Raw genomic sequence first — 131,711 nt, 5'->3', positions numbered from 1 at the left:
TTCCAGTCCTGAACCATTGAGCGACATCATGGTAAACTGGAACCCCAGTCACCACATGCAGACCACATGGGGCCCCCATGTGACAAGATCTCCAACCAGAACCGGGGAACCAGGACATGTCAGACAGGTCCAAAAGAGCAGAGGAGGTCTGGATCATGGAGGGTTCAGGAGTGGCATGTGTGTCTCCACAGAGAGAGTCAGGGAGGGAGAGAGAGCGAAGAGAAGAGTAGGAGAGATGACAGTTAGCTATGGTCACTGTCACATAATGTATAAGATGGCATTCTGCCTAGGGTGTACCCTGGCCTGTGCCCTAATTCATCTGAGATTTAAGCCCCTGTGACCCTGTGCATTATATAAGATAAATAAATAAAAAATATATATTTAGTACATATTTGGACTGGGATCCAACATTAAAATGCTGCAACACTCAGAAATCAGAAGGACATGGCAAATAACCAATGTAACCAAATCCCTAAATGTATTCATATTTTTAGAAAGACTACAAGCCTTTTTTCCCTGCAGTCTTATACCAAACAGGCTATCAGATGCAAAATCAGACGTTCAAATAAAAGACATGCTAAGCTAAAACTGTGCTTTTATATATAAATATAAATATATATGTGTGTGTGTGTGTGCGCGAGCGTGCGTGTGTGTGTGTGTGTGTGTAGAGAACTCAGGGGAGGGTAAACATTACTCTAAAGTGTTGAGTGTGAGTCTCATGCTCTAATATATTTTCTCAATCACTTTTAGCTTTGATTGCAGCACACAATGTGGAGGCCAATTCATGTAAGAAATTAATTGCTTATGCTTCTAGAACCACTCTTTATAATTTGATCCAAATCAAATCAAATTCAAATTTTATTTGTCACATACACCAATATGCAGTGAAATGATTTTGTGCGACCACAGAGTCGCGACGGCAGCCACCTAACCGGCGCCATCATAGAAGATAAAAGATCCCTGTACTATGCCTGTGCCATTAGAGAAGAAAAACTCCATGTGATAATCTGGTCATTCAGTACATTCAGGTCATCAGTTGATATTGTTCCTGAGCCCAGACCCGACCAACTGATGCAACCCTAGATCAGAACGCTGATCTACAGTGGACACTATGCATGATGGGTGCATCACTTCATGTGCTTCCCATGTAAATCTGTATTTCTCAGATCCCATGACTTTTTTTTGTTGTTTCAAAGAGATATGAGATATATTAGATATTTACTGAGGATATCAAAATGCAACTCAGGTATGTAACTCTGCTTCTATGAACAACAGATAACAACTAGTGGCACTCTTTTACAGTACTACATTCTACAACAATACTGGAGATTTCAAAACTATAAAATAACGCATATGGGTTTATGGGTATTAGGTAATTACGTAACAACAACAAAAACAACAGTGAGTTGTTATTTTAAGACACAGAGGTCAGCCTTTCTGTAATAGTTCTCGCAAGAACAGTATTGTCAAGTGCATTTGCAAAATCCGTCAAGCACCATAATGAAACTGGCTCTTATGAAGACCATCCCAGGAGGACGAGACCAAAACCTACCTCTGCCGCAGACGAGAAGTTCATTTAGAGTTATCAGCCTGAAAAATGACTAATTAACAGCACCTTAGATTAGAGGCGTTATGAAGTCTTTACAGAGCAGAAGTAGCAGACACATCTTACCATTAACTGTTCAAAGAATAATGATTAATGCGTTTTTTTGGACGCCTTCAGCATTCCTTTACAATGTAGAAAGAAAAAAAAATCAGGAACGATCATGGAGTTAGAAAGTGTTCTAAAACTTTTGAACGGTAGTGTATGCTTCTGAGTCACTATGTAGAGATTTAAAAAACAAAAAGGAAATCACACCTACAGTACCTTGAAGTTCAGCTGTCAAGAGCAGGCATAACAGGGCTATTTGAAGCAATGATATAAGAATAAATTGGCATTGGAGTATTTCTCTCTGCAGTTAAATTAATGAACTCATATGATTGATATGACATAACATTTTCATAATAATAGCATTTAAGGGTGTGAATATTATTATAAATTTTACCCCTGAAAGGGTACTGTACATGTGGTGCTAACAGAAGGAATTCTTTGGCATGATTCATGGAATTGTTGGCAAGAATAAAAGGCCCCATTCATACCTGCCTTAAAAATATATCCTGGGTACTTACTGTAGATGATAAGATGATAAGTAGTGGTGTGCGCATAAATGTTTTTTGATGTGTTTTTTAAACAGAAAAGGACCAACTATTAAACTGTTTTGTTTTTCCTCTGATCACAAGCGGTAGTGGAGATGGATTCATAGTGCTCAGGATGTTATTGCCAAGTGTGAACAGAGCCAAAGTGTCTCTCAAATCATCTAAACATGCTTAATTAGGTGTTTTGAAGAGTTGTACTTGGGCTTTGGTGTTTCTGAATAACAAAGACGGCTGTTTTTTTTTCTATTTAAACAGACAGAGGTGGTGTTTAAACACCTGGATAACCTGTACCAACAAATCATTGGGAACAAAGTGACCTCTGGCCCGTTTAAAGAACTGGACTGAACCTGTAGGCCATTAATGGGCCTTGCTGATAACCTGGGCTAATATCTGCTCAGGAAAGAACTTGAAGTCCTTGCACTCAGACAATCAATAACTTATCTGATGAACAAATAGCTGCACACATTAAAGGTGATTGCCATCTAAAATGGGTGTCTATGGTGGTGTTTTAAGACTATCCCACTGTACAAGCCTAGATGTAGGGATCCTAATGGACCCAACACACACACACACACACACACACACACACACAAACACACACACACACACACACACACACACACACCAACCAACCAACCAATCAGCCACAAGATTAAAAGCACTGACCAGTGAAGTCAACATTTTCATCCTACAGTGGCACCAGTCATGGCTAGACAACTGGGTGTGACTAGAGCGACTCCAAAATGGCTGGTCTTGTGGGGTGTTTTGAGTATGTAGGGTTTAGTACCTACCAAAATTCAAAATCTTTTTAAATTGGTTTTGTTTGTTTGTACATTATTTATGTATGCAAAAAATGCACCCATTTCTTTTTTAAGATATTAACAGTTTTTTATTAACAGTCTTATTAATTTGGTCTGACTTTATTTGGTTGTAAATTGTTAGTAAATGTAAAATAAACACAACAATGTTTTTAATATTAAACAAACATTATACTCTTTGAAAGAGACAGAAAGTTGACTTTCACATTTGATGCAAACATAAGTACACATACCATCACTGGAGGCCACCTTTTGGAAGAGTCTTCAACATTACACAAATGTACTGAACTTGGGTACATGCCTGAATCCCTGGTGTGAAGAGGGTACCTACTGTACTACAGTGAGGTACTAACTTAGAGGAGCGTAACTGGGAGAAATGGCCGCTTTGATTTTTACCTGTTAGACTTCTGTGATGATTTAAAAAAAAATAAATTCTATGCAATTTAATTTCATTTTATTTGTATAGTGCGATTAACAATTGACATTGTCGCAAAGCAGCTATACACAATCATAAGAATTATTTTAGTTTGTATGAGATGTGAACGTGTATGAATCAAAATGATAAAACTGTCCCTGGTGAGCAAGCCGAGGACGACGGCAACAGTGGCAAGGAAAAACTTCCTGAGATGGTTATAGGAAGAAACCTTTAGAGGAACCAGACTCAACAGGGAACCCATCCTCATCTGGGTGAAACAGATAGCAGGGATTGATCTGCATCATACTGTGTGAGACTGGAAGTTCAGGATAACAGGAGCTGTGTTTAAGTTAAAATTGAGTCAGGTAGACTGTAGGAAACTTCAACCAGAAGCAGAACACCAGGATGAGTCAGAGAGCTCCAGTAAAGCTCGAAAGAGGGAAAGGAAGAGGGAAAGCGAGAGAGGAAGAAGAGAAGAGAGAGAAGAGGAGAGAACAAAAGAAAAGGAGAGATGGCAGTTAGGTATGGTTACAGTCAAACAATGTATAATGTGAATGTATATTTAGTGCAGAGTGTAAGCAGGGACTTCAACAGGACCTACTATGACAGCATAACTAAAAGGGAGAGCCAGAAGGAAACACAGACAGGGTGTGAGGGCTCCCTGAGATGTAATACAACCAATCACTTCACCATCGACAAACCTGAGTGATCAGTGAAAGTGGGGAAGACAGCATCTAAACATACCAGTTCACCATAATACTCTACGTCCATGAGTCCCCCAGATCTGCTGCTTTACCTAAGGCTAATCTATTTACAAAAATGCTTGGCTAAATAAATAGGTTTTTAGCCTGGACTTAAACACTGAGACTGTGTCTGAGTCCCGAATACTATTTGGAAGTCTTCTTCTTCTTCTTTGTCTTTCGGCTGTTCCCTTTCAGGGGTCGCCACAGCGAATCATCTGCCTCCATCTAACCCTATCCTCTGCATCCTCTTCCCTCACACCAACTAACTTCATGTCCTCTCTTACTGCATCCATAAATCTCCTCTTTGGTCTTCCTCTAGACCTCCTGCCTGGCAGTTCCAACCTCAGCATCCTTCTACCGATATATTCACAATCTCTCCTCTGAACATGCCCAAACCACCTCAATCTGGCCTCTCTGACTTTATCTCCAAAACATCTAACGTGGGTTGTCCCTCTGATAAACTCATTCTTAATCCTATCCATCCTTGTCACTCCCAAAGAGAACCTCAACATCTTCAGCTCTGCTACCTCCAACTCTTCCTGCTGTCTTTTCTTCAGTGCCACTGTCTCTAAGCCGTAGAGCATCGCTGGTCTCACCACTGTCCTGTACACCTTTCCTTTCATTCTTGCTGATACTCTTTTATCGCACAACACACCTGACACTTTTCTCCACCCATTCCAACCTGCCTGTACCCGCCTTTTCACCTCCTTTCTCACACTCTCCGTTGCTCTGGACCGTTGACCCCAAGTACTTAAAATCCTGCACCTTCTTTACCTCTGCTCCCTGTAGCCTCACCGATCCTCCTGAGTCCCTCTCATTTACACACATGTATTCCGTCTTGCTGCGGCTAACCTTCATTCCTCTGCTTTCCAGAGCATACCTCCACCTCTCCAAATTTTCCTCCACCTGTTCCCTGCTCTCGCTACAGAGCACAATGTCATCTGCAAACATCATAGTCCATGGGGACTCCTGTCTTACCTCATCTGTCATCCTGTCCATCACCAGAGCAAACAAAAAGGGGCTTAGAGCTGATCCTTGATGCAGACCCACCTCCACCTTAAACTCTTCTGTCACACCTACAGCACATCTTACCACTGTCTTACAGCTCTCATACATGTCCTGCACCACTCTAACATACTTCTCTGCCACTCCAGACTTCCTCATACAATACCACAGCTCCTCTCTTGGCACCCTGTCATACGCTTTCTCTAAATCTAAAAAGACACAATGCAATTCCCTGTTACCTTCTCTGTACTTCTCCGCCAGCATCCTCAAAGCAAATACTGCATCTGATGTACTCTTTCTAGGCATAAAACCATATTGCTGCTCACAAATGTTCACCTCTGCCCTTAACCTAGCTTCCACTACTCTTTCCCACAGCTTCATTGTCTGGCTCATTAGCTTTATACCTCTATAATTGCCACAGCTTTGCACATCTCCCTTGTTCTTAAAAATTGGCACTAATACACTTCTCCTCCATTCCTCTGGAATCCTCTCACTCTCCAAGATCTTGTTAAACAAACTTGTCAAAAACTCTACTGCCACCTCTCCTAAGCACTTCCATACCTCCACAGGTATGTCATCAGGACCAACAGCCTTTCCACTCTTCATCCCCTTCAACGCCCTTCTCACCTCACTTCTACCAATATTTGCTACTTCCTGTTCCACAACAGTCACCTCTTCTACTCTTTGTTCTCTTTTGTTTTCCTCATTCATCAACTCCTTAAAATAACCCTTTCATCTTCCCATCACCCTCCTGGCATCTGTCAGTACATTTCCATCTCTATCTTTAATCACTCTAACCTGCTGCAAATCCTTCCCATCTCTATCTCTCTGCCTTGCCAACCTGTACAGATCCACCTCTCCCTCCTTACTGTCCTTACTGTCTAGCCTAGCATACAAGTCCTCAGTGGATAAGATAGGGGTGATGTGCTCGTATCTTCTGATTTAAGTGAGGACTCTTGTTGCTGCATTCTGGATTAGCTGAAGCTTGTTTATGCACCTAGCTGAACAAGCAGACAGTAAGGCATTACAATAGTCCAACCTAAGAATTCTGCATCGTTTAGCGACAATATATTTCTTATCTTGGCAATATTTCTGAGGTGAAAGAATGCTATCCTGGTAAGAGCATCGCTGGTCTCACCACTGTCCTGTACACCTTTCCTTTCATTCTTGCTGATACTCTTTTATCGCACAACACACCTGACACTTTTCTCCACCCATTCCAACCTGCCTGTACCCGCCTTTTCACCTCCTTTCTCACACTCTCCGTTGCTCTGGACCGTTGACCCCAAGTACTTAAAATCCTGCACCTTCTTTACCTCTGCTCCCTGTAGCCTCACCGATCCTCCTGAGTCCCTCTCATTTACACACATGTATTCCGTCTTGCTGCGGCTAACCTTCATTCCTCTGCTTTCCAGAGCATACCTCCACCTCTCCAAATTTTCCTCCACCTGTTCCCTGCTCTCGCTACAGAGCACAATGTCATCTGCAAACATCATAGTCCATGGGGACTCCTGTCTTACCTCATCTGTCATCCTGTCCATCACCAGAGCAAACAAAAAGGGGCTTAGAGCTGATCCTTGATGCAGACCCACCTCCACCTTAAACTCTTCTGTCACACCTACAGCACATCTTACCACTGTCTTACAGCTCTCATACATGTCCTGCACCACTCTAACATACTTCTCTGCCACTCCAGACTTCCTCATACAATACCACAGCTCCTCTCTTGGCACCCTGTCATACGCTTTCTCTAAATCTAAAAAGACACAATGCAATTCCCTGTTACCTTCTCTGTACTTCTCCGCCAGCATCCTCAAAGCAAATACTGCATCTGATGTACTCTTTCTAGGCATAAAACCATATTGCTGCTCACAAATGTTCACCTCTGCCCTTAACCTAGCTTCCACTACTCTTTCCCACAGCTTCATTGTCTGGCTCATTAGCTTTATACCTCTATAATTGCCACAGCTTTGCACATCTCCCTTGTTCTTAAAAATTGGCACTAATACACTTCTCCTCCATTCCTCTGGAATCCTCTCACTCTCCAAGATCTTGTTAAACAAACTTGTCAAAAACTCTACTGCCACCTCTCCTAAGCACTTCCATACCTCCACAGGTATGTCATCAGGACCAACAGCCTTTCCACTCTTCATCCTCTTCAACGCCCTTCTCACCTCACTTCTACCAATATTTGCTACTTCCTGTTCCACAACAGTCACCTCTTCTACTCTTTGTTCTCTTTTGTTTTCCTCATTCATCAACTCCTTAAAATAACCCTTTCATCTTCCCATCACCCTCCTGGCATCTGTCAGTACATTTCCATCTCTATCTTTAATCACTCTAACCTGCTGCAAATCCTTCCCATCTCTATCTCTCTGCCTTGCCAACCTGTACAGATCCACCTCTCCCTCCTTACTGTCTAGCCTAGCATACAAGTCCTCATATGCTCTTTGTTTGGCCTTTGCCACCTCTACCTTCACCTTACTCTGCATCTCCCTGTACTCCTGTCTACTCTCTTCAGTCCTCTCAGTGTCCCACTTCTTCTTAGCTAGCCTCTTTCCCTGTATACACTCCTGGACTTCCTCATTCCACCACCAAGTCTCCTTGTCCACTTTCCCCTTACCTGATGATACACCAAGTACCCTCCTACCTGTCTCCCTGATCACATTGGCTGTAGTTGTCCAGTCAACTGAAAGCACCTCCTGACCACCCATAGCCTGTTTCAACTCCTCCCTGAAGACTACACAACATTCTTCCTTTCTCAGCTTCCACCACTTTGTCCTCTGCTCTGCCTCTGTCCTCTTCGCCTTCCTCACCACCAGGGTTATTTTACACACAACCATTCTGTGTTGTCTGGCTACACTCTCCCCTACCAACACTTTGCAGTCACTGATCTCTTTCAGGTTACAACGTCGACACAAGATGTAGTCGACCTGAGTGCTTCTGCCTCCACTCTTATATGTCACCCTATGTTCCTGCCTCTTCTGGAAGAAAGTATTTACCACTGCCATTTCCATCCTCTTTGCAAAGTCCACCACCATCTGTCCTTCTACATTCCTGTCCTGAAAACCAAACCTGCCCATCACATTTTCATCACCTCTGTTCCCTCCCCCAACATGTCCATTGAAGTCTGCACCAATCACCACTCTCTCCCCTCTGGGTATGCTCTGCATCACTTCATCTAACTCACTCCAGAATTTCTCCTTCTCTTTTAACTCACATAAATATATTTGGAAGACTATTCCATAACTTTAGGTCTTTGTAAGAAAAAGCTCTGCCCCAGCTGTAGTTTTAATAATACGCGGTACTGACAAGCAGCCTGCATCCTTTGATCGAAGTAGGCGTGGCGGATTGTAAGACACTAGCAGTTCACTCAGGTACTGCGGTGCGAGACCATTTAATGCTTTATACGTCAAGAGTAGTATTTTAAAATCGATGCAAAATTTTACAGGAAGCCAATACAATGTGGATAAGATAGGGGTGATGTGCTCGTATCTTCTGATTCAAGTGAGGACTCTTGTTGCTGCATTCTGGATTAGCTGAAGCTTGTTTATGCACCTAGCTGAACAAGCAGACAGTAAGGCATTACAATAGTCCAACCTAAGAATTCTGCATCGTTTAGCGACAATATATTTCTTATCTTGGCAATATTTCTGAGGTGAAAGAATGCTATCCTGGTAATATTATCTACATGAGCTTTAAATGAAAGGCTGGAATCTATAATCACACCGAGGTCTTTTACTGTCGCACTTGAAGGAACAGAAAGGCCATCTAAAGTTTCAGTGTAATCAGAAAGCTTGCTTCTAGCTGCTTGTGGTCCTATGACTAGAACTTCTGCCTTATTAGGATTAAGCAGAAAGAAGTTAATTAACATCCAATCTCTTATGTCCTGCACACATTGCTCAAAGCTGGTTTTTCTCATCTGGTTTTGTTGAGACGTATAACTGTGTGTCATCAGCATAACAAGGATAACTAATACCATACTTACAAATTATGTTGCCCAAAGAAAGCTTGTAAAGAGAAAGAGCAGTGGGCCTAAAACTGAACCCTGTGGTTAGTTTACCAAACTTTACTTTAGAACATGCAGAATGGTTACCATTTAAATCTACAAACTGAAAATGATCTGTCAAATAGGATCTGACACAGGTGAAGGCCATTCCCTTAATTCCTACCACATTTTCTAATCTGTGAAGGAGAATACTATGATCAATAGTATCAAAAGCTGCACTGAGGTCGAGTAACACAAGTAAAGTGACGCAACCCTGATCAGAGGCCACTAGGAGGTCATTTACTACTTTAACAAGTGCTGTCTCTGCGCTGTGATGAGGCCTAAATCCTGTTGTGTTGTTGTGGAGATTTCTGCAGTGGTCTTGTCTTTAGTTAATTTGGCTACGGTATTAAATAAAAATCCAGGATTTATTTTGTTATTTTCAATAAAAGTGGAGAGAGACAATGATCTAGCATCACTGAGAGCTTTTAGCTCAGGATGCTCTCCTTCCATACTATTTGGAATACTAGGAATTCAGTTTGATGCCATTTACATTCTAATTTCCAAGCGGTCTGTTTTAAAGAGCGTTTAACCTTGTGAGATTACTGATAAAGCTCTGTGTGGTAGTTGATGTGAATGTACGTTTAATGTGCGTACATTATTACTATGACACATTTTAATTGAGACAAGACAGTGATCTGAGATAACTTCAGATAGTGGAATTGTGAAAAAATTTATTTTACTTAATCCAAAGAATATTATTAAATCTGAAGTGTGACCTGCTTTATGAGTGGGTCCTACTACACACTGATTTACTCGTACTGAGTCCAGTATGGACATAAATGCTCTACGCAGAGGGTCTTCTGAGAGGAAATCAGCAAATTTATAGAGAAATTCAGAGTACGGCCCTGGGGGTCTGTAAGTGATAACTAGTGGGATCGACTGAGCTGACTTTACATTTGTAGCTACACTTATGTTGCTATAGAGAACTTCAAATGAATTAAATTTGTGTCTGTGTTTTTGTACGATACACAGATTATCATTGTAAATAACTGCGACGCCTCCTCCTCTACCAGTTAGCCGAGGCTGGTGTATGTAGCTGTATCCAGGAGGACTGCTTCATTTAGAGCTACATACTCATCCTGTTTAATCCAGGTTTCTGTTAAACGTAATATATCAAACTCCTGGTCTGTGATAGTTTCATTAACAATAACTGCTTAAGATGCAAACGGTTGGTTTAGCCGTATGTAGGCCATTAAGATTTTGTTTGACCGCTTTTACCTTCGATTATGGCACGCCAGTTCACATGTCAAAATGAACTCTCACAATTTGAATCCTGGTATAATCACACTTCTTCAATGAAGTTGCACTATCATTTCAGGTTTCAATAATGCTTTGGACAATTCTTAACCTAATTGGTATAATATTACCAATCTCCTTAGTTAGTTTCTTTGCTTGATGCAGACCCTTTTAAAATAGCAACTTTTTGCAGTGTTACCATTGTCTTAAGAATGTCTAGCGATAAAGAAAGATCAGCCTGTTCAGACCTTTTCAGCATAGTTGCACCAAAACAGCACTTTGCTACCAAATGACTAATGCATGAGAAATAAAAGGCAAGACAAAGGTATACAATTGATTAAAGTTTATTGAGTCTCAGTCTCTCAATAATGCTGAATTACATCTGTCTGATGCTGGGTGATTTGTTGCTAGCTTTCTAAATAACTGTTCCCGCTATTTCTGTGCTAATGAGTTGGTGACTAGTGAGTGTAAAAAAAAAAAATCATGATCTTGAAATTGGCAGAATGGCACTGCCCCTGACCATGTATAGTTTAGTTGAGGTGTGATAAAGTGTCATTTGGATTACGTACTGAGAGATGGTGTGCATTATTCAATGTCTAATATAGTATATAGTCTGCTTTATTATTATTAACAATATGGCTTGCAAGAATATTTGCTTCATGAATGTGTCGTGGTGTCAACTTTGAAGGGGCATGCAGTTGCTATTGGTATACCCAAGCAGGGCTAAGGCACAAGAAAAATATATACATATATAAACAGAACCCTGAAAGGAAAGCTCATCAGGAGCATGTCAACAGCATTTTTTATCACTTCATTCTACTCAGTAATTCTTTTTTATGGACCACCTTATTGATAAAAGCATAAAAACAGAACGTGTCCCTGTCCACTACAAAATTTAATTCAGAGGACTTAAAGGGACAGCAGTAACCAGCAAGAGGACACTATGCTTTGGTTTTCATCTATACAGCCTTGTACAGTATTTTCTAAAGGCCTCTGCAAGTGAACATTGAGCATGTACAACATGGTAAATATTAAAACAAACAAAAACAAACAAACCAAAAACTAGATAGAAAAAGAAAAACCTTGTGTAGTATGTAAATTTTCATCTGTGTTCCCAAACCCAATGCACACAAACACATTCGCAAGTGCAAAATGTCATATAAGTCATAGTAGTACACAGCATAAGTACATAATTCGTTTTAGAACTACACACACTTATGCATGAGTATAAACACATACATGTCTGTAAAATGTCATATTATGTATGTTTATTTAACTTTTAATTTTTCATTACTAAATCCCCCACACACACAAACGCACACACAGACATGTGCACACAAGCACGCATACACAAATCTTTCTATTGCACAGATTAAACCATGAGACCATAAAGCAACTTCAGCAGCTGCACCATAAATCAACTCAAAGCAATATATTCTTTTGGCAAGTCATCTAAAAAAAATCTTATTTAAAATTAATATTAAACATATTAGATATATAGAAAATGTCCATCCACTAAAATTACAACACTTATGCATGGCTGCCATTTGTAGTCTCTGCAGGGATTCCATGCAGGAAGTCCTGATTTTTGGCCAGCAAAAGGAAACAGTGTTCTGATTAAGCAGATGGTTTTCTCAGTCCATCTTCACTCAGTTCATACCTAAAAAAATAAAATAAACAATGTTATTTCAGCTTGTCAGGGTGAATTCTGCATTAACTGTTTACAGAACCAAAAAAAAAACCCCAAGAATGCCTCACCATTGTGTCCAGCCCTTTGATATGTCCTCCGATGTCAAATCCACGATCACCTGCGACATGCACAAAAAAAAAAGAAATTTCATACCCGAAATTTCATTTTACTATTATTACAGTTAGGTTAATTTATTTATTTGAAAAAAAAAAAAAAATCATGTATGTAATGATCATGCAACAACAATTATTCCTCTCTCTCGCTCACCTTGCCGAGAAGACCCTTGTGTTTAGACAAAAGGCCTCCACCGTTTTTCACTGCTACATCCAAAGTTCTTCTGTGCAGCTCTACCAGTGATACACTGAACTCAAACCTACACAGATATACAGATATACATGCATGTATATATAAATACATTTCTGGGTGCAAAATTGATTTGTAATCACAAAAATAATAAGTTGAAGAAAAGAGAGAGATGGTGACTAACGTTTGGTCAAAGACTGGATTTAGGTTTTTCTTCATTGTGTGTGTTTTTCTACGTCCAGATCGCCGCTTATCCGGAAGCAGATACAAACGTACGTAGGGGTCAGAACCACTTTCCGTGAATGATATCAGATTTCTAAAGACAAACACACAAACAGGTCAAATAGACAGCATTACAATGTCTAATCTTACCCATCTACATTCACCATCCCACTAGTATGGTTGTATCCCTGATAAATACATCTTACAGTATATTTACACTGCATGCACAATTATTACGCAAGTTATATTCCCTAAATGGATGTTTATATCTGCATGTTAAACCTGTATGTTTACCAATGGAAAAGTGAGTTTTGTCAAAACTTTTGACATCTTATTTGTTTAAAGGGCAGTGGTAACCCTGGGTTACAGATTGGAAGGTGCCACTGTTGGGCCCTTAGGCAAGGCCTCTTAACCATCTCTGCTACATGGGAGCTGTATCATAAGTGTCCCTGCACTCTGACTGGAGCTTTCCAACAAAGCTGGAAAATGTGAAGAATTATGATTATTTATTATTATTGTTTTAGGAATAAAGAAACTAAATAGTATTTAACAAGTAAAGACTTTTGGTAAGTCAATAATATTCAGTGACCTCCCTTCTTTTCATGAATTACCATACATGCAATTCACGGAGTTTGTCAATTTCTTTGATATGACCAAATAGTGTTCAAAAGTGTTTATTGTTGTATAACATAGATGTTTCCTTTAGCTGTGTGTCAAGACTATAACTTGGCAGTTTGTGTGGACTCGTGTATACATGTGGATTGTTGTACATTTACCTGCAATGGTGTACCACGACTACAAGTTTGTTCCGTTGGGAACTGTGTCTTAGTGTCAGCTCAATCTCTCCCAGAGGAAAGTGTCCAGAAGTGGAACCACTGTAAAGAGACATGCATTATTATTACCATAGGAATGCATTTCGTATGAATTCTCACTATATCTCTTTTGTTCCATTTTGTTCACATCAGGAAAAAAATGTGTCTATATACACAATGGGTCCTTTACTTTTGCAACTCTTTAAGTCTGTGGTGTAGCTCCTGGGAAGCGTATGGATGGGAGACGTCAGAGGCAATGCTTGGTGTTGGCTCTTTGTTGTTCAGGTTCATCTGGGAACCTGAAATTGCCAAGTTGGACGTACTCCGGCCTTTATCCACCAGACGAACCGGAGAGTCGTCCAATGGGGTGTTGGGTATAGAATCAGTCAATCGATGAAGGTCATTGACAGACTGACGTTCAGAAACAACTGGTTGTTGTGAAGAAGGCTTGGAGCTCACACCGGAACCAGAGGGTTTGGGGGTGTTCTTCGTACCTGAGGCATTTTGGGCAAGATTGGAAATTGATGCACTTGGAACGACGCTGGAACTTCGATTGCGAACCTGCACAGATGACTGCTGGTCTGAACCTGACACCTTCTCCAAACTAAGAACCTGGAACAGAAATGCAGCCACAGAAAATATTCAATTAATGCTAAATCTGTAAGAGGTATAAATCAAAGTTGGGGTATAAATGTCATGTGTGTTTATGCAGATAAGTGTGTGTTTTTCTGTGTACCCTTAGTGCAATCTTCATTTTGAGAGTAGCACTGGGTCCTGCACTCTTCAGTGGAAACCTCTGACTGATGGTCATCTGTTCAGCCTGCAGCAGCTGAGTCAAAGGGAGCGTAAAACTCCCCAATGTACATTCATGCTTCTCGTCCTTTACCTAAAGACACAAGCGAAAGGACGTGTAATGCAGCCTAGGGAAAACATTTTCACATATGTTACTACACAAAATGTATTACTTTTTTTCCTTCAGAAACAAAATGACAGCATTTTAAAGACAGGTTACTCCTAAAAATGATCAAGGAAAATAGTTATATTAAAACATTCTATTTTACACTCCACTGATTAGCACAAACATATTTTCATGTACTTAAATATGTAATAAATTACAAAATGAAAAAATCTAATAAATGGAATAGATGGAATGTTTCATGGCTACTATGGGTATAATTAATTGTATAAAAAAAGATAAAAGGTAAATTACATTTATATATCATTCTAAATCACAATTTCACCCTAAAACAGCTTAAATTAATGACATAATTAATGAATCGGTTTTTTTTGTCGTCACTGTAGAAATGGTCGAAAATTACTCTTCTCCATGTTCTAGGAAATGGCGTCAGCTATGTCTTTCCATGTTCGTGAATCCTTTTCATATTGTGTAGAATTTATATTTGCTTGACAGCTGATTTGTGAGGGCAATTATTGCTGGACACTTGTGAGTCTCTTCGTATTTGATCCAGGCACTATTCGTATTCAGAAACATGCTTGTGCTCCAAATGTTGAAACAGAGTCGGTGTATTACCTTTGGCCACTGAAACCGTTTTCCTGCAGTATTAACATTTGACTTCTTTTTGTTTGGTGTTGTCTTCACTAAGGCCAACATGTCTGAGTCTGACTCAGGATTGTAGTTTGATACAAGCTGCTCGGGTTGCTGCTTTCATGTCACAGGCTGGACTGGGTAAAGTCATGTGACTATACACATGATAAAATGTTGTTAAAGGGATGCTACTGTATATGAACACGCCCTGTGAACACACACCCTGGGGAAAGTAATAAACAAATAAAAAAAATAATAAAAAAAAAATACCCGATTATGGTTTCTGAATGTCGGTTTGGGTTAATTTCCCATTAACTGATTTTTCCCCCCATCAAAACAGCATTAATTATTCACGGCATGGTTTCCACAATATGTTGGAGTTTCTGGTCCATGCTCACATGCCTGCATCACGCACTGATGCAGATTTTTCGGGAGCACTTCTATACTGCATACTGTTCAACATGCCAACTTGATTCTGATCAGATGACTGGGAAGGCCACTGAAGAACAGCAGTTGAGCTTAGCTTTTTCTTTGTGACAAATGTTGCTTGAGCATGCTCGAAGTAGCCATTATAAAATGGTCAGCAACAAAACTATGACAAATCATCTGTGGCATTCAAGCCATGGTTGGTATTAACGGGCCTAAAAGTATCAAGAAAACATTTCCCACACCATGGTACCACCTCCACCAGTCTGGACTGTTGACACAAGGCAGGCTGGGGCCATGCAATCATGCTTTCAGCGACAAATTCTGACCCTACCATCTGTGTGCCTCAAAATAAATCAAGTAATCAGGCCAGGCTAAATATTTCCAGTCTTGAATTGTCCAATTTTGGTGAAATTGTGCACGGTGCCATTTTGTTTGCCAGACAGATTGGAACATGACATGGGCATGCGCACTCTGATATTCTTACAAGAATTCTTGGAACTTCTTACAAGTCTATCTGGGTCTTCAATAACTACCTGGACTCCATATTAACATCAATTAACATCAGTTATTATAGCTGAACTGCCTCCCACCCTACACACTGTATAAATGCAGATCATTTACTGCTTTCTGTTTCACCCAAATGAGGATGGGTTCCCTGTTGAGTCTGGTTCTTCTCAAGGTTTCTTCCTCTTACCATCTCAGGGAGTTTTTCCTTGCCACTGTCGCCCTCGGCTTGCTCACCAGGGACAAACTGACCATTTTGATTCATACACATTCACATTTCATACAAACTTAAATAATTCTTTTGACTATGTAAAGCTGCTTTGCGGCATTGAAAATTGCTAAAAGCGCTATACAAATAAAATTGAATTGAATTGAATTGAATATTCTCTCCGCAATTGCTTTATTTAAATATTTATAGCTATGTCTCTCCGTGTGTATCATTGTGTGTGCCTGAGTTTGTCTGTATGTGTCATTGTGTGCCAATACCTCCACTTCTAGGTCTTGAGTCTTTGGATTATGTACTAGGAATGTGAAAGCCTCCTCCCAAACAGGCTCAGTGGTCTTATAACGTGTCTATGAACAGAACACAAAAGTAGGCAGATTATTGCAAAAACACCCAAAAACAACTTAATGTCACACTGAATACATAAATATAGATGCATAAAATAAGTTCTTATGAAATAATATATATCAGACATTCCTGAATGCTGTTCTGGTTGAATAAAAGAGAGAATATTTCACATGATTGCAGGTTTTCGTAGCTAATGGTAATTAGACTGATTTAAAAACTTGGTTCTGATTCCACTGGTTCTGAAGACACAAACAGATTACACCAAACTAACGGACACATGCACGTGTGCATGCTTCAGTGCTTGTCATTATTAAAATGTAAAGTCATGATTTTATCCTTTAAAACTATTTACCAAGTTTTGAATCCCTGAAGTCTGTTACTAAATTATGGAATTTGTGTTCCTAACAGTTTAAAGTATAATAGAAAATACATAAGATTAATTAATAACTGTGCAAAAATCCATAAAATACTAAAACGGGCATATTGAAATGCAAAAATAATTCAAAATAAATAGAGAAATAAAATGAATTATGTACAGTATTTTAAGTTATTTTAAAGATTCCTTTTTTAACTTCATATTTGAATTACATAGTCCACACATACATAGGTTTTTTTATAAGATTTTCACCAAAATTAAATGTGATAACAGACGGTCAAGAGCATGCAACAGAAGATAATATATTACATATTACTACCATAAAAATGTATTTCCTCATCTATACCTTAGCATTAAATTAAAATCTCCTCACTCTGGAAGGAGTTTTCCCAAAAAGTTTTTTAGTGATCCAAAATACAGTTTGCATGTGAATAAACGAATGCATAGGAAAACTCTGGTTTTGGGGGAAAAAAAGATCTACAGTATATGGACTTTAAGGGGGTAAAGATTTCATAATCAAGTGTCCAAATGTGAGGCTTTGTATAGGAAACCCCCAAGCAAACCTTTGAGCTGTGTTGCTAAAAGCAAATGCAAATTAATGTCAAATAATTTTGCCATGTAGGAATTAAACATAAAACCAAAAAGAATGAACACACAGGAACAATTCTGTATGAGCATGCACTTGATTCTCACCTTACTGTCGTAAAACTTGTGTCCAACTTTAACCTGCACCAAAGGACTGGGATCACTGGTGACTTTCTTCGCAGACTACGGAATAATAATGGACAAGCACAAGTTTCAATGTATGTTGTGTAACCAAGTTTAATTATTTTATTTTACAATTCCAATTCAAGTTTAATACATTACTACTTTAAAACCGATTAGATTTAAACAGAACAAAGTATATGCTGGAATATCTTTTCGTGCATAAAAACCTTTGTCACTTTATTGTTAAAACATACTGTAAATCAAACATTTCACATGTTAAACACTTTCAGATGTTATTCATGCTGTTCAAACACTATATTGGTTCCCATCAGTGAACACGGGTCTGCACTAAGCATGCTCTCATGTCGCCACTTCCGCAGCGCATTACAGCCTTGGATAACCTAATATGTGCTGTACCATGAAACGGGCTACTTGTGCAAATCCATCCTCACTGCACACATTACAGTGCTCTTCTAGCAAACATGGAAAAGAGCTGCCTAACACTGAAGCACTGTGAGGACAGATTCATTCAGAATACAATATGTGGTGGAAATTATGGCCTCCTTGGACTCAGGGCTACGAGCCGGCAAAACAGGGAGCATGTTAGTAACGTCACAATATTCCTTGCAGTGAGCTGAGTCAGCTAATGCTAGTTTGGCACTTTGTTTCTACTAGAATGTATTTTCTTACCTTCACATCTTTCTTCAGATTACTAAAATGACCTTAGTATTCCTACATATGAGGGGTGGTCATAAAATAAATGTAATGAAAATGAGCATTAGTCGTGAGCTTAGTCCTTCTCTACATATCGTCTTTTTAAACAAGAACAAATTTTCATGAACATTTTCAGAACATTGCAAATTTTATGACCGCCCCTTGTATGAATAAAAGCCTCTGATGTTTACTTGCTGGAGTCTGTGCACACACCATATGTACAATTGCACCTAAACACAGCTGCAGGGGTAAATATCCTGAGACTGAACCCCAGATATTACAGATGAAAACATCATAGATTCAGTGATAGGACCACTAGCCCCAACTGATTTATGCCAGCGGTCTAACATGCACACCCGAGTCACTAAAATCCCAAAATAAATAAACAAGAAATAAACAGAAAAAAAAATTTCATGCAATTTGATGGACCGTGTCTCTATTAGCGGGACGTGTAGTAGGGTGATTTGTACAGTAATTAAATAATTGTATAAATGTAAAGGAAAAACAAAATAGGGGAAGCAAACAGTATTGCAATGAGTCTTTTGCATGTGTTATTTGTTCCTAATAACTGGAACTATCGATTCTCAAAAAGAAACCAACACTTTCTAAGTTTGTGTAATAATGATTATGGTGTTAATTTAAGGTGTTTGGATGCCATTTCAGTTTATTAAGGCAAACATGCAAACAGACTTGTGTTCATATGCACATCCGAATGATGCCATTAGTACACAGGCACAATTTATAAAGTTTGTAAGCAGACACTTATTTTAAAAGTCTTTAAACTGTATTTCTGTTCCTAGATCTACAGTAAAAATACTACAAAACAAAAAACAAGCACACAGACAAATTATAGTGCAGAAACACTCGGGAAATGCAAGCATATAGAGTATAGAGCACGCGCAGCGGCAAAAGACTCACAAACAGAGTCCTGTACAGTGTTGCCGTGTTCTCACAGAACACCAACCCGGCAGACCGACGCTCCTTCAGACAGCCATTGGACAGATTGCCTTCAAACACACTCTTGACCACAAGAAACATCATGCGAGAGCAAGGGAGGGAAAGAAAGAGGCAGAAGCTGAAACCAGGTGAAAGGAATCAGAAATACAGGAATGAGGAGACGAGTAGGAAAATAATTACTAAAAGGAGGAAACATCGTAAAAGAAAGGAAGTGTTGCAAGAACAAAATATACACACGTCCCGCCACGCGCACACACACGTAGATATTATATATGCAGTATGTACGTGTGTGTGTGTACATCAGAACTTACAGGCAGGTTCCTGGCCGAGTCCAGGTGTACTAGCAGTAGTGCTGAGGAGAGACCATCGTTGGCCTGGCCTTTATCCGCCCTGATACTGCTCAACACCTGCAACATCACACACATGCTCAAAGCCTGCAACAAGCATATATTTGTTTAACCTTGTATGCACACAGCTGCTGAATGCCTTCTGTCACGAACGCACTCACTTGTCTTCGTTTTCCATGTGAGGACATGAATACTAATCAACTCTAACCTCAGGAACCGAAATCAAATTCGGAATTTTCTAAGCACTTTTATTCTCATGGGTAAAACAATCAAATACTTCTGCCAATTAAAACCTTACACCACACATGTTGTCGCAATGCAATGTTTTTGTTCAGTAGTTGCTTTTTTAATCCTGCCTTATATACACGTGTATTAAGTTGTCGAATGTTAGGTTGCCTCTTAGAGAAGAGTTTGAATGCTTAATTTACTAATACGGTCAGTCACCACTGCAGACTGTGTGAGCGGAGCATCGATAACACGGGGAGAAACCATACAGATGTCAAACCCACGTGATCAGTAGCGATCTAATTTTGGAAGCAAACAAGCAGGACTGATATTATTATACGGCAAAAATATCTTTTAGGCTCGGGACTGAAACATTTTGGCAGATTGATTTGATAACATACTGTAACACAAAGAAGACCCTACAATTGGGATGCCATCCAGGGACAAAAATCGTACAGAAAGATTTTAATCAAAAAGTGTGTTAACCATCACAATGGTATCAGTAGGTCAGATATGAGTGTGTGAAGCATGCAGGTTTGTTGTACGACCCTAGCCGTGCACCCACTATGATGAGGCTACAGGAGATCAGGTTAAAACAAGCTGTGTGTGATGAATGTGTGTGTGTGTGTGTGTGTGAGTGAGTGTGAGAGAGTCACCTGGTCCAGTTTCTCTGGTGTGGCAAGAGGTGAGAGCCATTCTAACTTTAAGTGTAGTTTACCTGCCGTCACCTCGTCCAGCACAAACCACTATAGATACACATGAATACAACAAAATACTGTAAATAAATATTGTAATAACAAAATATGAGAATCGACATCCATAATGCTTTTTTTAAGGAAAAAAAAACTTTTACCTCATCGACTTTCTGCTCCTTCTGCAGCTCGTTCAGGTCAATCACAAGCCTGGCGGCAGAAAGAAGTCTCATCGTGTTAAATTAATCAGCTGGAATTAAATTCTTCTACCTTTTGAAACATCAATATAAAGTTTGTTTTCATCTCTGAATCAGATTATTGTGGACTTTTGTGGAAACATGCACAGCCATAAGATGCACATATAAAGTGGTATGAAACGATGCTGGGGCTGAACAAGGCACTCATACAGCACGTCTGCTCGGGTGCTGTACAGGGTAGAAGGTACTCTTCATTTCATCTGCTCTGAGATTTCTCATTCTGTTTCTGCGACCCTCATGGGTGTAAATGATGTAATAGTCATAGTTTATCCACCATAAATTATAAATGCAGACAAAGCTAAAAGCTAAACATCTATACTACAAAAAAACACACACAGACAAAATAAGAATCCTGGGATTAATAAAGTATTTTAAATCTTGAACCAATTAATTTATCTGTCCATCAATCTATCTAATGTAGCAGGAAATCCTACAAAGAAATAAAAGAACTTTGTATAATCAAAAGTCTCAGTTTGACTTGAGCCCCCCCCGTATAAAACTCACTCATGCAGCTGTGTGTGTGTGTGTGTGTGTGTGTGTGTGTGTGTGTGTGTGTGTGTGTGTGTGTGTGGTCGGTCCATGGTTGAGATATTACAGTATTTCTGGTCTAATATCACCACTAGCTGCTTTGTTGCTCTTCTCTGTATGAATAAAACAGTATTTGTAGCATCGCTAGTCTGGCTGCAATATTGCACAACAGTACATACACACGTCTCTTTACAGAAAAGTTACCTGCCGAGGAAGTCATCTTCATCAGGATCTTCATCAAACAGCTCAATTTCCAAAGTCTGCCCTGACTGATCGAGCACAAATGCCTGTAACACAAACACACACAAACCTCAGAGATAAGTCAGAGTTAACTCAGAGACTACTCCTGAGCATGACATTTCAGCAAATCTCAATCACTTGAGTCTCAATGAAGTGGTCAGCACTACCGCAACCCACTGTTTAAAAATAAGATCTACAGTGGGGCAAAAAAAGGATTTAGTCAGCCACCAATTGTGCACGTTCTCCCACTTAAAAAGATGAGAGAGGCCTGTAATTCCTATTATAGGTATACCTCAACTATGAGAGACAAAATAAAATAAAATAAAAAAAATCAAGAAAAACACATTATAGGATTTTTAAGAAATTTATTAGCAAATAAGACCAAAATAAACCTTTAGAGCACCAGAAAACCTTGTGTCTTTATTTCCCATCCATCACTAACTGGGTCAATTACAGTTAAAAATGTAAGAGTAAACAGACCTCAAAAACTTCATTCCATTTGGGATTCAGGCAGTCCTTGACGACCTTGCTCTGGAAGAGCAGATTGCCAATCTTAATGACTCCGTATGGATCAGACTTCCCTTTGATCAGACCACCCAGATACGTGTCTTTAGCCAAAAGATCCTGGGCTTCTAGAAAATGCACTCGTACAACAGCCTAGAAATGCAAGCACACACACACACACACACGCACAAAGATAAGAGGAGATACGTATATGTGATATACAAACACAAACGTACAAATAAATTGGAGGTTCGAGCATTTATTTTAGGGTAAAAAAAAAAGAAGAAGAAAAAGACAGGAAGTGCAATTCTCTGATTCATCTACAGGGTGTGGTATGGGACAACATTCTTCTGAGCAAGGTATAAACACTAGAACCTGTTTTTTCTCCATAATATGCAAAACATAAACTGGTTCTAAAGTTTATGCCTGATGTTCCGATGTGTTAAAGCTTAAGCTGTCCTACAAGTTACAAAAATACAAATCTAAACACTCATTAACGCTTTTACAGGGCACTCGCTGAAAAACCTCTAGATTTCAAAACATTTTGAAAGACTATTTTTACTTTTATGATTATTTAAAGTACATTTTTTTCAATGTTGCCACATTTCACTTTAAATCAAGCTTAATAAAGTTACCATACCCATCTAGGTTAACTTTGTGTGTGTGTGTGTGTGTGTGTGTATTAATTATATATATACAAATGGTCATTATTGTCTTAAAGCAGCTTTACAAAATTAAAAGAAAATTATGGAAATGTGTATGAGTGAGAACAATGTGTATACTAATATGTGTGTATGTTTTTGAGATAATAATACTAGCATTTGTAAGTTAGCAATTGTGATTCTCTGCTCGATTAAGTGTTAAAATGATAAAAAACGTGGTTGGTCTATAAAAACATCAGGCTACAATTTATCATGCTAGAAAAGCATAAAGCGTTCACACAAGAAACATAAATGAAATATAAATTTAGGGAAATTTTCATGTTGTACTCCCGCTCATTGTAACCATAAGCTTAAAGAATTTATTTAGAAAATGGCATTTTTAAACTCGAACACACTTGAATAATGTATGACCCAGTGAGTGGATACCTGTGGCATTGGGAAACGTAATTTGGCGAGTTTTCCTTCCTCCACCAGTGGGATGGTGATTCTCTGGGGAAGCACCAAGTAACTGCACACGATGTCCTCAATCACACCATCACACAGTCCACTGAGAGAGACATACAGAGAGACAGAAAAATTTAATTAATGCAAGGTATATTAATTCCTATTAAAGCTTAAAATGAACAAACTATTACTAATTAGTTACTATTTTTTTTGTTTTGTTTTTCTTGGTTGTCCAGTATAATGCAAGAGGACTTTGACTGAAGTAGGTGGGTTCATTTATTTTATGTTGCAGTTTCATAAATTGGCCACTAGATGGTGCATTAGCTATATTATTTGATTAGTTGATCTTTCCAGTGTGTGTGCGTGCGTGCGGGTGTGTGTGTGTGTGTGTGTGTGTGTGCGCGTGTGTTGGAAGCACACAGATTTAACCACCACATAAAGGGACATGATTTATACACCTAAAATGAGGAGGAAAGTCATACAGGAAAGCAGAGACAAAAAGGAAAAAAGGACAGAAAGACAAAGCAAATATAAAAGTGAAACAATGGCCATGAATGACATCCATAGCCTTTTATGGAAGAAAAAAAAACTGAGCCATAACAGACACACACACAGCTGGGGGAAGTTGGTGAATGATTCAAATTGTTCCACTCTTGGTGTGGTTCTAGCCGGCAGTCTAACCAGGAGAGCAGCGCGTCCAGGACCACAGTGTACAGTGTTGAGTGTTACAGCAAAAAGTTCAAACAATGAGCTCAGTGTTTCTTTTTCTTCCTATATTTTCTGCGTCAGGCTTTTGTCTGGTAATAAATGCAGATGAGAAATATTGCACTCATGTTTTTGGAGGTTTTTGGCGTAATGTAATGTAATTAAGGGAAAAATTACTCACTTTAGTCCTGGGATGTCAAGCAGGTTAGTCAGACCCGTCCAGTTAATATCCAACAGCTGAAAAACACACACATACACTTCTACTTATGAGTAATCATTTCTACACAAACAAGGTTTTGTTTATTTGCTTGTAATTTCACACATATTACACAAAATCATTTTAGCTCTAAAATAAAGTCTATATTAAGATACAAACAGTAACTGGACTAGGTTTAGTCTCAGCAGTAACGTACATGTATGATGATATACATTTACCCCACACTGTTTCTGGTTTATAAAGCTTTTGTGTACATTAATATGTACTTTAACTTTGTTGCAAGAGCTCCTAAAAGTCCAATCAATAGGGACAAACTCCGCTCATGTCAATAACCTGTCATGTGCCTGCCAGCACCGTCAGCTTTAACATAATACTATTTCAAATCTTTCATTTCAAATCCTATAGGTATATGGTAAGGTGTTAGGACACTAAATGCTTTATATACAATTTTAAATAATATAATAAGATGCGTCAAAAATTCTGGGGGGGGCCAAGATATGGAAATGTTAGGTGAAAAGAAAAATTATTAAAATACATCAGCCTATGGTCACACGATTTTTCACAGGTTGAAAAATACAGTTATTTTGTGCCACATCTTGCTAACTGGACTAGCATTATTTAGCTGTAATGAGGCCTTATTTACCATCTCAGCTAATTATAAACTACACACTATTACTGAATTTAGTAAGGTAAAGAGGACATATTGCACTAACACAAAAAATAAAATGATCAAATACCCCTTTTTATTGGCTGGGGCATAAACAAGTGGATTATCTTTTTCCCGTATTGTAACCTCATATCTCAAAAAAATAAAATAAAAAATTGCAGTAAATAAGATGACGCTATCATTTAGCACTCCTGTTGACTTCTAAAGAAGGGCTAGGTTAGCCATTAGCAGCTAAATGCTAATGGCTAACGTAGCAAACTTACAGGTCTAGGTTAGCACCTACTGTATACTAAACACTGATGTTTCCGGTTACTGCTTTATGATTGGTTAGAAAATTCACTTCCTCACAGTGGTGTTCAGGAGCAGTTCATTTACAACTAAAGACACTAATGTTTAGAAACGGAGTGAAACAGATAGAAAATCAGGTGGCCAGAATACAGGATCTGAGTTGTACTGTATATCAACTGGAACATTAAACACACGCAGTTTGTCCTCCCATGCAATATATACTGTATATAGCCAACAGTTTGTAAACACCTGACTGTGAAACTTACACATGGCTTATCCTGAAACTGCTATCACAAAAGCATTAAGATTTCCTTTCACCGAAACATATAAAGCTGCCCCAGCATGAAGATGCCAATGTACACAAAGCAACATCCATAAACACATGGCTTGCCAACACACCTCCGAGACAGACTATTTAAGGTTTAAGGTTATAGGTTAAAAATGGCGTTCAAATTTGTGATAAGTTGTGCTAGCCTGCAGATGAATTAATTACACGGTGGACATTTAAGTATTATGTAATGTAGACAAGTATTAAGGATATGACTCTTAAATCATACTATTTAAATAGAATTATTAATTACAGTAAGGACGAGGCGTTAAAGGCAGACTGAGGACTGAATCAGTGTCACTTCTGATACACTTCTGTGTCACTGTGGCCTTATACACAACATATTTATTCACACTCATTTTCTCTGGGTGAAAAACACGAAATACAACAGATGTGCTGTACTACATTTATTTAAACAGCAAATAATTATATTGCAGTCTACTGTAGCACTGCACTGGAGGACAAATAGCACTGGATTAACAAAATCTTTTTAATAAGCACGAACGTGTCATTATTATCTGATTGCAAGTATGGCCTTTGTCCTATTAACCCAGGGCAAGGAATAAAGGCTTTATTATTATCGTTATTATTATTATTATTATTATTATTATTATATTAGCGAAAAAACGGAAAGTTTTCTCCATCGTAAGTAGGGCTGCAACTAACGATTATTTTGATAATCGATTAGTTGGGCGATTATGTTTTCGATTAATCGATTAATCGGATAAGACCTAACCGCTTCTTTAATTTGATATTTTGCTTATAACTATATATTTTAAAAAAAAAATCAGGGTATTATTTATGTATAAAAATAAACTTTAAAAAATGCAAAAGCCATATAAAGAGTTTAATAATCTTTAATTTTGACATTTTAAACCTTAAATTAAATGTAGTATATAATATATACAGTATAAATATATATACACACTCAACTAAAATATAAACGCAACACCTTTGTTTCTGCTCCAATTTTTTTTGAGATGGACTTAAAGATCTAAAATTCATTCCAGATACACAATATTACCATTTCTCTCAAACATTGTTAATAGCCACAAATATACTGTTATTTGCATTCGCTGAAAACCACAACAATCACTAAAAGTAATATTCTACTGTTATTCGCACCGTTTAAATTAATTAATCTAAAATAGCATCATTTAACTAATCACTATTGCTCATGCGGTGATTGTGCAATGTGATGCTAGCGAGTAGCACGTGAACAGATCTAGCGCGACTGTCCCGAAGTTAGCAAACAGTTTAAACTTAAAGCACTTCAACTTTTACACGATAGAGAGATACAGTTTTTACTGACCCTGCTGACGTTTCGCTATCCGTAACACCAACATGTTTTCTCTTTAAGTGTTCGTGCATGACATGCCATGAAAGCTCGGTCTTGCATAGCGTGCAGGTTACCGTCTTTTTAGAGGCGTTTAATGTAAATCACTCCCATACCTTGGAGGACTCGGGGCGCGCGCTTTTTTCTGTAACCTCCATTGCGCGAGCGGCTGTGTATCTGTGTGTATTTGTGCATCTTATGGTCGCGCGCCTCAGTGACGTGAGCAGCCCAACTAATCGATAACGGCATTCGTTGACAACGAATTTCATTATCGATAATTATCGATTTTATCGATTAGTTGTTGCAGCCCTAATCGTAAGAGAATACAATCAAACAAATACAAACAATTTTCGCAATAGGTTTAACAACTACTAGAAATGTTTGTGTAAAAAAAATTACAAATAAAACAAACAAAAAACACTGTGCATTCAATTTTAAGACCACTTAATATTTGTTAGGGCTTTACTTTTGGCTTATATGAACATGTATGTATTTTATCAAGTATTTTGTACAGTAAGTCTATAAACTGACGTAAAATTAAGAGCTGTTGTTTCCAAAACAAGAACATTATATTTGCTTTGTTGTTTACTTGATAATTCATGTGTACACATCTGTTCCTGTCATTTATCAGTCCTGTTATTGTCTATAATGCATGGAGCTTGGAAACTCTTTGTTATAGGCCTGAGAGCATGTTGTTGGGAAGTCACACTGGGAGTCATATTTCAACTGGAAAAAACATGATAATGCTGTTGCTGTCATTACTGATATTCTGTGGAAGAGCTTAGAATGATGAAATTCACCTAACAGATAACTGATCAAAAATATCTGTGGATAAAGCTCAATACCATATATTCTAATATTGTGATTTCTTCCATTTTTACACAAAAAGGTTATTATTATTATTTTAGAAGTTGAATCTACATTTGCAAATACAGATGAATAAAAAAATGGGCTGAACAAATTAAAAAAAAAAAAATGTGCATTCCTCCTATACCATAGCAATTTACTATTACACATACACATTTTAATTTATCTGCACATTTTTTTATTATTCATAGAATCGTGAAGTTTTTGCTTTTTGGTTTCTCATGACAAATTTTTATTTTTATATATAATTTCTAAATAAACAGTAAATCAACCTCACCATATCAAAGGTTTCATAATATATTCGTTATATAGCATGTTTAATCCCTTTGGAGTCTCACATCATCTCGAGCAATTCCCTGTGATTTAGCCATTACCAGAACAATAATATAATTAGAACTAGCACATTTATATAAACCTGTCGATCATGTTAGAATTGTAAATTTCACATCGGCATGCAACAGAAATTAAGTCAACACCCTTTGTTTCGAGTTCAGCCATGCCGGCTATAATTATTGTAACTAACACACAATTGCTTAAAAAAATTTACTATATTTTCAGGAGTGATGTCATCACTAACACCACATGCATGCCGCTTATAATTCCCATACATTCCCCAACATGTAATGCTTTCCCGCAGCCCTGTCCCCCCCAAACCACGAAGGCAGCTGCCCTCCTCACCCTGAGACAGGAATACAGCAATGGATCTGCCAGCATTAACACACATTTCTTATTTAGCCCTTCAATAAGGAATATACTATTCCAACATTTATTTTCTATCTATTTTTATAAAGTTTCATTTATTAAGTGGAATAGTAATAGATAACAGATACAGCACTGTGCAAAAGTCCTAAGTCTCCCCTTATTTCTTCATAGCAAAGAGCCAGACTTTTTGGTATATGAGGGTATTTGAGTCTTGAATAGTTCTCCAGGCTCCCTGAAGGCCTTCTCTGGTTCTCATTTTTGTCAAGTTCTCATTTTCAGTGCAGGTTTGGAGGAATTTTGTTTGTTGAGTCGCAAAGTGTTGTATGGATTATACACACACACAAAAACAAACAAACAGCTAACTTAAGGCATGAACCAGCGCAAAACATGTACAGACGATGACGGATGATCAGGTCGGTGATTGCGATACTGGTGATGCAGAATGCTGAGTGGTTGGAACAGACGAGACGGGAAATGAGTGTAAACAAACAATTTTTAAAATGTATCTTTAAGGCACTTCTCGTTTCTCTAATTTAATCCACATAATTGCATTAAATTTAATATAATGAAATGAGGGGTGGCTTGAGACTTTTGCACAATACTATACGTTATATTAATGTATTGTCTTTTAAACCCTTGATTCATTTTGTATTTGTAACATGTTTTGATTTTAGAAAATTACTCAGGGTTAGTTAGTTAGTTCGATTGAGTTATTGGATAATAACTACAAAACCATCTTGAGTCTTGAGGTCCATACTTTTATATAAGACATTGTGTCCAGCACAATATATATTGAGGGAGTCTTTTCTATAAAGATTTTCATGCAGCTCGATTATCTAAGTCCAAAACTGGATTCCTAATGCCTACTTACTCACTATACAAGTGCACTACATTTAGCATGAATAATAGCTGTCGCAGCCTCTTTACCCACACAGTGCTGTTTTGGTTTAGCTCTTGGTTTCCGGTACGTATCACAGTACACCAGGACACCACCTGTCTCACGATACCCACTGAGCAGCTCTTTACAACAGCAGTGGCAGCATCTGTTTTTTTTCTTTCCAGTTACAGGGACCATGTACCCTTCCTGTCAGCATAAACCAGCCTCAACAGTCTCAGACAAACCATCATCAAGTACTGCCACTCACTAGAGGCTCTTTTCTTTCTTTCTTTTTTTTTTTTTAACCCCATCCTTTGACCTCAACTGCTGAAGGCCTTCATGATTTTAGAACTGTGCTGCATACCACATGATTTGTTAACTAGATAACGGGATGAAATGTCTGTGTATAACTGTTCCTAATAGAGTGGATGGTGTTTATTATATTATAAATAATTTAATATAGTATGTATGTAATGCTGTGGTCTACAAACTGCATCCGACTCTCATGCATGCATACACGCACACGCCCACGCACAAACGCGCGCACACACACACACGGGCACTGTCCCCAGACTGGCGGTTTTCAAATTGTTCAAATGGTGGGACACAAACAGAAATTGAGGACATGTGTAAGTGTGTAAGCGACACCAGGATTATTAAAACAGACAGAAACACACTGCATCATAAAACAACCTGTTTGATTAGCAGGAAACCTGCAGCAAGTTGTCACACACAAATCGTTCATTAATTATTTATCCAGCAAACATGGTTTTGTATTCAATGAACCAAAAAGTGGTACTCTACCCCTGCAGGGCAAGTAAGAAATTAATCTCCTTTCTGTGACCTACTAACATTTTACCCAGAAACTACGTGCAAATCTTCTCTGGAAGTCATGCTTTACGTCAGGGAAAACAAACGTCCTCTTCAGCATGCTATAAACAGTTCAGTATTTGTAACTAAATGTGCTTTTCATAACTGTGACTGGCTAATGTAGTCTGTGTTATAGACCCGTACATGAGATCACATTCCCACCCACTCCTGCAGTTTACTAGTATTTGCACTTGGCCACAATAGATTCTGTTGATTAATCGTTCTGCTTTTAAAACCACAATGACTCTCACACAGGATAAAGTCGTTAACTATAAATGAAGGCAGCAAATACTTATACTGAGGCGACGTAACTCTACGCAAGCTCACATTATTTATTAAAAGCAGAAAAAAAACTCATGGTTTAAACAACTTATGGTTTAAAGAAACTGAATTCTAATGATCACAAGTGAAAGATGTTGAATTATTTATAAGTTATATATACACTACTGGGTTATTGATAATGTGGACTAACTGAAGTCTACACCTTTTTTAAATGACATTGCGGATTTAATGTGCATTGCCTAATAATCGTCAGTGTTCTTCCGTGAAACATGCTGTTATTTGTCGCAATGGGACAAATGGGGCGTGGGGGGGTGTGTGCAAACCTATATTTGCCAATAACTTGTTAACGGGCCATTTTACCATTTTACTGATTAAAAAAAAAAAATGAAGTTCATAAAATAAAGTAACAAACAAAAATGTATTCTTTTTGAATAAGGCCCCTAAACTTGTAATGCACATAGAATGAAAACATTTTGAAACTGACTTTCTAAAGCTCAGGCTGGAGTCTGTGCATTTGGCAATGAAACAAGCAGACCTGTGTGAGTGAATATTTATGTGAAAGCACAGAAAACACTGCCAGAAATGACCTCAAACCAAACACGCATGCATGCAAAAACAGAACATCAATCCTAATTCATCTGTTCTAAATAAACTAATGCTTGCTAAAGCTTATTTATAAACTAACATTCTTTTTGCTTTTATATGGTTTTTACTGAATTACACACATTGAAACACAGAACAACATTTGTGCCACACCCTAATTTGTTATATGGTAGGCAAACAGCCCAGGCCTTAGGGCAGGGATGAAGCAACACCACACACACACACACACACACACACACACACACACACACACACACACCAAAACATTCTTCACCAAACATGGGCATGCCTGCGATAGTCAGGCTGTTTCTGCAGAGACGCCACAGAACACTGACGAGGTTATTACTGGATGCTGCAGAGCAGAAACGGGAGAAAAAAGAAAAAAAAAAAAGTCTTCCTGGTGCTATACTTGTGCTATCATGCAGCACAACTGTTTTATATCCCTGCACATAGGCCTAAGTAAGCAACAGAATAATTTCTGACCTAAATTCATCCTTGGTGTGTTATTTTTAATTCCATTATCATCAGAAGCAGGAACATCATCAGTCAGTTAAAGCTTAAAATGTTGAAAATGACGTCTCTTTTACAGGTCTCAGGATATGACCATGGTCCTGAAAGAACCTCAAATCTAAAAGGTAGGATTTAACTGCCCTGTCACAGTGTTTACTTGTAGCTTGTGGAGTTAATCAGATTAGCTTTCCCCAGTCCCGGGGTTAAATTGGATCTTGATGATCAGAGCTGATGACGTTAGAAATGTGACTTGACGCTGGAGCCTGTTTGGTTACGAGGTGGCTGTTCTAAATGGGCGAGAAGGGCTGAGACGTAAGGTCTTTTCTCCGTAACCCACATAACTTGTGAGATGTTTATAAGCCTTTTAGCCTTTTAAAGGCAATGATTTTAAAGGTTTTGTACATAAGCACATAAGCATCACCACCAATTATGAGGCAAATAGACAGAACACTAGGAAGAATTGAGCCCATGCGGCTTATCAATGATCATCATGGCAGGTGATTACACAAAGTGAAACACCTCAAAACATCTGATCTCCATTTGTCAACAACAGGAAGTTTGGAGGGGGGGGGGGGTAGTAGGGGGTTGGGGACTTTTGAAGATGAAGATGACCAATTATATACGGTCCATTTAAAAAACTAAAGTGCAGATGATTTTTTTTCTTGACCAAATGGGTTAAGAACACAGCATAAATCATGCAGATAATAAAAAATTATGTATTATTATGTATATAATTATGTAATATTTAAATAAATAAATAAAACCATTTTATCTGCCAAAACATTTGTGCAACATCTTGTCCCTCATTATTTAACGCCACTGACAAGTCTTTTAGAGATAATGCATTGCTCAACAGATTCAGTCAGACAGCTGAGAGATATTCGATTTTACCCTCCCATCTTATAAACCTCACTGGTCAGGATTATGGTATGAGGTGAATGCACAATTATGAAAATGAAGTACTTGGCTGCGGGTGTGTATGGGCGACAGAACCAGGCGTACTGCACTACAGCCATTGAGAGTATACTCCTCATTCCTGTCACGCCCTAATACCTGAAGTTACACATGCAAAAGTCAAGCAGAAGCAAGGCCTTAACCAAACTAAACACCAAAGATACCAAGTTCGCTTCCCAACATATACTGCATGTAGCCAAATGTTTGTGGACACCTGACTGTCTAACCTACACATGGCTGCTCCTGAAACTGTTATCACATAAGCATAAAGATTTCCTTTCACCAAAACATCCGAACTGCTCCAGCATGAAGATGCCAATGTGCAACAAAGCAACATCCATAAAACACATGGCTCGACAATGTGGATCTGAAGCTGTGTCGATCTCAAGTTGTCTGCACAGAGCACCGACCTCAAAACAACTAAATAACTTTAGGTATTTATGCTGACTGCACCCCAGGCCTGCTTGCCAGGCATCAAGACAAAACCACATTCCAAAATCTAGAAGCAGCAAACCAGAACTAAAACCTGAATGGGATGTTTTTAACAAAAAATTATAATAAAATGCACATATCGGTGTAGGGTTTAGGTGACCACAAGCCTTTAGCTATGTAGAGGACTCCCACTGAGATAAGACAAGAAAGCTTTCTGCAAATTAGGGGCATTTTCATTTGGGTCTGTTTTTCAGGAAGCCCAAAACAGTTTCAATTTCTTTGAAATGAGACTACAGATTGAGCCAGTTGATAAAACTAAATAATTCCCTGATGAGTGGCCACTTCAAAATAATTTTAGAAGAATTCTCTGTTTAAACAGTAAAATATCTGGTGATTCACAGTTTCATCTCCCAAACAGGAATTACTGTAATGTACTGTACATGTACACCAATCAGCATTAACATTAAAAACACTGACTGGAGATGTGAAAAACAGGTTACGCCATCCCAGTGGAACCTCTCGAGGATACATCAGGCAGCAAACAGTCAGGAAAAAGTCAGTAGCCTTTTCTCAAAGAGGTGTATATATTTATAACTGGGGTTATAGTGTATCCTGTAAATCTCCCAAGTTTCTCTTTATGTCACCACTAATTCCGCTTTAGAAAGTCCTCACCCACGTAACTGCTTGGGGGCTGAATTCCAAATTGTGTAAAATGTAACGCAGGTGCACTATGCTGGCTGTTTAGTCACTTGTTCCACACATCAAGCCGTGATCCTTATTCAGAGAGGGATTTGGTATTCACCCTTGTGTTAGTTGAATGTGCTTGAACTCTGGTCCTAGTCTGTTAAAGGCCATAAATCATTGCTTAAATAAGTAATTGCTTTATTTTTCACTTTTCTTTTCAGCTGTTAGATCCTGGATATACTGTATGTTAACAAAAGGGTTGTATGCATGTCCGTGCACACATGGACATTCATTCTCAGTAAGGCCTTTATAAAATAAAAAGAATAACTTTAAGAAAACATTGAGGTGGTGTGTATTTTTCTTACAGGTTTTTTGAGGAAGAAAACAGATAGTGCTCCGACCAGGGGCATGTCTCCCAACAGGGGCTCCATGATGACCCTCAACACCCCGTGCAGCTAAAGACAAATGAAACAAAACAGGAGAATCAATAGCGAGCTATTTTATTCAAAGCCAATATATACATTGTCCATTAAAAACATTATTGATCAGACAGACAGACAGACAGACAGACAGACAGAACGACAGAACGACAGACAGACAGAACGACAGACAGACAGGCCACACGGTACAACAAGATATAAGCAAATAAGGTGTAGGAGAACATTAAAGGCTTATTTAAAATTAAAAAAAATTTGAAATCACTAAAGAGGGTAAACTTATTAACAAAATTAATTAATAAATAGACAAAACTATGATACTGTGTGTACAATAGTGCAGTCAGATGAACCTGCACTTTAAGGTGCATTAATGAGGGAAGATTTTGCACAATAATAATAATAATAATAAAAATAATAATAATAATAATAATAATAATAATAATAAAAATAATAAACTGTTTCTATGTACATGATGATTGCATATAGGAGCTTTTGAGTAATGGAATCAAACTGGCTAAGACGTGTTCATTTGTTCTCTATAATCACAGTGTTGGCTGAAGGCAAATTGTAGATCTGCTAACTCTAATACAGTATTGTTTTCATAGTAACAACTAATTCATATAGAATTATGGAGTGGATGTGTACAGGTTTTTTTCTTACAATAAATTTATCAACTTTGTAACAACTTTTCACTTGTTTTTTATCACAGACTGACGAAGACTTTGGACAGGACCATTGTAAAGTCTAGGTTTAACAGCAAAGGTTCCAGAACAGAAGAATTTGTGCTTCCTTATTAAAAAAAAAAAAAAAAAAAAAAAAAAAGATTTTCCCTCATTTCTAGCTTAAATACAGATGTGTATATCCACTATAGAACAGGAACAGGAATAATCTTGGTCCATGAATCCACATGGACAGTAGTGACTGTGTGTGTAATGCATCCTGCTCCTGTCCTCCTGAATACATGTAACGTCAAGTCCATATCTGCTTATTGTTACAAATGATGCAACAATATTGGCACAATATTTTTAAATGAAGTGAGAAATTAGGTACCCATGTGCAACTCTACTCCACTAGAGTATGATCATCACAGCTCTATCATGAACTATATCATAGCTGAAGGACTTTTTAATCGTTACACCCATAAACTAGAAAAACAGCTCAGACTGTGTTTAGTGGGAGAGATTTTTTTTAAATAAAGCAGATGTTTCTTTAACATATCCTAGATCAGTAATACAGTATATGCATTAATTGTATAGAAATGTAATGAAGTCAACATACAGACACTTTCTAAGACAAACACAGACAAAGTCATACATTATATCAACACAGACACATAAAAGCACATAATTAGACAGTGACCTTGAGTGAATGCATGATTTATTTATTATTTGTTTGTTTGTTTGTTTGTTTGTTTGTTTGTTTACCTGGATGCTGTTGATGCCCGCTCGGCAGTAGTATTTCTTAATCTCCACATCAATCTCAGTGTTTCCAACAAAGCTAAAAAAATACACAAAAATAACATTTACATGTGAAAAAAAACACACGAATGATGCTTAAACAAATAGGAACATCACCACCAGTGCATTGTGGGGAAACTTAGCGCATTACGGGTTATAATGCATTTATCTGAAAGACATTGATGCCGCCGTTGCTTGAAAGCCTGCAGCAACTAATCACTAAACGTTTATCATCTCTTCATGCAGCTCACCTGATTTGTAAGTCCATGATAATCTGTCGTTTGTCTACATTCTCAGTGTAAACCTTCACGCCGTTCACTCTCAGGGCCTACAGAGAGAGTGAAAAGAAAGCCCAAGCAAGAGAGGGGAAAAAGTCAATGACACTGGGAAAGACAGAAAAAACTGAAAACACGAGTAAAATCAACTCCTAAGGCACGGCAACAGCTCAACCCTTTGTACCTCTGATTTGCTTACGCCTCTTTGTATTTGCATTTTCTACATATATGCAACACTACATAGACAATGTACTCCAGGAGCAGGACCTAAAAAAATACTGGCCTACATAAATTCATTTCAGTTCAGTTTTATCTGTGTCGCACGATCACTATGCACATCGTCACAAAACGGCTTTACAGGATGAATGACACGTTATTTTACCTCTGTATGCGTACTAGATTTTAAATAAAGCAAACAAAATGTGATTGAAGTGTAGACTTTTAGATTAACAAAAATTAAATATTCTGTTAAAGTAGCTGGGCAAACTAACAAAATGATAAAGATTATTTCCAAAACTTGGGAGCAAATTCTTTCCAGTCAATGACTTCCTGAAGTCTGGACCCTGTGGACATGACCATGACCAAATGCTGGCTTTCCTTCATTTCATCTGCTTTGCCAGGACTTTACTGCAGCTGCCTTCAGTTGCTGCTCATTTCTGAGTCTTTCTGCACTCAGTTTTTCCCCCCAGTAATTTAATCAGTCTGAGGTCAGGTGACTGACGCAGCCATTTAAGAACATTCCATTTCTTTGTCTTAGGAAGCTCTTTACTTGCTTTCCTTTTATGTTCTGGGCCCCTGGCCATCTCCACTGTCAGTTTTGCAGCACTGACTGAATGTGAGCGTAATACTCCACAGCTCAATACAGTTTGGAAGTGAACTTTGGGAAGTTTCATTGGCAGCCGTGCATCCCATACCATAACACTGCTTTGGACCTTTCCTTCTTTTCCCATCATACTGTAATAAGTTAATTTTTGTTTCATCTGGGCCCAGATTATTTTTTAACATTTCCTAGCAAAGTCTAATCTGTGCTTTCTGTTGAGTCTTGAGTGTTCCCAGTGGTTTGCATCTCGAGTTAAAAGCTCTGTATTCTCTTTAGAGTCTATAGACTTGAACAATGATATGACTAGATGTAAATCCCACAAGTCTTTCATCCTCTTCCGGCCCTTTTGGTGCTGCTGGGCTTAGCAGTGCATGCTTCGGAAATATATTTGAAGATATACAAATGGTTAATTTGTCTGTTGACTGTTCAGTTTTGCTTTTTTTCAGCGTAACGATGGCCACCTTTGCTTTTCGAACCACACATTGAGGAGTTCCCATGAACACATACTAATTTCAAATATAACATTTTGATTTATCTCCTGACCTTAAATCTCCTTAATTTGAGATGCAATAAATAGATAAACAGACCATGACTGGCCATTAAACTGTTTATTGATCAACTGCTCGATTACTTTTGTGCCTTTGAAAACGAAATAAATGGCTTCATTAATTTATTAGAATTTTCCTTGAAATAAATATCAAAGTCTACTCTTAAATTCCATTTTAACTGCTTCATTTCAATTTTATTGTTTTGATGCATAGAGAATCAGGTAATGCTCTACAAATACTGGGACACACACGCTCGTAGGCAGAAAAACCCTTTACAAGCAATGGTTAGAATGTTATGGTTCTGCTCTTAGAGTCAGACGCTATACAGGTTACAGTTAATGTGAGTGTAAGCCACCTTGTCCCCCATGTCAATCTTGGAGAAGCAGAAAGAGCTGAGGTGTGCATTAGCGCCTTTGACGGCGGGCTCGATGGTCTCCCTGAAGAGCTTGTCAACAAACTGACAAATATATGGCCACATCTGCTGAACTGTCTGAGGAGGAGAAATAAGAGAGATAGAGATAGAAAGAGATAAAAGAGAAAGAGAGAGAGAGAGAGAGAGAGAGAGAGAGAGAGAGAGAGAGAGTTTAGTGAGCTCTTTGTACAATTGAGAACTTTTCACAATCACATTTACAGCATGTGGCAGACGCCCTTATTCAGAGTGACTTACAGTTTATTTGTATCATAGTATACATTAAAGCATTTGGGGATTAAGGGCCTTGCTTAAGGGCCCAGCAGTTTAAATGTGTGTGGTGATGGTGGGGTTTGAATCAGGGACTTCTGATACAAAGTGTTGTACCTTAACCACTGAGCTACCTCTGTATTATATTATACCCCTGTATTATTAATATCCAGCTGTCCAGTGTTAGGGAGTGTGTGGCACTGTGGCATAGATTCTCCTGCTGTTGTTAACACTGTAGTTAAAAACAAGAGACTGCTGAGGAAATCCCAGAATATCAGCAGTTTCAGAAATCTAAAAAAAATCAGCCCATCTGGCAAACAGCAAGCATGCCAAGGTCAAAGTCACGGAGATCACATTTTTGAGTAGATCATATTTAACGGGTCAGAGAGTTTAAATAAGTCTCTGTCAGATGATGGAGTAGGATGGTTACAACAGTCCTAAAAGGCTAACAAAGAAAAACCGTCACGGCCCCTTTAGACACTCAGACATGTGTTTTACTTTGTGCTATTAAGTGTGAGCTCTAGCAAACACATCCCTTGTGAAGATATCCTGAGCGGCCACCAGATAAAGAGTTCATTCTCCCAGAACAGCCGAGCTGATCAAGCAGCAGTCAAGCAATCAATCCCGGCTCTAAAGATCTCATCAGAGACACAGACAGCTTCGGAGAGATCCCACCACATGAGGTGTTGTTTCAAACCCCATCGCATGAGATCGGCTCACGAGAAAGCTTGCTTGCACCCTGGCGTTTTGTTTTTCACCTGATTAGATTGATTGTTGATTTGAAAACATCATGATTATCTATATGAATTATCTTAAATCTTTTTTTTATGTTGAGTTTCTGTCTAACTGATGCACTGAAGGTGAACTTCTGGGCTGATAACTATACTGATGTTCAAAATCAGAATTTGTCTGATAGCCAATGTTTTTGCCTGGCTACAGCTCTTGTGTGGTTCATAATAGAATATGTTCTTGTGCACATGTTGTAACAATCAACAGCCATATGGTAATGCCAAATAATGGCACATGGTGGCCCTTTTTTTTTGGTATAGCCCTAGGGTCGGTCATGAAAGATTAGTTCTTTTTAACATGACTCAGAGGAATGAGTCGTCTCAGAGTGATTTGTTCACCCCATCGCAAAACCCCCGTAGGGTATGTACAGGAAACAGAAATGAACGGTTCTTAACGAATCTTCTAGTCCGAGTCGTTTGTTCTGATGTCACGTGACTCCTATAGACGCTGTGCAGTGCAATAGATTCAAAAGACCGAATGACTCAGACTAGAAGATATGAGAGGTGAGCTACTCGTTCCAACTATCATAATATGTCGTGAGCTGCATTGTAATATTTTCATTCCTGGTATATGTAGATGTGTTGGGGGTCTGTTTATTGAAAAATGTTACATTTTATTTTATTTCTAATCAAAAGAACGAAACGAACTAAATGACTCGAAAAAAGATATTCAAAAAACTGAGTCACTAAAATGATTCAAACTTCCCATCACTACTAGATTCAGGCCTCGTCCCGACTCACATCATCACAGCGGATCTTTCCCAAAGCTGCAGCTGGGTAGCTACCGTTGTCCCAGTCAGACCACAATTAACCAACACAACATGTAAGGAGTGGGAAACTGATGTGACGCAAAACAAAAAAAGAAAGAAAGAAAGAAAAAAAAAGAAAAAAAAAAAACATACTGACTTTTTTTTTTTAATGACTAGATTGGAACGACACGATGAAATCTAGATTTAGACAATGCTATTTAATAGTGTGTGTACGTCTTAAAAACTACAGAAAAGAGTTTCATTTTGGTCAGAAAGATGGCAAGGTTTAGAGCTAACGTTACTTTAAACACACTACAAACTACTACAGATTATGAAATTCACATGACTGTTTTATTACTGAACAACTTCTGCTATTTATTACCAGTACATTTTCTCCAAAGTGACCTAGGAATACAGTAACAGGTCTGTGTGTGTGAGTGTGTGTGTGTGGATGTTGTGCATTCCTACTAGGAAAGCAAGTGTATCTTGAGGCTTTCCACAGATTGATCAAAGATTCCTGTTTACTCTCAGATGAAACACACAGGCTTACATTTAACTTAATGTGTGTTTTTACATCTGACTTCGAAGCAGCTAATAATACCTCCATTAAAGATTAAAGTGTATAAGAGCAGTACGGTCATACACACCTTATTGAGCCATTCCACTCTCTCCACGTCAGGGAAATGAACCTGCAAGAGGTAAAGAAAACAGAGCAGTTTTTACATGTTAATCCAATTAAAACACATGACTGGTCTTGATTTTCTGTATTGTTTTTTAAGAAAGTAACTCGACTCTTACAAAGAACAACAACATGTCAGTACTGTTCCCATCCTCAGACAGGAAAAGCCACTTTATGTAATTGTAGGAAGTAATTTAATCGAGATATACAAAATAATCACATGTACAAAGTCACTTTTGCGGTAAAAAAATTTGCTAAAATATACGTGATTCTCTTCCAGCAGAACCTTCAACAGTCAGAAATAAAATATATAAAACATTTCCTAATGACTACAATCTACCCTGCAGATTTATTAACAAGAGGACATTGAATTCTAAAATAAATAAATAAATGAATCAATAACTAGATCCATCTTATCTAATCATAATTTTAAAAATATTAATTTTAGTGCAAGCATCCTTGATTAATTGTATTTCTTTTTATCAGACCCATGCTTATTTCCTGGGGGAGAAATAATAATAAAAATAATAATAATAAGGCACTGGTAGCACTATCAGACAGCAGTAAATACTACATAAAAATAAGTCTAGTGTCACGGTCATAGAAAACACAGAATGACAACAATCTGGCGTGTTTCATGATTACCAATGCAAATCGTACTGCAAACTGCTCTGAGAAATCAGAACCTACAACGAAATCTTTCCACACGGCAAGTAACCTGATAGAGTATTTAAAACTAAAAACACAAAGCAGCGAATAACACTGCAGCAAACACGATCCGGGCGAGGACAAAGGCCTACAGAGGAGCCTAGGTGATCCGAAATAACAGCACTTACTCAGGACACACTGCTCTTCATGATCAGTTATTGTTATAATTAAATACCAGCAATTCAGACACAATGAATACAGAGCCATTGTACTTAGTACAGCGGAACAGAAGCTCTCTTCTGTATTCAATCATACAAGTGGGGTTGAAGTTTTGACTGTGCAGAATAACAGAGTTAAAAACTTCTCTTATTTCTCATATAATCTCCCATTACACTAATGCACTTATCACAGTGTTTCACTACTGCTTGGATACTATCAAGGTAGAAAGTCTTCTCAGTACGCCAGAGACATAATGGGACTGCCTGCTTCATGTCTACGACACTGGCCTCCCAGGAACTCCTTTGGAAATTGCTTGGATTGAGGTCTATAGGGGGGATGTCACAATAACTCCCAACTGAAATGACTGTGTAGTAAATGACTGTGTGCTCAGTTCCCACAGTCTCTTCCGCAGACAAGTTTTTCTGAAATGTCTGCACCATTCACTTTAAGTGCATCAATGTACTGGAGTTGAAGTCTTCTGTAAATGTCAGTTTTATACTTTTATTCACAATAAATTTAATCACAAGTCCCGATTTGACTCGAATTTATCTTAAACTTTCTACCTTGTATTTCACTACCTGCTCCATACAAGATTAATGAAGCTAGATAATCCCAGATTCATTAATATCTAATACTATAAGTTAAACATTAGCACCAAATTTGCACTGCAACCCAAGCAAAACCTATGAAGAAGCCTACACAATAAATCGCCGCCCCTCTGTTTGGCCTTCACCCTCCTGCAACTTTCTCCTGGGAGAATAAACCCTATGACTCAGAGGCATGCTGTTTCCTGAGTATAACTGCACTAGCAGAGGGCACGGGATTCCTGAGATGAGAGTAATGGCGTGAGTGAGCTGTACCGTTTTAATAATGCAAAGCTGCCACTCCTCATTAAAAGTGAAATTACATATGCCTACAACCTTTTGTGGGTCTGTGACTGAAAAAGCCTGCATATAAATATAACGGGTGATAAACTTGGGTTGGAAAAGCAGCATTTAACTTAATTAATATTGAATATTAAACTGCGCAGCCGACATGTATCAGCTTAAAACAGTAATACAAGACGACACAGATGACAATTTAATTCCGAACGTCTAAGCAGGCCACAGTGCAAAACAGAGCGAGTGTGAGTCTGTGACACGACCGTTTACAGGACCGTCCACCACCTCCATGGTTTATTCATCTTTTGGCACCTTTTGAATTGAAAATTACTTTCATCCCTATTAATTACACTAACTGTCAGTCAGTAACTTTCACTTGACAGCTCCACCAGTCGCAATTAGTTACTTCCGCTAGTCACAGAAGGATGTGTGTTGGTAGAGCAAAAGAACGCCAAGTAAACAAACAGATCATAATCTGTTGATAATGGTGTTAAAGTAATATAAAAGCAATATCACACTCGAGGTCGTGCTGTACTGGATATATAGCAGAGAGTCCATCCCCCAGGCCTAGGACGGCATCTCAACCATGCTATATCCAGCGATACAGCACTCCCTATTGTGAGATATTGCTTAATAATACAACCAAGTAACCTGATCGGACATTCCACAAGGGGTGATAATAGATCATAACAGCACTGGTTACTATGGCTACATTCACATTACCAGACTGAAGTGACTCAATTCTGATTTTTCTTTTTTTCAGCTGTGCTGATATTCAATACAACAGCACTACCTTTTGATATTGATTAAATATATTCTTCTGGGTTATTTCAAAGTGAAAAATCAAGTAAGGGATCTGTCAATTAAATCAGGTCAGTTCAGTTCAAATAACCTTTACTGGCACGACCATAATAAGAAACAGTATTGCCAAAGCACAAAGACGAATTCTGACAGCTAAGGAACAAAACAACAGAAGCAGTGAATTTAATAATATACAGATAAGAAAGAGTCAAATGAGAAAAAAAGGAAAGAAAGAGAGAAAGAAAGCATCCATATATGGACAGTAAAAGAGAGCACGGAGGATCAGAGGTTAGCCGTGATCATTGCACAGTGGATAAACTGTGACATGTTGGTATAAGCAAAGAAAGTGCAATCTCTCTCGATCGTTTGTGTTTGTGCCTGTACATGCGTGCATGCGTGTGTGTGTATAAACGCTTGCACTTTTCCACCACCAGGGACAACAAGAGCCCTAAGGGAACAGAGACTTTGGTGGGTGAACGTAAGAAGACAGAAGCTGAGCAGTGCACAAACCAACAGTAAAGATAAGCCCCGTACTAATCCCCATGTGTATGTGAGAAAGAGATGTTGAACTTCCTACAAAAAAGGAAAATAAAGACAAGCCACAGACAGACTTAACTTTGCTGCGATCTGTTCAATACCTAGAAACGCCCTGCTCATAACTGTTGCATAGTTTACATAATTTGTGAATTAATTTTGAATAACACGTGATGCCATTTTACATGGCTGCATCAGCTCACACACAAAGAAAGTAAAAGCTCCTGCTGTCTGTGCTGCGCCAGTCCATGTTCTGGTCATGCTGAAACCGTCGTCACCAAAAGGTCATAACTACAATAATCTAATAATATGGTAAGTTCCTTTTCTTGTTAAATACGTTAACATAGAATATAATTAAACAATTGATTTGTTAATGATCTTTTTTTTTAGGTTTCTGACGTAGCACAGTGTGTGTCAGTGTGACCAAAGAATCTGCACCATCATAGGAACTGTGAAGGGCTGAGCAGGAAGCAGATAAATTATTTAATTCTGTATGGCATGTAATCCACATAACGTATGTTGTGTAAGTAACCACAATGCCACCTCGGGTGCCTATAATTGACTATGGAAGGTGATGAAAGATCACGCATAAGCATACGGAATGTTCAGTGGACATAGAGGAGACCTCTGCCTTACAGAAAAGCTGTAGGTCTGGACAAAAATGTAAGATTCTGTTTCACACGTGTGTGTGTGTGTGTGTGTGTGTGTGTGTCCCACACCAGCAAGCTGCAGATTTATACAGGTCACAGCAACAGTTCAGCTTTTATTCGTCACATACTGTATACATTACTGCACAGTGAAATTCTTTATTCATCCCATATCTAAGCTGGGGCCAGAGCACAGGGGTCTGCCAATTTACAGCGTCACTGGAGCACACAGGGTTAAGGGCCTTGCTCAAGGGCCCAACAGAGGCAACCTGACGAAGCAGGGGCTCGAACCGCTGACCTGCTGAGGGCCAGTGGTGGCTCATCGCTCCTCAGTAAGTCACAATCTATTGAAAGACTACCCACCCATCCCTCATCGAAATGTATAAACACTTAGTGATCTGTAGCAAAAATGATAAAATGCAGCTTAAGTTACAGGTCACTGAAGGAGAAGGAAGGAAAACAAACAAACAAAAAAATAACACCTCCACCCATCCTGTAGCAGGCTTGACACTTCTTTTACTTCTTTTTTTTTTTTTTTACAGTACTGAGGTCATATTGGTTAATGTTGAGAAACCCCACCTCTTCTGTACAGTGTGTGCAGTGTGTGTGTGTAGCATGAGATGGTGTCTACGTTTGTGTGCCCTGCGATGAATTGGTACCCTGTCCAGGGTGTACCCCGCCTTGTGCCCCAAGTCTCCTGGGATGGGGTCCAGGCCCCTGCGACCCTGTATCCATGATAAAGTGGTACAGACGATAAACGAGTCAGTGATATGATTACATTTGATGTGGTGAAATGTCACAGTTCCTTACTAACCCTACAAGCGGAGAGCTAAAAACCTCTCACACGTTGGCGGGCAGCATAGTTTGTTTAGGATTGTCACACTGGGAAATTGCTCAAATTATGATATTTACTAAATAGCAATACAGATTAAATCGGCAACTAGGTTTTCTGATCCCCTCTAATTCCCATTACTACTTTTTAACCAAATCATATGTCAGCAGCACAGAGCCTAAAATCTTAGATAAAGGTTGATAGATTCAATCAAATTCACATCAAAACACCAGAAGAAGGAGGAACTGTGATCTTTGTAACTTTATCCATGCCATACTTTTTAATACCAGCTGAGCTAGCTTGAGGATTTTAGAAACCGCTGATCTCCTGGGATTTTCACACACAACAAGTTCTAGAATTTAATACAGAAGTGTGTGTTGAAATCGTAGATCCTGATACGGCAAGGTGTTTCAGCCTGCAGACCCCCCGGCTCACACAATGGTTTTTGTTTCTCCAAAGCTAAAGAGCTATAACAGCTAAAGCTTAACTATTATACCTCTATCTCACCTACGCGCATGTACTTTCGCGCAGTGGCCGTAAGTACGGTTCATCATGATTCACCAACACAAACATGTTACATTTTTGGCGGTTCTCGCGGAAGCTTGCGGACCTTTCAGAACTTAACGGATCGTCAGCGGAACGTCGGCGGGCAATCGCGACAGCTCACGGTACCCAACACCGCACCTCACCGTGAGTCAAACCTCATAGGTGAAATAGGGGTATTAGCAGTATACAGGCTAGCTAGCATTCCACGCAACATGCGTGTTTTAAATGTTTCACCAAGTTGCATGAGCCGTGTGAGCAGAAGGGTATCTTTGTAGAAGCCCATGACCTAACTTCGCTCCTTCTGACTCCCAAAACTGCTTCTTTAGAACACACCTACAGGTATTTGTTGTTAAATGTTAAAGCATAAAAATTCCACACTTGGCAGGTTTGACTGGAAATGTACAAGAAGGTTTTGTGCACAGCTGCTGATTAGATATCGCTGGAATGCATGGCGGCACTTTCTGTTTCACTGGTCTGAGCAGAAACACTAATCTATTTAATTCAAATAAAAACCTTCAGTGATGTAATCTACTTCACATCGCTTTAATTTCAGTAGCATTTGCTATAAGCTCAGGCTAATATCATTAAGAGACGGCTGGGAATAGAACAGGGTGAGGGACAAGGACGGAGGGAACGTTCTATTTTCGGGCTCTCGCTGTAGAACCACTCAATGGGAACACCCTGGTGATGTCACACACATGCTGCACTCATTCCTTTCTCTCTTCCTTCTCATCTGCTCTCTCCATTAGTGACACTACTTCATTGCTGTAAGGGAGGGGGAGGGGCACATGAGAAGTGACACTGCAATATCCACCCGTATTTAAACCAAGATTATCCTAGGCAAGACAATATTTGAGCTAGTGGTGGGAGTTAGTAACCCTTCCATAATCGATCGTCTGTTTGAGTAAACCAAAAATTGACAGAGGTCTTAAGTTTCTAAGTTTTGTTTTAGGGTTCCCTGCTCTATACACAGACCATGAAGTGTGTCACCTGGAACAAGTACAATGGAAGCAATCAGAACTGAATTCAACCCTCGTTCCGTGCAAAAATGCGTTCTAAAGTTGACCTCGTGAAGCTTCTGCAGTCCTGCCTACTAAACTTTAAAGAGTTTATCTCTTAAAGTTACAATGTATTTAGTACAAATTTAACTCTTTTCTTCCTTGGTTAGCCTTACACCTCTATACCACTAGTACCTGGTTATACATAGTGATAAGCTCCAGTTTGCCATAAACACCTGTTTTGCACACATGCATAGTTATTGGCATTATACGTTTGCGTGTTCATCTGACTTTTGCCTACTCCCTCTACACCGCAGCTGCCTGGGGACGCCGAAAAACATACATGTCATGTTTTACAAATTAAAATCAACTGCAAATTTTCTAAATCGATAGCTTGAAATGCACAGGAAAAAAAAAAAAAAAAAAAACAAGCATCGACTATAACTGATGATCATCTCATCAATAATTCAAGTCTATTTTCTGATACCTGAATTATTGTTTTTTTAAACTGCATACTTCATATCTTGCCATTTCTTTCCTAGGCGTTTTTTCCCCAGCAGATCACTGGATCCGCAAATATTGCATGTGGCACAGGTTTTACGTGGATACCCTTCCTGACACGACCCTATTCAATTTATCTGGGCTTGGGGCCAGAAATAAGTGTGCGCTGACTCGTGCAGTCTCTCAGTGGACGGGGACTTGAACTTAAAAAATAGGGGAAATAAACAGGGTTACATATTCATTAAAGGTTTGCTCTGTCTCATAGCGAATAGTTGAACTGAAAAGATTTTCTCATTTAGTTGTGTGTCAACCAGCACCTATGGTTACTCTCAGTGTCACTGTGCGTTATGTTTCAAGATCATCACTCTTCTTCAAGGTCTCCAGTAATAGAACGCAACTGTAAAGTGAAAAGGCTGACAGTCTTAACTATATGACAAATAACTCATGGATCTTGTGGGTGTGTGGTGACCGCTGTACATGCAGTACATGCATTTTCTTCAAATTTGGATACGAGATTATAAGAGCCAAAATGTATATATTCTGCACCAAAATGTACTTTAATCTGCATGCTATCATTTAACCCACGGTCTTGTCCTTTACTGTGCTTTAATCCTGCTCCTCTCCTCACCGTCCAGACCTGCCTGATCCATCCTGCTACTTCTGTCTGCACTCGTGACTTCCTGTATGCTGATGTTTAGGATCCCACATGGATACCCTAAAGATTTTCCCAAAACAGTTCATGCATCCATTTCTCTTTAAGCAGTCTATTCATAACTCTCTCACTTGCTGCTAAGAATGTTCTCACCTAGATTTTGTGGACTTTGAACATAAAAAAAAAGTTGCCTTAATTATATAGACTATGATGAACTGAACATCCTCCCAACACATGAAAAGTAATCATTTATAATATCTCCATCAGCACATAAACAAAGCAGATAACTTATCACTGTTGACAACCTACAACAGCTATATTACCCAACATCTTCCCATCGGCACCTTAACTATATTAAGTGTCAGCTTATTACATGTGAAGGTGCCAACATTTATATTTTACCGGTTATGACTAATCCTGACCTGTGACTTTTTAGGTCAAACTGGCACGAATTGTGGAAATCTACACACTTAAAACCAAGTCTACCGGTAAGTTTACAAACGTAAAACACTTACTTTTTCAACCAACTAATTTTTTTTTTATCTTCTATCTAAACCTTTAGACTGTTGCAACAATTAGAGCCTGTATGACTTGTCAGTTTATATTCAAAGCCGCAGACACGAGACACTGAAACACTGCATCAAACAATTAGCAATTTTTATTTACAGCTTATGGTTTTCATAAGGTTGTACTTAGTTAAATAAAACATGATCTGTACCCACAGGGTGTCTACCAAAGACTTAGTCAAGGAACTAGCCAAGTAATATATAGTTAATGGGAGATGTGCACTGCCAAGGCATAAAATGAAATAAGTGAGACCTGTTCTGTCTAAGAGTAGTCTACTGCTGACTGCTATTAAAACAAATATACACAGTAGATATAGTTTCCAACCCAAGGCTGAATTCTCAACTTCTGAACTTTCCGATCTTCTTCGGCTGTTCCCTTTCAGGGGTCGCCACAGCGAATCATCTGCCTCCATCTAACCCTATCCTCTGCTTTCTCTTCTCTCACACCAATTAACTTCATGTCCTCTCTCACTGCATCCATAAATCTCCTCTTTGGTCTTCCTCTAGACCTCCTGCCTGGCAGTTCCAACCTCAACATCCTTCTACCAATATGCTCACAATCTCTCCTCTGAACATGTCCAAACCACCTCAATCTGGCCTCTCTGACTTTATCTCCAAAACATCTAACATGGGTTGTCCCTCTGATGAACTCAGCCTTGATCCTATCCATCCTTGTCACTCCCAAAGAGAACTGCACTATCTTCATCTCTGCTACCTCCAACTCTGCCTCCTGTCTTGTCTTCAGTGTCACTGTCTCTAAGCCGTAGAGTATCACTGGTCTCACCACTGTCTTGAACACCTTTCAACTTCTGAACTTTCCGATGCAATTTATTAATGCAATTATAATCAGGATTATTTAAACCATGGTCTAGATTATGTTTACTAACAAACAGCTTTGTATGCATTTCTCATATCAGACTGAGTTCAGAAGCAAGGGCTGTTTTTTTTCTCCATTCTGAACTTGAGGTACTAATCATGATCTGATAATCATGATCATTGGGTGTTTGCAGTCAGATGACTGGAACAGTCTGCCTGAAGTGGATCAAGGCCAAGCTGACGTCAACTGCATACACTCCATGGCCCACACCTGTTTCAGATTGAATAACTTTGTACATACTTCTTCATTTGTTTGCGGTGGAAAAAACTGAGCAGAGTTTTATAAATTCACCCTCACTGAGGTCATTAGGTACAGAGGTATGGTGGGTACAGAGTGTTCACACTATACCCTGGGGTGGGTTTGCACCCCATCCTGGGTGTACACCGCCTCGTGCTCTACGTCTCCTAAGATAGGATACAGTGACCCTGTATACAGGATAAAGCGGTATAGATGATTGAGCGAGTAAGTGATTACACTACTGAGACAAACTGGACTTTGGGTTAACGGGTACTCAGATACATACCTTTATCCCTAGTACAAAAGCACCCGAAGTATGCACTTCCTACTTTCTAAATAGTTCTGGTATAGACTAATATTAAATCGCTTAAACAGTCCAACAATAATCGGCCATGTCATTCTACATAAAGCTAAATTAACCTGCATACAGTTATTTGACTTGCCCATGCAAAGTACCTTGAGCTACAAGTACCCAGATAACGAAAACAAGTTTTTGTTAACCAGTTATAAACATGGGCTCAGAAACATAAGTTGCAACCTCAGGCACAAATTGGATCAGTATACCCACACTGTGTATATGAGTTATATATACACACAGAATGTACTGTATATACCCCATTGGTAATAGGTTATGACTATCATATCCCAGTAATTCACTTATATTTATAATTAACTGATCCTGGTCAGAAATACAACTTAGACTGGCACCTCACACACACACACACACACACACACACACACACACACACACACACTTGCTCAGTGACTCTGGAGCCTATCCCATTCTTATAGGCTTTGAAGTAGAAACATGTCTATCCACTAATTCACAGCTAGGGGAAGTTAGGGTAGCCAATCCACCAATGTATTGGGAAGACAGAAAGAAACCAGGGAATCCAGGAAAGACCTATGTAGACATGGAGAGGACAGTAAAGTGAGCTCAGGAACCAGTGACCCTGGATGTGTGGGGAAGCAGCAGTACCCACTCCACCAGCCTGCTGCCCCTAATACCATCTGACCCATTTATGTTTTAAGTAAACACATGCACGCATGCGAAAAGAGTATACACTGACCAGCCATAATATTTAAACCATCAAAATTAAAACTACCTAGGGTTTGGGTTCCCCTTGTGTCCACTTCTCTTAGAGCTTGACTCTACAGGGCCTATGGGGATGGACTGTGGTGTCTGGCACCAGGACGTTGGCAGTAGAGTATTTGGGTGATCTGTTGATCAGATTGAGATCTGAGAAGTTTCTGAGAAGAAACTTTTGGGCTGACCTGGTGCCTTTCTATCATAGCCAACATTAACCGTTTTCAGCATTTAGTGCTGCATTAGCTATTGTGTGGGATCAGAAAGGACAGGCTGGCCTTCGGCCCCTGAGGGCGTGGGTGAGCCTTGGGTGTGCGTGATCCTGTAACCAGTTTACTGGTGTATTATTAGTGATGAGTGGCTGATAGGTGAAAATGCACATACATGTCCTTTAATAAACGGGCAGCATCAGAACCCACCCAGGGTAATCTGTTTGGGTTTTTAAAGTAGAAAAAAAGTAAATGCCCCCTACAGATACATATTAGCGTGTGTGTATGCTCAGGGTAGCAGAGCTGGGAAGTGTAAAGTGAATCACGTGGACAGTCACTCAGTACTGATGCAAGGACAGCTGATGGTCAGCTGAGTGAGACCTGGTTCTCCAGCATTTCCGTCAAAATCACCAGGTTTGTAGTTGAGTCATGTTTTAGGTTAAGGGTCATGAGAGCGAACACAGAGAGGGTCACTGCCTGTAACATGTCACCGCTCGCAGTGTGTAACACACTAACACCAGGTTTAACCGCTTAGAAACACGGCCAGCTCGTCCAGTACTCACCCAGGGCGGCAGCTCGGAAGTTGGTAAACTCTGTTTCTGCTCTTTCTCTTCGTGCTCGAAAAAGGCCAGCGCTTTGTTTACTCCTGAAAACCTCGTCCCCTGGTTCCGTCTGAGCCAGAACAGCGCGGCGAGGGAGATGAGGATCCAGCTGAAGCTGAAGCCCAGGTAACCCAACACGTACACGGGGAAGATCAGCAGGAACGTCTTGGCGAATTTCACTCCGGTGTTTTTCGCGTCTTCGACGGCGGTCTGAGGCTCGCTGCTCGGCTCCAGCTCTGCCAGGGAGTCCGGTCCGGGTCCGGGTCCTGATGGAGAAGGAGAAGGAGTCGGGATCGGACCCTGGGCTCGAGGATCCGATCCATTTACCCTGGCAGTCATTTACTAGCTGGTGTGATGAACTTCCAGGGAGCGAGAAAACGAGTTCAGCCTGAATAAATCCTGCGTGAAGGAGAAGCGAACGCGCGCGCCACCTGGATAAACTCGCCTCCCGCACTTCCTGAGATTGCGGGAATCACTTTGGGCTGGTTGGAAAAACTACGCAGCGTCCTCGCCTGACCTTGAGCGGCTCTTTATTTCCACCCGCAGTAGTTACAAACTTTCGGTTGCCATTTCGGTTTACCGGCGCCGCGCGCGCTCGACACGTCTCTCTCTCTCTGTGCGACCTACCTACACGTCTGCGTTTCGCACGGAAGCGCGAGCTCTAGCAGCATGGCGTCGCACTCCGGTCGTGTACGGTAGTGTCTGTCCACATCCTGCCACAGGCGAGCGCTTTCCCAGCCTGAGAGCAGACACGCACACACACACACACACACACAGCCCGGGCACGAGCACACGCCCAGACGACATGTTACAGGACCAACCCCTTCTCATTTTACAGAAAAACACAGCTGTGACGCGGAAGAGTGTGTAAGGGAGATACAGACCAATAGCAGGAGACTTGCAGTGCGGGTGAAGTGCGCCACCTTGTGAGCGCAGACCGCGAAAAACACAGGAAGAGATTAATAATGTACAGTATTTAATAATAATAAAAAAAAGTACAACGTCACTGTCATGACAGATTTAAAGGACACGTTGTAGGTGCAGTTACATGCATGACATCAGATTTATCAAGGGAGGGAAGTGACAGTTGGGGATTTATTATAAATAAAATGACACCCTGTACTAGTGGGAGAAATAGTAGTAGTAGTAATAATAATAATAATAATAATAATAATAAATACATTTCCCTTTATGTTTAACCTCAATGCATGGAGAGTTAAGAATAAGGTTTCTCTATTCAGACACTTAAATAACCTTTCCTATCCCGTTTTATTTTGAAGATGTTGTAGATGTAATCTCGTCTGATTAACGACAGGAGTGAAGCGGTAAGCCTATCACAGCATTATCACTGACCCGCATCTATGTGGTCTATTGTATTATTTGATTGGTTTTCCAGAAGACATGAAGGCCTACACATGATTACCTGCTATTCAACCCCCAGTGAAATGAGTTTTGTTTGTTTTGGTTTTTTGGCCAAAATTACCAACTAGCAACTGTTTGTAATAAATCAATGCAACAAGCAACACAACTAATATAACAAGTGGGGTCTCTATTAAACATTAAAATGCTACCACAGTAAAAAAAATATTTAAGCTCTAATCATCTTCACTACATACAGTAGTAGAGACCCCTTTGGCTATTTAGTTATGACCTGCTGCAAACGTGATGTGTTGTATAGACAGACCCTAGCTTCTTGCTTCCTGCTTTTTACAAATCTTTCTACTGAATTCACATCAGGAGACTGTTATGGCAACTCTAGAACCCTATAGGATTTCATCTGAAACCAAGCCTTGGTGGACTTTAAAGTATGCTCAGAATCATTGTCCTTTTGAAAGGATAATGATATCGAAGTTTCAGCTTTCTCATAGATGGCATGACGTTTTTACAAGAATACCTGATTCAATCCATCTTGCCCTCTACATGCTGCAGGTTGCCAGTGCCATATTGAAGCTGACTTTTTTCGTGTTTTAGGTTCAGTAGCAGGGTACATCTTGGGGCGCCTTATAGTGCAGAGTGAAACTTCAGTGCCTGCTGCCACCAAATCTTCCTGTAGGTCCTTTGCAGTCATTCAAGGGTTTTTTAACACCTGCTTCCTCAGGAATCTGGTAGGCTTCGCTTTTAGCCTCACCCAGGTAGTGTATTTTGCAATGGGGGTGGAATAATTTCAAGTGGAACTGTGTATATAAGTTGTATAATGCATATATGCAGTTGCACTTGACAGCCTACAAGTCATAAAAAAATTTAAAATCCAGTATCTCAACATACAGCATTATTCAGTTCAATTATATATATATATATATATATATATATATATATATATATATATATATATATAGCACTTTTAACAATGATCATCGATGTGCAAACCGATGGCAACAGTGGCAAGAAAAGACTCCCTGATAGGTCATCATCATTTGGGTGATAACGGATCTGCAGTCATATTGCATGTTAGACGGCCAGACGTTTAGTACAGTATAACAGGAGAGGTGTTTAAGTTATTTCCTACATTCTACAACAATACTGGGGATTTCAAAACTATAAAATAACACATATGGAATTAGGTAATTACGTTACAACAACAAAAAACAACAGTTAGACAGTTAGTTGCAAGAACAGTATTGTCAAGTGCATTTGCAAAATCCGTCATAATGAAACTGGCTCTCATGAAGGCCATCGAGACCAAAACCTACCTCTGCCGTAGACGAGAAGTTCATTTAGAGTTATCAGCCTGAAAAATGACTAATTAACAACACCTCAGATTAGAGGCGTTATAAAGTCTTTACAGAGCATAAGTAGCAGACACATCTTACCATTAACTGTTCAAATGAGATTAATGCATTTTTGGAGGCCTTCAGCATTCCTTTACAATGTAGAAAGAAATAAAAATCAGGAACGATTATGGAGTTAGAAAGTGACCTCAAACATTTGAACGGTAGTGTACATGTACTTCTTACTTGACAGCCCTCCAGAACATAATCATTGCCACCTTCCACAAGGAAGATTAGCCATAAAACGTCATTGTAGAAAGGCTTGGCTGTTCACAGAGAGCTGTATTGAAGCGTATTAAGAGAAAGTTGCCTGGAAGGGAAAGTGTGGGTGGCAAAGGTGCACACGCAACAGGGATGACCACGACCTTAAGAAGATTATCAAGCAAAGACAAGAATTCAATTGAACAATTCAAGAACTTGGGAGAGAGCTTCAAGAGCTGTCACACACAGACATCAAGAAATGGGCTACAACTAGTTCAAGCCACTTCTGAGTCAGAGACATCAGATGCATCTTACCTGGACTACAGTGATAAAGAATTGAACAGTTGCTCAGTGGTCCAATGTCCTGTTTTCAGATAAAAAGTATTTTGTTTTATTTTCAAATCAAGGTCTCAGATTCTGGGGAAAGATTGAAGAGCCACAGAATTTATGTTGGAAGTTGCTTGAAGTCCAATGTAAAGTTTCCCCAGTCAATAATGATTTGGGGGGCTGATGGTGTTGGTCCATTGTGTTTTATCAATTTCAAAATCTACACAGCTGTCTACCAGAAGATTTTAGAGAACTTGATGTTTCCAACTGCTTTACTAAGATGCCAAATGTCCTTTTTTCAGCAGGACTTAGCACCTGCCCAAAACTTACATAACTGGTTAGCTGTAAGTTGTAACATAAAGTAGCAGTCAAAAGTTTGAACACCTTATATTTGCCCACAGTATGCACAAATAGCTCTTACCTTACATGAGGGGTGTTTGGGGTTATTGTCCTGTTGGAAAACAAATGATGGTCCCACTAAATGCAAACTACATGGATGGCATGTCACTGCTAATTCTGTGTAAGCCATGTTGGTTAAGTGTGGCCTCAATTTTGACTAAGTCACCAACAGTGTCACCAGCAAAGCACCCCCACACCATCACACCTCCTCCTCCATGCCGGAACCACACATCTGTTCACCCTCTCGATGTTTAACAAAGACATGGCTGTTGGAACCAAAAATCTCAAATCAAGCAAGTGCCTTATCCTATCCTTGTTATTCTTTCGAAGTAATGTTTTCTTTGCCCCAATTTGACCATGAAGGCCTGACTCACTCACGCATCCTCTGAACAGTGGATGTTGAAATATATGTGCTGCTTAAACTCCAGAAGCATTTATGTGGGCCAAATCTTACCTCTGCTGCAAAGAAGTTGTTCATTTAAGAGTTACCAGTTTTCGAAATCACAAAGGAGCAGTTGCCCCAGATTAGAGCCATTAGGAGATGTAGCACATACGTATCCGGCACATTTGAATATCAGCTGTTTAAAGGAGATCATTGTATATTTTGAATGCCTTCAGCATTGTGTTACAATGTAGAAAGAAATAAAGATCAGGAAAGTTAGAAAAGACCATGAAATTAGGTGTGTTCAAACATTTGCCTCTCTCGCTCTCTCTCTCTCTATATATATATATATAAATAGGCACATACAAAAATATGGCATAAGCAAAAGATAGTTTTAAAAACATTTCTGCATAAAAGAAACTTCTATAAAGAGCAATAAAGAGTAATAAAATAGTCAATATTTGAAGTAAAAAACTCGTTTCTTAAAATCAGGAGTTTTAGATGCAGATTTGTGCAGTTTTATAAGAAAACAGCTGTTAGGTTTTACTGAGCTCGCTGGAAAATATGAGTTCTTCTGGTAACTGTCACACTCGTTCCTTTCTAGTTTAATGCAAATCCCAGGAGCGTACATTAGGTTTTTTTGTTTCCATCTGAAAACTGGTCTGTCTTGTACTATATTATTAATTTTTATTTTTTTATATATGGAAATACTGAATGATTTTGTACAGTCGTGGCCAAGTTTTGAGAATTACATAAGTATTGGAAATTAGAAAAGTTGTTTTTAGAAATTAGAAAAATTAAGTTTTTATAATAGCAATTTGCATATACTCCAGAATGTTATGAAGAGTGATCAGATGAATTGCATAGTCCTTCTTTGCCATGAAAATTAACTTAATCCCAAAAAAACCTTTGCACTGCATTTCATTGCTGTCATTAAAGGACCTGCTGAGATCATTTCATTAATCGTCTTGTTAACTCAGGTGAGAATGTTGACGAGCACAAGGCTGGAGATCATTATGTCAGGCTGATTGGGTTAGAATGGCAGACATGTTAAAAGGAGGGTGATGAAGCCACTTCTTCCAAAAAAAAACACATCAGGGACAGATTGGTCTACTGCAGAAAGTACGGTGAATGGACTGCTGAGGACTGGGCCAAAGTCATATTCTCCAATGAAGCCTCTTTCGATTGTTTGGTGCATCTGGAAAAAGGCTTGTCCGAAAAAGAAAAGGTGAGCGCTACCATCAGTCCTGTGTCATGCCAACAGTAAAGCATCCTGAGACCAATTCATGTGTCGGGTTCCTTCTCATCCAGGGGAGTGGGCTCACTTATAATTTTGCCCAAAAACACAGCCATGAATAAAGAATGGTACCAAAACAATCTCCAACAGCAGCTTCTTTCAACAATACAACAACAGTTTGGTGAAGAAAAATGCGTTTTCCAGCACGATGGAGCACCGTGCCATAAGGCAAAAGTGATAACTAAGTGGTTCGGGGACCAAGAACGGAAATTTTTGGTCCATGGCCTGGAAACTCCCCAGATCTGAATCCCATTGAGAACTTGTGGTCAATCTTCAAGAGGCGGGTGGACAAAAAAAACAAAACACTAATTCTGACTATTTCCAAGAAGTGATTAAGAAAGAATGGGTTGCTATCAGTCAGGATTTGGCCCAGAAGTTGATTGAGAGCATGTCTAGTCGAATTGCAGAGGTCCTGAAAAAGAAGGGCCAACACTGCAAATACTGACTCTTTGCATAAATGTCATATAATTGTTGATAAAAGCCTTTGAAACGTATGAAGTGATTGTGGTTATATTTCAGTACATCACAGAAACAACTGAAACAAAGATCTAAAAGCAGTTTAGCAGCAAACTTTGTGAAACTAATATTTGTGTCATTCTCAAAACTTTTGGCCACAAATGTACATAGGTGACTAAGACACAGTACAGTACTGTGTAATATATATATATATATATATATATATATATATATATATATATGAGAGATTGAGAAATGAGAGTGAGAAATTTCAGAGGGTTATGGATGGGTGGTTGTTAGATTAAAGGTAGAATATGCTAATTGCCAAAAATCATCATTAATATACTGATCAGCTATAACATTAATCATATATATATATATATATATATATATATATATATATATATATATATATGTTATTCAATTCATCTGGTGGTGGCATTAATGTTATAGCTAATCAGTGTATCATTACCCTGACCCATTACCAAATACCAAATCCCAAAAAATTTTGCCAATTACAAACATTTCTACCTTTAATCTAACAACCGCTCATCCATGACCCTTTAAAATCTGTACACTCTGGAGCCATCAATATCCTTAAATTGTCAGACCCGAGTCCAGCCTTTGACACTATTAGGACTGCAAACTCTAGGCTCTCTCCGTACTGAACAACAGTGACCATTGCTCCAGTGTTTCATAATCCTCCTCCAGGTTATTTATAATGTATACTCCGCTTGGTCAATCTATATGACATTTGACACACCAATCACCCACACACACTTCTCTAAATAAGTAAATCCAAAAGATCATTCTATGATTTACATTTGATACAACACAACTTTCTCATTTACAAGATATATTTCATCTTATAAATAAAATTATTAAAATATTTTATTCCTAAATAATAAAACACCAACTTCACATGCACAAGAAGTTCCTTTCAAACTCTGCCATGTAAGTGGTATAATGATTTAATAACACTTTAGCTATTCCAATAAATAGCTACTTTAAACAACACCAAAAGTAAACGGAATAAACTTGATCACTGAAAGATTTCAACAGAGAGGATCCTGACAGAAAGAGAACAATTTTCATGCTTTTACTAAATAATAGAAAATATTTTATTGACATTTTAAAAGACATCTTGTTTTCGCTTTTACCATAATGACAGAACCCACAGCTCATAATCTTGCAGGAAATTTAGGAGACAAGGAAAAATAAAAATCAACCATGATTTACACACACAGCAATCTCCACATTTCAGACTGTTATTCCTTCCCTTGGTCTTTTTTTTCTTCATTTTTTGTGGAGTCTCTTTCTTTTTCCACCCAAGCTACATACAAGAACAGAGAGGAAGCAGTGCTTAATGTCTTCGTCATAAACACAAGCTATACATTATATATACAGGTGTACGTGTTTGCGTGTTGGATAATATTCACACAAGATGCCGAAAATACGTTAGATGAAAATAAAAAAAATGATAAAATAGAAAATAACTTATGCTATTGCATAAAATCAAGGGATGACAAACAGGACAACCTGTGCACAAATCACATTTTAAGGAAAATATGTGATTTAAAATGATTTATTTGATATGTCTTTGTATAAAACGGCTACTTTTGCAACACCAAATATAAAAAAAAAACAAAAAAAACAAGAAAGCCTTAAGATAATATGAGCAGTATGTCAGACATGACACTAAATCTTATAAAATTCCCTGACTTGAAAATATTGCAGGATAAACAAAATGATACATCACTAGCAAAACAATTAATTGCACATAAACGAAACACGAACACTAAAGAAAATGTAAGATACATCTCCAAGTCCCTTATATACACAGGCGTCATGGCCCATATACGGGTGAGTGCTTGATTATGTACGCCATTTGTTTATGCATGTAATATGTAAACCTTTTCTCTATTGCATTCGCACACTTCCTGATCATGAGCTCTGTAACATTTGCAACATCAGGATGAGAATTTGTCCCATTGGCGAATTACAATACGTTTTTTTTGGCTGACAACCATCATCTGTAAAGATATTTACAAATGACCGGTTAGGATTGGCGTCATGTGGTAAATTGTTTGCGTGCAACACTTTCCTTCAATTGTGCCCTTCCGTGTGTTCCGTGGAAACTCTGTATTAATGTTGCATGCAGTAAAAATATGCATATTCTTATGTGTTTATGAAGAAGCAAAAAGTGCAATCTGTTTTGCTACAGACTGATGATGGGCAACAACCCTGTGATCGCATACTTACTCATTACGCGTGTGTGTGTGTGTGGATGGCTATAGCTCTTTACTTTAGAGATGCCATTGTTTATTTATCTGCATTTTATCAGTTAGTGCTTTCAGCTTTAAAAAGTAATCGTATATGCGTGTGTTTCTACACATTTTTTCACCATTTATAAATACGTCGAGGGAATTGATGAAAGTGCATGTTTCTGTCAGTGGGTTGCCATGTTTAGGATCGAACCTATGCTTTTCTGCATCACGTCCCTGCACCCAGCTGTGGGGGTTCTCTTTCTACATTTTAACTGGAAGTGTTTGAGTACGTCTTTTCTACATGTTGTATGCAACATATATGGGGTCGAGCTGGTCTGCGAGAAAGCCATCTCTTAGGTGCATGCGCTGCTTCTCTCCACGCGAGTTGATGGGAATGACGCCGGTATCCACGACAACCACCACGCCCACGATGAGGTAATGCTCCTCTAGAACTACATTGGTTACCATGGGAACCAGGTCCAGGGCCTCCTGTTCTGAACCGTCCAGCTCAACCACCACAACCAAGAGCTTAGTCCAGGTGAACACAGCGCTGACACATGATCAGAGAGATCAGGATTAAAAAACAGGCACACACACCTTTCATACACATGTGCACAAATACAGCAGGAGAGTTGAATCCGTGTATTATTCGTGTATTTGTTTTTTGATATTAAAAAAAACAAGAAAACTCCTTTTTTTTTTTTTTTTCAATATTCATTTCCAGAACAAAAAAAACAACAAAAAAGAATAACAGCTTATTTTCCGATTTCTGGATTTGTGCTCAAATCAAAAATAAAAATAAATGGATAATATTTGCTCACTTTCCATTTTTTGGCAATGCCAATTTATTTCATTTTAACTGAAGAGTATAAATGCTATCTAAGGAAGTCAAACTTGCAGCTTTTTGATGAATTAAACCGGCGTTTTTCCTGAAGCAGAGTTAAAAAGCCACAGGCAGGGCGTCTAGGATATTTAGCGTTAACAGCAACGGACAACAAGCTTCTGTGGGCAGAACACAAGCATACTGTAGCAATTTCACTTTCTACAAAACAATAATCTTAAATAAATAAATAACTAAAAACAAACAATTCCCCCTACTCTGCAAGTAGGCTAAAAGTTATTATATTAATTTACATGTAAAAAAAATAAATAGCTAAATAGATCAGGTTTAATGTGTGTGTGTGTCCCCATGGATCAATGTGTTGGCACCCCATCCACTGTCGTCATCCTCCTAATGCCCCGGGCTCTGGGTTTGTCACTGCCGAAAGTGGTGCCAAAAATAAGCATTATGTTGTGGATTAAACATCTCTTGCTCTTTTGCTAAGTTTAATTTATTAACCTGGTAAACTTAAAGTAGAATATTCAAGCTCTTATTATTAAGCTCTCTAGAAAAAAACTAATAGGTTACATTATATTTGGTGCATGGAGTACCTTACTTTGAACTGATATGAGTGTCATTTTAAATCAGGTTAATAATAATAATAATAATAATTCTAAATATATTATTTTTGTAGTACTTTATAGTACTTTTAAATCTCTTTAAACTTAATCGATTGTCATTTATAAAAAACTATTTTAAAAAGTTTAGCCTGTACATATATTCATAAATGCAGTAAATTTGTGTGTTCTTGTTTTTCGTATACGTGTAAGTGAAATTTCTATGCTTGTGGTGAGCTCACAGAAGCTCGGGTTTTCACTTTCGGTTCTGTTAAAGGTAAATGTCTAAAAGTCCTGTCTGCTGTCTGCTTCAGGAAGAGCTGTGGTTTAACCGTAATTCATAAAAGTTACACGTTTGACTTCCTTAAATAGCATTCATGCTCTTCAGGGAAAATTAAACGAAATAATAATGACAGTTATTCAGCAGACATAAAAACAGGTTACGTTACTAAAGTCTAAATAAAAAATAAAAAAAAAAACGAAAATGCGTTTTTTTTAATACAAAATCAGAAATTGGAAAACAAGTATTTTTTATTTCAAATATTCAAAACAAATGTTTTTTTACATTTTTGATATATGGTTATATATTGAAAAAAACATCTAAATGACACAAGGATTGAGATAAAATGTTTGTTTCTGCACTGTGCTTTCATGTTTAAAGGTTAAATACACACGCATTAGTGAATAGTGTTGGAGTATTAAGAGTTTATCTATAATGTGCATTTGTGTGTGATTATTAGTGTGTGCTTCCTAGTGTGTGTATACGCATGCATGTACTCACCATTCTGTAATGCTCTTATGGGTTCGAATAATAGAAGTCTCGATGTCAATGGGGTGATACTGCATCCCTCTCAGCTCCATCGCCTCATCCAACGCTCCCACCACATACAGAGCATCGTGCCTCTCTACAAGAACACACTGTTATACTGTATGTACGCACACACACACACGCTGCCAGACAAATGTGCATTAAACCAATTGGTGTTTAATAGGGGATACATTTTGCTTTAGGTCTAAAATGTAAGTTAGTAAGTATTGAAAAAAATTTAAAAGAAAATCTGAATCGGCCAATATTTTAATTTGGAAAGCAGCACTTGATTAAAGGCCAAAAGAGACGTAATACAGTTGGTTTTAGAATTATTGACCAACTTAGTATACAGCTTTTAAAAGGCTTGGGGAAATCTGTAGGTTTTGTATAATTAATAATTTAGGTAAATGTTTAAGAAAATCATAAAAGTATCAAATATAAAATACTCTCCAGATCCTCTAGGATCCAAAGTCCTTTTTTTGTTTTGAATGATAAAAATAAACAGAAATACGTTTTCCTATTAAAAGCATGGAGGATAAAAATTTTGCACTCAACTATAGTAGGATATAGGTAAGGATATATCTCAACACAATACACTCACCCCCACTGGCGTCGGTGAGCTCTGTCCTGCGGAGGAATCCGAGGTAGCCGGTTCTAGCCCATACAGTCTGTGTGTCTCCAAAACTGAGTCTGGAACTGAAATGATCCAAGCGAACATTCTCTTCTCCGAATACTGAGAAATACCCACTAGCATTCTGACTGCTGTGTACCCATATCTGCAATACACACGCACACGATACAGTTTTCATAGATCAACATAAACACTTGTACACCTATATTTACTGGTTCCCAATATTAAAACAATCAGATCTTTCATTTTGCAAGACGGCCAGTGATTGGGCTTACCTCTCCTAAATGAGAATCTCCGATTGGCCCTTTGGTCTCTGGATTGGCGATGATGATGCGGACACCAGGTAAGATCTGCATATTTAAGGAAAAAACATTTAGCATTTATTTATCAAATAAAATTACCCTGAAAAAATACTAATTATTGTTATATAATTGTTAAACAGGTTGCGTATTCGATTCCTCACCTTGCCTGACTCCATGAGCGGCAAACTATGTGGAGACCCCTTTTCCACCAAGCGTACTCTATATCATACACATAATAGTGTTAATTAAAATACAATGTACTTGAGATCAGAAAAAGAATCGGCGTCTATCTTCAGGAGGCTGTATGTAAACTGCCCATATGGATGTGCTACCTGTCATGTCTGAGTGCTCTCATGTCCACATAGACAGTGGTGGGGTCTGGTCCTGAGGTCCCCTACATGAACAAACACACAAACCTTTTTTGCAACTTTTCACAATTTCTTACCTCAGTATATGAATTAAAAGCATGTTCTTGCTCGAACATCAGTATAAATTGCTGAACTGTGTAACCAGGTTAAGTCCATATGCTACCATTTGAATGAAGTATCAAAACTTTTAATATTCAGCAAATACTGCACAAACACAACATTCATTAGAAATGCATTACACAGCCAAATTTATGCGGACACCTGATCAGCATACCCGTGTGTGCCATTTAAATATACAACACTGTGCAAAAGTCTTAGGCACCATATTATATGCTGTACCAATTTTGTTATATATGTTTATTATGTCTGCATAATTACGTACAAAATCATTCAGTATTTCTATATATAACCTAAAAATTAATAAATAAATAACATAACAGAAGAATATATTCATGGCTGTAAAACTGCACAAATCTGTTTCGAAAAGTCCTGATTTTAAGCAATGAGTTTTCACTTAAAATGATGACTTTATTTTATTACTCTTTATTGCCTTTATAGAAGTTTCTTTTATGCAGAAATGTTTTCAAAAGCATCTTTTGCTTATGCTATATTTTTGTATGTGCCCAAGATTTTTTGCACAGTACTATAAGAAAACAGTTTACTGAGCCTAACTGGAGAATATTCTGGAGTTCTTCTGGTAACTTTGTCGCACTCGCTCCTTTCTATTTTTATGCAAATCCCAGGAGCGTACATTAGGTTTTTTGTTTCCATTAGAAAACTGGTCTGTCTTGTACTATATTTTTTTCTTTACAGCCATGATTATATATTATGTTTAACAAACATATAAACATTTGTTTATATGTTTCTCCTATACAGGTAGTCCCTGACTTACAAACGAGTTCCGTTCCTGGGAGCATGTCCGTAAGTCGAATTTGTTCTCAAGTCTGACAAAGTGAGTCTTATACGCCTTTCACACGAAAACACAGTGTAAACGCATACCAATCCACTTGACTAAATCGCTGTCCCATTTCTCCATGAAAACTCTAACAGCGCCTTAGGGAATAAATCTCACACAAGTGACATGTAAGCGCCATCTCTGCCCCTTTAAATTGCGAGGGGAATCCCGGACACTATTTTGTCTTAGAGCCGTTTTCCACCGTATTGGACTGTGAACTCTGTTTTTTTGAGGATTTTTTAAAATTTGGATTATTCACCATCAGGACAGATTTACAGGACAGCTATTTTATATCATTATGCTTTCGGACTGATTTATTAAAACTAACGAGAACGACTAATTTCTCCCGGACCCCCATTCGCAAACAATATAACCGGATTTTAGACATTTTATATATTCACACTCATACACTTAAGTATACATTTATACTTACACACTGAAAATATTGTATATAATTGTAAATATTGATTTTTGGTGCACTGCAGTGTCTATACACATGAGCTACTTGATTTTTTTCGCGTCTATGTATGTTCGTAGAACCACGTCGGGGACTACCTGTAATTGCAATTCTACATTCCGGTGAACAAAATTGTAAAACTGCATCATACAAAGACATTCTATACAACTGTGCTATCAGCTTCGTGGCAGTTGGAGAAAGACACATATACAGGTGTGATTGTCGTGTGTCCAACATCATTTTTTTTTTTTTTTTTGTATTTCACACAAGGATTCAGCAAGATTACCTATTTATTTGATTTTATACAGACATTTGTTTTTACATGCAAACAATTTTATTACTTTTTGATAAATTGTGATAAAATTGTTTTACTAATTTGTGTGTAAGGCTGTTGCATTAGATTTTGATACGTAATGAAGTGAAAACAGTCCACTTGTGTGTACTGATCAGGATGTAACTGACCTGCAGACACACAGCAAGATTCACCCTGCAGCCGAAGGATGTACTGACAGCACGAGGGTGAAGCCCAACATCTTTAAAAAGCTTGGAGAAGGACTGAGTTAGAGAGATGCGAGGCCTCTCCTCTGCCACGACAACACATGTGCGGACACGGGACAGATCCAGTCCACGGGCCTGAGAGGTACATTAATACACAGGAAGAGGAAAACTTAGAAGAGAAACATTAGAGATATATGATAAAAATGTAGGGACTGTAATTAGAATTTGCGTTTATACAGGATGTTTGATATTCAATTGTAAGGTCCATGGAAGCATTGCATACACACTAGTTTTCTGAAAGGGAATACATTTGACTGCGTGTGCCTCTGTGTGCGTTATGTATACACACACCTTGAGTGAGTTAGTGAGCGTGCCGAGGGTCTTGGTACAGAGCTCCATGACTGAGTAGGAACAGAAAGTGTCTCTCACTTTAAACTGGCTGACGGAGAGCAACCACAGCGCCGGGTTTACTTCTAACTCTGCTGGAGGGATTAGTATGGACTGGTGCCCTGCATACACACTGCACACAGATTACGCACATTATGTTAATTAAACGTAATATAAACAGCAAAATAAAATAATGGCCCTATCCAGGATCAGTTTTATACAAGAACATGGAATAAAGCATATAATAATGCTGTAACTGTTGTAGTGAAGAAAAAAAAAAGTATTAAAACACGTCTGTTAAACACATCCAGCCTGAACAGCACTTTAGCTGACCCCTGTTACTCTAATATCTGATCATCAATAAGACAATCTGGTTCATACAGTGACAGATTTGCAACAGGACAAAAATATTTTACTCTACTTAACCCTTCTCTTCTGCCAGTATTTATCTGGATAAGGGAAGATTGTCTTTTGGGACTTGATCCCTAATATATGAAGTGTTTTGTACCTGCAGAGGCACCAGATGACGAAGCCTAGACCACAGTAGGGATCCAAACACACAGCTACTTCACGGGACGGATACAGCTCACACTGCAACTTTATAGAGCGACATAAAGCACTTGTAGCACTGTGAGACATCTGTAGGGTGAAGAGACCGAGAAAAAGATGAGATAAAGACAGAGCGATCACCACCACCATGATTAAATAAGCTAAAAATAAACTATATGGGTAATTATTTAAAATACATTATTAAATAAAATATTTGGATCAACTTTGTTGGATTTAAAATGTACCAATAAGGGTCAGAAGCTAATAAAATCTTTATAACAAAAGACTTTGTTATTCTAATCGGTCATCAAGGTTTGTAAAAAATACAATAATTATAATTTAATTCATTAGAAATCCATTTCATGTTGTAATGTCTGAATTATGTGAGCTACAGAAATCATACAGTCACTCAGTTTTTATTCAGTTACTGTGTGTCAAATTAAAAAAGTGACTAGACCTTTTACTTTGGGATAGATAAGAGTCTTGAACTTTCTCAGGATGGTTGAAGATCATTTTGATCCATACAGAGGAAGATCAAGACCTCATCACAAGTCAAGACCTCATCACACCAAAAAAGCCACACTTAAGGACTCCCGTTACTCTCTCCCTAATGACCCTCTATTGTCTTCCTTACATCTCTCCCTCCTACTCTCACCACCTCTATTGTTCATGTAATGAGCCCTTCCAGACAGAAGAGGAACCTTTGACCTTAAAAATGTAATTTAATTATTTCTTTTAAAAAAAAAAAAAAAAAAAAAAAAGGAAATTATACCCTATTTTCATAATAGTGAAATCCACTTATAATATCCATCTGAATTGTGGGAGCAAACATTCCATATCGGAGGTAAAGAATTAACATTAATATCATTCACTTGCACTGGCAGTGGATATTGCCCTGCACCTACGTACAAGGTGCTAACCTCGACAACCCAGTTGTTTGCTCACATTAGCCTAGCTTCCCTTACTAGCTTGCTATTAATTTGGTTGAAGATTTGGTTTTTTTTGGATTCTGATTTTCTCCAGATTGTGGTAACTTCCACATGCTTCCCCCTGTCTCTTTGTTCCTTCGAGTTCCTCCTTATATGGCAATACGTCGTATGGATCATCGCCAGATGTCTGTACAACTTCCCCCTCTTTGTGTCCCAAGATTTCTATAAAACACGTGAATGTCTCATGCTCGGATGTACGTGACACATACTTTGTATTCACCCAGGAAATGACATAGCTCTGGATTCTGTTAATAAACTAGAAAAAACTCACACACACTATTTTGTGTGTGTGTGTGTGTGTGTGTCTGCCACTTGACAAGTGACTAGCCAGCGTGTCAAAGCACAACGGACGGATCGAATTATTATAATAAATTATTGATTGTTAAAATGTTTAACTAATGGTTAAGAAATATTTTCAAAATGTGACCTCTAGTTGGAAGTCAAGAGCCAGTTTTATAATCCGAATCTCCATCTTCTCCGGGTGAGGTGAGGTGTGGTGTGCTTTGCATGAGAGCAGACCTCTTCCTGTACGCTTCGCTTCCCGCTTTCTATATTCATGGTGCAGCTCATCTTTACTTTCACTCTCTAGTCAGGTTCAGGTAAAGTAAAAAAGTCTAACAGACCCGAGTGCATGAAGAGAAACAAGTGTGTACTGAGGGCTGCAGGCAGCCTTTATCTGTAAATGTGAGCTTTTATTCATTGCTAGAGTCATGACCAATAATTGAAAGTGTTTCATGAGTGTACTCTTAGCCGGACACCTTTTAACCAATGGAAAAATCATTTAAGAGTCCCATCTATACTGCTCAATCCTGTATTCAGTGTCGCATGTGGACTGAACACAGAGGTGGGAATCAAACCCGGACCCTGGAGGTGCAAGGCAACAATGCTAACCACTAAGCAACCTTGCCGCCAACATCACTAAAGAGTGTGAAGGCATAAACCGAACGAAACCAAACCAATCAAATCAAATCAACAAGCATCAATTTTACTCTGATTCAGACTCTGCAAATGTCTTCACTACATCCTAGATATTACCGTTGATCTCAGTGACACTGCTATAACCAAATACATCGGTTGACTCACAATATTGCTTTATTAGCACTGATGCGCCTTCATGCCTCATAATTTGTTGCATGATGCTAAAACAAGAGGATGAAACTATAAACAAGCGATGATGCATGAAATCAGCTACACACTTTAGTAAATCCATCCTGTCTGTTCTTTGACTTTATAGTTATTTACGCGCCTTCATTTTAGCATGTTTTGCGACTGTGTGAGAAGGTGTGAACTTTTACATGAGAGAGAGAAAGAGAAGAGGGGGTAGAGAGAGTTTGTAGATAAAGAGAGTATGTGTCTGTGTACCTTTACTCCAGCAAGCATGCCAGTGGTGGACACACTGAAGTCCAAGTAGGCCAAAGACTCTGGATCACATGGCTTATACAGCAGATGAGACCGTCTCTTTGGCAGATCGTCTTAAGTCACACACACGCACAATTTTTTATATATTAAAAAGAAAAGTTCTCACTAATCCATTTGCTTTAATTCTTTTTCTCAAACAACCCTTACCTGTGTCGAGGACGGGAGGCCATGATCGGAGGTCCACCACAGCTGATGCCTCTTTAGACTTCAGAAGTTTACTGATTGTCTGTGTGGTCATAACACACCCCGAGCGACTCACCTATACACACACACACTTATAATTAAATGCCAGTACACTGAAACTGTGTGAAAACATGACAACAGTGTTGCTCCGATCAACTGGGCGTCGATCAAACTCGGCCGCTAATCACTTCATTTTTACAGATCGGTTGTCTCATAACTGACGGATCACAAACTAATATTGTGTTGATGCAAAAATACATGAGTTTACAGCCACTTTAACATGCCGCCTCCAGTCAGGGAATATCATCAAGTGTCTTAAAAAGCCATCAAATTTGCAATATGCAAAGTTTTTTTTAAACCAGGTGGGGGAATGTCTGCCAAGAGCCGTCACACAACAACCCTAACATGGCCATGAGATTTTTACACACTAGAAACCTCACTCTTCTTCATATTTTATTATTATTATTATTATCATTTTTACATATTTGGGGTCCAAAGACAGCACCACTGTTCATGTTTACCTTTACATTGCTCACTGATGTATGCTGGACATTTTGAATCACCCTGCCAGCCCAATTATTTATTTATTTATTTTATTTTCTTCTTTTTTCTTTCTTTCCTAAGGGTACATGTACAATTGTTTAATAATGCAATAATGCTAGTTTTAATAGCTTTTTTTTTTTTTTTAATTAGGTACTGTGTAAAACGTGCAACTCCGTTGGCTGTTTTTAAAATGTAAAATTATATACATGTATATCAAATTTTCCTATAAGAAATAATGAAAACTCAATTATTCGTTCCACAGCCCCAAAACATATATACATAAAAACAATTAATACAAAATAGAAAGTAACAATAAAAAAAAATTAACCTGCACATTACCTTAAAAAAAAAGTAAAAATAAATCCCGTCTATTAGTTTATCTGTTTGTGCACACAGGCGCTGTGTGTGTGTGTGTGTGTGTGTGTGTGTGTGTGTGTGAAGCTAAAGTAAGGAAGGTTTTCTGTATATAAAATATTGTCAACCATAAACACTCAAAGAGCCACTAGGACCCGTTACCCACAGAAAAGAAAACAAACAATCAATTAAAATAAAGATAATACTGTATATATTGTTGTTGTTTTTTTACCTTTATGCCATTAATAAAAAACGTTTTGTGTAGCATTGTTGCATTTATGAAATCTAACTGCTACAGAGAAAACAAAATTTTATTTCTCATGCAACAAAAACATGTTGTACTCCAAAAAAAAAGACACTGGGTTAAAGATTACTTTCAAATAAAATGCTCAATGGCTATTTGAGTCGTCCTCGTATTTATATTCAAATTTGGAATTACATAAAATAAAAATAATAAGGAACTAAAATAAAATAATTTCAAATTAGGTACAGTACTTCTTATTTATTTCCCAAAGCCACAGAGAGACGCAGCAGGGAGATGAAAGAGCCACATGTGTCTCCGCAGCTGCAGGTTGCCGACCCTTGAACTAGATGATACAAGGAACAGGCTGTGTCTTAAAAATGCTAAAATTCTCATATTAAAAGAAACGCCTGCCCTCACTGCTTACTAATGAGTAGCCATGATTGGCTCGCCAAAGCTTTGGTGCAGAGTTTTGATCAGTCAGTCATTGACAGAGCTCTGTTCCATGTGCTGTACGTCATTAATGAGTGAGTATACAGTAGTATTGGATTTTAGTTGAGCATTTCAGCGTAATCGAGAGCTACTTGACACTAGTTATGGGAATCGAAATGTTTTGCTCATAGACGATTTTATTGGTTTCAGTTTTAATATAATCTACTTGGATTAATAACTAAATGTTAAATATGTTGCCTACTTATAAATAAGAGCTTTACATTTTATACTTTCTCAGATTTGTATAATATTTGTGCACTGCTGTGTAGAGTGATTACCTTATACTGCTATAAGTCGCAAATAAATCTATACATCTAATAAAACTGCAAAGTTGGCATGTCTGTACAGTGAAAATATTTGCAAAAAAATTATTTTGGGGATGTAAGATGAGTAATAGAACACATCAAGACGATTTGGGATTTTTTTTGTCTGTTTGTGCATTTATCACAAAACCTAATGATTGAATTTTAAGGTGTATTTGGCAGAGCTTAAGGCAACGTATAGGCTTTGTTTCATCGCTATCGGCTCACGGAAAGGGAATATATGCTTATTTAAATGGAAAACACCTTTACACTGTGCATGTGTACAAATCAGTAAGCCACTGAAATCTACTTAAATAAGACCTCACGCCATCATTCTGCGCACTTCATGGTAAAACGTACAAATTTTAGTACTTTCTTAAAACCTGATTAAGACTGAGCGATTAAGTTAAACATCTAGTAAAAAAACTACACAATAAATAGAACACAGGCAGAACCTGATAACTCAATGTTTTGTTTTTTACACAGAAAATACAGATATCAGCCATAGCATTAATACACACGCTTAAAACTGTGTAGCAGATCCTTTAAATTTCCTTACTTTTAACACATCAACACTATTTACTTGCTGCCAGCCCTTGACCAGTGTCAATGTAAGAACTAATGCAGTTTCATTGTTATGGTGATCTAAACTTATTATACCACTTAGAGAAGGGGTATTCCACAAAATAAACTACAGAGACCATTCATCCATAAATCATTAATGAGTTTTATACATGCAAATAAGACAGTACCAATTACAGTGGAACCTTGGATTGTGAGTAACTTGGTCTGCAAGCGGTTTGCAAGATGAGGAAATTATCAGTATCTGCAAACTATCAGTATGGATTTCCTGTTCCAGGGTATAGGTGTGTGTTTGCGTATTTACCTCTACAATCATTTTGACAGTTGGCAGAGTGGTAGAGATGTTTTGGGGATGAGGTGGCCTGACTGTGATGGGGATACAGCCAGCATACAAACACCCGTAGAAGGCAGCAATCAGATCTAAACCTGTGACACACATGCATACGTAGGCATGGGATTTACAATAGAAATAAACAAAATGTATTGGTCATTTTAAAATATTTAAAAGATCTTTTCTACTGAAGCATGAGCTTAGATCACAAAACAAATACGCAATTTCCCCTTAAAGCCTGATTTATGTTTCTCCTTCAAGTCCACACCGTAGGTCTTGTGTAGGTACTGCCTAGCTGCATACCCTATGCCGTAACCTACACTGTAGCCTGACGTGCACCTGATTCACATTTCCAGCTTCTTTCACGCTTTCCTATTTTTTTATTTGGGTTGAAAGTCGTACTGATCATCTCTTCTCCAACGTCTTCTCTGTTTAAGTAACTTCCATTAAAGTAACTGTTGAACAACATCTATTAGTCAAATCCAACAAGATCTGCTCAGTTTCATTTGTCATTGAAGAGACTCCACCACCAACTACTGGTTTTGCATTAGAATTCCAGAGCGAGAGCGACACACCAAGGCACAACGCATAGGTTACTCAAGTAGGCCCCTCTTAGACTTAACACAGAAGCAGAATTATGGCTTAATTCAGACTGTCTTCGTCAATGGAAAAAAATGGAAGAGTAGAAGAAACCAGAAATGTCACAGCTGTGATGATTGGCATCGAACCAGAAATCAGGCTTTAAGTGGAACATTTTGCACAAACTTGAGGAGATCTTGCTGGCTAGAGTACACAGGGTCCTTATTTCACTATCATGATAATGTTTACACTTTATACACTTCCATGTTTGACTAACAAGTAAAGAAAAAAGAAACAAACAAAAAAAAAACCCTATAATTCAATAAATATGAAGTTACCTGGTGGGTACACTAATGCTACGTGATCGCCCTCGCGCAGCTGCCCTCTCTCAAACAGCAGTGCAGCAATCTTCTCTGCTCTTTTATGGAGCTGCACACATGTTAGAGAATTTCCAACTGCCCCCTACAACACACACACACACACACACACACACACACACACACAGTGTGTGTTAAAATAAAGTTGGGGAAGTGATGGAGTGTCTATTTGGTACATGTTTATAATAGTTAAAGTAAAGAAACACAAATCAGTGTTTACTGTGCAAGCTGTGTGTGTGTGTGTGTGTGTGTGTGTGTGTGTGTGTGTTACCCTTGAGTTAATAAGTGTGTAAAGTATGTGGTCAGGTGTAGTTTGAGCTCTCCACTGCAACACCTCAGGCAGGAAAAGGAACTGGATCACACGAAACAGGAAACAAAAGATGAGGCTCATATCCAGGTTTAATTCCAAATACAAGTCATTTACATTACTGTATATTAACTACACAGCCTGAATTATCTGTAACAATGAACTAAATATCATTTATACATGCAATACTGTTCAAGAGCCTTGTGCAGATTTAAAGAAAAAAAAGAACTTTAAAGAATAAGAAACTTAAAAGTTTCTCGAATATCAAATGATTAACTACAAAGCAGTAAATATAAACAAATAGAAAATGTAACAAAAACTTACATTTAAAAAAAACCCAAAAAACTGTCTAATCTAACTTTAAAGCATGTGCGACTCACGCCACATCTTTCATTAATTATCCCCTAATAGTGAAGACGTGCAGGCGTACAGACCTGATCATTGTCCTCCTGACTGAGGTCTCGCCCGCTGGCCTGCGCCATGCGCTTTCCCGCTACCAGGTTCCCCACCATTACAGAGGCAGGACCAACCTCTGCAGCTCACACACAGACACACACACACACACACAATTATAATCATTTCCCAGTCATGTGCCAGGTTTAACTGACAATGTGATGATGTTACTTCAGGAGACCATCAATCATCTGCCCATATTATAATTATTATATGACGAATTATAATAATATGACACGACATACTGTATAATTTAGAAAATTGCTAAATAAAATATCAAAATCTTTTTAGAATGAACTGTGCAGACCTGCTTAAAATTACAGGGGTCCAAAAACAATGACACTGACACACTGTCCGCAGAAAGGTACTACAATAATAATTTTAATACATGATAGATAGTCATGCTGTGATAAGCAGAGCAAGCACAGGGCTGGAGGCTTGAGAAAGTTCTTTTTGATTGGCTGTTTCAGATAAGATGTCATACAGCAATGCACACACACACACATGCACGCATTGAACATAGACTATGCTTAAGCATCCACCCAGGGATGGGAAGCTCATATTCAATAGTAATTAATATAGTTATTGTAAATATACACCTAAGACACAGAAATTACTCAACTTGCACTTTGCTGCATATTTGGATGTTCTTTACATATTAAATCAAACCCGTCATACACTGCCGTCAATAAAGTGTTAATTGTATCGTATGGAAATGATAGTGTTGTTAACGCTATATCGTGCATTCATTTATTCATATAGAGAAAAAAAAAACATATCGTCCCAGCCCTAATAAAACACACAGTATAAGCACAGACACACTAAAATGTTTACCGGGTTGTTTCTGTCGGGGTTTGGGCAGATTGGTGACGCAAGAATGAGGGCACATGAGGATGTTGCAGGGGTGCAGGGCTCCTTCCTGGAACAGCTGTTTTGTCTCAGAGAGGTGGATTCCCCCGAGAGGAGTTTTGGGCAAAGTGTTAGACGGAACCAGCGCCAGGCAATACACACCAACCTGATGGATACTATCTATAGCCTACATACACACACACACACACACACAAGTTTACATATCAAGTTTATTAAGACATAAGTTTAATTCTATAGTGTGGAAAAGTTTTGTGCGAAAACAGGTTTTTTATCTGATGCAATATGATCATCTATTAAAATAATAAGTGTAATAAAAGTGTGTACCTGCAGTACTCGGCTCATCCACTGGAAGCTCTCCTCTTCAGTAGAGTCTGGTCTCTGCTCTGCCACCACCACGATCCTCTCATCATGAAGCACAGTGATGGAGAACACAGCTATCCTGCACGCACACACACACACACACACACACACACACACACACATTACAATACCAAGGTTAAAAAACTGAGGATGACAGTTTATTATTAACGCAGTGGGACATTTCTCTCTCTCACACACACACACACACACACACACACACACACACATACATATACAGAGTGAGGGAGAGAGAGAGAGAAAGAGAGAGAGACACACACACACAAACACAGAAAGAGACACACGAAGACACAGACATACAGACACAGAGACACACAGAGAGACACACAGAGAGACACACAGAGAGACACACACCTTCCTCTGTACACAAACTTCATGGGTTCGACTGCAAGTGCAGTAGCAACGATGTCATCGCTGTTATGTCTCCTGCCCCCGACTTGCATTAATCCGTCCAACTTTCCGGCAACAAAGACGGCTCCGCCTGGGCCTACAAATCCCAACAGCCCTGATCGTACGAACACACAGTCACTCACTAACACACCGCTGCTGGTCACAGGACACACCTTCAACAGAGAGAGGGGGAGAGAGGGAGAGACTTCAGCACATTGTTGTTTAAATGTTAAGGTATTAAGTATCATGTTGCATTATTGAGGAACAACATACAGTACTCAAGGCTCAAGAGGCTGTTACAAAGTTACACATTTATTATTTTTTTCTTTTCAAATTTTTATTAAAATGTAAATAAATAACTATAACAGTTTTTTTCCTTCCTTTGCTAAATGTAATCAGAAACAGGTCTGACATTTCATACCTCAAACGTGTTTTTGCTCATGCCTGAGAGACCGTAGTAAGACGTTCCCGTGGCGATGGAGGACACGCAGATCTCTCCAATCTCATCTGTTTTACACAGCTGGGGAATACCTTCCAGCTTCACCACACACATCAGCGCTGAGACGGAGACAACCCAAGATATTATTATTATTATTATTATTAATATCCCCAAATAACCTCAACACAGATTTTTACAAAAACAAAACTCGTTGGTGTTAATTGCGTGTGATTTTGTGATCATTGTGAGCTCCGAGCCCCGTGCTGCCTACCTCCTGGCATGGGCGTGCCAACATCGTGCAGCGTGAGGACAGACAGCTTTTCTCCTGTGTCGATCCGGATAACACCGTGACTCAGTCCCATCATACTGAGGACGCCTCGGCCTACAGGCTTAGAGCTGCCGTCACTCGGTCTGCCGGTGAAACACACGCGCGCACGTGCACACACACACACACACACACACACACACACACACACACACACACACGGTGTGCCTCCAGTCTAAACACAACACAGACACTTTCACACAGCTGCAGTAATGTGTTGGAGAACATGGTTTACCTCCGTACAGCAACGGTAAGAGCCTCTGGGGAGCTGGCACATGGACAGATGACCTCTGACCTCAAACCCAAGCTCTGAAACACGTTCAGGAATGCATCACATGACGAGATTGACCCTGAGAACAAGAGAAAGAGGATGTAGGTAAAAAAACATGCATGTACAGGGACATAGATGCATGTAAAGGACCAATTTACTTAGGGGGATGGACCCTTATTTCAGAATTAACAATCCTCACACACCCCCTCCTTCAGTCGCATACCCCCTCACATACTCCCTCCTTCAGTCGCACGCTCACCCCCTTACACACTTCCTCCTTCAGTCGCACACTCCCTCACACACCCCCTCCTTCAGTCGCACACTCCCTCACACACCCCCTCCTTCAGTCGCACACCCCCTCACACACCCCCTCCTTCAGTCGCACACCCCCTCACACACCCCCTCCTTCAGTCGCGTACCCCCTCCTTCAGTCGCGCACCCCCTCACACACCCCCTCCTTCAGTCGCGTACCCCCTCCTTCAGTCGCGTACCCCCTCACACACCCCCTCCTTCAGTCGCGTACCCCCTCCTTCAGTCGCGTACCCCCTCACACACCCCCTCCTTCAGTCGCGTACCCCCTCCTTCAGTCGCATACCCCCTCACACACACCCTCCTTCAGTCGCGTACCCCCTCCTTCAGTCGCACACCCCCTCACACACCCCCTCCTTCAGTCGCGTACCCCCTCCTTCAGTCGCGTACCCCCTCACACACCCCCTCCTTCAGTCGCGTACCCCCTCCTTCAGTCGCGTACCCCCTTCTTCAGTCGCACACCCCCTCACACACCCCCTTGCACACCCCGTCCTTCAGTCGCACGCTCACCCCCTTACACACTTCCTCCTTCAGTCGCTCACTCCCTTACACACTTCCTCCTTCAGTCGCTCACTCCCTTACACACTTCCTCCTTCAGTCGCTCACTCCCTTACACACTTCCTCCTTCAGTCGCTCACTCCCTTACACACTTCCTCCTTCAGTCGCTCACTCCCTTACACACTTCCTCCTTCAGTCGCTCACTCCCTTATACACTTCCTCCTTCAGTCGCTCACTCCCTTACACACTTCCTCCTTCAGTCGCTCACTCCCTTACACACTTCCTCCTTCAGTCGCTCACTCCCTTACACACTCCCTCCTTCAGTCGCTCACTCCCTCGCACACTCACATGGATTTGCTCCATCAGCAACTAGCAGCATACGAAGAGAGCTCAGATTGACGTCCCCCTGATCTCTGTGTGCTATCAGAGCCCAGTGAAGATCCCTACTCTTCACACACACCACTTTGGCTACATACACACAACAGAGAAAAAAATAAGTATGAAAACAGCAATGACAATATATCCAATATCAGAACATGATATTAATTAACACAATTTTTTCAACCTGTGTGTGTGTGTGTGTGTGTGTGTGTGTGGCCGATGGAGAAGAAAGCATTTGTGTTTTGTACCTTTATACTGACAAACCTTCTGGACCCAGGACAAAGGATTCACCTTCATGAGCGCATACGGGACGCTCACAGTGTGGAGCATGTTGAGGACGCTCTGGAACAGGGACAGCAAGTTAGATTGTCAAAGAGGACAAAAATACACACGATATGACGGATTTAACTGTGTAGTAAAATAATCACCGTTAAAACACCATGCCACAGTCCAACGTCCTTCTTAAAATCCAGCACATTCACAAGAGTCTCACCTGAAACACACACACACACACACATTATTGCTGTTTTTTTGCCCAGATTTCATTTAGTTTTCCTAAACAAACTTAAATGTGTTAAAATCTCTCTCATAAATGTGTGCACATGGTTGTCTTACCTTCACTGTATCCACATGTGTGTGTTAGTGTTTGGCAGTGTGTCAGCATGGCCATTCTCGTCACAGTCACTCCCAGAACACTTCCGTCTTTGCAAGTCTTATACTGATCAAAAAAGAAAAAAGAAAAATCAGAACTGATACGATTTAAAACCGTACAATTCTTTTATATTTAAACCAGAGCTGTGTGAATTACAGGTAGATTGTTGATTCGATAAAATTCTTGAGCATAGTGATTTTCGATTTCACTAAATGACTATAATGTTTATTGTCCAATTTCTTTCGTGCAGCTAAATTTCTTGCAGGCATTAAACTATTCAAAACAAGTAACAGGATCAAATAAACACTGAAATGTTGTTAGTTATCTTGTTAATTGGTTTAATGTCATCTTACAGCAAACCAATAATCTGTGGCACATTCCACCCCAGTAGGTGGCGATATTGCACAAACCATCAATAAACTCAAAATAAGAAGCAGCAATAATCCTTAAAACGTGTTTTTTGTGAGTGTTTTAAAGAAGATGCAGTTTGCAGAACAGTTTGCATCATCTATGAAATATTTTCAAGAATTTGGGGATACTTTAACGGTTTAGAGTAAATTGATTTAATGAATCGCACTGATAACCAAAAGATTGACTGAATTGCATCGTGGATTTAACCGCACAGCTCTAATTCTAACTTGGAAAACGATTAAAACCTCGATATATGCAGTGTCATTGTTGGCGTCTTTAATCAGAGGGTACCACTCCCTGGGAGGCTTCGATAGATGCTTGGACTCCGTCACAACCCACAACAACTTTGGCCAGCCTAATAACAGACGGGCAAAGAACAAGAATGCATACATCATAAACATAAAGGTCTAAATAATAATAAAAAATAATAGCGATAATAATAAGTGTTTGAATAATAGAGTTTACAGGAAACTGGTCTGTTCATGAATAAAGAAAACATTTTGAAAGAAAATATTATGATGTCTGAATCACATTAATCTAACATCTCCAACCTTTGAACTGCACAATGTCACCACTGAGGCTCTTGGGAAGGCCTTTGTGGCACGCATCACTGGTCAGTGCCACGGCAACACCGCAGCTGCCCAATAGGAAACCAATCTGCTGACTGCCAGCATCCTTTGGGAACAAAAATAAATAAATAGATTTATGAGGGGAAAAGTACAGAAGACAGAAACTGCATGAATGTTTACAAAAGGAAACCAGATGCAGTGATTAATTTCTCATCCAGATCACATCATAAAGCAATTACATGACAAGAGAATGGATTTTTAATAAAGAAAAAATGTTTTTGAAAGAATTTTAAAGCAGGTTTTACCTTTTTACTAAGTGGAACTTCAATAGGTACTGGGACGACTTCAGCTAACAGACAGCCATAAAACGCCACCAAAAATGCCACGGGGTCGTTATTGGGGTACACTAACGCCACCTAACACATATATATAAATGAAGAAATTAATCATGGTCTTCTTATTCTCCCTTTTTAGCTTTTTTACCAATCAGCTTTAGAATGTCGCTTGATAATATAATAATAATTTTATTTTTTTATTTTATTTTTAATTCTATCCAAGTTAACTTACTCTGTCTCCCGGCCGGACGATGGGTTCTTGCTTGGTTCCAAGTTTGTGGAGGATGTAATAAGCCACCTTCATGCTCCTGGACCACAGCTTACCTACACATACAGAGTCAGTGTGTGAATTTATTCTCAAGGAAATTGACCAATTAACTACTTTTACAGCCACAGAGAGCTGAAGAACAGTCCCCATAAAACCACAAGCTTTCATGCAGTACTGTACTGTGTGCAGTTTCATTTACGACACTTCTTTTACGGGAAAAAACGGTTTGGGTTTGGCCTGACTAAGAAGGTAATATTACGCATGTGATGTGATGGTGAAGTAAACCATAAATTATTTCTTCAGAACCCTTTGTGTACATCTTTAAGAATCTTCCTGCTGACACAAATGTCTTTTTGTGTAAATAAAATGCAGATGTTTCATCATAAAGATAAATAATCCCTAAGTGTTTAGAAAATGCAGGTTGGGCATATGTTTGTGTTCATACCAAATGTAAGTGTGTATGGTTGTTTAGCACCAGCGTGTGTGATGGTCAGACATGGTGCTTTGGGTGCAATGGCCCCCCAACGCTGTAAGGCTGCCTCCAAAGAAGCAGGGCAATTCTTAAGTCTTCCCAGTTCCTCCCCTTGGCATATTTTCGATTCCGCCCCTTCTGGATGTGGTAAAGAAGGATCAGGCTGCCGGACTGCAGGAGAAAAATCAACACTACATTACTACAGTGTTTACAAAACAATAAGACACTAGTAATACTATATGAGAGGCATTCAAGTTGAAGCGGGACTCATGATGAAATTTCTTATGAATAAAGCCGTAAAACCGATCGATTGAAAGTTACAGAAGTTGAGTCTTTTTAAAAAAGGTCATACATCCGTGAATGATGACTCAGGCCAAAGTGACTCGAGGCCCCATGGGCAATTAGCCCACACCATCATGAATACCATTTGGTAAGTTCTCACACCCGCCGTAAAGTCCTGACCTTGTTCCAAGCCATTTTACATGTTTGGGCCATTAAAGGAGTTCTTGGGAGGCCAGCGTTTCACATGTCAAAAAAATATATAGAAAAATGAATCTAATTTTTACTCTAAAAACTGTATTCTGGTATTCTGCACAATGAAAAGTCCTGCTTTGAACGCACCTCGTACATCTGAGAATTTCATATATTCCTATATAAAATAGGAATTATTTACTTAAAAATAGTCCAAATGGTTCTGCCCCAGAAATAGGTCAGTTCAAAGATAGAATTGAAAGCGCCATATTGTCATAACAGTCATGTTCACGATGTTGAGTGAAAGAAAATTTCTGAGCACAACTGTATGTTCAAGCTGCCTGATTTCCTCCAGAAGGCAGAGGCATGGGTATATAGGCAGACACTTCCACACACACACACACACATTACTATGCGTGGCCCCCAACTGACATCATCTGGTGTACATTGTAAAGAATTCGACAACCGTCACATAATCCTGCTTGTTGCTCTGCTTTGGGTCCTTAGAGAAGAATCCCTGGTGACTTTCTCCCTGGGCAGATAAACCGTTCCAAATGGACAGAAAAGATTTGCCTGTGTCTGCAGATCTATTGCACTTCCCAGTTGCCAAAGTATCGAAGTTTCTTCAGGGACTGCTAGACAGCAGGAAGTCTATGTGGAGGCCATGCAGCACATCAAAGCCCCATGGTGGATATCTCCCCAGGGGCTTATCATATCATTACAATCTGTGTGAAAGAGGGGTAGTGCCACCATCTACCATGAGGCCCAGCCTGGGATTTCCCCATTGTGCTGGAGTCCCTTCAGAGCCCTGATAATAAGTCTATGCTGGATTGTGTCCTAAGATGAGGTCTTTAAAAATGTGGGTGAATTGTATGCTTTGGCAATAAGTGTGGGACCTGGGATTTCTGACCATTTATAAAAAAAATTATAAATCAACTGAAGTATAAGGGATCGAGATAATTCATCATCTACATGACTATCCAGGGTTCAAATTAGTCAAAGGAGCAAAACTGTAAAGGTAAGTAATGTGTAAAGTAATTTCTTTAATTTCCATAAAAGAAAGTTAAGCTCTAAACGTAGGTCCTGTAGATGCATTACAGAGCATTATCATTTTTCTAGCAAATGATGTCTGCTAATGTTCTGATTATGAAATCTAGAAGGTAAACTAAGAGGGTTAAATAACAGAGACTACAATAATCCATCTGCAGGTTCTCTGCGACACCAACCTGGACTGTTAACATAACATAACATAACCATCATACACAATTATTTGCTCATTGGGTCCATACCCTCCAACAGTTCCTCAAAGTCATCAATGAAGTACTCCCTCAGTGGACGTCTCTTAGGCTTCTTCAGAGTGTTTACCAGCTGCTGAATCTTAGAGGACACACGACTACTCACAGGCACACCTACACATCAAATTAACACATAGTCAAATTAATATACAAATATTATAATATTAGACATAATATTAGAGCCTGTATACGAATCTCTAAGAAACTGCACGACAAAGTGCTCAGTGTTTGTTTCTTATTCTTCTTCATGTCATTTACATCCATCATCCACTATGACAGAAAACTCTTTTTTGTGACTTTTTGCGTTTGTCCAATCAGCCAATCATACAGCAGATAAACAAGATATGAAATCATGCGAACACATTTCAAGAACTTCAGTAAATGTTCAACAACAACATTTTTTTTTATTCTATGTGGCTAAAAGTTTGATTTTGATTGTTAAATGGGTATTGTTGCCAGATGGGCTAGTCTGAGGTTCGATGAACTGCTGATCTCTTGGTATTTTCATAAACAACAGATGTAGACCTCACACACAATGATGTGAGAAAATTTTTTTTTATTAGACCAATAGTTCTGTTTGTGAACATGACCTGTCGACTGAGGTCAGAGGAAACTGCTCAGGGTAGTTTGAGCTGCTTGAAGGATATACAGTAGGAACTCGTTACTCTTTACAACCATGGTATGCAGAAAAGCAACTCAGCATGCACACATCATCAAACCTTAAATATAATAAATATTATGAAATTGGAGGATCTCATGGGCACAGATGCCTCCAAACTGGAGTTAATATAGACCTCCAGTCAGCTCAGACCAGTCTGGTCACTCTCCTCTGATCTCACTAATGCAGACCCTCTTCACACAGTTATATGTGAAAACATTCTGTAGAAACCTTCTAGGCTGGGGTGTGTGTCTGTGTGTATGTGTGAAAATCCCTAAAGATCAGCAGTTTCTGAAATACTTGAACCAGCCCATCTGGCACTGACAACCATGCCACGGTTAAAGTCACAGACTCACACTGCCCCATTCTGATGTTTGATGTGAACATTAACTGAAGCTCTCCAACTCTTAATCTCTTCATGATTTTATGCCGTGCTGCTCCCACATGATTGGCTTACTGGGAAACTTCATAAATGAGCAGGTGTACAGGGGTTTCTATTATACAGCATGGTTAGATTTAAAAAGCTTCTGAACAATTGGAATTTAATTCCCCTGATTTATTCCTCCTCTATCCCAGTCACCAACAGACCAGAAACTGAAATGAAAGAAAATATAAAGAAAAAAAATGTATCTAAATTACATTTTATTATATAAAAGTAAATATATTTTACAGATGAGGGTGAAATGAAAGAAGCGAAATATTCCACTAGAACCTGATGCTCTGGGGAAAAAAGGCAGAGAGTACACATTTACGACTTGGGATAAACTAATAGTGGTTAAAAGGTTTCAATTTCCTTAGCTATTAAGAATATGATTTCATTGTGAAGGTCTCACATTTCTGATGCACTGCTATTAGTTGACGTGAAATAACAATAACTTATTATTAAATTGAAGTGTGCATACAACTGTTCCTTGGCAGCGTTACAGCACACAAACAAATTCTTCCCTTACTCACCATCTCCCGTCTCCATGAGCTCAGCGTTTCCATATTTGGGCATAGGCTTGGTTGGCAAGGCGACCTGCGGGCGCTCCATGGTAACAAGGGGTGGGTCGGACATGCAGCTTGTGATGTCAGGAGGTGCAGGATGACTATCTGTATACAGGACAAGAAACATCACGACAAACCTGAGACGTATAACACACATGCTGTTATACTTTCTAGACTCTAAAAGGGCTCTAACACAAGCGTGAATAACATTGCTGTTACTGCTCATGCATCATTCAACACAAAAGCACTTACACGGTTTACTTTTACATTTAATGGTTTCGTCAACGTCATTGCTTAAAGATCCCACGCCAAAATGGTTCAACTCAGAATTTATCAAAATCTTCATCAAACAGAGGCCCAGAAATCACATACAGTACATTTGTTAGGTAGCTGTCTGGCTTAGAACACAACATATTTAGAGCCCAAGCACTATGACATCAGCCCTAGGTCATCAGAGTGTGTGAAGGGCCCTCTTGTTATTTTTGCATTCATTATTTAATAGGCACATTGTTAAAATGACTTAACCAACTAGAGCCACAGTACCTGTGTACTACAACCACCTGCATAATATTGTGTAAATCCCCCCTTGTGCCACCACAACAACTGTCTCCGTCTGCGGCATGGGCTCCACAAGACCTCTAAAGTGTGTGCTGTGGTATGTGGCACCAAAAGTTGTGAGGTGGAGCCTTCACAGATTGGATCTTGTTTGTCAGGCACATTCCACGAATGCTCGATCTTCATCATGCTCCTGAAACCATTCCTTAACATTTTTTCTACAGTTTGGCAGGGTGCCTTATCTTGCTGAAAGAGGCCAGTACCCATAGGGAATATCATTCCCATGAAGGCATGCACATGGTCTGCAGCTGTGTTTAGGTAGGTGGTACATGCTGAAGTAACATCCACATGAATGCCAGGACCTACGTTTTTTCAGCAGAACACTGGCCAGGGGATCACACTGCCTTCCCATAATGCATCCTTGTGCCAGCTCTTACCAGGTAACCCAATCATCCAAATGATGAAAGCAAATGTTATTTGTTAGAACAGGCGGCATTTTTCTATTGCTCCATGTTCCTGATGCTTGAGTGACCATTGTAAGTGCTTCAATGGGCACTCTGACCAGCAAGCTGCAACACACTGTGTGTTCTGACACCATTTTATTATGGTCATCAATATAATTCCCAGCGATGTGGGCTACAGTACCTCTTTTTTGGGATCAGAACAGACATGATAGCCTTCATGGATCAGTGAGGCTTGGGTGCCCAAGAGCCGGTCACGGTTCACTGGTTGTCATTCTTTAAACAACATTTAACAGGTCCTAATCAATGTATACTGGAGACTTCCCCAAAGACCCCAAAAGCCAACCATAGGTCTGATCCCACATTTTTCCTACTTTCAACTTATTAACTTAGAGAACTGACTGTTCACTTGCTTCCTAACATACCCCACCGCTTGGCAGGTGCCACTGTACTGAGATAATCAGTGTTATTTTCTTCAACCTTTAGTGGTTTTAATGTTATGGCTGATTGGTATATATAAACAGGCTCAGCCACTTAAGCAATGTCACATTAGAGGGAGTGCGGTTGTGCTGGTAGGCGACCTACAGTTAGCAACCGACTAGGGAGTACAGTCCCTTGTTCAACACAACAAATAGTGCCCTTGATTCTTGTTTAACAGAGGGATTTGAGATTCAACCTTGTGTTAGAAGCTAGGTAACTTTGTAGCTTGCCTTAGGCATAAATAAAACAACACAGTGGCAATTAAAAAGTACTTACTGCCACTACCACCTGCCTACCCACAGAGCAGGCCGAATCATGCTGTCTTGAACTGCATGTCAGTGATGCCAGTGGCACTAGATAGCGCTCTTGATGCTGGCATGAACTCATGCAGCACTTTAGACTGAACACAGAATAAACTGCAGATTGAGGTGTACTATGATGAAACCTGGCATACTGACCCTCTGAGTCCAGCGATGACCAAGGACGTTCGGACTGGTAGTCATAAGAGCGCTGACCAGCGTTACCATTCTCTAATGAGACACCCATCTCCCTCAAGCCCCGCCTCTTCAGAGACAGATGAGAAACTTGGCCAACTGAGTGGAAGGAAAGAGAGGAGGTAGATAGGAAAGAGAATACACGTCTATATGACCATGTCAGTTTTAAAACAAACAATAATATTAGAATATTATATATTAAAATGTGATATTATTAATTTCAAACACTATGATTAAATTTTCCTATACAAAAACGATCAAAATATTATAAAAAAAAGACATGTATGTGCAGTAAAATATGAAATAAATAGACATCAAACCTGACTTAACCTTAATTTATGATTCCTTCTGGCTCAGAGTGCTTTAAAAACAAAACTGAAAGTGACCCCCTTTTATTTCTGCTACCATCCTTGACAACATTCTTGGGACCCATGTTGCTATGGCTTCACTAAATCTTTCACAAAATCTACATAAAAAATATATAAACACTATTTGTTTGTCCTTAATGCTGACGCAAACAAGTTTTAAACGGCTCCTGGATGCACTACTTAGCTTGGCTGAACATGCTTTAGATCTGAGGTACCACTGTACTGTGCATCCTTTTTTTTTATACATCCTTCTTTTAGGACCTCTGAACTTACACATTGTCACATGATCAATAATATAAGACTATCATCTGGCCTTAAATGAACTAAACATTCAGACCGCTGAAGTCACAATAAATGACATTTACAATCTGTTAATGCATCACTACATTGCAGCTACCCCAGCACTCATGGACTTCTGTAATAGGATGATGTCATCGACTACCAAAGATGACGCATTTTTAGTTAAACTTGGTATTTTTGGTATTATTTTAATGTTTCATTGTGTTCACCATTTTATATTATTTTTGTGAGAACAAGGCCTTAACACATTTTCTTTGTTTTGATTTGCCTCTATAAACAGTTTGCTATATTTTTTCACCTTTAACCAATATATTATGCTAAATAAACTTCACAACTGTAACAAAACTATGGGAGGTGGCGGTAAAGGATTTTGCTAAATCATATAAATCTCTAAATAAAAGGACCACAACAATTTTGACATGACACCCCTGTGATTTAAAGAATGTCAAGCAAAATGAGTTTACATATTTTTTGTGGATTTTAGAAGGTGGATTTTGTGGACTTTAGTAGATTTAGTAAGGACATAGCACCGTGGGTCCCAAAGATGTTAGTAAGGATGTTAACGGTAGCAAGAAGAAAGGGAAGCTACTTTCAGTTTTAAAGCAGCCGGAAGCAGGTGCACAAAATCATCAATCTCCATCAGATTGTAATTTTTTTTTTTTTCCTAAACTGCCAAAATGGATTTCTTTCATTTTGCAATCAAACTGTTAATATGATTAGGAAACATCATCATAAATAATGCAGTTAAATCCTGTGTAGATGTTTTGATTAGTGATCAACAGTATGTAACACAGACAAGGCAGAAAGAATCCCTGATAAAAGTCTTACGTCTGCTGGAGCTACCGTTCAAAAATATGCGCGACTGTACGTGCATGTGTACTTACAGTTGTAGGAGTGTGCATTACACTCAGCCAAACGCGCTGCATTGGCAGATCCATTGCTGTGTGATGATGATGAAGATGTGGTTGATGAAGATGATCCACGAAGTGCTCGGCTGATCCAGGCCTCCACTCCTGCACCTCTAGCTCTTCCTAAGGAGCCTTCACCCTCAGAGCATGACGAGGAGTCTAACAGCATGGACAGAGAGAGAGAGAGAGAGAGAGAGAGAGAGAGAGAGAGAGAGAGAGAATGTCTGAAATAAAACAAACTCCATATGCATGACATCCACTAAGCCTCTCACAATATCCCTAACTTATTGTGAGTAGTGTAAATGTTACTTGAAGGTTATTAAAGAGAATTGATGTCATAGGTTTCTTTCAGATTAAAAACCATCACCAAGGCTATCTGAAATCACCTACAGAAACTAACCACCGGTTGGCTGGTTTTCAGTTTGACTGGCCGTGAACTGGTGATCAGCTGATCAGCCTCAGATAGGAGCGATTCTGTACCGAGTGCAGAAGTTTCCGAGTGATGCAACAGGAACACATTTAATGTCGTTACATTATCAAAAATTTAATATATAAAAATTCTTCGATATGTCTTTTTCCCCAAATTGTGGTAGCAAATTAGTTTCAACTTTGTAATGTTTTTAAAGATTGAAATTAAAACAAAATCGGGGGAAAATGTAATATTGAATCGTGATAATATCGCTATTGCAATTTTAAGGCATTGTGATAATATTTAATATTGTATTGTATTTAATATTGTCACCCGTGATTCCCATCCCTAGTATATTGCTGTTGTGGAGGTATTTATTTCGTAAGAGACTGTAAAGGAGACTTTAGACATATTAAACAGTATAGAATTTCATTAGATAAGAAAAATATCACTTTAAATATCAAATTTAAATCCTATTTATTTGATCCAAATGTAGAAGTTATACTTTAACAACTTTGTTTTGGCCTTTTTAGAACAGTGAACTGCCCTAAACATTAATGATGCTCACTGCGTGTGAGAAGAATCATCACTCAGTTTGCTCAGTGCTCAGTGCCACTCTTAGCCAATCAATTACATGCTATTGTTTGAGACTAAGTATATATAACACAATTACTCCCGATCTGGCAATAGTAATCCAGTTCACATGAGCAGTTGAAACAGAATTAATGCACCTGGGGAACAAAACATTTAATATTATATTGTCTATGTACGGTCTTTGCAATAAGGCGTTTTAAAAAAGCTGCTAACTGACGACTTGTTTGTGTGCATCTGGACATGCATACACCACTTCTCTTTGTGTCGGGTACAAACAGAAGGACAACTGACTTTAGTTTTGGTCTGTTGGTGTTTTCGGAAGAGATTTTCTTGAGGCTGATGTTTATCTGTTACAACAGGCAGTAATAAATGCGCATATATACAGTTTATACTGAAATATAAACCCTTTCTCAAGGACACTCCACACACACACACACACACCATAGTGACCTGGGGGTGTGTATGCCTCCATAGATGTTTGGACAACAAGGGAGTGTCGTTTAGAGGGCATGGGGACGGCCATCTTTCTTTCACACTGACGCTCCAATGCTGCCTGCACTGCTTCCGAGTGAACGTCTGAGAGAGAGAGAGAGAGAGAATTAATGCGATACTATATTAACACAATGCACTACTGAGACTGTGTGTATAGATGGACCATATGGCCAAGTCTGCGGATCTCTGCCCATCACACTCGTACTGTACGTGCTCTTTAAAGTCCCACTGCAGACTTGTCCTGCTTTTGCTGCTATAAAAATACTCCACTCTGCACTTTAAATTGTGGCTCTGCGGATTTGTGTTCATTCTTTTACAAGAGCGTTACTGAGTTCAGGCACATGTTGGGCGAGGAGAGCCGGCGTCCAATCAGCTTTACAGTCCATCCTTAAGGCCCTTATTGGGGCTGATGTCAGAGCTTTGTGCAGAACACCCAAGTTCTTCCACACCAATGTTGGCAAACCATCTTCATGTTGACTTGTGATGTTTGTGTAGACTTTGATTCATGCTGGAGCAGGAGAGTTCAAAGCTCTTAAGTTCTAGTGAAGAAAAACTGTAAATCTCCAGCATACAGACATTCTACACAATTGTCCCGTTCCAACTGTGCGATAACAGTTTGTGGAAAAAAATACATTAGGGATGTAATGGACAGATTTCCCCAGACTCCATTATGTATCCAGAATATCAGGTAATAAGGTAGTAAATATATAGCATAGTCCCCTTTATTTCTTAGAGTGAATCTCTTACCTGAGCAATATCGCTCATCCCGTGAGCCGGTGGAGCGCCGTCGCTGGTACCGAGACGAGAATGAAGACGACGACGAAGGAGTCACAGGGACTCGAGACTCCGCTCCCACTGCAAGTACAAGATGGAAAATAATCACAACTGTAGAACCATAAGCTAATCATCCTTTATAGTGCATGTGTGTAATCTAACGCAGTGCAGGAAGCATTAGTGTGTGTAGTACCTGGTGCATGGGGCAAGTAGGCTCGAATGAGCTTGGCTCGTTTCTTTTCATAACCCTTCTGAGTGATGTCCCCTGTAAAATAAAATAATAGCACTAAGTACTGGCAAAAGCATAAAGAAGATTCTACACACTCCCCATTAAGAGTCAACTGACTGCAAACACTGTGTTAATCGAAACTCTTATCGTTTAAAGTCGTCGCAGCTCATATTAAAAAAATGTATATGTAGAAAGTAGAAGCACAAATTAACATGTAAACATCGTAAACATTATGATATCTACTAGAGATAAGGGGAAAATAAAGTCAGTTATTAATTGCAATTTTTTTATAGCGCTTTTAACAATGGTCATTGTCACAAAGCAGCTTTCCAGAGTCAAAAGAAAATTATGGAAGTTTGTATGAAATGTCAAAAATGTGCACGAATCAAAATGATCAAATAGTCCCTGATAAACAAGCAGAGGGCAACGGTGGCAAAAACTCCCTGAGATGGCAATATAAAGAAACCTTGAGAGGATCCAGACTCAACCTCATTTGGAGGATAATGGATAACGGATCTGCAGTCCATACTTGTTATTAAAGGCTCAGGTAGACTGTAGGAAACTCCAGTTCTGAACTATCGAGCGACTGCCTTCAAGATCCAGTAGAACCGTCCCCAGTCACCACACGCATCCCGAACAGACCACAAAGGGCATTCATGCAACAAGATCTCCAACCGGGAGCGGGACACCAGGGCAGAGAGGGTCTGCTCAGGAGCTCAGAGAGATTTGTAGCTCGACGGAGATTTATTATATTCATAATCAAGAATGCACTGGCTGATCAGCCAGCCACTTTAACTGGCCAGTATTTGATTAGCCATGACGAACCAGCCTTAAATGTGCCAAGTGCATGACAATCCGAGTGATGCAACAGCGATGCATTTTTGTTGTGTTACAATAATCAAAAGTTGCCTCCAATCGGCCTTTTTCTCCAAACTCTGTGAGCAAAATAGGTAGAAATGTCCAGTGAGTCCTGCCTCATGTACCTGTAACAGTTGCATTGACCATTAGAATCACGTGATCCGAGGAGGAAACTTGAAACGATGAAAGACACCTGCTTTAATCTCTGCTTTACCCCTAGCGGTGGAGAACTCTACTGTTTCTTCTTGCAGTGATTATATTTTTTCCAGCAATGACGCAGTCCATTAGGCAGTCCTTTGTTGTTGTCTTTCGGGACATATAGAAGAGCTGTGAGAATAAATTGAGTATGCAATTTAATAAATCTGTTGTTGGTCAATTTAATTCATGTAAACGATGCATCAGTTTCCAATTTAAGATCGACTCATCCTGTCCAAATTAGACTTTGTAGAAAATACAATCTGCTTCAGTCTTTCTCAAAGTACTAGCAAGAATCTCATATTGAGAGGCGAGCGAAGATGTTGTGTATTGCTTCTTCTTCTTTTGACTGTATTACTGTATGGTGCATCACTGCCACCTACTGGACTGGAGCATGGGGCAGAAGTTACCCTTTGTACGAGACGTGACATTTAACAAACTCTGCAAGTTACACAGCATTGCAATGTTTAATACTTAAAGTAGTTTTTTAATACTAAATGTAAGAAATGTAGCTGATTAAAACAAATTACATGATAAACATTAACAGTAAATCAAACTGAAAATTTCATTGTATTGACAGCCTGCATATGATTTATTCTTTCATGTTTCATTACAAATGTTATGAGGTCATACAGTATGAGTCCGAGACCACCTCCAGTAGTGGCATGCATAATCAGATCACAATGCGCCTCTGAGACACACTGGAACTTGTTCCCACTGAAACCACAAGATAAACTGATTCGATTTAAGGACTGATCCAGCGTCACACACACACAAATAGTGTCAAATTGTTTTTCTTCAATAGCTTTCTTCCCGTTTGTTATACAGACACACATATTTAGATTAATGCGTTCTTGTTCAGGAACCTAAGGCCTTATTATTTGACTATCTAAGATTGGCCATTACTCTGTCCTTTTGTGCATCTGTTCAAGATTCTTGTAACCACAACAGATCGAGAATGCGAGGTTCTTTTGTAGAATTTATATGGTAGGAATTTTCATTGTAAACAGCAGATGAGCAGATTATAGTTTATAAATTATCAAAACAGGGTCATAGTGTGTTTTTTTCACAAGCTTTGTTCCTGTTTGAAACATATTTTACGAATATTTCAGAGATACACATGAGTAACCAGCAGGACCAGATGTTTTGGACACAAAGGTCCACCTGTTAGGTAAAGCTTTATATTAACAGTAACTGACACCATTTCATTATTTTATACATGAGTTAAAATAACTCAGTCTTGGTAACAACACTAATATAAAATGTGCAAGATAAAGTAACGAGGATGCATCACATTGTGTGGGGCCTGAAGGCTATCCCAGAAGGCTGGGTACACTCTGGACAGAGTGCCAATCCATTGCAGGGCGCACACACATACTGTACGCACACACTAAAACGCTCATTCACATACTACGAGCAATTTGGGAACACCAATCAGTCTAATCCGCATGTCTTTGGACTAGCAAATAAAACAGCTAGAGTGCCTTTTGGGTTTGTCTTTTTCTTATTGTCCCTTCTCAATGCAACACAGTGCAGGAGATGTTAACCATTAGAAGGCCATCATACCGTTATTATAGTAAAGGTTTATGAAGCTGCTGGCTAAAAAGCAAATGATTTTCCATGTAATGCATCAGAAATGTGTTTGATGAATAGAGCATGCAGTGTTTTCACACAAATGTCCCATGCATCCTCTCAAAATAAAAAATATAGTAACATCCAAGCAACCAGAGATATCAATGCATGGCTAAATATGCCCTGGCTTTGCTTTTTCTTTTGCCAACAGCAAATCACGAGCCACTTGCGGGTGAAGATTAGCCTTGATAAACACACACACACACACTGTGCGTAAGCAGGCCAGGAATTGGACAAAGAGTGTAGTCATGACTCACTCGCTCTTCTCACTACTAGGGGGGGATTTGGGGTCATTTTAAAATTCACTCACTGGTTTCTGACATTGTTTCTCCCTGCTCATGTCTGAAGATGCATGTTCAGTATGTGTGCGGTACAATGTACTGTTTACTGTGATCAGTTTCGGCCAGTAAGTCTTAGATAGATGATAAAAATAATCATAATAATAAACTCAGAATAGACTTTACTAAACAAAAGATAAACAAGTGTGATTCTTCACATTCCTACTGAGTCGAGTGATGGAAAAATCACACAGGCAAGACAATGCTCAAAGGCAAGTGAGTATCAGCTCTATTTTTTTAATTCTACTTTTTAGGATTTTTCCAGATTGTTTTCCCTAATTTAATCAAAACCAATTACTACATGCAATCCCGCATCAAGGCTACAACCACCAACCAGGGAGGGCGAAGGTTAGCACTTGTTTCCTCCGAGCCACCTAACAAATCTTTTTGAACTGCAAGCTCACGCACTGTTAGAAGCGGCCACTTAGCGCTATTCACTCTTTCCGCTTGCATGAGCTCACGGATACCCCTGCTAATCAGCTCTCTCTGAGCCCCCGGCTGCGGGAGGCTACAGCATCACCCGGGATTTGAACTCGCGAACTCCAGATGAGGAGTGAGCACTTTACCGCTGCTCCACTCGGATGCCGTATCAGATTTATTTATTTACTTACTTAATTTTTCATTTAATTTGTGGTGGGTCTCGTACGGTGGTTCAGGCGTGCAAAACTAAATAAATTTAAAAACAAAACCAAAAACTAAATTAAACATCCGAAAGGAACAAAACCACAACAAAAGAACAAAACTGAAAACAAAACAACATAAATCAGAAAAAACAACATTTTTGAATTTTTGTTTTCAGTTTTGTTCTTTTGTTGTGGTTTTGTTTCTTTCGGATGTTCAATTTTATTTGTTTACACTTCTCAGCCACCGTCGTCTTATGTGACTCCAATGGTCAAGCAATGGTCACAGAAATCGTCTGTATCGATGTAAACTGTTAAGATTACGCAGAAACCAATAATGCACTTTTATAACATCTTAAACATTAACATTTAACGAATGTTAAATTAAAATCTCTCGAATGAGACTGGCATGCAAAGATCAATTATAAATGTTAAAATAATACTTTAGACTAGATTGACTATAGGGTTAATTAATCATAATCTAAAACTAGACTAAAATGCCAAGACATTAATATAAATGAATACATCCGTGTTCCTATACACACTGAAATATTCTTGAGGCGGTAAACAACACAAAAGTGGTGTAGGCATCCAACAAAGAATAAATCCATATAATATTGGTTATATAATTACTTATTATATTAATTTGGAATAGAAATGTAATGGAAAGTAAAAACATTGAGATGGCACTGAACTTAAAGGCCTGTTCAGCATAATCTAGAAAATACGATGAACTGAATTTTATTTCATTTTAACCAACTATACAAACATAACTGTGTGCAAAAAATAAAAAAATAAATTAAAGTCACAGTCAAAAAAATTACACAGATTGATAAGACAAGATGCTCGTATGATTGTTTTTGGTTGTTTCTATGGGGGAGAAGCGCATTTTGTCATATTCCGTTAATCTAGGGCTGAAACGCTTCCTCGAGTAACTTGAGTAATTAAATTACAAAAAATTATGAATGATGAAGCTTCTTTCAATTAATTTTAAAAGCTTGCATTATGTTTTGCGCAATTATTTGTTGACAGCGCGCTTTTGACACAGCGCGTTTCCGGGTTGCAAGCCGCCAGTAAACACCAACGAAAAAGTAGCGCTTACGTCACTCAAAAAGCGAGAGGAGACGCAAACAGTTAGCTGTGTATTTCTGTATAGCTGAGTATTTGAGGGAGCGCTCTGTTGCGGGCTGCAAAATGGGACGGAGCGATAAAAATTCCTCAAGATTTAGCCCAAGTTTTGCCGCTGCGATTACGTTTCCATATTTCCGCGTGAAAAATTAAACATGTTTAAGCTGCCTTTGAAACGTTTAAACGTTTAATTTTTTGGCGGTCTTCGCGGAGGCTTGCGGACATTGCAGAACTTAGCAGAAAGTCGGCGGAACGTCAGTGGGCAACCGCGGCAGCTCGCGGTGCCCAACACCGCATCTCATCGTGAGTCAAACCGCATAGGTAAGATAGGGGTATTAGCTTTTCCTTGTATTGTGAATAATGACAATGTTTATTTTTGATAAAATAAATAAAAAAAATTTAAGTTGATTTTTCAAAAAAAAAAAAAAAAAAAATATATATATATATATATATATATATATATATTCTTTGTTTCTCTTATATATTTTACATTGCTGTTAAAATGGGGAAAAGTAAATTTTATCCAATTACTCAATTAATCGATAAAGGTTTTGGTATTCAATTACTACAGCCCTACGTCAAACATAACGTACCATCCGCATATTCCTGTAGCAGTAAAAGTTACACGGTTTAAAAGTAATGGTATCTTTTATAACATGACATTTTAGAGAACCCAAATACAGTGTGATGTCTGAAGCGTTCCCCGTCGACACACACCAGCAAGACTTTTATTTTATTGATTTATTTATTTTAATCGTCATTAACCAGCACTGTTTCCGTACCACTTGAGTTTTGAGGGTTTTGTAAAAAAAAATAAAATAAATAAAATAACGAGCCCCTTCAATGTGCGAAACTGTCTTTCTCTGCAGAGCATGTGTGACCATCCGTACACCCTCCTCCTTATTCTTTTTATAGCAGTTGGCATCCGATGCATTTACTGCCTCTCAGTACACTGCTCTCGCGGCAGCAGAATAAACGGGTTCTGCAACAGATACAGGAACCGTCTGCTGCTGTCTAATCGATCGCGGATGGCATCGTTCTACCGGGTGGATTTTTAAAAGGGTACAGAAATCTACGCCTTTTTGTTTAGGAAACACTGTAATTATTATTATTCAAATGTCAAATCTTGTGATAATCATTATTTTTGTTCTTAGCCAAAATATTATTTGCATGTAATTAAAAAACAGCGGGTCTGCAAATACAGTTACAAACTCAGACACACACACAAGAAAAGTAAATCGCACATGACTGAGGAACTTGCAGACACGATGGAGACAGGACTGGTGTTTCTTCCTCGTTGTTTCTCAAATGTTTCTCACTTCATAGTGGTAAGGCTCACAATGAATTAAAAAACAAATGACTTTCTGGTTTAACCCACACCCACTTTCGGATAAAATCCGAATAGAAATAAAGAGTTTTAGAGTAAAGGACAGAGAGAGGCATTCTGCTGCACCCTTTGAACTTGCACCCTTTATCCTGGCGAAATTTCTTCACAAGCTAAATAACACTTCCTACAGAACAGAGTGAACAGAAACAATTGCAAGCATCAAGCCAAGAGCAACATTACACATCCTATCCTCCTCATCTCCTGTCCTTCTCATCCCTTCCTCTTATTCTGCCTCTTTCATTTATACACACGGTGGTTTTTCAATCCGTCCCCACTCTCTAGAACGGTGTCATGTGGCATAATAAAACTGCATGCAGGTCAAAAGTTTCTCCAACACACACACACACACTAATTTTAGCACAGCTCCTAGCAGCATCTGAAGCATCCAAAATATTTTACAGTAAATTGTGTGCACACTTCTAATGATCCTATTTTCAGCGAGCCATGAGCAGAATGAGCGCAGCGGCCCAATCATATAAAACTCCAACGATCTACATCCCTGTTGTCACACCCTGTTGTCAAACTTCTGCAGCATCAGCCGTTAAACATCACAGGCGTGTCGGCCACAAACCTGTAACATTTCGAGTCCTACAACAAGCACCAAATATACCTAGATTAAATGATTATTAAGAAGTTTTTTTTTATTAAAGATGGTTTGAAAATGCAAATGTATGCAAAATGAAAAGATTATGTATGACCTGAGGGCAGTGCAAAGTGTTAAGGCTGTAACAAAGCTATTAGGCGAAAACCCTTGTAAAGAGGGCGAGTGCACAAAGTGCTCATTTAAGTGCTTGCTGAAGAGGTAGTTCTTTAGTCTTTGTTTGAACAGCTGAGTCACTGTCTTTAAACAGTCAGGGAAAGTTCATTCCGCCATCTGGTTACTAGGACGGAGACGAATCTTGAAGCATGTCTACCTTGTACCTAGAAGACTGCGAAGTCGTGTTCATCTACTCTACATATTCGCAGGGATCAGGGTGGAGAGCAGAGATTGATTAGCGCCTTCAGGCAGCGCTTCGGCTTGCTGTTTTTGGCTTCGCGAATGTGGATCAGTGCGAGCAGATACAGGAAGAGGGCACTTGAAGGCCTCTGAATGAGTGCAATCTTCCTTAATTTGCACCAACATGACGCAAATTAGTGACTGACTCCGGGTAATATTAGTGCACAAATTATGCCTTCCACACATGTATTTCCAAGATTTTATAAAATAAATAATAAATAAATAAAGGGAGATGCGAGTTTCACACAACCTCATTAGTAAATCAAATAAACCCGCTTGGGGTCATGACCCCAGTCATGCATGGGCTGTTCATGCGCTTAACCTATCTTCATTACACACTTAAGTTAAAGTATTAAAAAACTATTAAAGTATTAAAATATTACAGCTTTCTACTAGATAGAAGCCACTCCGCTGCGATCTCGGATCACACGCCAGATCTTTTTATCCATCATTTTTATTCCAGACTCTGCTTCGGTGACTTGAGAACGGGAACAGAACAGAACAACAGCATGGACTTGTGTGGAGTGGGAACATCTGAGCTCTTCGGTCAGGAATGCGAAATGAGGCCCAGGATAAACGGTTCCATTCACTTACTCAAGAAGAAATTAAAAATAGAAACAGGAGTTATGAGACAGCTGAGCAACCTGATCCAGGGAGCAAATCCTTCCCTCTCTCTCCGTCCTTGTCTACATTTAACTCCCCTTCTACCCTGCACACACACACCTTTTACGTACACATGCACAACGGAGTAGTCTTGTTGGAGTAGTCTTGTGGCTCAGGTGGTTGAGGCTCTGGGTTGCTGATCAGAGGGTTGTGGGTTCAAGCTCCAACATCAGCAAACTGCCAATTTGGTTTCTTGTGGTTTCTTGCACTCACTCTGGACATTCTGGACATTCATTGACACTAGTGGCCACGGCACAACTGCACATTTGTGGACATTAATTAATTACTCTATCACAAGTCACTTTAAAGCATATTCGCACACCCCCTGGACGTTCGGTTTCCCTGATGCACAAAGTCACTTTAGATATGTGGATATGTGAATCAACTCCTGGACATTTCTATTTACATTTCTATAGACACACTCAACTTCATTCCCAAACAAAAAAATCCATAAATTCTATATTTCTATAATGTACAGCTGTTTTTCTTATTTTTCTATATTTTTTCATATATTTTTCTTATATAGTATATTTTGAACTGTACAGTTATTTTAATTTATTTTATTCTTTCTTGGTTAAATTTACGTTCTATTTTCTTTTTCATATTTATTTTCTATTCATAGTCCTTTATTTTAAGGTCACGAGCAGTTGTCTAAGCATTTCACTACATATCATACTGTGTATTATTGTGTATGCATCCTCAGTGCCAGTCACAAGCCTGGAGAAACGGGCTGACCATGGCAGGAAGGGGATTCGACATAAAATCTGGTTTGACATAAAATGTGGTGAAAAAATAAAACAACAACTCTCTAAGGACAAAAATTCTATGTCTATATGGATAAAAAAAAAAAAAAAAAACTCAAGATGTCAGACTACCTCGAGCATCCATAACAACATAACTGCTCACAGACTGAACAAGGATTTAAAAATGCTTCGTCATAGGACAGATGTGATCAGTCAAATAACCCTGTACTGATGTTGCAGTGGCTCTTTGCACTGCAGAGAAGAAAAAAACGCCAAATCAGAACGAGAATTAGCCTGAGATTGTTTGTTCTGACTTTCATTATTTGGATATTAATAACACAACCATGTAACACAACATGCCTTAAATATAGACTGGACCACCAGCTCCCACTCTCTCTCTCACACACACACACACACACACACACACACACACACACACACACACACATATATACACATATACACACACACACACACATATATACACATATACACACACACATATACACATATACACACACACACACACACACATATACACACACACACACACACACACACACATACACACACACACACACATACACTTACACACACACACATACACTTACACACACACACATACACTTACACACACACACATACACTTACACACACACACATACACTTACACACACACACATACACTTACACACACACACATACACTTACACACACACACATACACTTACACACACACATACACTTACACACACACACACACTTACACTTACGCACGCATGCACGCATACACGCGCGCACACGCACACGCACACACACGCGCACACGCACACACACACACGCACACACACACGCACACGCACACACATATACACGCACACACGCACACGCACACACATATACACGCACACATATACACGCGCACGCACACATATACACGCGCACGCACACATATACGCACACACACGTGATCGCTTTTAAACACATTCACAGAATGTAGGTCAGGTCAAAAACCTTCCCCATTTATGACCCACATGCACACAATAAATATGTAACCGACTGCATGAGTATAAAATATTAACTCACTGGATGTGGGCCATGAATAAATCGAGTCAGGCACAAGAACACACTGTTTATATGTTAAGGAACAGGACAATAGGGGGTCTGCGTATGTGTCTGCTAGTTTACATAAAATACCTGTAGAGCAGGATAAGCACCTGCCCTGTAACCACACACCTGGCGAGAGAGAGAAGAGCAAACAGATCCCAAGGTGCTAACGTAAATGCTGACACATTCAAACACACACACAGTGCAGTGAACCATCAGGCAGAAACTGTGATCTGTGATGGCTTGTAAATCAAATAGGGATTATGTCATATGGTTTTTCTCGATACTGTGCAAGACGCTTTCCAGAAACAGCCGCAATACGGAATTCATATATTATCTACAACAGCATCAATACATTAATACGAGTTCGCACTGAGGCTCTGGTCCAAAGTGGTCCAGTCGCTAAAACCTGCGTAAACTCTGCATTGGGGTGCTTACAGGTAAAGGAGAAGGCGAGGTGACTCCTTTCTAAGCTGCATCACTCTCCGTTTTTGGGATTCAAATGTCTCACACTCTGCTTTAGGTTGCACACAAGCTATAGACCTATACTGTGTGTGTGGGGGTGAAAAACTGCAGCACTTCACTCTTACAGTATCTGCATCTGCCTTTTTTTTTTTTGCCTAGACTAGACATCCACGTCAGAAGCCAAAGGAAAAACAATGACGTAAGGAGTTCTATTACAATGTACATATACCACCGTATACTGTAACTTCATTATACAGTAAATCATACACTACTCAGGTTAACCACACCAGTATGTGGACACAGGATGGGGGCTAGACTAGACTTTTTACACAATACTAAGCTACACATTTTTCCTGAACTGTAATCTATTTCTCCTTTGCATGCATTTCCTTAAGTCAGAAGTCTGTACAGTACGTTTTACATTCTGATTCACCCCATACTAAAAATGGATCAAGCGGTTTTCAAAAATCCTCTGAAGGACAGTCCTCCTACCTCTATATTTATAACCTAATCCACTAATGGAAAACACTTACTGACAAACTCTACTGTACATGATCACAAATGGAATTGAAAAGACTTTGATGATGAGCATTTTGCTATAGCACAAAGCTATGCAGCCATTTGATCAATAACATAATTGTGATCTTTGTAAAGAAGATGCCGAAGCATGGAAAGGTGACTAAATAGTTCGTCTTGTTAATAATAATAATAATAATAATAATAATAATAATAATAATTAAAAAAATGCATCCCTGGGTGATGCTGTAACCTCTCGCAGCCGGAGGTCTAGAGAGAGCTGATTGGCCGAGCTCTCTGAGGGGGGAGGGATGAGAGGTACGCGGAAGGAGCGGATAGCGCTGTCCTCAGAGTGTGTTACACCGCCCCAACGGTGCGTGAGCGAGTAGTTTGAAAAGAACTAGTGAAAGGAAACACGTGATAGTCTTCGGCCTTCCTGACTGAGTGGTAGTAGTAGCCTTAATGTGGGAGCCCCGTAGCGACGGGGAGGAATTGGACAAGACTAAATTAGGGATAAAATCAGGAAAAAAAAAAAAAAAAAAAAAATAAATAAATCAATAATAATAAATCAATGTTTCCTTAGCTTTCAACATAAATAAAATGGTGCCTAAAAATATTGGCACATTAAATGAATAAATATTTACAATATGCATCATTCTGTTAAGTGTAAGTAAAATGCGTAATGTATAATTTTTTTATTGTAATACAATATGTTTCCATTTTCCACAATATGTTTCGAAAGATTTAAGCTTTTTCCCCTAAATTTTTTTCCCCTCGTCCTCCTACAGGTACCATGAATGGAAAATCTAGAACTAGGAGATGGACAGGAACAAATCATTGCAGACCCCTCACACCCTGAACATAAAAGTTTCACCTCCTGCTTTATGGCAGGCGCTGCAGAACAGTTTCTTTCCTCAGGCCATCACCCTCATAAACCGTTGACACTGATTGCATGTAATCTGCTGTATAAAAGCACTAACACGGGTTTAACAGACTGCTTACACCCTACTTCACATCTACAAATACTGTATTGGAAGAAGTCAGTCATCATTTCATCCCCATATGTGACGCACATTCGTACATATTATATTGTGTATTGTACAAATATGTGAAAAAAAATGTGTGATGCACACAGCTTGAATCAAAGTCCTTGTGTCAAAAAATAACCATGATTCTGACTGGAACTTGGCTATGGGGACCAAAACCCTTATATAAACATGCTTATTTCTGTTGTACAATTTGGACATTTTAGCATAAGGGGCAATGGGGACTGACTCACTTTGGTTGGACTCATTTTTCAGAATTGAAAGTTGCCCCTCAGTGGCTGAGTGGTTAGCACTGTCGCCTTGCACCTTCAGGGTCCAGGTTCGATTCCCGCCGCAGGGTCCATGTGCGTGGAGTTCCGTGCATAGTGGTACTTTAACACCTCCCATAATTTGGACTCTTTTAGGAGGGCATCATGCTACTTCTCCAAGAAGAACATTTCAAGCTGCCTTGGGCTTCTCTCTACACTCTGCATTGTTCATTTCAATCCATATAAAAATTCCAGGGAATGAGTTGTTGCAAGGCATTGATTTTGTGCCGCACAACCTTTTTGTGTTTTGACTTTGATGTATTGTTTGAGGTTGTTAATCTGCTAAAAAGAAAAATAATAAAGTAATGGACAAGTCTCTGCCTAACTTCTGGCAGAGAGAACCAGGTCTTGCGCTATAGGATCCTGGTTGCTTAGCACAGTTTATGAGTTTTAGAAGAATGCTTAAAGGGGGCAGATATTTTAAAGCACGTTTGATTTTCTCATCAATGAACTGCACAGTGTGAACCTCTTAGTGTGACCGGTTGCAAGCATTAATCTGAGAGGAAATCAAAAACATCTGCTCACATGCACGGCAGATTCCTGAATTCTGATTTATCATCCATCTGTTTGTGTGGAAGGATGAGGGCAAAGTGTTAGCACAATAATAATAGTTATATAACCGGGGAGAGGGGGAGTTGGGTTGTTTTTTTTTTTACATTACATACTCATGTGGATGTTGAGAACAGTAAAAGAAAAAAAAAACATACTTCATCTAATTCTGTCTCGACAGCAGAAATACACAGTTAAAAGCCGAATGCATTTAAACTCATCTTTTATTTCTTTGATTACAGTGCCAGGAGGTCATAGGTTTACAAACACTAAGTTAGTATTTGGTAGCATTGCCATTCATTTGTTTCAGTTGGGTCAAACATCTCAGGTAGCCTTCCACAAGCTTCTTACAGTAAGTTTGTGGAATTTAAGCCCGTTCCTGCTGACTGAACTGGTGTAACTGAGACAGGTTTTAGGCCTCCTTGTCACACATGCTTTTTTCACTTCTGCCCACACATTTTCTTTTGGCTTGAAAGCAGAACCACTCCAAAACCTTGACTTTACTGTCCTTAAGCAATTTTGCCAAAACTTTGAAGCATGCTATGGGGGTTGGGATGGTGTTCTTCGGCTTGCAGGCCTGCCCTTTTTCCTCCAGACAACAGTGGTCATTATGGCCAAACAGTTCATTTTTTGTTTCATCAGGCCAGAGGACATTTCTCCAAAAAATAAGATCTTTGTCCCCATGCACAGCTGCAAACCACAGTCTGGCTTTTTATGGCAGTTTTGGAGCAGTGACTTCTTCCATGCTGAGCAGCCTCTAAGGTTCTCAATGCAAGTCTCATTTTACTGTGGGTATGGATACTTTTGTACACATTTCCTTCAGTGTCTTGACAAGGTTATTTACTCTTACCCTGGGATCGATTTACATGTCTTGTACCAAAGTATGTCTCCTTCCTAAACGGTATGATGGCTTGCATAGAGTTGTCTATACAGATGAATGTGGTATCTTTAAGCATTTGGAAAGTGTTCCCAAGGATGATTCAGACTTCCACGGAAGTCCACAATGTTTTTTTTCCTCAGGTCTTGGCTGATTTCTTTTGATTTTCCCCCCATGATGTCACACAAAGAGGCCCTGTGTTTGAAGGTGGGTCTTAAAATATACTGACCAGCAAAAACACAGTCGCACTCTATCATTAGCCAGTCTTGTGTTTTGATAATAGCCATGGTATTGTTTGGATGAGCTTACACAATTTCACCTTCCGCCTTTGTAAAGCCTTCTCCAACACATCCCAAAGATTCTCAATGGAGTTACTGTCTGGACACTGTGTGGTGGCAAATCCATGTGTGAAAATTGTGTCTCATGCTCCCTGAACCACTCACTCACTCACTTGCTCGTCGTCTACACCGCTTTATACCGTACACAGGGTGGCGGGAGCCTAGAGCCTATCCCAGGGGACGAGGCGAGGTACACCCTGAATAGGGGGCCAATCCATCACAGGACACACAAATGCACTCATTTACACACTAAAGGCAATTTGGAAAATGCCAATTAGCCTAATCTGCATGTTTTTGGACTTTAGGAGGAAACAGAGTAACCAGATGAAACCCACTAGGCACAGGGGGAACATGCACACAAAGGCGGTAATTAATATTAACGCTGAGGTGCAAGGCTCACAGTCCTATCCACTCTTTCACAATTTGAGAATACACTCATCTTGGAATATCCCCATGCAATCAGGAAGGAACCAAGGGTTTTTACACATAGGAGTCAATGAGAGTGTTCACACAGGCTTTGGTGACGTGCATTTGTCCGGCTGCGCGTTTATACTATATTATATAACCGTTGCATGCAGCTTTTTCTTGGCGTTCAAATCCCAATAAACGCAAGGAAAACGCTTCTAGTGCGTTTTCTTTGCGTTCATTTTACGCTACGGAGGACCGGATATATCCCATGATCCTACATGCTATACATAGGGAAATGCGGGAAAAAAAAGCAAAATAAAGTGACAAGTAGTCTCCCTTCGGGGCCAACACCAAATCGCATATTGATTGATCAGCGTGAAATGTGGCATTGCACCAGCTGCAGCAAATAATCAAAAGAAACTGACATCCGACAGTAATTGAAAAACTTGCGCGGAAATTTTCGCATTTCTTTATAAACCACAAAAAAACTTCCTTTAATCCGACGTTTTGCAGTCAGAGGGTGAACCCAGAAGTGGCGGCGATTTTTTCCCTCCTTATGTCGCCGTATTACGAGAATTTTTAAAACAAGAAGATTTATGTCTAATATAGCAAAATGGTCCATATTAAAAGGAGGCACCTTAAATAAAATGACAAGGGCTTCCATATCCAGTTCCCGACACTGCCTTCACAAACTACAATTTGGGCTGCAGGCTGGCATTAGATAGAGCCAAACGAACGCCAGTGTAAAACATAAACGTCTAGGACGTTCAGAGCGCGTTCATTTATCTAAAAATTTAAGGCCTTAATGTAGGCGATACATGGAGCATTTCTTTTCATACACTCACCTATTAGGAACACCTGTTCAATTTTTCATTAATGCAATTATCTAATCAACCAATCACATGGCAGTTGCTTCAATGCATTTAGGGGTGTGGTCCTGGTCAAGACAATCTCCTGAAGTCCAAACTGAATGTCAGAATGGGAAAGAAAGGTGATTTAAACAATTTAAGCGTGGCATGGGAATTTCACAATTTAGCCTATCAATATGGGCCAACATGCTTTCAGCCCCTTGTTAAATCAATGCCACGTAGAATTAAGGCAGTTCTGAAGGCGAAAGGGGGTCAAACACCGTATTAGTATGGTGTGCCTAATAATCCTTTAGGTGAGTGTATATATGCCATGGCACATATAACATACAAATGTTAATACTAGTAATTTAGTTTTTTTTCTTCATTCATGTTTAAGAGTTAGTACCCCTTTATGTTTCTTTTGTTTAAAAACATAAGAAAAACCATCGGATCATAACAGAACCAAAAACATGTGGGCAATACCAAGTACCCCCCTTATTCAATAGCTTGCAGATTTAGTATTGGAAAGAAAGCTTAACTTAAAGTTATTGTTTCCTGTATAACTATCAATGTCACATTAATGTGGAGAAATTTTGGCCCATTCTTCTTTACAACATTGCTTTAGTTCAAGGTTTTTGGGCATTCCCTTGTACACAGCTCTGTTAAGGCCATTTCACAGTCTTTCAGTTAGGTTAAGGTCTAAACTTTGACTAGGTCATTCAAAAACCTTGATTCTTTTATTTTTCAGCCATTCTAGTGTAGATTCACTCTGTGCTTCAGATCATTGTTCCGTTGCATAACCAAATTTTAACCAAGCTTAAGCTGTCAGACAGATGGCCTCAGATTTGCCTCAATGATTCAATGACAGTGGGTATGAGATGTTTCTGCTGAAATGCTTTCCTCAGATCCAGCACTGGGCTTTAAGGCCAAACAACTCCACTTTGGTATCATCTGTCTATAGGTTTTGAGAACCTCAGCCATGCCTTAAGAGGCGTTCTCCTGGCAACCCTTCAAAGGAAACCGTACTTGTTCAGTCTTCTTCTAATTGGGTGGTCATGGACTTTAACATTTACCACGCTCAATTAGGCCTGTAGGATCTGAGATGACCTAGGGTTAGATGTGCTGGGACGTCCACTCCTGGAAAAGATTGGTAACGGTATTGACAGCTTTCCACTCATGAATAATCTCAAACTGAAGAAATGTTTGGAAATAGTTTTATAGCATTTTCCAGATTGATGTGCAGCAACAATTGCTTCTCCTAGACCATTGCTTTTATTTTTCGCCAATGGCATTGTGTTAACCACCTGAATGCTCCAAACCAAAAAAATGTAAAAACTTCTGCTTTTATAGAGGTCTGCACACCTGATGATACTCAGTTAATTAACTGCTGATGATTAGCAACACATGGCTGCAACTTACCATATTAAATCCTGTGGAAATAGTAAGTTTTTCCTTTTTCTCTTCTCTCTCACTCATCATCTATACCGCTTTATCCTGTATTCAGGGTCGCAGGGACCTGGAGCCTATCCCAGGAGGCTTAGGGCACAAGGCAGGGTACACCCTGGACAGAGTGCCAATCAATCACAGAGCACACACACATACACACTTGCACACTCATTCACACACTACAGGTAATTTGGGAACGCCAGTTAATTAAATCTGCATGTCTTTTGACTGTTGGAGGAAACCGGAGTACCTGGAGGAAACCCACCAAGCACAGGGAGAACATGCAAACTCCACGCACACAGAGACGGGAATCGAACCCGGACCCTGGAGGTGTTACGTTTTTATGTATAAACATAGATTGAAAAGAGGTACTAACTTTTGAACACGACTGTATTTGCAAAGTTTGTTTAGAATATTTAAAATATTGTTCCGGATATTTATAAAATCATGATGCTAACAGAATCAAGTGCAAACTGACAATCAGTTTCTTATGAAAAGGTGTAAACACCTATGTAGGATTACATACTGTACATACAAGATTAAATACTGTAAGATTCCACAATTCATTATAAAGACTTATTTGAGGCAAGAACACACACTGCACTATCAAAACATAGATGTAGCCCCATAAATATAGCCTGTACTGTTTATAGCATGGGTATTTGCTGAACATTAGCTATTCTAATTACAAGATACATGTGTACCGAGTGTACAATCAAGATAAATGATCACATTCATTAAAACAGAAGTGTAGTGGACATGGCACTCCTACTCAATGCCTTTACCGTAATTGCTGAATAAACTTTAGTGACGTGACATTCTTGCATTCCTGTTACACTACATGGCCAAACGCTGACCAGAACCCCTTATAGAATTTTTAACATGCACATATGAACGCCATGGCCTGGTGTCCACATACTTTTAGCCCTCTAATGTGCCATAAGCCTAGCGAGCACAAGAACATGCTGAATGCAATTAGAAAACAGGGCTACTTGTAATCATACGCCTTTTCAAATCCTGATGAAAAATAAATTATCTCAAAAGGTTAAATAAACAAAGAAAAGCAAGATAATATTTCTTAAGGATGGCTGACACACATTTTCAGGGTCAGAGCTAAGAGTTAACAAGCACTTTCTCTTTTACACGAAAAGAAAGGAACACTATGCAATGCATGAGGGGGAAAAAAACGTCTACCCTTTTGTTTGATGGAATGATGCAATCGACACGAAACTTGCCTTCTTTGGGCCCTGCAGTTTTTCTGCACTTACACTCACAGACTCCGAAACAGGGTCATGCAACATTGTTCCAGTGTTTGACCCAGTGTGCGTCTCACAGAAAGCTTGTCCTGGGTCCAAACAACTGTCATTTTCCCTACACCAGAGTCAAGTCCGTTTGCAAGATATGGACAAGAATAGCACAGCGAGCACGATGTTACACACAGGGGATGCAATATTCCTAGCAGTGTATTACAACAACCTCAAACAGGTGATTGGTAAAGTGTACATTTAGTGAAAATTATTGTTTGTTTGTTTTTTATATGCAACTATTACAATAGAATGAATTAACAACACGCCCACAACAGATTTACCTGGAGCAGCTGTGAACACAATGCTCGGACAAGACAGCATTCTCTATCTTTGTTAGAGAGCTTATGTGCATAATACAGACTTTTCTGATACCAGTATTGTTATAGTGAAGCTCAGGAATCATCACGCTGCATTACAGGATCATCCCACCCTTTTGCTAGGGTTAGCTCTTTGTTCTCCTGCTACAAACAAGCTCATGCACAGAGTAACAGCTAAAAGGGGTATTTATTTTAGTTTCAATAAAAGACTCATCATGATTAAAAATGAATCGGAGACGTTGCATCATGACAAACTCCAAGCATATGAGAAAAGTGCAAGTGGTGATCTGGATGTGCTACTTCCTCTTAGATTCCCAGACATGTCTTCATCTGCAGTCACTTTAAATACATGTACAGTTTGGAAATAAATGCAAACATGGCCTGGAGATCTAGATAAAAAGATCAGATCAAATAACAAAACGTGGTGAGAATCATTCAAGCCAGTGTGTGAGCTAACGTTACAGGTATAGTGGTCTCTTTGTTCTCCAAAGCAATTTTTATGTTTATCCTACTGCTACAGACAGGTCAGTTAGTACTGTTATTTTTCTGCCTTTTTTCATCCAAACCATTTATAAAGGCCAAGCATGTCAAGATGCCAGTAAATAGTTAAAGAACATCCATATGGCATTTTTATATATTCTGAAAATCGTTAGGCAAGGAACGTTAAATGTGAAAAAAGAAAAAATGTGTGCATGAAATACTTTTACATACAGAACACAATAATGTACAAGGTCCATTTAAGTAAAAACCCTTATTCTGATTGTGCAGGATAACACCGGCACTGCTTCCAGTGGCTGGGGTTTAGGCATTGGGTTGGAATTGAACCCGAGCTTTCCACATGGTAGGCAAGCCATCAACCATACCACTGAGCCACCAAGGCCCAGAATTAAATAATATCATTATGAGATATGAGATATATATAATATATAATATAATATAATCCCCTGCTACACTAATGCACTTATCCCAGAGTATCACTAGTGCTTGGATACCATCAAGGCAGAAAATTCTCTCACTACATCGGAGACTGTCTGCTTCATGTCTGAAACACTGGCCCTCCGGGAACTCCTTTTAATGAGCCAATCATGTTGAAATGGATTGGAGCGTTGTCAGGAATATACAGGGATGTGGCAATAACTCTTAACTGAGTTCCTGTAACGTGCACGTAGTGTCTGTGAGAACTGTACAGACACAATCATTCACAGACAGATGCGTCTCTTCTGCAAGTTGGCGACAAGTTATAGGACGATTTTCAAGGATCAGACGTTCTACTCGCTAAATGTTCATGGGAACAACTGCAGCGGGCCAGGACTGTCATTCACGGATATATGGATATATTACTGTGGAGAAAAGTCTCATCATCGTACTGTGCTTGAAGTACAACATTGATTGTTTTTATGCATCCTGTCATAAGAAATTCCGGGTTTGACTTAAACACACCACACATGTGACCCAGTCCGTGAAAACCCCTCTAAAGTCATCATATGATTTTATGCTATATGACAAAAGAATTTTAACTTTAGCTGCATTTTCATACACTGGGTCACATATTGAAAAACATGCAAATTCATCAGACCAGTTCTTCCTTTACTTCACAGTCCAATACATGGGCACCCTGACTGGTCGAAAGCTTCACAGCCCCGTATGCAGCAAGCTGTGTGTTCTGGCATCTTTCCTTACTCAGACTCTTAGTCGTGCCTATTTTCCATGCTTTCACCACAGCAACTTAGAGAACTGTCTTTTCACTTGGTGCCTAACAGGTGGTTTGCACATGATATCATGTCAGGAAGTAATTTTACAAACAGGAGGCACTATTACAAGCTCACAAAAAGGCTATGGTTTGTGTGTTTACGGTTGCTCAAATTGATCAAACAGAGCCTTTTTATTGAGGATGCGCAAAACATGGGGGGGCTAAAACCACCAGCAAGAACATTTCTCTTCAGTCGGGAGGAACAGACTCAGATGTGTGTCCACACGTGTGCCCAGAGACCACTTAGTTAAATTTAACACCACTAACAGTTCAATCAGGGTTAACAGTTACACAAAAGACAGGTGAACACAAAAAAAGAAAGAAGAAAAAAACACCTTCAGCTTGATTGACAGCCTAATTGGCCAATCATAGCACATTATAAGGAGGAGGGCAGGATTAGACATCATGTCATGGCCAATCCGGTAGGGCTGGGCCATAAAACGATAACGATATGTATCGCGATGGACACGTAATCGATATCAATAAAAAATGTGTTCGATAAAACGTTCGTTTTATTCTTTGTCGGAAGAAAACGGAGGTCGTGAAGCTAGTTTGGTTGCTGTCATGCGCACTCGCTCCGCGACCGGCACTAGGACCCTGAAGTAGTACGGTCACGATTCAGGAAGTATAAAAGGAGACAAGATGGCGCTTCACATCGCTCAGTCATTGAGTCTGCCCATGTCGATTCCGATGCTTCGCCGGATATTATGTGATTTTGGGTCCAATTCCTGATTGAGTGTGTGTTGCTAGAACGCGGTGTTAGCTTCTCCGCTTTATTTTGTCGTTTCTCGCGGCAGCGCAACAGCCTGTTAATTCATGCACATGCAGTGATGGGAAAGACAAACGAGTCGATGGATGTCCATTCTTTTATTTTCTGCGTTGTCAGGCGATATTACAAACTTCCGGGTGGATTCCGTACTGAAATCAAACCAAAAACTACTAAAAGAAAACAGGTTCAGGCTCTATATTCCAGCTCATCTCACATTTCCGCGTTCACGCACATTGGACTGCATTACCCACAAAGCATTGCCCGCATTGGACTACACTCCCGTAAACAGCTGCCGTAAAATCAACCTCTCTCCCGCAACAGCGGGTATAATTGAGTAAACTCTTGCTCTCAGCGTGAGAGAGTTCTTACAATGACTCGCGTGGTTATCCTGCCTGTTCGCACTATTTCGGCGTTTAGATTTACCGTCCACGCTACAAAGGCTAACTGCTAGTCTTCTGGTCCGCTTCCGGTTGCATTAACAAAAGCACTCGCTCTCTGGTAGGCTAGCAACGTAGGAAGTGATACACCAACGTCAATCATGTAACAGTATCACGTTTGGTTGCCCCATGTCGTTGTCTCATGCTGGTCTGCCGGATTTCTCTTCAAAAGCAGAAAATGCACTTATTTTATTACACTTTATTAAGCATTTCTTACATTTTCTTTTATTTTGCACCGTAAATGTTAAGAGATAATTGTGTTGATTGTGACTTTATGTTTACATTTTAATTATTTGAGTTTTCCATGGTTATTAACATGTCTGTCTTAATAACTGAGGGGACTATGATCAGGGGAAGGTTAAGTTTAAAATGAAAATGTTAAAATGTAATATATTTTTCTCCTGGTCCTTATTTTAAATGGGTCATAAAAATATTAATAACTATCAATATCGACCGATAAGAAACACTGATATCGTGATACAGTTTTCAGCCATATCGCCCAGCCCTACAATCCGGTGCAGTGTCTATGGGGGAAAAAACGTATATCTTATATCTTATGTCTTTTAATTCTGGTGTAAAATCCATACTCTTTATAACACCCATTGTAATGAGAATCAGTGTTATTCACTTCACCTGTTTTAATGTTATTGCAGAATCCACAGGCATTTATCCTATATTTTTCTTTTTGTTTTAGACCTAAAATATGGCATTGAAACTAAAAATCAAATATTGAATAGAACCAGACCTGTTAGACCAAACACCACCAGACTTTTTTCTTTGGGGTCATGTGAAACCTATCAGGATCAGCTTAGGTCAATAGTTGCGCTAAAGGATGAAATCATCTTTGCATGTAACTACATTGGTTCTGATACATTAAGAAAAGTTTAGCGTTTATGTATTGTGTATACATCAATGCTGCTTCCCAGGAATGTAGGCAAAAAGCACCAATACACCAGTCCATCACTGTGCATAAACACATTTACACCTACTGTACGTAGGAGGAAACCCCATGTGGATCCAGAGGGAGCATGTGAAACTGTGCACATAACCTGACCTAAGGATCGAACCAGGACCCTGTGAGGTAGCAACTAATTATAGTTCTTTGGTTAAAAACTATATTCAGGAGCCGTAAGTGTCCCCTTATATCTAGACCGCTTATAGGGATGGGGATCATCAGTCACCTCCGGATACAATATCATGATTCCTAGGTGCTGATTTAATTAAATCTGTGATTCTATAAGTATCACGATTTTATAAACATCACAATGAGATGTTTCATTTGTTTAAATTTTAAGTGTTTAAAAAAGTATAAAGATTGATTAAACGTAACCCATTCCTTATTACATTAGTTTTTTCAATTAAAAACCAAGTGCAGCATTTAAACAACACAAAATACCTATAAATGAAAGAGTTTAAGATTTGAGTTAACAAAAAGCTACACTTTTACTGCTCACTCTGATCATACTGCCTCAATTCCTTCCAAAGTCTCAAAACTCAACTCGACAGTGAGCACACGGGTCGAGTGTCTACGAGCATGCGGTTATGTGCAGCTTCTAACCCACACCATTTTCGACTAATTAGCGCTTGCTGTGTTTTGAGACTTTTTTGGAGAAAAAGACAGATCGAAACCTTTTAACACGCACAATTTTTGATAACTTAAGGCCATAACAATCTGTTTCTGCTGCACCACTCGGAAGCTTCTGCGCTCGGTACAGATTCGGTTAGATTTGAGGCTGATTGTCCATGACTGGTGATTGGCCAATCAAACTGAAAACCAGCCTATTTTGGTCACTGGCCGATTGACCGGATCCTCTCTATTATAAATGTAGAAAGTTTTTATAAAAAATCTGTTTTGGAGTCAGTGTGGTGATGCGTAAAACACCACACAATAGAATGGTGATTAATACCTGAACCACTGATGACACAACAGCTCTCTTTTACACTACAATGACTTTGCGTTACCTTTTCTCTTCTAGCGCTCTGCATATCTGTCTAGATTTCTAACTAACCTTGTCCAAAATGGCCCATCACCCATAATACACTGCGTCACATTCCCAAAGTTAATCATGATAACGATAAGAAAACGGTATATCGTGCAGCTCTGAACAGGAAGCGGGTCAGAGAGGCACAGTGTGTGTGTGTGTGTGTGTGTTATATTAGGAACACAAATCTGTGTCCTGTTCATCCACTGTACAGGTCAGAGCGAGACACTACAGCCGTTAAAGAGTGAGAGCAAAACAAACCCCTTTACACACACACACACACACACACACACAGGGAAAACATTCACATTCAGACAGCGTACTGTGTGTCTGGATGTACGAGAGGAGGGCTGAGTGTTAATTAGAGAGGGAGTGTGTGTGTGTGTGTGTGTGTCAGAATTCGCACAAATCTCAGTCTCCGGTTCTGACTCTGGTACCCGGTACGAACACCACAGAACCGTTAAGGCCCACTCTGTGTCATTCAAGGTCGCGCGCTTCGTCCCGTTTTTTTCCCTCCCCATCTGCGCGTGCACGAGCGAGCACTATACCGCGAATGTAAACACGCAGAATGAGGCCCGTGTCCGTTTAAAGACGTTACGCGTGTGTGTTTAGTCTGGTTTTCGCCTCACCCTCATCCCAGAAGCACCGAAAACGCCGTCACTAGGCCTACTGCACCGGGAAACTCACCTTCAGACAGCTCCAGCTCCAACTCGGCGATCCGCGCTCGGATGTCCAGCGGCAGCGGTAATGCATCACGCTCCGCCATTCGGTCTCCTCCCCGGATCCGATTCTCACACTCGAGTCGTTCTCAGAGCCCAAACGGGCAGCATGAGTGTGTGAGCGAGCATCCGACTCGAGACGCCACGCGCTCTAAATTGTTACTGGCTCGTGCATTGACCGCGCGCGCACGAGAAAGAGAAGAGAGAGAGACAGAGAGAAGAGGAGACGCGGCTCCGGTTAATCAGGATGCTGCGAACGCCAGTGATTTGCGGCGGAGAACAGAGAAGCGTCTCAGCTACAGCGACGCCTCAGCGCCTGTGCCGTGGCGTCCGGGTCACGTGATCGCGGCGCACGCATTCCCGGTGGAGGGCGACAGAGCTCACTGTTAGTGAGGCCCTAACGGAAATCTGCAGCTGTCTGTGGAAATCTCACGCATGATTCTGCTCGTGACGCTGCAATAATCCAGACATTCTTTACGCAGAAGTTTCCCACGTTTGCAGAACATCTTTTCAACTTTACAGATGGGTTTCTCTAGTGCAACTTAAATCCGAGACAAGAATCCAGCGCGCGCGCGCACACACACACACACACACACACACTAATGTGAAGTAGAAGGATGTGGGTCATGGTGCACTCTTGTAGTTCTGGGATTTGAACTAAACACTTCTCAGAAACCCAAGTTTAGTCTGATGAGCTTCCAGATGCCAAAAACAAAAGGCAAACTGGTGGATAATATTTACCAGCTGGTAGGTACTGGCAGAAAGGAAACTGGAAAATACATTAGTGTTAGAAAAATGCGTTACTCGAAAATATCAGCTATTTTCAGTCACTTTAGTCAGCAATAAGCAAACTGGAAAACAAATTACCAGCTGGTAAAAATGGTCTACCAGTTTGATCAGCTCCGTCTTTAGGCAGTTAGTAGCTGGACTGGACTGGGAAAAAATGGAGCAATGTTCAGAGAAAAGGATAAAATAAAAACAGTTGGTCCAGGCAGATGGCACTATCACAGCAGTTTTAAACACGGACCTAATGCCAGTCAATGTGGCAGCTGTCTATTTTGAATAAAAACAAAACTGCCAGCAGCTTCCCACATATTGTGCATGTATTTTTTATTGTATTTTGCATGGCAGTTTGGAAATCATGTAAATGGTGTTGTCTAGATGCCAACTAAACTTAGACTCTTTCTCAACCTGTATGTAATGGCCAGATAAACATGCCAATGATATATAAACCATTACATAATTAGATTTTTTTAAAAATAAAATTATGTTTGCAATTAACTGGTTAGTTAGACAGAGTGAGACTGAAACACTATTGTTCAATCTTTGCCAACTCCAGCTCAGCTGATCCAAGCTAATCCTGCAGCAAATAAAACACTAATCTGTGCTCCTTTGTGGGTAGCTGTGAAAAACTGTCTCATGTAGAAGCAAATAGATTTTCTTATCTATTAAAATTATTAGCCTATGTAAATAACTGAGATATTGCAATCAGTAGGGTGTTTGATAATGACAGCTGAATGCAGCTACAAAACAGACATCACAGATGAAACAGGTCCACATCTGACAAGTAATTTTGTTTGTTTGTGTGTGTTTTTTTTTGGACCCACCATACACTCACCAGCTACTTCATTAGGTACACTTTGCTAGTAATTTTGCCTTCAAAACTGCTATCATTCTTCCTGGCATAGATTTATACAAGGTGGTGGAAACATTCCTTTGAGATTTGGTCTATATTAACATGAACGCAGTTACTGCAGATTTGTCAGTTGCAAATTCATGATACCATGAATCCATCTCCCTTTGCAAGCCATCCCAAAGATGCTCTTCTGGACTGAGATCTGGTGGCAGTGGAGGCCATTTATGTACTTATTGTCATGTTCAGGAAACCTGTTTTAGATTATTTATTTTATGGAATGTGGGTTATAAAGGGATGGACATGGTCAGGAGCAATACACAGGTAGGTTGTAGCATTTAAACAATGCTTAATTGGTACTGATGGCCCCAAGAAAATATCCCCCACACCATTACACTAGTGCCAACCTGAACTGTTGATACAAGACAGGATGGATCCATGCCTTAGTGTTGTTTATGCGCTACTTTCCAAACGTTGCACTGGAAATCAAGACTTATCAGACAAGGTGCCGTTTTTTTCCAATCCTGTACTGTCCAATTTTGGCAAGTACACACAAATTTTAGCCTCAGTTTCCGGTTATTAGCTGACAGGAGTGTGTCCCGGTGTAGTCTACTGCTACTGTAGCCCATCTGCTTCAAGGTTCGACGTGTTATGCATTCAAATATGCTCTGTGGCACGTCTCTGAAGGTATCTATGCACAGAGACCTGACACGGGATAGTTTCTCTTTTTCAGACCATTCTCTGTAAACCCTAGGGATGATTGTGTGCACATTTTGAGCTTCATTAGATGATCTTGATCATGTCTACATGCCTAAATGCATTCAATTGTTTCCATGTGATTGGCTGATTAGATATTTGAGAGATGTTTTAAAGGTATACCTCAAGAAGTGAGTGTATATATACTGAATATACTGTATATGCCCAGAAAAAAACACCTGCCAAATGTAATAAAATAATCAGATCCCTACATTTCCTCTTTATAAATTATTTTATTCAAATATACACTCACTGATTATATTGTTGGCAGCATGGTCTAGCACCTCCAGGGTTTTGTTATTATTGATGTTAAAAACATCCAGTACTCCAAATCGAAGGGATGCTATAATGAATTCAGTCCTGGTGACTGGGAAAATTCTAAAATACACTGGACTCATTCTCATGAACAGAAGCCTTGTGCTTCGACAACATCCCTTTGGAATACTAACGATGCTCAATTGATTGCAGCGGGCCAGTTGCAAGACAAAAATCCCTAGCACACTACAACACCAACAGTGGCAGCTTTAACTATTGACAATAATAGCTACTGTTTTTATTTAATTGGTAAAAAAAAAAAAAGTCTCTTGTGAGTGAAAATCCTTTTCAGACCAGCAGTTTCTAAAATACTTAAACTAGCCCATCCCACACCAATAGCCACCCTACAGTTAATGTCATTGGGATATTTCTTTCCTATTCTGACGTTTCATATGAACATTAACCTTTACCTCTATTTGCCTGATTTTATGTATTGTACTGCAGACATATAATTTTGCGATTTGGATAATTAAATGATTAAGCAGGTGTACAGACGACCTGGTGGCGGTAAGTGGTGAGCACATGTGCACAAAAATAAGCTTCCTATCTCCCTTGGGCTTCCTCTCATATTTATGCATAAATTATCACTGAAGGTTTTAACGATACTGCAAGCTACACATTCATGAATACATTGTCAAGGAATGAGTCAAGTCTTAAGTAGCCATGTACTATGGAGATGTGCAGAGGGCAGGTCTAAAGTTGCCTGAGCATCTGTTCAAGGTAAAGTTGAATGAAATTAAACTGTGATATTGTTCCCTTTTTATTCAATTTTTTTAAATTGTAAGAAAAAAACAAAACCTGATGCCATGTGATGCCATGTGCCCCATTACATGATGTATCCAAAGAATACACTGATGTTTTTTAAGTTGTAATTGTATAAGTAGTGTGATCTCCTTTCAATAAAAATCTCCACATATCCTTTGGAACAAAATGCAGCATACTGATTAACCACAACACTAACGCCACGACAAGGTAACCCGAATAACATTGATTATCAATTATATACCAGTTAACTGGTGACAGGATCATGGGTGCCCAAGGCTCATCTATGTCTGTGGGACCAAAGGCCAACCCAAATAGTCCTATAGTCTCATAGAAGAGATAAAGCAGCACACATTGTTGAAAAATGTCAATGCTGGCTATGATATAAAGATTTTAGAACATCCAGTTGACCACAGCCTGTCGTGTATGGAGTTTAGCAGGTAAAGAGTTCAAGGTTGATGATACAGCCCAAAGTTTCCTCAGATCTCAATTGAAAAATTAGGCCCACAGCACCCAAAGGATCTGTCACTAACATCTCAGTGCCAGACATCAGAGCACACTCCCAGAGGTCTTGTGGAGTCATGCCCCAAAGGGTCAGAGCTTCCCAGTGCCTCAAGGAGAATCTATACAATATTAAGTTGAATGTTTCCAGACTTTAATCTTATGTCTGATCAGTGCATACTAACTAATCTTTCATTATTTACTGAATTCATTTATAAAAAGTCTATATGATTAATGTCTTTACATTATCACTGAATAGTCTGACAGTCTGTCATTAAAGCTAAACATAAATTTAGATTAACAGTAATGTTATTTCCATGTTATTTTCATAGGAAGTTTTTTCCAGGAACACTACACAAACATTAGAGAGCAGAGATGCATACAAATTCAAAAATAAAATAGACATTTCTTACTTTTATATTATTCTTGCCCACATTTAGTTGAAACCCTTAACGTCAATAAAGAAATTATAATAACCTTAATTTCTTATTTCATTTCCAATTATATAGTGCTTTTTTGTTCTGTTCTGTTCGAATATCAGTTGTTAGAATTTATGCTGTTGTTTAAAACTCTTTTCAACTTTAAACATCTGCCTCTCTAAAGGTTTCTGCATACTGTCATGTACTATAATATGTTTGTTGTATAATAAAACAACATACTGTATTTATGTTGTTCAATATGTTACCTTCCAACTAACAGTGGCACTGCAGTTTACAGGGCACAAAATCCACAGAAACTCACCATCAGAAACTGTACTATTCATCAAAGATGCATGGACACGAGCACATATTGCACAGATTGGAGTGCACTGAATGATGTATGAATGAATCTGCAAGAGTAAATTTTTGAGCCAACTGATGATTCAGCTTCAGCTGCTTGGCAACAAGCTCTTATCTGTTAAAACCTTTTTATACATTCTATACATATTACAAACACCACCTCTATGGGTGGGGGCTTGAATCTCGTCTCCAGTCTGTGTACACATTGTTTTTATGCTCTCCCCAGGCTTGTTCCTCCCAAGACATGAAGTGTTAGGCTGACTGGCATTTTAAAATTGTCTATAGTGTATGATTGAGTGCAGCAGTGTGTGTTTGTATCCTGCAGTGGGACATCACGCTATCCAGGGTGTACCTTGCCCAGTGCCCTAAGTTCTCTGGGATAGGTTCCAGACCCCTGCGACCCTACATAGTTGCCTGCGACAGCTGCAGCAGCCAGGTCAGACCTTCCTGGTGTCTCTTGTCTATAAATGTACTAAAGTCATTTATACCTACTTACTTATTTTAACTCAAATAAAGTACTAAAGACTTGTGAATTTATTACATGTATTTTAGCCCACGGTTCCCAGAATCGCAGATGTGATTAATGTCATTACTGTTATTTTCTTAGCTTCCGTGTAACGGTTTTCTGTAATTTGCATAATATAAACACTTTGTTTTAACCACCATTATATTGGAATTGTGCTTTGCAGTTACACACAGCAGCCAGGGTGGTGATCTGGCGAATATTTAAACTATTGGCTGAATATTTTATATTAAACATCTTACTGCATACTGTAACTATTTTAAAAAATATATTGTTTAAATTGGTAAATTCCTTGATGTATATAAATTTATCTTTAGATCCACTTTTATTACACCAAACAAATTGTATCATCTTGAGAACATGGGACTACACACAGAATGCTCTACAGGTTCACCTTTATAGAACAATAGAGGTCAATCGGTCAGTCAGGTCAATCGATTGGCCATAGAACAAATTGGGCAGAAACACAGGCCAAGATGGTCATTCCCTGTGTCATATGACCACCAGTACATATATGGTGAACTCATTTCGAAACCATGCAGTTCTCCCACTCTTTTGCACTCTTAGCCATGTAATGTAGTTGCTATTATTACTATAGATCAGATGCATGAGTGGTTTGTGATTACTGCCACAAATTTTAGTATATCACCTAAAGATATCTAAAATAAAAATCAAGTTATTTTATACATACTGTAAAAAAAAATTAGTACAGTAGGCTTATTTCTAGAAATTCTTCCAAAATTTGAAGCTTAGGATTTCTTTTATTCTAATGGCAGATGGTGTTAAAATTGAAACCATATCAATATAATTGTATATTTGTTTAAAATATTATAATGAGGAGAAATATTGAATATTTCTATACTTTAGGATCTAGACCATGTTCTGTGATGAGGCCTTTTGAGAAATATCATCTTGCAAAAGGCATGAGCACACAGAAATATGTAAAAGCACTTTCTGATAAATTGTTATTCATTTTTGCGTAAAATAACAATTGTTCCTAAAATACTCAATTAAAAAAAAATAATAATAATTTGCTACCAAAACATTGCAAGAGGTTTTAAGAGTGTTTGAGACAACTTATAGAATTAGTCTAAATAATTCAAACCTGGACCCACTTCTTCTTGCTGATGTCATGTCCTGACCTCACACACTGTCTTGATCCACTGCATCTGCTGTGCCATCCTGGTAGGTGAGTTGCTCTCAATGTGGCTAAATGTCGGTTGGCTCACCTGAAGAATATTCATGCCCCCTGAAGAGAGTCATCTAACCTCATTCTTCTATTGTTATTCATGTTATGATGCGAGAGGTACTTAAAGACTAGATAGAGAACCCCGCGGTTCAAACTGGTTGATGTGTTTTGATCATACATCAGAGCTCCACATGTCCCGCTGTGCCCATGTGGCACTGCAATGCCTCCTAACCAGTGAGTGAGTCTTCTGTTGTCTGTAGGGGTTGCTTAAGTGGACAGCTTTGATGAAAATTCTCTGTACTACTTGGGATCTAGCCACTGTTTGATAAAAGGCTGTTGAAATTTTTTGGTTACAGTATATAAAAGGCAACTATTGCCATAGGTGATATAATAGCTGTTACACACTGGGGAACACGGTGGCTAGGACTCCCCCCCAAAAAACAAAGCTCTATGATGAAAAATTTTGTAGGCGAGTTTGGCGTCAGGAAGCACTTTAGTGAGTCCTGTTATATGTATGATTGCGATGAATGTGCACCGAACTGAGTAGTAGTATTCTATGAAGATAGCTCCATAAGTTGTACATAAATTCCAAAATTTGATGCAAAGACTACTTTATACATCTCTAGTAGAAGCCATTAAAATGCTTTCCATTTTCCCTCGTAATTAAGAGAGGTGAGACTCTATCGCGATGTAATAGTATGGATACTTACCATTAAAAAAAAAGTTTAGCCCATTGTGGTACCCATTGTTCCACCTTTTTTTGACTGATGAATGGCTAATGTTTGTGAACAGGGAGGTGCAATGATAGAGGCATGGGTATGACATTTCAGCCATATTGTAGATACATAAAAGCAAGAGCTATGAAAAGCTGTGATGTGGGGATGGAAGCAAGAAATTTTACCTGAAGTGATTCTCGGCTTTAACCCACAGGGACTTAGTCCCCAGTGAGAATATTGCTGTATCTTATGCAAACAATAGGGAAATGTGAAGTTCATGTAGCCTGGGCAGAATGACATTGTGATATGCCTTATGTTCAGACCAAACAATAGACTGAAACTAGAGGCTCCAATGTGTGCAGATGTGATAAGTTCAATAATACATTTGCACAGGGCTTGGATTTAAAAAATTGTTGTGAGATTGAAGGTACGAACAGTCCTTATTAGCAACAACACATTCAAGGTCTTTGGACAAAAGATAAGGAATGGAATTAACACCAAGAGTACCATTCATACATAATGTCCAATTGGCAAAAGTAAAGTGACAGAGACTAAATAAATCTGTCTTATAAATTAACCTTTAGGATAGTTTATCTATTAAAACTTTACATAATGTATAATATTGTCCTATCTTCCCAATTTTCTTAGGCACAGAATTATTATAAAATAAATCCTTGTCATTTGAGGCCTTTAGGTAAATTAAATGGGCTGCAAAAATGTCCTATTCTATCAATGCAACGTTGCATGTCTGATCCTGTCTGTCTCATGTACTTCCTTTTTACTTCAGGTCAAGTGGGTTTTATTGTTCTTTATCTATATAGATTAGACACAAGACACACCTACTCATTCTTTATACCACTTATCCTGTACAGGGAGGCGTGGAGCCTGTCCCAGGGGACATGGGGCACTAGGGAAATACTTTGGAAAAGCCAATCAGCCTACTCTGCATGTCTTGGGACTGTGGGATGAAACTGGAGAACCTGGAGGAAACCCACATGCAAACTCCACGCACACAGACCTAATGTGTAATGTATGTTCGAAACTATGTACAGGTTAACTTGGATTGCGAGTATAATTCGTTTAGGAAGCATGATTGTACGAATATTAAAACTACAATGGAGGGCCAATGAAATAAAAAAAGGGGAGGGGGAGGAGGGGCAGGTAATTTCCGAGTTTAAAACTTACCTGAAAGACTCTCTATGGGTTTTTTTCTATCAAAGAAGGAAACCGCATATACACTGTGTTTAGAAGAAAACACAATACTGACTTGGATGTATTGCCTTTGTTTATCAGGAACTACAACGCAATAGACAGATTCAAGGTTATCTCTGGTTACATCAACACGCAATACAAAGGGATTTGTGGTACAACAGGAAACAATAATACAGGTCATTAAATTAATCGATCCTCATGGTGTGGATCTTTGTAGAGTGCAACGTCTTAGGCAAAAGGGCCTAATGATTTTTGGCATATAGAATCCCATGACAAATTGAAGCCGTATGGTATTACATCGTAAATGGGTGTATCGATGGTTTCAATCGTTTTGTTGACTGGATGAACAACCAATAATGTCCCCAAGGTTGTGGCTGATTACTATTGGCCCTAATACTCTGTCGTAGATACCCTTGCATCTGTCCATGGCGTTGTAGTTCCTAAAAAACAAAGGCAATCACCTCATCCAGGACAGTATGGTGGTTTGTTCTTAACGGACTCAGCTTACAGGAATGTCTCTTCAAAGTCTGAATGCTTATGACGATCTGGTGATTCTGGGCTAAAATAACAAGTATATCCTTGTTGCTAAATCCAAAGGAAAAGTTTGATTAGATCTTTCACTTCAGGCATAATGCAAAACAAGTGACATCTGCCCAACTTTGAAAAGGGTATGTGTGGTTTCTTTCCTTGATAGAAAAACCCCACCGATTTTTGACATTTTAACACAAAACATTTAAGTCTTTTTTTCAAAACTTTTGACTTACAACTTGAAACTTCTGAGTTTTAAATTCAATGCCCCTCCCCTTCCAACTCCTTATTTTTTTTTATTCTCATATTCGCCCTAATACTCTGTTGTACAAAGTTTAATTTCCGCATAAAAATAAGGGAAACTTAGATGATTCGTTCCACAATCCAAAAATATTCATATAAAAAATTTATACAAAATATAAAGAAAATATTAAAGAAATTAACCTGCACTTTCCTTTGTAAAGTATTGTGGCTGAAGTGAGATGAGAATGGAGACACACAGTAGCCATCCCTTCTCCTCTCCTCTCTCATTGCACAAACACACACAAACAAACAAAACATTGCTTTAATGACACTTGCTTTTGCCTACTTTTGAGGATTTAGAGGGAATATGACATTGCATTGATTGGTCTCCCATACTGCTTCAGCCTTGAAAAAAAAAATTTCTTTATGAAGGCTGTTGTTGCAGTGTACACTAGTTACCAAAAAACAGTCACTACACAAAATAAAAAAAAACTTTACTCACAATCCCACAGCGTGAAAGGGAGAAGAACCATTGGCTTAGTTGTGATCATGTGACACTCGGAAGACAAGTAATACTCGTACAGTATATCAAAATCTTAGTTAAAAGTTAAAATTAACATTTTTTTAATTAAAAAGTTTTTGCTTGTCTTGCAAAACACTCACAGACCAAGTTACTCGCAATCCAAGGTTTCAGTGTAATAGCATATATGGAATTATGTGTGTGCATAACTCCTTCAAGACTGTTGAAATCATTCCAGTTGTCTACCTGATGAAGCTGGAAGATGGTTGAGGAAATGCCAAAAGTGTGCAAAGATATCATCAAAGCAAGAAGATTCTGCTTCTGGAACCATGATGCATCACATAACAGTAAAAAGTAACAAAAGAATTTAAGGCCTTCAAAGTTTATTTAAAGACAAACATAGACTCAGCTGCTGTTACAGTTAACAAAGATTCATTCCGCCATATGGTTGCAATGCAGTGAACAGTCTTGATGCATGACTTCCTTTGGGCCTTGTGGAATTATCAGCCATGCTTGTGGTTCAAAGCAGTGTTTGAAAAGTGTCTTCAGGTAGGTGGGGGCTGGAATGTTTTTGGTTTTGTTGGCAAGCATTGGCGGTTTAAATTACATGCAGACACAGGAAGCAAGTGGTAGGAGAACTGCAGGGGTTTGATTGTGTGTGGGAGAAGGCATGACAAACGTTCAATCTCAAGATAACAAGAGACTGAACAAGCAAACAAATGCCTGTGCACATTCCAGTCCTTTCTTTTGCTTTAAAGGAGCTTCCTGGGGTACAATAGCTGAAAATTATTGTTAGCTGTCCAGTGCTATGCTATGGTTGTGTAAGTTGTTAAAGGGTTTGATCCCTGGGGAGTTGACAAGAGCATCTCCAGCTTCTTATTTCTTAAACAAACATGTCAGAATATCCAACCATGTCAGAATATTCACATATCCTGTGGTTGTGGAAAAGATGTTACTATGTTTCAGAAGGGTCAAATTATTGGCCTACATCAAAGAAGAAAACAATTAAGGAGATTCCTGAAACTACTGAAATTGGGTTAAGAACTCTCCAACACATTACAAAAAACAGGAAGAATAGGGTGTACCGTCATTACCAAAAAAAACTTTGATTGAAAAAATTGAAATATATAATATTTTTATATATTAAAATAAAAAGCAAATAAAAATATAAAGCAAAAAAATAAAATAAATTAAAAGAGTTCTATATATGTTTAATTGTAAAAGCATTTCCACATTCAAAATTATGCTAAAATTATTGGAATTGGGTTATGAACTGTCCAACGCATAATTAAAACCTGAAAGGGTAGTGTTTAACTGCTAACTTCAGAGAAGAACTGTGGTTAAAATGAATCATAAATGACCATAATGGAAAATCATTTAAACACTTGGGAAAGTTGCATCATAAGCTGACAGTATAAATCACAGCAGTGTTTAATAGCGAATCTCCATCCAATTTCTACATGGACAATATAAATTTCCTTTAATTCCCTATAAAAATTACTCAAAATTAGTGGTGTAACAGATTATATTGGGTTTATGATCCATAAAGATCCCTCCCTATGGTTCTGCAGACATGTGAACTGTGGATGTAATGTAAGGATTAACATTCATAAGGAGAAATACAGGTTTGGGGCTTGATCCTGACGGCATATTCCTTAAAGGATGCTTTGTGTTTCTGCAAATATGCAGAAGCAGATATGATATGTGAATCATATACAGTGGTACCTTGGTTTCACCTTTAGAAATAGAATTTAGAAATTGGTATACGCATGAAGCATTTTCGGCATACTAGTGAACAAACTGAGCCACTTGCATCAGTAGAAAGCCATGGGGAAGTGGGTTTACATATTTTTTTGTAGTTGTTTTTGTATTTTGTGCACGATTTAGTGAAGATATGGGTTGCAAGAATGTTATCAAGTACCGTAGCAAGAAAAAAAGGGAGTCACTTTCAGTTTTGTTTTTAAAGTTTATTGTTTAATGTCTATTTATTTCATATTTTACTTCATTTACATCTTTTCTGTTTTAATTGTTTTTATATGCAAAAATGTAATTATGGTGCTGGAAACTGGTAATATGTTTGGGTCGTTGGAACGGATTATCTGCATTTACATTATTTTCTATGGAAAAATGTGTTTTGCAATATCAAATTTCACCTTAAGAGCTCTCCTCCAGAATGGATTAAATTTGTATGCTGAGTTACCACTGTATTCACAAAAAGCCTATTTTTTTAGTGCAAGTTGCTAAAAAGTAGGCTGATTACAGAAAAATCTTCAATCTGTCAGTACCTTCTTAGTAAATAGAAAGCAAAATTATATTTGTTTCCCTTTTTTGCCCATTTGAAAAATTACTTGACTCAAAAAGTGTGACATGAACTGTGTGTTTTATGGTTAATTTCATCCTCATCAGATACAGTATAACATTATGGAATATAAACACATAACTGGATCACTATTATTATGCCCTTTGTTAGGTCTTCTTTTGTTTTCCTGATTCTCATGTGACCATCTATCATCGTTATGTCTTTCTGTTGCTTTGTATTTAACATGTTTCACTGCAAGTATAATATACTGTAGATATGCTGTTATAAGAATGTGTACTACAACCTACTTAATATAAAGCGTCCTATAATGCTGGTATAAACATCATGATGTAAGCAAATGCAAGAGTATACAGTTACTTATACAATCCTTACTAGCATGTGCAATTCATTGTGTATATTCTTCCTGATGTAAAAATTAACTAATTGAAATGTTGTTTCTTTGTATAATTAATTATTTGTCTTATATATACAGTGGCAAGAAAAAGTATGTGAACCTTTCATGGTTTTCTGCATTAATTGGTCATTAAATTTAGGTATTGACAAATTCAATGTGTCTAAAATAATAACACAAAAAAATCTGGTCCTTCATGTGTTTATTGAACACACTCATTCAACATTCAAAATTAAAGTTGAAAAAGTAAGTGAACCCTTAAAATTAATAACTGGTTGACCCCCCAGCAAGCAATAACCTTAACCAGGCGCTTCCTGTAGCTGTGGATCAGACCTGCACATCAATCAAGACATACAGACTTTCAAGACACATTACATACAGACATTCACACATTATCCCGAAGAATTTTTTTATACACTTGGGAATTCATCTTCCACTCTATGATTGCAAGCTAGTCAGGCTCTGAAACATGTGTTCTCTGAAACCAGTTGGGATGATGTTTTCATGATGATATGCAGATGATATGCAGCAAGATATACTCTTTTGCAGAAATTCAGGCAGCAACGTTTTTTCTTCTTAAGCAACAGCTTCCTTTGTGATGTCCTGACACCCTGCTTGTTCAATGTTTTACGTACTATAGTATGAGTAATATAGACTTATGAACACAGATGTTAGCCAGTTCCAATGATGCCTTCAAATCTTTGGCGGTCACTCCTGGCTGATTTTTTTTTCATTGATGAGTCTTCGTTGTGCTCTTTGGGTCATTTTGACTGGATGCCCACTTTTTGGCAGAGTAGCCAAAGTCCCAAAGTGTCTGGTGAATTTCTAATGTCTTTGTAACCCATTTCTAAAATCACTTTTTAAGCCCTTTCCAGCTTTATGTAAATCAACTGTTCTTGATTATAGATCCTCCGAAAGCTCTTTTTGTTGAGGTATCAGCGTATTCTTCTTGTGCGAAGCAAATTCAAAAGGTTTGAGTGTTTTTTTCAGTCAAAGTCCACAGCTACAAACTCATTTTCTTAACAAGACTCCAGGTATGTTAACACCTGACCCCAATGAACTTTTTTTTGAGGTAATTTTAACTCAAGGATACACATACTTTTTTTCCCACTAGCGATATGAGGTTTTTATGGTTGTTCTCAATAAAGATATGAAAGATCAGATTTCTTGTTATTTTATTAGGCACATCATATTTGTCAATACCTGACGTAGACAAAGATCGGATCACCTCTTATACAATTCCATATGGTTCACATACGTTTTCTTGCCACTGTATAAAAACCGTGGAAGCACTTGGTATTGATCCACTTCTCTCAGTCTGGTATCTGAACCTGGGGCATTTCATTCATTCGATCTTATTTTGCTTTTCATTAAAGCACTAATGCTGGAGAACTGTTAGTCTTCCTCATGTTCCCAAAAGAGGGGCAAAAAAAATCTCAGCCCCAATATTATCATTTACATCAGGTAAAAATTATTTTGGCCTTTTTAATAAATCCAACTTGAGATACTCTGACAGTGCTATGTCTACTATGTTCTAAAGATTTCTCTCATGAATTATGTCATCTGACCATCGGATGCTGTAGAAAGATGTTGTACCTGTAAATAATTATGTAGAAGAGCAAATCATATCTTTGGGAATGTAAAATAATCTCTATACTTCAGCAGATATCACACATCTCTCAAAGGTTCTGAGAGGCTCCTGCAAATTGATACCAGTTCCCTACAATCTATACACATTTTTTTTAATGGTGCACAAGAGAAAAATTATCCTAATTAGCACTTTTCTGCTATGTGAAGCTATTACTTTGCTTTGTGGGTGGGTTTTACATGATAATACATTAACCAGCTCTTTCTTTATCATGCATATAAAGCAGTGCTTGAAAATGAAAATATAAAGGACATGTAACCTCAGTAAAATGCTTCTCGGTCTTATATTAATAAAAAATAAACAATGAGTTTTTGTGCATGGAGTTTACATGTTCTCCCTGTGCTTGGTGGGTCATGCTTAAGGTCATTGCTGGATCTGTGATAGGCCTGCAATCTGTGATTCTTGCCTGCAATAAGGAAGCCCTTGATTAAATTCCCAGTCAAGGTTCAACACCAGCCATGGATGCACACGTGTAGTGCCAGTTCCAAGCAGAATTAAAGGGTCAAGAACATCATCTGGCATAAAACCTGTTTCAAGTTATATGTGTGGGATGCAGTTTTAGAACTATAAAACCTAACTGGAACAAACTGCAATTAATGGCATTAAACATTTTTCCTGAATGAACAGATGACAATCTTGCCCTGTAATAAGATGCAATTGAGCTGTGAGCATATGTCAATATTATGGTCTTGTTACATACATGTTGATAGATATACTTTGCAATGAGTGCATTACCCCAGCTTGAAGTAAGGAAATGTTATTTGTATTTTGAAAAGCTGTATTTACCAAATCACTACAGTATTCTGGTACAAAGAATATAGGACCATAATCACACTGTCAAATCAGCCTTTATTAGTTGGGAAAATGGTATTAAATATTTTTACATAAGTTCAGTCAAGTTTAAACCAAAATTATTTGGGCTCTAAACTCTCCTTCTGACCAACTTAATTTTACATAATGTAGAGTAAGAGATTTTAGCACATAATCAAGTGAATGCATTAATTCAAGGTGGTGAGAATTTCTATACAAAAACTCTACACAGTCAAAGTTTGAAGTGAGTCCAAAGGCCAACTGCATCATTATCCATCTGTGCATTTCACCAGGTAAAGGCACTGTATCTGAGAAAACAGGGAGAATATTTGCATCAAATGAAACATGTACCCACTAAATAACTAGTTACAAACTGTTTATAAAAAAAAAAAAAAAAAAAAAAAAAAGGACTCAAAATTAACAAATGAATTTAATCATTTATAAAATCTAACCTGTGCTGTTGAGGAAAATCGGCCAGGTGACGGGCATGCTCGTAAAGCTGCACAGACACATTCGAAAATTGTGAAACTTTGTTGATCTTAATTTAAGTGTACACAATAATAAATGATGCTGTCTGAGCTCAGTTCAAGTGTAGAGAAGATCATTAAAGTGTAGGCCATTTTTATTGACATACACATCAATCAAAAGAGAGTTACATCATTGCTCAGACACACACACACACACAGAAAGAGAGAGAGAGAGACAGAGTGAGAGAGAGAGAGAGAGAGAGAGAGAGAGAGAAGGAAAAGCTTCTCTAGCATAATCAAAGGTGGACTATAATCCAGCTCTCAGATTTGGCTAATTTTCATCACTGACCCACAGCATGATGGGTCTCAGAGGGAGTCAAGAGCTCACAGTAAACTAAATACACACACACACCATCATGAGCATGTACTGCATCATGTACCTGGACAAGAAAGCTGCAGAAAACACCCATGATCTTCACAAGGCCATGTCACTACGTCACGACTCCATTAGGAACCACGGGTGTTAGGACAGTGAAGAAGTCTCCATGCTTCTCTAACACAAGGAACAGAAGAAGCTAATTAACTGGGTGTAAGGGAGAATTACTCGTCTTACGAATGATCTAAATTCCATTAACAACTCAATTACATTTAACTTATTCGGCTTGTACATTTTTTGACCTACAACTGTGGTGACTTGCCACTTCCAGGAGGAGTTTAGTATTTAGTATTAGGAGTTAGTGTTTCATTAATGGGGCTCGAGTTGAGCTGCAATCATCCCTCACGTCATCGCGGCTTTCTCCGAGTCTACAAAATTAAATTAAAGAATAAATAAAATAAAAAGGTCAATATCTTTTTCTTTTATTCAAATACACGAAATTTCTTCTTATCTCGGAAACTGACCTGAGAACAGAATGTGACCCCACGCCGCCGTCTCCTCTCTGTAGCAGCGCTTAGCTTCACACAGCAGCTCATTCGCATTCTGACCAAAACCCTCAGCGCTAAACTAAACTCCTAACGAGCTAAAACCTATTTAAACAAACGTCTTCTGGCGTTAGAGACATGAGGGAGAAAACAGGGACTCAAAACCAGACCTAAAACTCTGACTGGACAACCCGCTTTTATGCTCATTCGTTTACTTCTTTGATTTTTTGTTCTAGTAATTGTCAGGTTGTTTTGTGCATTACTGCCACCTACTGGACTGGAGGGTAAAACACAGACGATAAGTCCAGCTTAGAACGGAACTTTGAGAATTCAAGATTCAAAGGTGCTTCATTGGCATAACAAATATTTACATTCATATTACCAAAGCTTAGAAATAAGGCACAAGACAATAACAAGAGTAGATAGATAGAAAACAAACAAACAGAAAAGTATAGGAAGAGTAATAATAAACTAATATATATAAAAGAGTAAAGTCAAAGATAAAGTGAAAATTATTTGTAAAAAATCTATACATTATCTATTAATAAATGTTGCTCGTCCTTTCAGCAGCACCCATTGAGGGGTCGCCATAGCGGACTGTCCACACAACAACGTGGCATAGGTTTACACCAGATATCCTGACACAAACCTACCATTTCATTTGGGCTTGGGACCGGCACCCGGACCTTCTGCTATATCAGGTGAGGAACCTACCACTGAGCCACCAATGCCCCACTTTCTATATATAACACCGACATTCTGTTCCCTCATGTTTATGAATAATTAATTATTTAATATTATTATGTTTATGATTTTCCTCACTCCTTCAAAGTATCTAGCTTTCTAGGTGTAAAACCTAGGTGTAAAAGTACTGTATGTGTACCTGGAGCCATGTGAAAGACTGGTGTCATGACCAGGGTATATGTATTTCCTTCTTACGCTTTGTGTTCCCAGCTCAAGACTAAAGAATGAAGATGAATAAATAAATATAATCAGATACTGTTTAGGTACAACACCAACACAACCAGGTAAATTGAATAACATTGATTATCAATTATATACCATTAAACTGGTGACAGGATCATGGGCACCCCAGGCTCATCTATGCCTGTGAGACCAAAGGTCACTCTGTTCTGTCCAATCTCACAGAAAGCCAATGTAGAAAAAAATGCTGGAAAAAAAATAGATTCTTGACACAACAGAAATTGTGGTATCAGAACACTCAGTGCATCACAGATTGCTGTGTATGGGAATTGGCAGGCAAAGAGTTCAAGGTTGCTATTCTGGCCTCCAAATTCCCCAGATTGCAATCTGATCAAGGATCCATGGAATGCGCTGAACAAACAAGCTCGATCCATGGAAACCCCACCCTGCAACCCACAGCACCCAAATGCCCTGGTCTCAGACACCAACGAGGTCCTCTGTAGGGTCAAAAACCACTCAGGTCATGCAAAGAGAACCTACACAGTCCCAGGCTTAATGTTTTGGAGATTTTAATGTTATAACTGAATGATGTATAGTATATAGTTCATATTACTATCTATGTCAGTTAAAACTCTTCATTTAATGCATCCATTTTTTTTGTTTCTCCTTGTATATTGGACATTCATAACATGCTGTACTGTTTGTAACTGTTCACAGTAAATACTTTACTCATTCTTTATACTTTACTTTCTTCTTTCTTTACTCATCAATACTCATTTATTTTTATATCTGTTGTAATCCGTCTTCTCTCAGATTCCACTTAATAAACTTTACGACATTTAAAATCGTTGGTTCCCTCTCACCCAGTCACTGCTAAACACTGTTTGCTCAAATGCTAATACCGTGACTTCACTTTACTGTTTTTTTCCAGTACAAAAAACAAAAATGATCCTGTGTATCATAAAGATCTGTAATTAACATCAATAAATACTTCAACTATTGTTAAAAATGATGGCCGCCATTGGCCAGTCAGATTTCAGTAAGCATTAGGCGGTGTTAACACATAATATGATGTAGAATTTATCTATGAATGAACTTGTTAAAATGAAATGATCTTCATTGAGTACACACAAAAAAACAGAGGTACAATACTGTGCAAAAGTTTTCATTCCCCTTCATTTCTTTATCTTTTGCTTTTAAAGCACCTGACTATCCTGTATTTTTTAATAAAGGCTCTCATTTTTTGTCATGTTTTTTTGGGTCTCATTTTCAGTCCAGTTTAGGAGTATAAATTAACAGGAATGTTTTTTTTGTTTTGTTTGTTAAGCCACACAGTGACCGTATGAAACCGTATGAATCATTCAATCATAAAAACAGTCTAACCTAAGGAGGCATGGACCAGGTGCAGCTGATGGCAGACGATCAGGCTGATGATTAGTGGCGTCTGAATGCTAAGTGGTTCGAACAAACTGCACAGTATTGTGTAAGTACTTTACTGCATATAGTACTTTACAAGATTGCTTCAGTTCATTAAGGTTTTTGGGGATTCTATGATGCTCAGCTCTCTCAATGTCCCGCCACAGCATTTCAGTCGGGTTGAGGTCTGGACTTTGACTAGACTATTTCAAGTCCTTGATTCTTTTATTTCTCAGCCCTTCTGATGTAGATTTACTGGTGTGCTTTGCATAATTGTACTGTTGCATGACCCAATATCGACCAAGTTTTAGCCGTCAGCGGCTGGGTTAATATCTGCCTGAAGAATACTCTGTCATACAGAGGAGTTCCTGGGCGACTCAATGACTGCAAGGTGCCCAGTTTCTGTGGATGCAAAATAAGCCCAAGCCATCACACCTCCACTGGCGTGCTTTGACAGTGGGTATGAGGTGTTTCTGCTAAATTGCTGTTAGGTTTTCAGCAAACATGACTCTGGGCATCAAGGCCAAACAACCCCACTTTGGTTTCATCTCTCAAGAGGTTTCTTATGGCAACCCTTCCAGGCCAACTATACTGTACATGTTCAGTCATGTTCTTCTAATTGTGCTGGCATCAGCTTTAACCTTTAACATTCTCAGTGAGGCCTGTAGGGTCTGAGATGTAGCTTTTGGGTTTTTTGTATTTCCTCTGAGCATTGCACAGTCTGACCTTCTGCTGGTGAATGTTTTGGGACGTCCACTCCTAGGAAGATTTAAGTGTCTTAAATACTTTCCACTTGTAAATATTTGTCACTTTAGACTGTTGAACTTCCTATTTCTCCAAACTATTCCATTTTCTGCAAACTACCATCTTAAATTCTGTGTAGCATTCTGCAGAACTCCTGACTTGATGCACAGCTC

General features: G+C 38.9%; 2 protein-coding genes and 1 long non-coding RNA gene across 7 annotated transcripts; all 3 read right to left on the bottom strand.

Moving 5' to 3' along the window:
* Positions 1-10,792: 10,792 nt before the first annotated feature.
* Positions 10,793-51,578, bottom strand: esyt2a (extended synaptotagmin-like protein 2a). The gene is made up of 22 exons (XM_053486609.1): positions 50,748-51,578; positions 39,918-39,959; positions 37,410-37,544; positions 35,663-35,739; positions 35,379-35,451; positions 33,883-33,972; positions 24,082-24,137; positions 23,178-23,298; positions 22,066-22,242; positions 21,550-21,632; positions 20,722-20,770; positions 20,525-20,614; positions 19,608-19,703; positions 17,611-17,685; positions 16,457-16,543; positions 14,228-14,377; positions 13,682-14,103; positions 13,456-13,554; positions 12,642-12,773; positions 12,422-12,527; positions 12,223-12,272; positions 10,793-12,124 (listed from the first exon to the last, which is right to left on the bottom strand). The coding sequence occupies exons 1-22, from the start codon at positions 51,123-51,125 to the stop codon at positions 12,082-12,084; spliced, it is 2,631 nt and encodes an 876-aa protein (XP_053342584.1). The 5' UTR covers positions 51,126-51,578; the 3' UTR covers positions 10,793-12,081.
* A 5,911-nt stretch (positions 51,579-57,489) lies between these two features.
* On the bottom strand, positions 57,490-112,808 carry dip2cb (disco-interacting protein 2 homolog Cb). Of its 4 annotated transcripts, none has more exons than XM_053486515.1 (38): positions 112,189-112,808; positions 88,435-88,506; positions 88,215-88,322; positions 87,417-87,551; positions 85,949-86,131; positions 84,361-84,495; positions 82,374-82,511; positions 80,756-80,875; positions 78,969-79,166; positions 78,488-78,579; positions 78,226-78,336; positions 77,903-78,026; positions 77,597-77,706; positions 76,904-77,006; positions 76,717-76,781; positions 76,537-76,630; positions 76,256-76,375; positions 75,065-75,179; positions 74,776-74,915; positions 74,487-74,623; positions 74,030-74,238; positions 73,622-73,736; positions 73,262-73,463; positions 72,409-72,512; positions 71,939-72,019; positions 71,629-71,752; positions 70,685-70,806; positions 67,831-67,942; positions 67,627-67,736; positions 65,235-65,365; positions 64,691-64,859; positions 64,304-64,474; positions 62,394-62,455; positions 62,223-62,280; positions 62,035-62,109; positions 61,730-61,904; positions 61,102-61,225; positions 57,490-59,433 (listed from the first exon to the last, which is right to left on the bottom strand). In XM_053486515.1, exons 1-38 carry the CDS (start codon positions 112,265-112,267, stop codon positions 59,181-59,183), a joined length of 4,776 nt encoding a protein of 1,591 aa, XP_053342490.1. In that variant the 5' UTR covers positions 112,268-112,808; the 3' UTR covers positions 57,490-59,180. The 4 variants fall into 4 exon arrangements, with proteins under 4 accessions (XP_053342490.1, XP_053342491.1, XP_053342492.1 ...); XM_053486516.1 differs by having other exon boundaries at positions 72,409-72,506; XM_053486517.1 differs by having other exon boundaries at positions 87,426-87,551.
* Positions 112,809-127,150: 14,342 nt separating this feature from the next.
* On the bottom strand, positions 127,151-128,661 carry LOC128513348 (uncharacterized). 2 transcript variants are annotated; one of them, XR_008356373.1, is made up of 5 exons: positions 128,434-128,661; positions 128,202-128,337; positions 127,974-128,086; positions 127,519-127,565; positions 127,151-127,374 (listed from the first exon to the last, which is right to left on the bottom strand). It is a non-coding gene; the product is annotated as an uncharacterized LOC128513348 (long non-coding RNA). The 2 variants fall into 2 exon arrangements; XR_008356372.1 differs by having other exon boundaries at positions 128,216-128,337.
* Between the last annotated feature and the right edge of the window lie 3,050 nt (positions 128,662-131,711).

The sequence above is a fragment of the Clarias gariepinus genome, chromosome 25 (genome assembly GCF_024256425.1).
Source record: "Clarias gariepinus isolate MV-2021 ecotype Netherlands chromosome 25, CGAR_prim_01v2, whole genome shotgun sequence".
Taxonomy (NCBI): Eukaryota; Metazoa; Chordata; class Actinopteri; order Siluriformes; family Clariidae; genus Clarias; species Clarias gariepinus.
Note: the sequence above shows the minus strand (reverse complement) of the source record. Positions and strands in the feature narration are given on the sequence as shown.

Coding starts and splice junctions, on each gene's coding strand:
- esyt2a (XM_053486609.1), bottom strand. CDS start 51,125: ATGACTGCCAGGGTAAATGGATCGGATCCTCGAGCCCAGGGTCCGATC. Junction 23,299..24,081: donor CTTGACATCCCAGGACTAAA/GTGAGTAATTTT, acceptor TGTCTCTCTCAG/TGGACTGTGTGATGGTGTGA. Junction 20,771..21,549: donor GAAGATGACTTCCTCGGCAG/GTAACTTTTCTG, acceptor TTCTGCCGCCAG/GCTTGTGATTGACCTGAACG.
- dip2cb (XM_053486515.1), bottom strand. CDS start 112,267: ATGGCGGAGCGTGATGCATTACCGCTGCCGCTGGACATCCGAGCGCGG. Junction 88,323..88,434: donor CTACTTGCCCCATGCACCAG/GTACTACACACA, acceptor TTGTACTTGCAG/TGGGAGCGGAGTCTCGAGTC. Junction 59,434..61,101: donor CATAAGAGCATTACAGAATG/GTGAGTACATGC, acceptor ATCATGTGTCAG/CGCTGTGTTCACCTGGACTA.